General features: G+C 49.8%; 1 protein-coding gene across 4 annotated transcripts; it reads right to left on the bottom strand.

Annotated features, from left to right (window-relative positions):
• Positions 1–579: 579 nt before the first annotated feature.
• On the bottom strand, positions 580–114,658 carry ITGA11 (integrin subunit alpha 11). 4 transcript variants are annotated; one of them, XM_036932327.2, is made up of 30 exons: positions 114,358–114,658; positions 86,002–86,113; positions 59,888–59,988; positions 57,605–57,696; positions 55,012–55,126; positions 52,307–52,434; positions 51,084–51,232; positions 46,580–46,724; positions 45,953–46,118; positions 43,928–43,998; positions 34,776–34,920; positions 31,236–31,384; positions 27,532–27,672; positions 27,075–27,278; positions 26,253–26,383; positions 25,159–25,325; positions 23,687–23,829; positions 22,798–22,908; positions 19,434–19,519; positions 18,430–18,637; positions 15,427–15,525; positions 13,807–13,883; positions 12,055–12,144; positions 11,100–11,190; positions 9,720–9,833; positions 9,429–9,515; positions 7,908–8,018; positions 7,702–7,797; positions 4,303–4,416; positions 580–3,631 (listed from the first exon to the last, which is right to left on the bottom strand). In XM_036932327.2, the coding sequence occupies exons 1-30, from the start codon at positions 114,641–114,643 to the stop codon at positions 3,560–3,562; spliced, it is 3,801 nt and encodes a 1,266-aa protein (XP_036788222.2). In that variant the 5' UTR covers positions 114,644–114,658; the 3' UTR covers positions 580–3,559. The 4 variants fall into 4 exon arrangements, with proteins under 4 accessions (XP_036788222.2, XP_036788223.2, XP_036788224.2 ...); XM_036932328.2 differs by lacking the exons at positions 580–3,631; positions 4,303–4,416 and adding an exon at positions 4,700–6,144; XM_036932329.2 differs by lacking the exons at positions 580–3,631; positions 4,303–4,416; positions 7,702–7,797; ... (3 more) ...; positions 11,100–11,190; positions 12,055–12,144 and adding an exon at positions 12,640–13,287.
• Positions 114,659–143,018: the final 28,360 nt, after the last annotated feature.

A 143,018-nucleotide genomic window follows, 5' to 3' on the forward strand; every position in this document is an offset into this window, starting at 1 on the left:
GTTCGTTCTCAGTTGGCCGGAACTGAGGGACACTGTAATTGATGTCCACTTTCCCGTGGATCACTGACCCATGGCTTAAGGGTCTGAGGCCTCTCTTGGATCTACCCAAGGTCTGCCCCTCAGCATCTCTATCTTCTCTGAGGACCTGCCCCTGTCCCACATTAAGTCTCACTGCGTCAGAATCAACAGAGAAACCTAGAACATCTTGCACATCTCATCTCACAACTCCTCATTGGAACACTTTCCTTCGTTTGACAATGAGTGTTGAATTTAAGAATTTCTGACAGTCCATGGACCAAATTCTAAAACTGTCTTCCGTTGGTAATTTGGTTTATAAGAGAGACCTTGCCCTAGGCATGCTTTTCTCCTGTGCATTGATTTGCTGCAGACTGGCTGAAGTACCATGTGGCCACCTGCCAGTCGAAGCAGCTTGTTTAGTGTCTAGGATGGGATGTTAATGCTTTTAAAAGACTAAACCATTTTTAAGTTAGTTACACTTCATGTTAACATTCTGAGTTCAGTCCTTAGCTCCATTATAATCATTCTTATGTACCAGATAGAAATTGCTAGTAACATCCATCTATGAACCACAGTATGAGTTTTAATGTTGATTTAGTGTTGCATTTTGGGCTCCTTACCACTAAGTGCCACAATGGCTTCAGAGACAGCTGTTCCTCTCCCAGACAACAGCAAATGTGCCCAACTCTTTGAGGGCCCCTTGGGCTCTGAGGACCATGGAGAACTGGGTGAAACCAGAGGCAAATATGACCCTGGAGACTTGCTGGAACAAGAAAGTCTTCCAAACTCCAGGCTGGAGTCAAGTTAACTTGAGCAACATTATTATGATGGCACAGTTCTCGTTACTCATGGAATATCACCTCTGCATGTTAACCTCTTATTTGTTTGTTTTCTAACCAAGTATTCACCCACATGTTGACCTCTACTCTCAGCACATTAGAGTCACCAGGGGAACTTTGAAACAAAAACAATGCTCTGCTCCTTGTCCCAACCAATTGAATATGAGTCCTTGGGGTGGGCCCTTGCATAGGTATCTTTTAAAGCCCCCAGGTGATTATAAGGTGCAGCTAGGCCTAAGAAACAGCTCTAGCATGAGGCTCTGCTCCCTGTAACATGCTGCTTCTCTGCTTGCCCTACCGGGCATTCTTAAGGCCGGTCTTGCAAATTTGTACCCCAGAGCAAATAAATTCAAAAAGGGAGAATTGATAAGAAAAAGATGAGATGAGAGACACACAATGTGAGGGCCGAAGGCCTTGGAAATACAAGCCTCCTATTTTTTCTACCTTTTGACCATTTAGTTATTCTTGGTGTAGGGCTGGGGGAGGCCGTGGAGGGACTGTGGTGTCCTGGGGATAAAGGCTGCCTTTGAGGGTCCAGAGGGGCAATGCAGCAATCATGGGGCTGTATCTGACCTGCAGATATATTTTGTTTGGCCTGCAGTATGGTTGCACATGGCAATTAAAAAAAAAATGTGAATGCCATTCTCTGAAAGCCAGATTTCACATAAAAGCGTTTTTTAAAGCATTGATGGTTTGACAGGTGACTTGGTGCTAAATCAAACGCTGCACTTTGAGTGTGGGTTCATCAATTCTCTTTCAGCCAGGTTACTCCATTCATGAGAGTAATGACTAAATGAAACATGGTTTTAAAACTTTTCTGATTTTGGTTTCAGCATTTGAGAAAAAGATGTTCCCATCCAGAGTTACTGTATATTAAATCCTTCTGCTCCTTCACTAAGCCCTTCCAAGGCTGGGCTAGAATGATAGTCTGGCTTGAGAGAGAGCAATCCTGGGATTAGTCTGGATTTTGCTGTGGAATGTAGGGTTATCTCTTAATTTCTTTGGTTCTGAGTGTCCTCATCTCTGGGGAACAAGATCAAATAATTACTAAGATTCTACTAACGGCTTCTTGGGATAGAATGGGGACAACTTGGTTTAAGAGCAGCCTGTGTGTAAAGGTGAGGAAGCTTGAAGTCAGGGTGTAAGAAGGTCAGCACTGAAATTCTAGCCTGGAGAAGTCAGGGAGGCCTGAGAGAGAAGAGCTGGAACTAAGAGGGAGAAGCCACAGTGACACAAGGGTTCCAGCCATGCAAACTGGCCAAAGATAGAACGGGTGTTCTTGGAAGGAAGGAGTGCTCCGTTACTGGAGATGTGCACCCAGTCCGGGCAGCTACTTGGAGGGCCTATTGGAGGGAGCAAAGGGCAGACAAGTCCCTTCCCAATATTCAGATAATGGGAGGGATCCAGGGAGCCCCTCTTCCATCTCCTGTCCTTCAAAGAAAACAGTGTGGCTGGCTATGTGACTCTCTGCCCACAGAATGGGTTATCAGCGCTTTGGTTGTTTTTAAGCACCGTATTTTTTTTTTTTTAATTTCTTAAAAATATTTACGACAGTAAAGGTCGTATTGGACAGGGGGACAAATGCCATTGACATATCCCCCTTTCACTGCTACCTCAAAACAAGGTTAAGGCATAAATTACTCCAATGGGCACCAGGCGTCCTTCTTGTCCTCGGGGCTCTACCCCTGGACTTGTCCCATGGGCCAGCAGGTCAGCTCTTTGCCACTGAGGTTGCACAGGCCCAGGGGTCCCTGCACCAGCTTTATTCACTTCATGTCAGAGAGGACCCCTCAGCGCTGCAGAGCCTGCCATGCACTAGTGGGCGGATGGGAGGCTGTGTGCGTGGGCTCATGCGTGTGCAGGGAGGCCGTGGTGCGGGGAGGGAGGATCCCCACCCCTGCCTTGCTGCCCACCCTGCATCCAGGCCGGCGGGCCGTGGCAGGCTGCCAGGAAGGCCACCTGGGAATGCTGAGCCCTAGGGTTTGCATCATCCCCACGATCTTGCGAGGTACCCGGGAACAAAAGCGGCGCGGAGGGGTGGCAGCGGGGGCTGCGGAGGGGCCTGTGCTGGTGGAGGTCAGCGTGAGCTGCCTCCCCAGCTGGTGGTGGCGCCCCGTATCGTACCCTGGGTCCCACTGCCCATCCGTCAGATCTCCATGCCCCAGAACCTTTTCTCATGCCTAGGCAGCAGCTCACCACCTAGCCCTTAGGTCGGGTTCACTCAGGTGGGCGTGACTCAGGGCCTTCGGCAGCAGGGGTGGGAGGACAGGACGGAATTCTGCGGGCCCACTGGGTCCAGTTAAAACTAGAGGCCTGGGGTGTGCAGAGTGGGTTTGCATTTGCAATCTTCCTCTCGGGGGTTCTTCTGAGGGTAGGGATTCCTAGCACCTTAGTGGCTGGGGCAACAAACCTCCACAGACCCTGGGGAAGGCTTTGGGCTGTGCCTTGGAGGGGCTGCCCCTTTGAATCCCTAGGGTTCTGTGTTGGAGGTGTCTTCGCCTCCCAGTAGAGCAGTCCCTCCTAAAACTGGTCTGAGTTCCCTTCAGAGGGAGCAGGCTCTGTCCGTCTCTCAGGAGATGAGATCAAGTGCAAAGCGAGCTGGCGGTCCTCTCCACCCCAGCTCGGTGGGCCGTGGGCCGGGGCCTGCACCCTGCCCGGCCCTGCCTCCTGGCCCCCATCAACTCGCAGCCTCCTCTGGAGCTTCACTCCAGAGCTTTGGGGGTGGGATCCAGGCTGGGCTCCCTCCTGCGCTGGGCACTTTTAAAGAAGCCAAGCTGTGGGGAGGCAAGGGAAGAAGTCTTAGGGGTGGGCAGGGTGGACAAGGCCTGGCTCCCCTCCCTGCTCTCCCCGAACCAACCCTCCTAAAGCTTCCCTCAGAAGCCTTCCCTGAATCCCCCAGCTAATCCGCGGACCCTCAGGACTCCCTTGGTGGGCCACACAGTGGACCACTTAGGTTACGGGGCTGGAATGGAATTGATGGAGCCTGTGTCAGGAGGCCAGAAGTATGCTGTGTGACCCTGCCCCAGCCAATACCACTCTCTGGGCCTCCCTCACCTCAGGCTGAGACCAGGGATTCTAACCTGAGGCTCAGAGACAAAGAGGGCTTTGGTGGGAGTGTTGTTAACATCCTGACCTTGCTGGAGAAATTTCATAGTTGTCTGTACTTGCTTTTTTTCTGATAATTAGAAACCTAGGTTTCATCCGGTTCTCAGAAGGTTCAGAGCCATAGGTTGAGTGCCCTCTGGTGGTCCTAGTCAATAGGCCTGCTGTGGTGAGGGTGCTCACTCAGGTAGCAGGTAAGTTCTGGAGAGGAGTCTGGGTGGGTGCCAGCTCCCCTGAACAGGAGAATGCGGGGACTGGCCCCAGAGCCCAGAGGCTGGAACCCCCAGCCTGGGCCAACCAGCCAGGCTGCGGCTCCCCAGCCCCGTCCTTTAGGGGCCCTCACCTTCCACAGCGCCAGGACCAGCAGGGCCAGCAGCAGGAGGCCCCCCAGTGTGCTGCCCAGGATGATCCAGATGGGGATCTGTGAGTCTTCCTGCTTGGAGATCTCAAATGTGATCTGCACGGGGAGGGAGGGGGCCAGGTCAGCAGCACTACTGTCCTGGGGCCCGGGGGGCAGCCTGAGGTAGGACACAGATGGCACCTGGTCGGAGAGCTGCATCCCCTTCCCCAGGGAGATGCTGGAGGGACGGGCGGTGCCCAGCCTCAGAGCTCCTGGCTCCTGCACAGGGGACACTTGAGTTAAGCTCCCCAGGAGACCCTGCCTCTTGTGGGGCACTTTCTGCCTTGGGCCTCGGGCCGCCCCACACTCCCTGATTGCTCCTCCTGCCAGTGTGGACCGTTCTTTCTTGTTTCCCCTGATGCGACCTCATTGTCTCCCAGACTTCTAGCTGCTGGTGTTCTGTCTTTGCACCTCTTTATCTACGGTCACTCCCTGGTAACTCAGGACTTACTTGGCAGGCTTGGTGGGCATGGTGCCCAGGGTCCACCACTTTTTAGGAGCCCATGAAAATGTTCTAACTTCTTTTAAAATTAGGAGAAAAAAATGAATGCAGTCTTGCCTGGACTATATTTGTCTTTATACAGACATGGTCCTAAAATAATAATTGAACATTTTTGTGGAGGAAGGGTCCCCGGCGGTAAAAGAGCGCTGAGCTGTGGAAGTTCCGATGCAGCCCTGGACAGACTCAGTCATAGGGCTCTCACTGTCTCTACGCTGACTGCCCCCTGTGCCTGCCTTCCCCCGGGCTTCCCACTGAATTGCACTCATATCCAACTGCCCAGTTGGCCTGCCTGGCATCTTTAGGAGGCTCCGTGACAAACCCTGATCCCACTCCTCCCTCTCAAACCTGTTCCTTCGAAGTCTTCCCCATCGGGGCAAATGACGGCAGTGTCCTTCCCTGCCGCGCTCAGGCCAGACACCTTGTCTTTGTCACTGGGTTCCTGATTTCACACCCATGGGCACTCCAGCGGAGTCTGTCTCTCTGCCTTAGAAAGGCCAGGATGTGGCCACTCCTCCCACCCCCAGGGCGATCTCCTTGGACTGAGCACCCTCATTTCCATCTGGATTGCTGACTGCCTCGCCCCACAGTCAGTTCTCTCTGGCAGATTTACACTCTGCTCTGTTCAGAGCCCCTGTGTCTTCCCATTTCGCTCAGAGGCAAAAATAGAGTCCTTGCCCTGGCCTGCAAGGTCCCACGCTCGCTGGCCCTGCTTACCTTGCTGGTCTCATCTCCTGCTCTTCCCTGGCTCTCTGTGCCCCAAGCCTGCCAGCATCTGGCCTCCAACATGCCAAGCACATGCCTGGTCATAGGGCCTTTGCATCACTGTTCAATCTGCCAGCGGGGCTTTCCCCCCAGATAGCCATGTAACACCCCAGTTCCTCTTAATCTCTGTCTGATGTCACTTTATTGGAGAGACTTTTCTCAATCTCCCTGCATAACTTAGCACCCCTGAGTCTCCACCCATTATGTGCCGTGTTTTTCTGGGCAGATCTTATCACCACTTAACATTGTATATCTTTCTGTTTATTGCTTTTCTTCCCATGTAGAATGTCAGCTCCAGGACATCCTACGAGGGGCTTTATCTGTTTTGTTCATGGCTCTCTCCTCAGTGCCTGGAGCAGTGCTTGGGGACAGGAGGAGCTCAGTCAGTGAGTTGACTGACTGAACAAATGAACCCCTGAGGCAGCATGGTAGAGTGCTGGCTCTGCCACTGACCCACTGCTTGCTTGAGGCAAGGCACTGCTACCCTTCTGCTTTATCTCACATAGCCTCAGTTTCCAAATCTGAAAAACAGGGGTTGGGTGTAAACCTCAGAGTGCTGCCAGGAGTGGGGAAGATGACACTGAAGTGTCTGTTAGAGGACCAGGCACGTAGTTAGGGTCCACCACGGGGCAGGTCCCACACATACTCTCTTCCCATCCATGAGGGCTGAGACTTGCTCTCCTTCCCACCCTTGGCACCCAGCACAGAGCCAAGCCAACAAGGGCTTATGTTTTGGGTTGCTGGATTTCCAAAAGTGAGGTATCTAGGGAGTATAAGGGGAATTTTTCTGGTGGTAGTGGGGGAGTAAAAGGAGGAGAAAAGACCCATGTAAAAAGAGGGGTAGTTTGTGCATGTGTGTGGGTGCCTGTGCCGTGCATGCCTCTTCTTTCTTGGTTGCCTGGAGAGTTGCAACGTACTTCGCAAGAGTCAGTTCAAGTGGACTGTCCCCAGAAAGCTTTCCCTAGACATTCCTTCCTCTGACTGCCCTCCAACCCCAGCAGCTGTGCTCACCCCAGATCGCACCCATGCTTTGTTTTCCTCATCCCTCGTCTGCCCAGTTCATCTCTGGGTGGCCTGAGTGACAGGAGGAAAACACGCTGAATGAATGAGCAAATAAAACTGCTGCTTAGGAGGGTTCCGGAGGGCTGTTCTGGGCTCCTGCACCTGCTGTCCCTCTGTCTGTCTTCCCGCCACCCTGTTCGTGGTTGATATTTGTGGGTTTTATTAGGTCTGGCTCCCTGACCAGGCCTGTTTGCTCTGCAGTGTCTCCTGGGGTGGGGCTGGCGTTAACTGGGCGTGTAGTACAGGAATGCTCGTTGGGAGCCCAGGCTGAGGTTTGGGGACATGACCAGCGGAGGGCAGCAGTGTCCCACGCCAGAGGCGCCTGTCTCTTCCCAGGGGACTGGACTTTTCTTGGAGCCCCAACCTCTCATTTTCCCAGGAGAGCACCACATGGAGCCTCACCCCTTTCCTGGACCGCGATTCAAGCCAATCTGATCTGCTAAAGTCTGGTTTTACCCAATTCAAAAAGAGTCTCAGTACACAGACATCTCCTATCCCTTGATCTTTACAAATTCAGTTCACAGCCGACTTCTAAAGCACATGCCACGTGCATTCCATTAGATTCGTGGTGTGAATGGATGGGGAGGAGAGCGGTGGGCTGGGGACTCTAGGCTGCCAGCCTGCCTAAGATGCAGCCCCACCACTGGCAGAGCCAGTCAGCGAGCCACCCCATGTCCGGTGGGCTGGGGCTCCAGGGTCAGTTTCCTTTAGTGCAGAATACTCAGGCTCCCCTCCTTCCTCTGCCTCCGTGGGGCTGCTTTGCTGCAGAGCCTGGTGCCCCCAGCCCTGGGCAAATGTCTGCTGCTGGCCGCCTCCCCACTTCTGCCCCGAATGCCTATTTGTCTTGCTTTGTCCTCCCCTCTGATGCTGAACTAAGTGCAGGCAGACCTGTCCGTCCCTCTCCTGCAGGATCCCATGGGCAGAAGGTGTAGGGAGACTCCAGGGGAGGGGAAGGGGCGGCCCCTTCCCAGGCTGGCTGGCCCAAGCCCAGGTCTGCGGGGTTCCCAGGGGCTCACCTGGCGGCTGGGATCCTCTTCGCGGAAGATGAAAGGACTATGGAACTGCCTCTGCAAGGCTGCATTGATAGTGACTTTCATCAGCTTGTACTTGAGCTGCACAATGAGAGGCCTTGTCAGAGGCCGGCCCCTCCCCAGGCAGGACACCCCCCACACTCACCCCTTTCCCTTTTCTCGTTCCAGCCTAGCCCGGGTGCTCTACTTACAGCTTTTAGGGACCTCAGCCACAGGTTCCCCAGCAGGTGGAAACTGATTTCCTGGTTGGGGGCCAGCCTCACGTTGCAGGTAATGGTGACTACATCAGAGTTGCTGTGGTTCTAAAAGAGAAGGAGGGTCTCGGGGTGAGCACCCGGGCTCTGGGGAGCAGGGGGAGGCAGCTAGCCTAGACGTGACCTGAGACGGAAGCGGGGGCTTGGGCCTCCAGAGAGATGGCTCAGCTGCTCTTCTTCAGCAAGTGGGATGGGCAGAGGGGCAGGGGACAGGAGAGAGGTGGGGAGTGGGGGACACGTGGCTTGGGGCAGCCAGGGGGTGGCTGGAGGACAAGGTATATCTGATGCTCCTTTTGAAGTTGTGCATAGTTGGGTATATTCCAGGAACAGAACTTTGGTTAACATTAGGGATCCTATAAATGTCATCACCATACAGACAGATTAAAGGGGAAAGTGGTGTGATTACTGCAACAGATGCAGAGAAAGCATTTTAGGAAATCCAGCTTCTGTTTATGATAAAAACTCCAAGGGAACTTCCTGAATCTGACTAAAGGGTGTTTATAAAACACCTATGGCAAGTGTCATATTTAATAATGAAAAATCAAAAATTATTCCTTTAAAGTCAGGATCAAGACGACTGTCATCATTTCTATTTACCATTAACCTGGTCTTAGCCAGAGCAATAAAATGAGAAAAACAATTTTTAAGGATTGAATGCGAAAGCTAATACTATTATTGTTTGCAGATGATAGCATCTTAATAGAAAACCCAAACAAATCGTGGAATAATTACAAGTTACTAGGGAAAAGGCATTTGTGTCCCTCTTTGGAGCCACTTGAACCCCACCTGGGCCCAGGCCTTGAGTTGTGCGCTCCTACCTCAGTGAAGCACTCAGAAAGTGCTTTGTGTGAGGCACTTGTTTGGGGAAATAAAACCGGAACAGCTAAGATTTTTGTCTGGGTGCGGGAGAGTGAAAGCACGCTTGGCACCTGTCATCTGGGGACTGAGGCAGCCGTGGGCACATGTGCCCGGCAAGTAGCAGGCGTCCCAGGGAGGCTTGGGGAGGTGAAGCTGAGCCGCCCTTATCTCCGGGGCGTGGGCGCCCCAGCAGACAGGCCTGTGGTTCCGCCTCCGTAGGCCGCTCCTCTGGCTCCTTCCCCTTCCCCGTCCCTCCGCCAATCCACACCCCGCCGGCTCTGCCCTGCACAGGTGCACATCCACTGTCCCTGTTCCTTTACTGGGGGCCATCTGCTCCCACTGTCACTCTGCTGACACCTCCCGCAGGCTTGTTCCCTGGCCTCTTCGGCACTCACTCTTGTGTCTCCTGCCAGATGCTTTGCTCGCTAAGGGCAACAAGTATCTTTTCCTCATGCTGTTTCCTCTTGGTTCGAGGCTGGGCACCTATAGGTGCACGAGAACTTCGTACTGACAGCTACTGTCTGAGGAGAGGAAGGGCCCCTGGAGCTAGGGCAGCGCTCGTCCTCCCAGTGCCCACGGCCCTGCTACGGGGACCCTCACCAGCTGTGGGGCTCGGCGCAAGTCCTCCTCCACCGGGGCATGCCGGTACTCGGTGCTGTTCCCCCAGATGTTACAGGACGCGTTCACCTGCGTAAGGGACAAACACAGCCGGCCGCACAAGAGCACGGGTGCCCTCAGCTCCTAGGGACTCCTTCCTCCTCTCCCCAGGGAAAGCCTGGTGGCCCCGGCCCTGGGCGAAGGAGCCGAGGTCTGAGGATCGGGGCACACCCAGGGGAATGTGGGTCTCCTTCTGGCCCCCTTCCCTAGGCCGGCTCCTGAGGGCCTGGGTACCTGCTCGGTGAGGAAGTCCCTCAGCATCAGCAGGCGGTTGCCGCCCCTGGTGGCAATGGGAACGGTGATCTTCACTGTCACCCCGTGGATGGGGAACAAGCCCAAGTTTTGGATCTGTGGCCGGAGACGGGAGGTGTCGGTACACCCAGCAGCAGTTGGGGGTGTGGAGGACAAGGTCCAAAGGGACAATCCCCCAGCCAGGCCTGGGAATTTCAGGGCCCCTGGCTTGTTCCTTGTAGGAGCTCTAAGGCTCTGCCAAGTCATGGCTGCAGTGCTGTGCAGATGACATTTTGGAAAAGCTCTGAAAGAAGGTGGGCTCCTGGGGGCAAAGGACCAGCCAGTGGGGGCAGGAGCGGGAGGGCAAGGTCGCTTCCATCTTCAACCTCCTGTGGCTGTGGGGATTTTGTGGCCTGGTGCTGGAGCACCCTGGACAGAGGTCAGGGTGGAGATGGTGACAGCCATGAGCTTATTACGAGAGAAAATCGTTAATTAATGAGATATAAATGGTGAGTGTGTGATAGTTCACATTCTGGCCGTGACACACGTGGTGTCAGAGCAGCAGTGTTACAAGCAGGGCTTTGGAATCAGAGAGACTGGGCTGCCACCGCCTGAGCTGTGTGGCCTGGGGCAGGCTGCCGGACGGCTCTCGCGTGAGCCACCCAGTCACCAGTGTGTCTCAAGTGGTTTCCAGCTGCCAGCCCCCCAGCTCTCACACGGCGGTTCGGGGTGGTGGAGGCTGTGGGCCCCGCTGCGGCAGAGACTGCGAGCAGCTTCCTTACTGTCCGTCTCCCTCCTTCCTTAGTAGAGAAACCTGGGCAAGAAGCTGCATTTCTAGCCCCCCTTACAGCTGAATCACAACATTCTGGACAACGGGAGGCAACCGGAATTGGGAGGAACTGCCAGGGAAGTTCCTTAAGGGAGCAAGGAGCCTGCTCTGCTCCCCTTCCTTCTTCCTGGAATGAGAATGTGAGGGCTGGAGCTGCATCCATTTTGGACTGTGAGGTGAACTTGAGGTTGATAACAGCATGTTTAGGATGGTGGACAGACAGGAGACCAATCCTGGGTAACTGCGCAGATGCCAACTCTGGACTTCTTTATGGGAGAGAATAAATCCCAGTGCATTTAGACCAAAAAAACACAAATTATAGGCAGCCACACTTTATCTTCACTGATACATCTTTCCAGTCCAGCCCTTATTTTCTGCATGAGGACTGAAAGGCCCAGAGATGGGAAGGGACTTGCCTGAAGTCACACAGTGAGTGGGTGACAGGGGTGAAGCTGAACCCCAAGCACTAGTAATGATGCCAGATTCCTCCCCGCCCAAGTGCGGGAGCCTCAGCCGTGTCCTTCCCTCTCTGCCTCACTCCCCTCCAGCCTTACCTTGAAAACGCAGTTGAAGGGAGGCCCAATGCCGTCTTGCCTCTCCAGTGAGCTACTGGGCTTGACCTCGTAGTGGCTCGGGCTGCTGCTCCTGCAGGGACAGAGGACAGGGCCGCCGTGAGCTCAGTCAGTGTTGGCCAGATGGATAAATGAACAGAAGAGGGTGTGGGCATCCGCCTGTCTCCCACTAGACCACAAGAAATAGGTTTCCTCTTGTGTCCATTGGGAGTGCTGTGTTGGGAAGGATTCTGAGGCTCAGCAGGCATAGATGCTGAGATCAGTCAGCAGCATCTGCCTCAGGTGCGGGGTGGGCACGAATAAGAGGCAGTTCTTTGGCACCCCGGCCCTAGCTTCTGCCCAGGGGCATGGCCTCTTTTGAGCATGAATCTGCCCCCTATGCACCATTCCAGTCCCCAGTGGTGGCCATGGAGGGCCTGAACTTTCTTTCGGTGTGTTTGCTGTTACATCCTGACTTTTCCAATTGCCTGGGAGCTCTCAGAGGACAGATGGGGGGCCAGTGGCATACCGAGGGGAGGGGACGCTGGCAACAGCCTGTCCATTGTGGAGGAGCAGCTTCTCCCTGGCACTGTTTAGAACTGCTGGTGCAAGGTGGTAATGAAAAGCAGATGGACTTTCAGTAGGTTTTTATTACTGTTCTAAAATTCTCTCCAGACCAGGTCCCCACTTACTGCCTGGACCTGGGGTGGATGCCTCCGGATGTCTGGCTCTCCCCCTCCGGCCTGCTGGGAGCTCCCTATTTGACACCACTTCCCCACCACGGATGAGGGGCTGCACCCTGACCCCGCAGGGACACACTTGGCTCCATCTCACGTGCCCTCAGCCCGGGACCTGGCCACCGGGACCTCCAGCTCTGATGGGGCCCGAGAAGGCACCCATCCTACTGGGGCATCACCCCTCCCATGCCTCCCCCCCGGGGCCCAGGGCCACAGCCCACCTGGTGAAGAGGACATCAGCCTCATATTTGAGGTGGAAGCGCAGGAGGGCCGTGTTGTCTCCCTTGGTGCTCTCGTCCTCGTCACTGTCACTGTGAGGAGAGTCAGGCAGCGGTCAGGAGGGGCTGGCCTGCCCTCTGCCCTGCTCAGCGGGCTCATCCGGATGGCCCTCTGCAGCCGGCGGGCCCTGGGTCAGACTGACAGGGCACATCCTGGCTCTTCTGGGGCAGCCGCAAGGGGACCTGAGGTGTCTGCTCGGAGGGGGCGGGCCAGGAGGGGCAGGGGGACTGCTGGGGAGTGACGTGAGCTTTCCTGGGGCCTGTGGGGCGCCAGGCGTCTGGGCCGGCTTCGGGAGGGGAGGGTGGGGCTGGCTCAGCCACAGACTGCCTGTGTGTCCTCCGTGCTGGCCTCTTCATCCACAGATGGCAGGCCTGTGCTGTGGGCCCGAAGGCAGACGGTGCCCATGGGAGAAGGGCTGCAGCTCCACCCCGGGGAAAGGAGAGTCAGTGAGGGGTTCGCAGGAGCAGAATTTATTTGCCCCTGAGCACCCCACTGAGCTGACTAGGGGTGAGGCAGCTCCCAAAGGTTGGCTCATTGGAGGGAGGTTTGTCAAATACGTTTCCATTTGTATCTGAGACTCTGCCCTACCACGGGCAAATCATTTTAGACATATGAATATATGATGTCTGCTCGTTACACACACTGAGTTTTATTTTCTTTGGAAGACTTACCCAAGATAGGTGATAAGTTAGAAAAGGGATACCGGACAGGCACAGACGCCCCAGCGACCCCCTCAGGACACGCCTAATTCACCCCCTGGGGTCAGAGGCAGGATGATGCAAGTGCATTCATCTTCCCGACTGATTGTGTCTTCTGGGAGCAAGGAAGAGCATGGGGAGGCCTTAAGATGTCAGTGCATCTTACAAACTTTGTCCCATGTCAAGTTCAAATGAGAATGTCACCAAAATGCACAATTTGTTTATAGCCAGGATGATCCCCAGTGCTCCCCGAACCACTGACATGTGTGTGCACATGTGTGTTGGAATGCTGGTGTTCCAGGGGCCTGCGGGATTTATGTCTCAGTGTGGAGAAGTTCTCAGGAGGGCTCACAAGGCTCCAGAATAGCCGGAGGCCCTCCCAGCCCCCAGTGTGTTTACTGCCGACTAGAGGTGACTCATGGTATCAACCTACAGGAAGTACCTCAGGAGGGCTGGGAGACAGAAAGACAGACGGACCTGCACAGAATAAGGGGGGGCTTTTAAAAATGGAAAAATGTCTGAAGAGAGACAGGATAACATGACAGAAAGAGCACGGATAAGGGGTAGGACAACCGGTGCTCAGGTCTCAGCTGTATTACTATTTACATGCTGTGTGTTGGGAAATGCACTCAACCTCTCTGAGCCTTTTTTTTTCTTTCCTATCACTTGGGAGGAAGGGGAAATAGCCCCTGCTTTGCCTATTTTAAGGGTCTGCTGTGAGGAATGACTGAGATATTGTATGTACAGTGTTCTGTAAAGTGCTATATAAAGGTAAGGGTGGCATTACGTATATCCCAGCTGCCCAAGAATGAAGGATGATGGCAGTGCAGCAGGCAGCAGTTTGGCCCACACTTGGGGACCGTCCCCAGGGCCTCCCAGATAGGGACAGTGTGGCACAGGGCTCGGTGGGGGAGTCAGTGTGGGGAGGTGCGGTTCCCAGCAGAAGAAGAGGACCCAGACGAGTGGGCTGGGAGGGAGGAGCCGTGAGGTCCTGACCTGCCCGCTGTAAGCCGGATCTCCAGGTAGTGCAAGAACACGGATTTGCTGAACTCGAAATCTAGACGAAAAGCCACCTGCAAGGAAGAAATCGCGGGAGCTGGGGTGGCTGGGAATGGTGCGTCCAGCCATTGTGTGGACCTGACCTGGCTCACCCCTCCCAGCCCCTGCCCGCTCGGGTGGGCTCTGCTGGCTGGCAATGGGCGGGGGAGGGAGGCTCAGGTGCTGGAGCCACGTGAGCCCGGCTTGGGCGCTGCTGAGGTGACAACTCTGATGGGGTTTCCTGGCTGTGGGGCCAGCCCTTCTCTCCCTTCTCCTTTTTTGTTTTTAACTACAGGCAGGTAGAAGGCATCAAGTCCAGCTTCAGACTCCCGCTGCAGGAATTTCTGGGTGGGGGGCTTGATGGTGGGAAGGGGGCTTGGCCATCACCGCATCCCACAGGCTGCAGGAGTCGGCGGCCAGTGGGAAGCCCGCCTCATCCAGTGCTTGCTCTGCTTGTGGTGGGGGCTGGGGCCGGGGGAAGGCTGAGGAGTGCCTTGGGCCACCTGGCAGGTGCATATGGCCCCTGCTGCGGTGTCCAGCAGCCCCTGGCCGCTCCGACGGCCCAGATCTGGCGCTCCCCCTAGCCTTTGCCCAGGAGCAGGACCTGGGTGCCTTGACTACGGCCCTATGACAGCTGACCCTCTTGGCTGCCCCCAGCACCCCCCACCCCCCACTCCCGGCCACTGGGGGCATTTGCACAGACCCCTTATGCATTTCCAGGGTTGGCCCTCAGGGGGTTTCCCAAGGAGATCTGGGCCCCATTTTCCCAGGCAGCGGCTGCAGGTGGGGTGGGGAAGCTTGTGCCCTGTGCTGCTCCCCTAGGTCTTCACTCTAGAGCTCCTGGGTTTGTTAGCATAGGAAAAAATTACCAACACTAGACTGTGTCCCCTGGGGGAGGTTCCCACAAGGAGCCCGAACCCCCTTTCCCATGTCCTCCCCCACCCCAGCCTTGCAGACCCTGCTCCCGGGAGCATACTCTTCTCTCTGGCTGGCACCTGCCTCAGGCTCCCCTCTGTCTGATTCCTGCTTTACAAGCAGCTTGACCTCGGTTAGGTCTTCTCTTGCTTGAGAAACTTCAGGGGCTGCCCACCGCCCAGGGGTGATGCGCCAATGCCCCGCAATCTGGAGTTTACCACCCTTTCCTGACCAACTGTTTTCTCCCTTCACATACCCTACACTCCCTCACATGCACTTTTAAGCACATGGCAGGTGTTCAAGAAATGTTCAGTTCTTTTCCCCATCTCTCCCTAGCACAGCACCACGACAGTGGCTGGTTGGAAGCACTTGCCATAAAGGACAGTGGGATAATTGGCCGAGCAGTGGTGGGAGGATGGTGAGGGGAGAGGACAGGTTTCCCCAGAGGTGAAGGGGCCTGGGTGCTCATGGGGCAGGGGCTGCCAGCCCTGAGGGGGGGGCTGCCAGCCCTGGGGGCAGTCAGGTCATCTGAATGCCATATTCTGAAAGAAAAACCTAACATACTTTAAAGCCACCCTCTGTCCTCTCATCCCTCCCCTGTTGTCCTCTGGGTTCACTCCCAGTACCCACCCTGGCCCCACCCACGCTGCCCTTAGCTTCAACCTTGGCCTTGGCCCGGAAGAAGGGGTAGCTGACGTTGCAGACTTTCCTGTGGAGTTTCCTCTCCTCGTTCACGCACTCGATGCTGCCGTCTGAGTCGTCCTGGGGGCAGGTGGGAGCAGGTGGGCCCTGGTTAGCAGGGCCGAGACCCAGGTCTGGAGGCCCCCTCCTCCCCCAGAAAGCTGAGGTTGCAGCACAGGCCCTTGGGAGCTGGGACCCGGGGGCCCTAGAGGCTCGAGTGTGGCTTGGTTCAGGTGTTGGAAGCATGGCGGGGCCCGCTGCGGGGCTGCAAGGGGTGCCAAGGGTACGCAGTGCCTGCTTTGTCACTCCTGTCACTTCCTCTGCAGCAACCCTTGGATGCAGGCCTTGTCATGTGCCTTACAGGCGGCAAGCAGCCAGTCAGACCCCTAGAGCGCGGCGCAGAGCTGGGATGGAAGGTTCCCGTCTCTGGCTGCTCTGCTGCCTTCTGGCTTCACAGCCCTTTGGCGGACTGTGCATCTTCCCCTCAGAGGGATCGGGAGGGATCTCTTTTGAGTCATGAAGCGAGGTTTCTGGGCCTCGCCTGACTTTGTGGCCCAGGATAACAGGGAGCAGCCTGTGGACCGACCTCCTGGCGGGGGCTGGTGGGGGACTCTGCTGAGGCTCTCTTTCGCCTCCCTCCAGGGCAGGGCCGGCGGCCTCCCCTCCACCCGGAGCTCCTCTGGAGCCTCCAGCGGACTTGCAGGCGGGGCTTCCTTCTCTTTTCTCTTTCTCTGGGGCTCCGCGCCCTTCAAACCCTCCCACGCCTGGTTCAGGGCACTCCACAGCCGCTTTCCGCTGAGGAAAGGCGGGCAGTTTAAGGGAGAAACACCAGCAGGCTCCTGGGTCTGTCTGGAGTGCGGGCCTGCTGGGCTGGCACAGTGGGCCCTCATCGCAGGTCCTGAGGGAAGGGACTGTCGCCGTGATGCTGCTGGGCGGACCCTGCACTCATTTGCTTGGGATTCATTTTGCTCCTCTCTTAAATGGGGACGATAGTACCTATCTCATCTAGTTGTTAGGAGGGTTAAGTGATCAGTGTGTATAAATGCAGTGTGGAGTTCAATGCCCAGAACAGTGTAAGCACTCCATACATGGCCCCTATTGTTATGATGATTATTTGTACCTGCTGTGGGCTCTGCCTGGTTGGGCACCACAGGGACACATACCTGTGTACATCTTTGGGCATGCATATAGATGTGTGGATGTAGAGGCACGTCTGTGTAGACACTGTGGGTGGTGGTCTGCATGTAGGTGCATGTGTGTGCATGTGCCTGGTTGCATATATATGGAGCATGTGTGCTTCCCTGGATGTATATGTAGGTTTGCAGGTTTTGCATGTGTATGCACAAAGTATGTTTGTATTTGGCACAAAGGGGTGCTTTTTCCACTAGCATTTTACTTGGCCAGATTTTGGGGGAGTGGAAGGGAAACTGGAGAGGAGCTGATCTCCAGCTGTGAGCATCTCCTGGGCTGGGGGTGGACAGGTAGCATACTGTGAAGGGGCCAGGTCGCCAGTTAGCCCCACACGCCACCTATCGCGGGTATGGACACAGCCCTTTACAGAACATGTTCCGCACTCCTCTTTGCCTCCCCTCAGTTCCCAAAGCCCTTCTTTGCTGCAGAAACAGAGCCACAATTCCTCCCGCTAGGGTTATGAACAGGCACAGGATTTTGAAGTCTGGGCCAGGGAAGCAGTGAAAAGGGAACCCAGTTTGGGGGCTCAATTTCCCCTAAAACTCAGGCAGACACAGTCTCTGGGCAGGAGAAGACCTCAAAGATCTCCAGATGGGCTGTTCCCCTTCACTCAGGACAGCAAAGGGCCTGACAAGGCGACCGACAATGGGGGTTCTGTGGAGGATGTGAGCACAGTAGGGCCCCCCACCTGCCCTGCCCTGTGCTCTGCACCCCACCTTAGCACTCTGAGATCCCTGAGGACAGAGACTGTGTCTGGGGGGACCTGGGATCCCCCTGCAGCCATACATGACAGCGATGTCCTAGGTTTACTCATGAATGTGTCTTGAGGGACTTGTATGTGCCCTTGCGCTCTGGGAGTTCGGGGTCACACAGGGCGGCATCAGACACCGACAACTTCCCCAGAGCACACACGGGGCAGCGCCAGAGGGCTGTGCGGGGCTGCAGGGCTGGTGTGGCCTCCTGGGGCTTGGGGAAGGCACCCCAGAGAGCGTGAGCTAGGCACTCTGCTCTGCCATGAAGTGTAGGCCCAGGAGCCGGCTGCTGGGCGGGAGTCCCACTCTGCCTCTTACTAGCTGGGTGCTCCTTTTCAGGCGACTTCACCTCTCTCTGTGCCTCAGTTTCCTCCTCGGCAAATGGTAATTGTGAAGGAACAGGAGGGGTGAGTCCCAGGCAGGGGGCTGTGGTGGGCAGCGCCTTAGTGTGAAGAGCAGGTGTGCTGGGGAACAGGGTGGCCAATGGACTACGGGTGTGGGGAGTGAGGGGGAGGGAAGTGGCAGGTGGTGGGTGGTGGGTGGAGAAGCAGGGACAGGCCTTGAATGCCACAATAAGGAGTTTGGAATTTGTGGTGAGAGCAAGTGGGAATGATGGGAAGCTTTAAAGTGGGGGGTAACTGGTTCTGACAGAGGAGCCTTTCCAGGAAGCCTGGAGGATGCAGGGGGTGCGTGTGCCCTGGTGGGCTCACACATGGGGTGTGTGTGCATGTGCCCCTAACGAAGGCCAGGAACACAGGCTGATGGACATTCTTTCTCGTGTTCCCGACAGGCTGACTCCCCTGTGCTGGTGGCCCTCAGCCGTGGCTGCACCCTGAACTCGCCTGGGCAGCTTGAAAACCACACCGGTCCAGGCCCCACCTCAGACCAGAGCATTAGAGTCTCCGGGAGAAGTCTGGACACAGGTACTTTTGGGCTCCCAGGTGCTTCTAATGTGCAGTCAGCCGGTCTCCCTGTCTGGACCCCTCCTTTCCAGCCTCTGCCCTTCACCTCGGGCAGGCTGGGTAGGTCGCCCAGGTCTTACCTTCTGGATCAAGCTGGCAAACTGCAGATTGGTTGATTGTGAAATATTTAGGACTGTGCTATAGGCGTTCTCGCCCCTGTTCTCCAGCATGGCCTCCACCGCCACCCGCCGGCGCGTGCTCTCTATGATGAAAACCGTGGTGTCAAAGGACAGCGTGTATGTGGAGCAGTCCTGCGCGGGCTTCCTCAGCACCCTCTGGCAGTACTCCCTGCGGGAAAGAGACCACTGGGGGTCAGGGGGATGGAGTGGCCATGCAGGGGAGACCTCACTCCTCATGTATCACTTCTCTACTCTGCGTGTTCGTTCCCCTTTTGGCTTTGGCTGCCAGGAAGCTCAGGGATAAATGTAGAGGCAATCCCCATTATTAGCCTAGATGGTTAGAATATTTGCTTCTTCATCCTTCCACAAGGTTTGGATGTGCTATTTCTGTTTACTGCATATGTTATGGTATATATGTCTTCTATCTAAATCATCTCATAGTTGGGTGAAAGTTGAGCATAAATTATTACATAAGTTTAAAATAGGATATTGTTCATTACTTTTCCTTGGGAGCTAGTTTGTTTCCTCCAGGGGACTGTGGGCTAGTTTCCTTTGTATTGAGCTCAAGTGGACAGTCAGTGGACCTTAACGTTCACCTAGTCAGGGGGCTGGAGAACGAGCATCCTGAACTGCTGGTCCCTGGTCTCCACCTTTTACCTGTTTTGCAGGATGGGCTCTAAGGAGAGGATTCCTTTTTCTAAACAAAGTTTGAAGAAGTTGGATTAGCCTAGTCATGTTCATTTTGCACAGCAGGTACTGGAGGCCCAGAGAGGGAAGGGACTTGCCTGAGGTCACACAGGAGTTAGAGACAGAGCCTGGGCTAGACTCAGGCTTCAAGTTCAGTGTCTGATCCACAGTGCCTATGAGGAGAATGTTCAGGAAATAATCCAGGGCCCTGGGAACCTCAGATCCACCAGCAGGGAAGGAAAAGGAGTCAGGGGAGGAGTAGGGAGATGCCAACTCACATGGCTGTGGGCAGGTCACTGTGCGCATCCAGCAGGAGGTCGGGGACGCAGTGCTCGTCCTCACTGCAGCCATTCCAGAAGGGCACCTGGGCCAGGGAGAGCCGGGAGTGGGTGTCTGGAGTGGGGACCCACAGCCTCCAGTCCTTCTTTGCTGCAGGGCTTTGCTGCCACCCCCACAGCGCACCAGCTCCTTGCTCAACCGCACTCGATGTGGGCTTTGTCTTCTCTGCCCTTTTCACAGACACCACACTGCCTTTTCTCACATGTGTGCATAGACGTTCCCTTCTTTAAAATGTGGCTCAAAACTCAACTTGTTCTGGGTCCCTTTCAGTTCTTGACTGAGCTGATAGCACACAATTCCCATTACCTAGCAGAGCGGTTCCAGCCAACATTTGTTGATCATCTACTGTGTGGGGGGCAAGGTCTTTGGTACTGGGGATATGGGATGAGGAAGACACGGCTTCTGCTCTCAGATCATGGGGAAGATTGTTGTGTGAACAATTATAGTGTGAAATGTATAAAAAATAAAAAAGAAATCTATGAGGACTAGAAGAGGCAGAAACGAGGAAACAGTTATTTTGGCCTGTAGATGGGTAAGAAAAGGCTTCAGGGAAGTGACAGTAGGTCAGAGTTCTGAAGGACAACCAAGTTAGCTGGCTGAACCAGAAGGAGAGGGAGTGTGGGAGGAAGGATGAGCCTGTGCAAAGGTCCTGAGGTATGAAGGAGCATGATGAGCTTGAGAAATGATGGGTAAGGGGTGGAGGACATGGAGAGATGGGTGAGGACAGTTCTTACAGAGCCTTGAGGTTATGCCTTGCAACTGACAGGACTCATTGACTGTTTCAGGCATTTCAGATATGCTTTAGGCATACTTCAACCCAGATATTGAAGGCTCCCTTTGGCTGCTATGAACTGGAAGAATCAAGGCTGGAGTCAGGGAGCCATCTAGGAGGCTGCTGCAACATTCATGCAAGAACAACGATGGTGTTGGTGTGGGAGTGGGTGTGGAGAGAACAGGTTAGGGACCTGAGAGGTGGGATCGATGGACCTGGGCTGTGTCAGGGCTAAGGGAGCAAGGGGTCCAGGATGTTGGCCAAGTTTCTTTCTTAGCATCTGGAAGGATGGCCGCACCATTCACTTACACTGAATTCACTTTTGGGGCATGTTGAGTTCAAAGTGCCTGGAGCTGAGCCCGAGGCAAAATGCTCAGCAGGCAGTTGGGTATTCAAGTCTGGAGCTTGGTAGCAACTGTCCCTACTGAGAGCACAGCCCAACCCCAGGGGAAGGGAGGCAGGTGTCACAAAGGCATTTCTGACATTCATCAGTTTTTCTCAAAACTGAGCCCCCAGCCTCACTCATCCACAGCTTGTATTTTAGACATGTTTCTTTCCAGCACGCCCCTCAGCTTCCCATCACAGGGCGGATGGCAGCTGGAAGCAGGCACACAGCAGCCGGCAAGGAAGGCAGCAGAGCCACGTAAAGCAGGGCAAAGAGACGGTCAGTGAAGGGACAGAGTCCAAGACACGTTGGTAGCCCTGGAGGGCTTCGCTGTGGGCTAGCCCCGTGTCCATCCTGGTGATTGCAAGTCTCCAAAACTTCCCCCCCAACCCCTGTCCAGCATACTGTTTAAGAAATGTGAAAACTGTATCATAATCTTCAGAAAAATTTATATCCAGATGATTAAAACATTTAATTTAATGTGACAGCTGCTGTTACACTCAATTATATATGGAACAGGTCATCCTGCTAAGAAGTGAAATATTGCCGCCCTAGGACAGCGCTGGGCGCTGAATAGGTGCTGAATAATAGTTGTAGAGGAGTGATGGGGAAGAATGTTTCTAACTTGCTGAGGGATAAAAGCCCAGATTAACGCAATTTTTAGGAATTTGGCTGCTATTCAAAGCCCTCAACACTATGCCCTAGACTTTTCAGCTCAATTTCTCACCTCTTCTTTACACACCCCTTCACCCTGCTTTTTCCCACTTCTGTACCTTGGTCAGCAATCCTGGAATCAAGACACACCCTCCCCATCTCTGTGACTGAATGCTGTCTCTGCTTTAAGGGCCAACCAAAAGCCTCCTCCTCCAGGAAGTCCCCCATCCTACCACTGATTGCTTGGTGATATTTCCCCTGAGCTCACTCCCGTCTTCCACCTGGCCTATGACCCCTATCACCACCCTGCTATCTGACATCGTGTGTGTCAGGGCAGAGAGCATCTTGAATGTTAACCTCATCACGGGCTTCGGGGTGCTTGCAGAATGAGCTCCACATCCTCATTCATTTGCTGCAGCAGTTTTCTAATTACTGTGATGGGGAAAAAATATTAATGACTAGTGCTCCCAGCTTTTCTCCTGTCCTGGCTCACTGATGGGGATTCCAGCTCTGCCAGTCCATTCTTCCCCTTCTCTTGAACCTCATAGGACAGCCTCTCTCACCATTCGTGACACAGAATCCAGAGAAAAGAGGGAAGTTGTGAAGGTCAAGGGCTGGGCAGTGGAGTTTGGGAGGTCTGCGAGGGGTTTTCTGGAGGAGCTGAGGGTGATGGCGGGAGTGACTGAGGGCAGAGGGGGTTTCAGAAGGACTGCTGTTGACTATCCAGTCCTTTTGCGCTGGAGAAATACAAGTCAGAACATAGCCGTGGGGTTGCTGTTTTCTGGCAGGATTCTGTGTAGTTCTCAGAGACTGGACCTCACAGGTCATGGTCAAAAGCACTGTGGTGTATTTTTAAGTTGTATCCTAAACCCTCAGGGTTCAGGTATTATTAGATATTCCATTTTACAGATTTTCTCCACACTTCAGTACAGCTCGAGCAGAGCTGATAACTGTCTGCAGCTTTCTGTGAGTGGTCTTTCCATGGAGTCGCAGATGCACAGAGCATCTGAGTGTCGGATACCAGAAAATCCTGATGTCCCTAGAGCCAGGGGTTAGAGAAATGTGCTTGGGGGATGGGGTGGGACCACGGCCAATGAGGAAGCAAAGCCCCCTTATTTTGGATATTTAGGCGAAGGCTGGAGGCTTATCTGTTAATCAGTCAGTCATTCAACAAGCCGCAGACCAATGGGCAAATGAGGAGGGCGATCGGGAGGGTGACTGAGATCTAAGGCCCCTTCTGGTCCTGCGAGTCACCAGGATCCTCTCAGTGCTCACCCTACGCTGGGACACGGGCAACTTGGAACAGGGGAAGGCCTGATCCTTAACCTCAACATATGGCTCAGCAAGGGTCACAGGGGAGGGGGGAGGGCCATGGTCTGGGTGTGCTGGGCGTGGTGAGGAAGAGCACCTCTGGGCCTGGGCTTCTGGGAGGAGGACGGGGTGGGGGGTGCACTATGTGCCGGAGTGGCAGGCCCTGCAGGCTGGGGCCTACCGAGACTCTGAGGGTGGTGGGCCAGCCGTCGTCCAGCATGGGGCCGTGGTCGGGGTCCTCCAGGGAATACTCAACTGAGAAGGTCACTGGCTTCACGTAGTCAGCGGTGTCCTGTGTGGGAGGGATAAAGACCGGGTGAGGGCCGGGGGCCATCCGTTTCTGGGCCAGGATCACTGAGACGGTGTCTGCCACTCTAAGCAGGGTGAGTCCCGGATGGAGGAGCTGCCTGGGGCGGATGGAGGTTCCCAGCAGGGTCTGTAGCTGAGGCGTGTGCCTTGTGGGAAGGGGCCTCTGGCTCTGCACATGTCAACCCAGCCACCTGGGTGTTTCACCAAGCTCCTGCTTGTCCTCCAAGGCCAGGCACCTACACCCCAGCACCTCAGCCTCCAGGGAGCCAGGGAGCACTGGCCACCCGCCCCTTACCCCATCCGCACACTCTGTCCACACCTGTCACTCCCACTCCTCACATGGCCTTTGAACTATTGCACTGTGTGTGTTTGCCTTCCTGAGAAGTCTCAGTCCTAGCACTGTGACAAAGGCTTCACAAATGTGTTGAGTCATTGAATGGACAAACATGCGAACATTAGGGGGTGACTGAGGTTGGTCCATGTATACATGGCAAAGAAGGGGATTTAAAAGACACCTAAAACCTCCCCCATGGGCCCTAATTCCTGACCTGAGTGGCTCCTTTGTATTAAGGCAGTGGCGCTCACACTTGAGCTTGCATCAGAATTCCCAGGAGGGCCTATTAAAACGCTGAGCACTAAGTCCCACCTCCCACAGTTTCTGATTCAGTGAGTCTGGGATGCGGCTTGAAAACGTGCATTTCTAGGAGGTTCCCAGGTGGCAGGGATGCTGCTGGCCCAGAGGGCCATGCTTCCAAGCTCACCAGGACGTGGAAGCTGATCCGCTCACAGTGCTCCTGGCCGGAGGAGAGCAGGACAGCCCTGTTGGTGTCTCGGTCCCCGCCCTCATCCAGGTGTGCCCGTGGCGTGTACCGCCTCTCATCCATGGTGATGTTGTACCTGATGCCTAGAGGAGGGAGAGGGCACGATGAAGGTGGAGCCACATTTCCACCCAAAACTGTTTGCCTCTCTTTTAAAATAGCCTCTGGAAAGTCGGCCTCCTTCAGGAAGCCCTCCAGGCTGGCCAGGGAAGAGCAGCTCCTCTCTCCTCATGAGGCCCAGTATGGGTGGAAAGTTCCTATGCAGATACAGTCAGAAAGGGGAAGGGAAGGAGCTAAAGAGAAGAGAGGGACAGAAGGAGGAGACGTGATGAAGAGACAAAGGGAAAGAGAAAGGAAGAAACGGAGGAGAAACAAACGTGCTACAAGAGAGGATGAGGGGTCAGGGCGATGCCTCCACTGAGCCCCTCCTGGAGCCAAGGCCCCTCTCCCTCTCTGCCTCCACCTTTCTGGGCCTTGCCCTCTGCTTGGGGACCCCATGAGGTCTGGGCCAGAGCTCTGCAGGGGCCAGTGCCATCACACTGGGGAGCTCTGGCCAGGCTCTGCCTGTCCGCGCCTCAAACCTAACACTCTGCTCTGGGTTTTAAGGCCTGCAGCCTCCTCCCTTTTGACCACACTCATCTTTTGCTAAATCCTGGAAAGACTCAGTCTCTTTGCCTGTACCCTAGCTAGCTCTCTGGGTGCAGCAGCTTCTAGAATCTTCCCCTTTCATAGACAGAAACTGGAAGAAGAGCACAGCCCCTAGGCCTGCCTTTGTTCCTCCAGGCCCCTACCCCCATCCCTCTGGTTTGTCCTGCTCCTTGGCTGAGAAGCTCTCTCAAGTCTCAATCTTCTGCAGGGGCCAGCCTGGTCCTGGAACTTGCAGCTATTACTTTCTGGGGCTGCCTGGGCCCAGGGCTGTCCTGGGAAGGGGTCAGACACCTGGCTGGAAGTGAAGGACCCTCAGAAGGCAACTGCCCTGCCGCAGACTCACACCCACTCTGAGCACTGACCGCCACTGTCGGGGTCTTCATCTGCCTAAGCCCCTGCTTTTCTGTTCCCCCTTCTGGGTCTGACTCTTCCTCTGCACCCAGACTTCATGGCTTCCACACCCCGGTTTGCTCCACTGCTTCCAGACTCCTGTTCTGATCCAAACTCTGCACCTGACCATTTCCTGTTCCCTGGCCTCTCTGTCATTAGTCCCTGCTGCTCACTGCCCCCCACATCCTGGTATGATATTCCGTCTGTGCCCCTTGGAATTACAGCACCAATGGGCATCTAGCAGTCATCAGAGGTGGCTCTAGGTGTGATCTGGCACTTAAAACCCATTTCAGTGCAAGCCCAGGTTTTGAAACAGAGCAATTGCAAAGTTCTCAGGGAACATTGGAACTTGGGGACTGGGGAGGGGTCTGGTTTACCAACTGTCCCCAATTGGAAATGGGGTGCCAGGAAGACAGGCGTGAAGCAGAGGAAGGCGGCCAGGCAGGTGGCATCTCTGCCGGTGCGTTTGCAATCCCGGTGGAAGATGTTGATCTTGGGTGGCTCAAAGTGGAGGCTGGCATTGATCTGAATCACAGGGCGGGACCTGGAGCAGAGGGGCGAGTAGCTGGGGTGGGCAGGACGCAAGGCTGTCCACGGTGACCCAGGGGAGCCAGATGGGAATGGAACCTGCAAAGCCATCACTGTGAGGCAGGGTGGGGGCAGAAAGGGGCTCCAGATGTTAAAGGATTGGGCAAAAGGTGCACCGGTGGGTTAGGGGGAGGCTCAGGAACTTCATAGCCCCCGAGACAGCCCTTCATCATTTCCTGGGGCTGCACTTGCTGCAGAGCAGGCTGACTTCCTTTTGCCTCCTCGTCACTGTTAGAGCAGTGGTTCCCCAGCCTGGATGGACATTAGAATAATCTGGAAAGCTTTTAAAAAATCCTGTTGCCCAAGCTGCCCTGCAGGTCAAATCAAATCAGAACCAACACCAACTTGTCTTTAAAGCAGCTTTTCAGATTTTAAAACATTTGCTCATCTCCTGGGGATCTACGGAAATACAGATTCTGCATTTCTAGCAAGGCTTGGATGGTGCGGATGCTGCTCATGGAACACATTTTGAAGAGCAAGGTGTTAAAGCTCCACAGGCGATTCCAGTGTGTTTGCCAAAGTACAGAACCGCCCACTGTTCTAGCGATTCCGCACCCTCCCACCTGACCCTGACCCATTCAGGCCTCCAAGGAGATGCACATTTAGGAGGGGCTTTCTGGCATTAAATTGCTCTATGATCTTAGAACTCCTCCGAGAAGAGGGATTTGGACTTCGGAATAACTTACATATTCCATATGTATTCATATGGATATGAACAGATTCCATAAAAAGGAAGATTGTAATCACGATGGGATAAGAACAGCGTGAGTTTTGCTGATGATGATTGAAGACAAGGGACAAAGATCCCGAAAGGCCATCTGGTAAACCCTGTCTCCATTGTGACCCTCAGGAGGGCGCAAGTCAAGAAGAGTGGGGCACCAACCACAAAATCACAGCGCTGCCCAGGGCGCCCACCGCCAGGTCCACAAGCCCATCCTCGTTAAGGTCCAACTGCCCATGGACGCTGCAGCCGAAGTACTGGAGGCCGGGAGCCAGCTCTGAGGCGGCGATTCTCTGCGGGCAGTGGGTAAGGAAGAGCAGGGTGCGGCGCCGTGAGCACAGGACGGGCAGGGCGACCCTCGGCGCAGATAACAGTTGGGAGCCGGGAGAGGGCCTGTTTGAAAGCAGCAGGAAGCCTCCCCGGCCCAGAGCTGTCTCCTCTCCTGGTCTATGTTGGCACCTGAAATTCCTGCCAGAATGCCATTCTTTTGGCTTGAGATACTGCGTCTTCAAAGAGTTTCCCCATGCGTGTCAATGTTACCTGGCAAGTAGCCCATCAGTGTCTCTAACCATGGTATATTAGGCCATCTTACCAGTGAAATGTGTAGGCAGAAGTGATGAGCCTAAAGGGATGGGACCCTGGCTGGGTCACTTTTGAGGTGAGCAAGGTGTCTAGCATGAAGCTTTTGCAGAGGAGAGCAAGCCCAGATAGGAGGGTACACGTGGAGGGGCTGTGAGGTTCGGGTCCCTGGGGTTTCGTTGTTAGGGAGATAAAGTTAAGCAGGGAGAGGGAGCCCCAAGGGGTCACAGGAGGGTCCTCAAGACAAATGCAATCATTTTCAAAATTACGGCTGGAGGCAAGTGGAGCTAGTACAGATCAGAATCCTCTCCCGTCCCAGGACATGGGAGAGAATCCTGGGCTGTGTGAGTGCGAGTGACCAGGACACCTAGGCCCAGCTCCAGCCACCGGCCGGTGGAGCGTTACCTGCTTCGGGGTCTTTAGGATGTTGCCTTGGAAACCGTGAAAGATGTAGATGACTCCCCGGTGGTTGTCCTCCAAGGGGGCTCCTACCACCACGTCATTGTAGGAATCCTGATTGAGGTCGCGAACCGAGGTGATGGAGGAGCCGAATCGGGCGTTCTGGTAACTGTGGGAATCCTTCAGCGTTCCATTATAAACAAACCGATTCTGCAAAACCAGGGCAGGAGAATGGCAATGGCCCTCTGGGTCCTGATCGCGTGTACGGTACCCTCTCCCCACCCTGTTTCCCCAGAATCGCCTGTCTGGCTACCTAAGCCGGGTGCGGGAGGCGGTCCTGTTCTCCCTGGCCTGGCAGCGGGCGTGTACTGGCCCCACCAGTCACCCAGTTTCCCTCCTGGAAACTTGAGTCAGGCAGGGGTGAGGGGCCCCTGGGAAGCTGCCCGGCCCCACGCAGCGGTACCTGGCTCAGGCTGTAGACGTACACCCTGCCTCGCTCTCGGCCCTCGCTGAAGTACATGGGTGCGCCCACCAGCAGGACGTCAGTCACTCCGTCGCCGTCGGTGTCCACCGAGGTGATCTCACTCCCATAGTAAGAGCCTATCTGCAGCACAGGATAGGGAGAGGGCGGTGGGGCTGGGCTGGTGCTGGGCTGGTGCTGGGCATCCTGGCCTGGCCACGGCAGGGAGCCCAGGCAGGCACCCTTGGACCGGGAATTCTCACTCACGCCCTCCCCCCTCCCCTCACGGAGCAGACTCCCTTGCTCTCTCGGGGTCCTACCGTGCCCTCTTTTCTCCTTCTATCATCCTTCCCAGCCCCCACGCTTCTTTCTTTCCATTTTTGAATTTTATTGATTGCTATTTTGTTCTGTTTGTGATACATTATAATGGCCAAAAATGAGCCAAAAAAAAAAAAAGTCTTAAAGAAGAAAATAAGTTTCCCATAGTCAAAACATCGAACTAGAACTACCATGAACATTTTAGTGTATTTTCTTCTACTCTGTTTTCTCTAGAGTGTGTGGCTTGGTTGGGTGTGTGTGTATACATGGTTTTATTTTTACAGTCTGGGATCATCCTTTATAATTTATATGCTGATTTTTTTAATAAAACACTGGATCTTGAACATTTTCTCCCTGATGTATGATTTTACTATGAAATGATCATTGGTGAGTCTGTAATGTTCTAAATATGCATGTGCCAAGTGTGTTTAATCAATTCTCCATTGTTGGACACTTAGCTCATTTCAGTTTTGAACGTTACAGGTAACTCGGGGGTTGGCACCTTGTAGGTGAATCATGGTTTCTTATCAGCATTTGGGTGCTCTGTTCCTCTCCCAGCTTCGGTGCCTGCTCCCCACTTCAGCAAGGGGCCCTCATCCACTCAGGCACCTGAAAGGCCTCCACGGCTCCTCGCTCCGCCTCTCCCCCCTGCTGCCTCCCCACGGGTCCTGCCCGGTGTGTGCCAAACCCCTGAGTCCATCCGCTTCCCTCCTCTGCTGCTTCTGCCCAGGTGAGACACCTTCCAAGGGCCCCCGCCTCCAGCCTGGCCTCGCCACCCACCCCCACGGGCAGCCAGAGTGGCCTCTCACAGCTGGCATGCTGCTCCCTTGCTTTTGGGGGCTGAAGTCCAGACTCTTCAGCGTGACCCTGCTGGACCTGCCTCCCTCCCTCCCTAGCCTCTGCCCCCCACCTCAGCCTCCCACACGCCTCCTGACATGCCTAGTGATTTTTCTTCTCCCAAAGCCCCAGGCCTGGCTGGGCCCCAGGCTTCACTCTGCACATGCTTGTCTCTGTATGCCTGACCACCATCCGCCCAGGTAATGGCCACCATCTCTCAGGTCCCTGCCCTTCCCCACTCCACTCCCTGCAATGGTGTCCCTCCTCAATGCCCTTCAGCCCTGACTCCTCCCAGCAGCCCCTGCTACCCCCACGGGTGCCTCATGAGAGTGGGCGTGGTGCCTGTCATGTCCCCTGCAGGCCTGTGTCTCCTGCCTGGCACACAGGAGGTACTCGGTGACTGTCTACTGGGCAGCCGGTCATTTAGGAAGGGGGCAGGAGCCCTTCCCATGGGCAGGCCTGAGTGACATGCTTATGGTCTCGGGCTAGGCCGGGTGAGCCTCATGCTGCCTTAGGAGAGATCATTGTTCTCATTTCATAGGGAAGGAACTGACGCTCAGAATTTGAGTCATTTGCCCAAGGTCCGAAGGCTGGTCATGGGCAAACTGGGCTGGGATTCGGGTCTGTCTGACACCCGAGTCAGGCTTCTCCCTCCCCCAGCCACCGCCTGGCTCAGGATGCTTTCAGGAGAAATGTATCCTCAGGCATTAAAAGCTTTTAACAGAGGAAAAAGATAAAAATACAGAAGAGAGTCATGGGGTAGGGAGGGAAGCGATGTGCCTACATAAAGTAATTAAGAGGTAGACAAAGAGCAAATAAGGGAGGGGGGAGGGAGACATGTGTCTAACTATGTGGCCTCAGCTATGTGGGTCACAGCGATTTGGAATCCACTTAATTTAGCTGCCTTCAGCACTGTGGCTTCTCATTACGATGTTGGAGGGGGAACATGTCATAAATTCATCAGCAAATTCCCTCCAGCTCTCAAGGTCTAGCCTTGGATTCCCAAAGGAGCTGGCCCTGGGCAGAGCGTGGGCAGGCAGGATGGAGGCTGGGGGACAGAGCGGCGTCCTCGGTGTGCCAGTGCCCTTGAGACAGGAAGAGGAATGGTAGGATGATGGCTTTCTGCAGCTAGATGGGTTTAGGTTAGACCCAGTGAGGAGCTTGTCCTCATGGTGACAGGCCACAGGCAGAAGATGCAGGAGATGGGGCTGTTCCCAGGCTCCAGAGAGCTAAGGGCAAGCCAGGAATGACAGTCAGGGCCTGGTTAGGGCCCAGCTCCCACTCAGGGTGCCATGGATGCTAAGTGCTGCCAGGCAGGAGGGGTTGAGGCCTGGTTTTGTGATTGTCAGAGGTCTGGAGCATAATGTGGAGAGCTCCCTTGTCCCCCAAGGGTTCTAGATACTGAACTTGGCCTAGCTGTGAACCCAACCTATAACCTTGGAGAAGCTATGAGTCTTAGCACCACAGTTTTTCCTGGCTATTGAAACGACTTGAATCAGAATCCTGTCTTCTGACCTTCTTACCACCAACAGCTTATCACAGCTTTTCCGTTTGTACCCATGACCGTCCAGCACGAGACTCTCAGCAGCACGAGACTCTCAGTCTGGTTGCCCACCACCTCCCAGGTGGGGCAGTGGCCTGGGCGGCTGCACCATCCTGCATTGTTGCCTTTCCAGGAAAAGGAAGGAGCTGGGGTCTTGGGCCCCGGGGCTTTGCTGTGGGTGGGAGCGGACCACCTCCCACCTGCATCAGCATGGAGGTGGCTTGTGGAGCACGCCCGTGCCTTCAGGAGTCCTAGGGCCCCTGGCAGCCCAGGTGGGTGAGCCGCAGCTAGAAGCTGCCTCTGGCCCTAAACTCTAGACCTGACCAAAGAGAAGCAGGCAGTCAGGGGCAGAGGCCAGGCAAGTGCACCGGAAACAAGAGGCCTTAGTGGACCTTTGAAACCATTCCATGTGGTAGGCACTATTAATGGCATGAACTGAAGTTCAGAGAAATTATTTTACCTAAGATTACAAGGCATATATATGCAGAACTAGAGCTTCTCAACTGTAAAACCTGTGGTCTTTCCAGTCTACTTCACTTTGTGTCTGACTTCACCACACACAAGCCATATCATTTAAGGACAAGTTTTCTACGGTGGATGTAATCGGTCATCTTTCCTCATCGTCTTTTATCTATAGATTTGGCCAATGGGAGAGAAATCAACCGCAAGTGCTTAAACACATTGTCTGTCTCTGAGGAGAGAACTATCTGCCTGCAGCTAAGACCTCATTCTGATGGCCAACACATTGTCTGTAGCTCGGCACGGGGTCTCTACCAATCCTCCCAGGCGCTCTTGCTGCAGCAGGGACCATGGCCTGTCTTTCTGGGAGCAGGACAGTCCAGCTCCAAGGCTGGCATGAGGGAGGAGGGAGGTGTATGCTCCCAAGCAGGAAAGATGTTGTAGTCCAGGGACAGTCTCCTGAGGGGGAAGGACGAACCCTAGAGTTCCCTCTAGCCCAGCCTTGCCCGTCTGTCCCTCTGCCCCCACCTCCAGCCTCCCCCTCCGTTACCTGCTCACCCCGCAGGGCCTGGTGGATGGTGAGACTCCGGTTGTTGTGCATGGTGAACAAGATGGCTTTGCCTGTGTGGTTGAACCGGGGTGCTCCAGCCACGTACACCCACCCCTGCCTGGAGGACACGACTGACGTAACTGTGTACCCTGCCGCGGGAGGAAACAGGCTGGTGTCGGGCCCCACGTCCTCAGCAGGCCTTGCCAGGGGCCCAGAGCCCGCTGAGCTGTGCCTGAGGCTGGGGCAGGGAGTACATTCAGGGCAGGCTGTGCAGATGTGAAAGTGTAAGGCAGTAGTTCCCAGGCTTAGCTGGGGAGGCCTGAAAGAGGCAGGGCTCAGGAGGGGAGTTTAGATGGTGGGGACTCACTGCACCCCATGCCTTGCTGCAGGGAATCCAGGAAGCCAGGTGGGGCCCCTAAAAGGCATCGCTGACCTGGAGTGCAGGCATCCCCTCCTTTGGCTCCTCTGGAGTGAGTGTATCAGGGTACAGGGAGGTGGGAGAGGGTGAATCATAAGCACACTTCATTTCATATTGGGAGGCTTTGCACTTGATCCCACCAATTTTCTCTCTCAGGGACGGGACCAGCCAATGTTCTCTTCATTACCATGACTCCCTGCTATGTGGGCCGCAGAAAACTACAGTGTTGGCTGTGCAGATGTAAGGGCCGGCTCCACTTGGCATCTACATGGGGTTCCCAGGGGCTCTTGCAGCCCCAAAGCCCTGCAGACTCGAAGGAGGGAGCCTAGGTTCCTCGCAGTTCCACATAACACCACGAAGAGAGGAAGAAAACCCAGGGCTTTTGGGTTTCCTCAGAAGGAGGGACCCCGGTGGTGGGAAGGGCTTGGGGGCCGATGTCCTGGGGCAGGTGTGGGCTGACTCTCAAAGCTCCAAGCAACATTGAGAACGTCTGGCTTTCCACTGTCTGTTGCCTGTGGCCCCAGTTCCCCTGCAGGTTTTTGGTTACTAGGCAAGGCCATCCTGAAAGCTGGACCAGCCTCCCCAAGAGCCTGACAAGGGACAGAAGGCCTGACAAGGGGACAGAAGTCCATACGGTTCCTGTGGTGTGGAGGTGGAGTGCTTGGCCTCCTGGTCTCCTTCCTCCAACCCCCCCAGCCCCAACCATTCCACCTTCCTTGAGGCAATAGTGAGGAATCTCCCAGAGATCCTAGATGCTGCCCTCACTGGATGAGCCACAGAGGGAGGAGGAAGAGAAGACACTCCCTCAAGACCCCTACCCAGGGCGGTGACTGGTGACAGCACCACGGGCCTCATGAAGCTCCTTCAGCCTGGCTTCACCAGACCAGGGTCTTCTGGGAGGAGGAGGGTGGCTCTGCTGGACTGGGGTGGGGATATTCAACCTGCTGCCCCCTCCAGCCCCCATTCAGACACCCTCACCATCTCCCTGCCGCCAATGTGAAGTATCTCAACCCCCGTAACCTGGCGTTCAGGGCTTCCTGCGGCAGCCTGCCCTGGCCTGACTTCCTCTTCCCTGTCCTAAGCTCCCCTGTGCTCCAGCCATGCCTGTCTGCTTCCTGTGTCCTGAGCTTTCCTAGGCTTCTCGCACTTCTCTCCTTTGCTTGGGCTTTCCTGGCTTATTCCATTCCCCTTGCCCTAGAGACCTGGCAGAGGCCCCAGCTCCTGCGCAGCAGCTGCCAGAGTGGGCCAGCCCACTGGGGCACAGCCTCTCACAGCATTTCCCCCACTCACTCAGTTCCGGGACCCTGAGGATATCTCTCTGTCATTTAACACGTTGTTGTGGTGCCTGCGTGGTATGGCCCTTTCTTGGTGACGTCACTTTTGGCAGAGTGCCATGCACATGTGAGGATTTGAGCTAAACGGGTGCTAACCTTTGTTTTTCTGGCATCACCTCTACTATTTGAGCCCTTGCAAGGAGTCCAGTCTCTCTCTCCTCCATTTGTGCTTGTATCTGAGCTCTTACCTCCCTTGTGTTATAATTTGCATCTGGGCACATCTCTGTCCCCCCTGGCTGGCGAGCAGCTTGAGGGCTGGGGCTGTGGCCTGCTCACCACTGTGCTGTCTATGCAGTCTGGGTTTAACAGCTGTCGAGTGACACAGACCCCAGGACTTAGGGCCAGGTCCTGTTGGGGAACTTCAGGGACCTACATCTCTGGATTGTCCAGAAAGTCTTGATTTCAGCATTCTGTCCTGCTGTCACCTCAAGGTGAGCAGCGTCCTAGGCAGGGCATGTGACTGAAGAGCTAGTGGGCACTGGGGGATGGCGTGGAGATTAGAGAGAAGACGGACGTGTGGACAGATGTTGCCAACTCTTCTTGGCCCAGGCTCACAGAGGAGTGGGGTGTGAGGACGCATCCATGATGAGTGGCTTCACAGATGGTAAACTTGGTTCGGAAATTCGGAGAGATCCAGAGACCGTGGGCGCCCTGGACATTCACCTCCTGCTAGTCTTTGCTCTGGCTCAGCCCTTTCAGGAAGGAACAGGCTGGCACAGATGGGCCCTCGTGTGGGTGGCCAGGAGCACTGTTCTCACAGATCTGGCGGTAGCTGCGATCAATGGGCTCAGGTGTCACAGCTGGAGCCTGTCACCGTCAGGTCAGTGACTGGTGCTTGTCTTTATATGTCCACTTCCAAAGTGCTTACCGGGAAGCAACCCTGCCTTGATTGGGAATATCAGTACTTTAAAATGATACAGGTATTTTCTGCTTTTCTTCCCCTCTGGTTTTTGAAAGTGCCAGTTATGCCTCTTTGCTTTTATGAAAGACCTGCATTGGTATGTGTTTTCGCTAACTGAAAGAAAGCTGAAGAGGATTTTCGCTTTTACAAAAAGGTGAACAGTGAGAATAGCCTTCAGCGTTTGGTCTGCAGGGAGCCCTCCTAGAGGCAGCACACATGCCAAGCAGAGAGTGTCCCCGCCAGGCTCCTTCCCCGGGAACCACACTCAGCATCTCAGCATCAAGACACCAGGGCTTTGAACTGTGTGACCATCGGTGCTCACATCAATTTATTTTGTGCAGCAGTTTGCAAGCTGCATCCTAGGGCATGAGAAGAGTCTAAGAGAGGTCATTCTTTGGGTCTGGGAACACCCCAACATCTTCCATATAAATTAACAGTAGTTGCTGCTTCTCCTTGTGCCGTTTCAGCTTATGGAAGGTTTTATAGCCATGCTGTCTATAGGAGTGTGGGGTCTGTACAGGTTTCTCCTCTAATTTATTTGGTCTTGGGGAAGCAGGCTCAGTGCACTTAAACCCTAGTCAGGGCTGAAAGCTTTAAGACACACCAGCAGCTGACCTAGAGTCTAGAAGCAACCACTGAAGCACTTTTCAGGTTTGGGTGCATTGCTTGTCATTTATTCCACCTATTTACTGAGAGCCTATGATGTGCTGGGCATGGTGTCGGGTGTGGTAGGTGCCAGGCTGAAGAGGCACTGGTTCCTGCCCTGTGTTTCCATCGGTACAGATATGCACAGGCAGGTGCCTCATCACATGTGTGGGAGGGTTCCGGATCCCCTGGGCCCCCTCCTTGTCCACCACCCATCAGACACCCTCTGCTCTGGCTCTTACCTAGATATGCGCCGTGGTTCTTGAGCTCCTCAGGGAATTCCTTCAGGTAGGACTCTCGCAGAGGAATGACCTTCCCACCACTGGTCTCCTTCAGGACGGCTCCATTCCAGTCATAGGCGCCAACAGCTCCCAGCAGAATCCCGTCCTGACAATGGGGAGGGGACACACATCAGCTCACGTCCTCCAGGTGTCTGTTGCTGGGAAGCCACACCAGGTCCTTGTGCCATGAGGCATCTGCCAGCCACCTTGGGTTGAATATCAACCCTCCCTGGGTTCAGTATTCAACAACCTAACTCCCGGCCAGGATTCTTGGCGTTTGAGTGGGCTGAGGACCTTCTTGCCCCATCCAATCCCTTAGCAAAAAATGGGTCAGGCTGATCCCAAGGATGGGATCTTAAGAATGATGGGATCTTCTAGAAACAAACTGCAAATCCAGGACCAAGGAGCCGATTCCTCTTTGGGCTTCCAAACCCCTCTAGGATTCTCTTGTCACTGTCCCTTCCTTCTGACATTCCTCCAAGCTGTTCCCCTGCCCTTGGCCTCTTGCCACAGTCCTTTGCAGTGTCTGAGTTATTTCCCTGGGTGTAAATCCCACTTCTTTATTTCTTCAGTAGAAAATCACTGAGTATCTACTTTGTGCCAGGCACTCACTTGGTGCTGGGATATTGTCCCTGTCCTCACGGAGCTCAAAGGTATTAAACAAATAAGCAAATAAACATAAGAGTTGCAAACTTCTAAGTGCAACGAGGGATGTGATAAATATTGCAGTGAGGTTTAATTTAGATTGACATGGGGATCAGGAAAAGCACTTGAGTTGGGTGGGGACAACTTGTGCAAAGGCTCTGAGGCTGGAGAGAGTTTAGAACCTTTGGTGTCAGACCTGGAGGCTGTTGGATGGAGCTGAAGCCATGCGTGAGGGGGCAGAGTGGCTCAGTGAGGCAGGATAGATAAGCCGTGGCCACACTGTGATGGCCAATCCCCCAGGACATGAGCTCATCTTTAGTTGCAAGTGGTTAACGGTAAGTGGGTGCTGAGAGCTCTGGTTCCCCGAGGAAAGTCTCCTCATCCCTGACTCCAGTGTCCTTTCCTGAGGACCAGGTCCATTCCCACTCTGGGTGGCCCCTGCTCCTGGTCGATCACTACCTTGCCTCCTTGCACAACCCACAAAACTAGTGGGTGCAGGAAGGCAAACTACTAGCACTTAGAAGAGGGTAAGAAGTGACTAGGGGCAGTGAGAGCCTGAGGAGGGTGGTCGAAGCAGAGAGGCGCCTCCCTCCTGGGTTACCCTGGGGACTGGCAGGGGTGGTGCAGACCGCAACCCAGCTGTGGGCTGTTAGAACATTAGCTGGTGAGATCCCCTTTCTCCCACTGAGCTTCCCGAAGCCCAGCTGCTGGTGGGATCTGAGGTTCCCCCATCACTGGGGGCCCAAGGCCCCCAATCTGCCTCACTCCCAAAGCCATGGTGGCAATGGGAAGATGTGATTCTGGCCTCAGGACCCTCAGAGCCGTGACTGAGCACACAGGGGGGCGCCGTGCCCTGCTTTCCTTGGTGGTGGGGAGCAGGCACTACTGCCAATCTTAAACTGAGCTGACTTTTCTCCTTTACAATGTGTCACTGTAAAAAGTTAAGTCGATCTTATACAGGGTTAAAAAGTCCTAATATCCTAGAGGTGGATCTGACTGTAAATAAGCTGCTCCTGGGAGAGTCTGATGTGCTTGGGTTGCTGAATGTCATCCTTTCTAATTAGCTTTCTTTCTCTTCCTCTGTACAAGCCTCAGCCTGGGAAGGTTTGACAATCTGCTGGGCCAGGATCACGGCCAGCACCTCAAACACGCGCTGCCTACAACGTCACCGTCAGAGTTCCTCACACTTGGGGCACGTGTGCTCCATTCTTTGAGGAGTAGCTTCTCCCGCAGCTGCCCATTTGTATGAGGCCAGCAGGACAGATGTTCATTATCTGCCCTTGACAAATGAGCATCTGAGGTTCAGAGAGGGAAAGGGACTTGCCCAAGACCACACAGCGAGTCAGGGGCAGGGCTGGGACTTTGGCCAGGGAGGTGGGTTGGCCAGAGGAGAAAATCCCCATCTGCTTCCTGTAGGGGCCGGCCTTTGTCTTCTCACATGTCTGTGGGCAGAATGGGAAGGCACCTTCCCCCATGTCTGAACGCAGCACGGGAAAGCACAAGCTTGAGAACGACCGGTGCCGTCCTTGGAGGTTATCTGCCCACAAAAACATATCTTGTCCTCGAAGATGAGCCAAGACTGCTCACTCTGAAAATAGGGAGACCTTGAGGATGTGTGAAAACACCGCCCCTGCTTGCCAGGCAGCTTCTAAGAAAATCAACAAGGTGCTCTGGCCTGTCCCCCCTGAGATGGGAAAGATGAGTATAGCACTTGACTGAGGTCCGAGAAAGGCAGTATAAAAATAAAGGTGCTGCGCCACTTCGGGGCTGCAGCCATTGTCTGTCTGTCTGTGTTGTCTGTGTTTTTTGTTCTCTCATTTCACCCAAAGAAAACGTGCGGCATGTTACATCTGGCGCCCAACGTGGGGCATCCTCTCAGAGTGAGTTGTACGTATATTCAGCTCCCTTCGGACTGTTCGACTTCGACGGCAGGCACCGTCAGCTTCCCAGAAGCTCCTGGATTCTGCTTCTGATTTTCCATGCGGGCACCTTCTGAGAGGAACGTGATGGTCAGGCCTCACCTCTGCCTTCCTTTCCTTCTCTCCACCAACTTTGCAACTGCAGGCTTCTTCGCTTCATGGAGAGGCCTTTGAAGATGGAATTTTGGCTTTGTAGATGACCAAAAGCCTTTATGATGTGCCGAGGATTGGCTCAGCCGAGGTGCCTGGGATCCAGCCGGAGCAGACCTGATGCCCACTCACCATATATGGGGTTTGAGAATTCCACTGGGACTTCTGGATTTGGCAACTCTGGGCCAGCTGATGGCTCATGGGCTCTCACCTAATGCCATTTCGCCCTGGCAGCAGCTGTAAGCTTGAGCTCCCAAAGGGAGGCTCTTTCCTGGGGGGAATATGTTGGGGGGCAGGGAGAGCCCCACTGAGGACAGGGTGCACATTGAGGAGAGGGTTGGCTGCGAGGGCGAGCGAAGGACGCCAGAGAAAATCTCACTGTGTCACAAATTTTTCCTAGGCGGGGGAGTCCAGACATTTTGAGTTTGGAAAAAATCTGGAAGGCAGGGTAAGACAAGGGCCAAAGCCTTGACAGAGGAAGCTAGGCATGCAGGCCCCGCTGGCTGCAAACACAGGGTGTTCCAAGGAAGAGCCCCATCCCATGCTCCGGGCCCAGCACCAGCTCCTGATTTATGGCCGCCTTTTCCTATGAAAAGCTCCCACCGAGACGTAACCAGGGTGAGCCTGGGTGGCCTTTCACAGATGGGCACAAGGTCACACAGCTTGCTACGAGCTGACTTCCTGGCGCTTTGCAGAAGCGAGAATGTGGTCCTGGTGGCTCACAGAAGATCCGAGGCTAAGTCCGTGCCCTCCCCGAGGATGACCTGTACCAACCAGTCCTTGTCCGGGCACAGCACCCACCGCCAGCCCCCTGCTCAGCTGTCAGCTGCCTTTGACCTGGCCTCCCAGCAGTTTTACCTTCCGAGCTGAGCTGCATGCTCCCTGGGCATGTGACCCCATCTCCCCAGACTCTGTGCTCTAGCCAGCCCACGTCCCCAGCCAGGGTCAGGCCACATCCTCAGTGCTGCAAGCAGCACAGTCTAGGGAAGTGGCTCCCAACTGGGGGAGGTTTAGCCCCAGGCATATTTGGCAATGCCTAGAAACAGTTTTGGCTGTCACGGCTGGGGAGGTGTTGGGGGTGCTGTGACATCTGATGGGTGGTGGCCTGCACACGTACCATGCCCAGGACAGCCCCACAGCAAGGAATTACCAGTCCCAACTGTCAACAGGGCAGAGGTGGAGAATCCCGGGCCTGGTGGTCAGAGCAGGAACTCCGGAGCCAGACATCGCTGAGCTCTAGTTCCAGCTCTCAAGCATCTAGCTGGGTGACCTTGGGCAAGTTCCTCTCTGTCTGTCTGTCTGTCTGTCTGTCTGTCTGTCTCTGTCTCTCAGCCTCAGGTTCCTCAGCTGTACACAGGTTGTGTACATTAGCTTGTGAGCATTAGCATTTTAAATTCTTAGCATGATGCTTGGCAGCTAATAAGGGCTTGACACGTAGTAACTCTTCGCATTCATTAAGTCACCCATAAAGTACTCTTGGGGAGGCAGGAGTCAAAAATCAGATCTCACAGTCAGGTCAGTGCTACAGGTGAGTGATTACAGAGGCCTGTGAGGAGTGCTGTGACGGAGGCAGGGACAGCCTGTTCCGGGGCCCACAGGCAGGGGCACTGACGGAGGGGTAGGCGGGCACATGGTGGAGACAGAAAAGGATTTTAAGGAAACTGGATTTATTAGTGAGTCTCAAAATGCACACCTCCAGTTCCAAGTCTCAAGATTCAATTCCACAAACATTTTTCAAAGACAGAGGTTCAGAGGGGTTAAATGATTTGTCTGAGGCCACACAACCAGGCAGTACGTTCCCCTTGCCTGGAATGCCAGATGCCAGCAATTCTTCTCGGCACTGGAGCAGCGGGGCTGCGGAGGCAGCTGGAGGGGACCCCGGCGGTCCTGGGCGTTGGTGTGTGGGGAGACCGCCCAGAGGGCATCGAGCACTTCCTCCTCCTCCAGGCTGCCCCATGGCTCCCTAGTGCCCGCGTGTCCACATCAGAGTGACTGCAGAGGGGGCAGGACTCTGCTCCCAAGAGCCTCTTCTAAGGCAAATATATCACTAAGAGGGTGGATTATGCTTTAATGAGTTGCTGGGATTCTGTCATTAGAAGACATGTTTTCAACAAGCCTAAAGTGGATCCTGAGGAAGGGATGAATTCCAGGATGTTTGCATGAGGTTGGGCAGGGAAGACCCAGAAATGTGTCCTCAACCTTTCAGTGAGGGGAGGCCCTCACCACGTGTGGTGCTGGAGCCGGCGAGGCACTCATTCCTTCTCAGGTGCTTGGGAGTCTCTGCTTAGACATCCCAGGAGCAAGGCCCAGGAGAGTCACCACTGGGCACTGGGCACCAGGGTACAGCCTGAGGACCTGGGGCTGCACACAGGAGGACCCCAGTGAACAGAAATGATTCCTGCTACCAGGAGTCAACTTGAGAACAATCTGGAACAGCATGCCAGCAGACCTGCAGCCAGCCCTGACTACCTGCCCTAGCTGGCCAGTGGAAGAGTCCACCCTTTAGGGCTATGGGGGCTCAGGAGGCATTTACAGACTAGGTATCAGCCCCTCATGCCACCAGTATGGATTAGTTTCTTTCACTTTTGATTGAATCAGATATGCAAAACTAGTTCAGATGCTTAGGAAAGATGACAGCTTTAAAGCTTCAACAGCTAAGAACAGGGAGCTAATAGTCTATTTTTGGATAATAGCCAATAGCCTTAGCTATCCAGTCCATGACCCCAGGAGGGGCCCAGGCTGAAGAGACAGGAGGGTGGCTGGGGCAGCTGGTACAGTGGTCAGAAGCTCCCCGACCTTGGCCTGTTTCTCACATAACTGGGGGCTGGTCCTGCTGGGTTATCACGTGAGGTTAAAGGAGAAACGATCTCTTTCCATCTTGGTTGAGTCACCGAGGCTTTTGTGCAGACAGGATCCACTCTCATAAAACTGCTTCCCTCTGCAAACTTTTGGTATTGGGGGAGATTTACGGACTGCGGCGTAGAAGGTCCATGTGAAATTCTGCTGCTGAGCCCCTGAGAGGGAGCACTGCCTGCAGCCCCATCCGTCATCAACGGGAATCAGTGATCTATAGTCCTCTTCCTTCCTCCACATCCTCCCCTTGTGGCCCATGGTGATTAGAGACCCTTAGAATCTACACCCCTTTGAGGGGTATGGATCCTTTTTGCAAGCCTCTGGCAGATTCTTCTAGATTATCCAGTCTGATAGGAGTTCACAACCTTAGCAGGCAGCCAGCACTAACAGAAGCCACTCCAGCTATTAGTGACCTTGGCATTCATTTTCAAATGCTAATGGAATCATTGGCTTAAAAATCCATTCTGGAATTTGACCATAGCGGATCCTGAGGGTAATTTCCAGGACATTCTCTTTCTGCCTTCTGCAAATTGTGACAGGAGTTGCCAGGACTGGCTCCAGCTCCGGGTGGCCCCAGTGGCTCTGACCTTTGGCCATCAGCCTGGGACGCAATGCCTGTGTCCTGCGGTCTCCTCTCCTGCCTCTGCTTCCTTCTTCCTCTTGTTGCTTTTATCCTTTCTAACCCGACGGCTGGTTTCCTTGCCAGGTGGACGGCAACAGACCAGGCGATGAGTCACTGGACCTTTTCTCTGCTATTTGAGAACATACCTCTGGGTCCTTCCCCCAGCACTAGAGACCTTTCCTTCTGACATAACTAGCAGGCAGAAGGTTTCTTCCACACATTTGCGGAAAGCAGCTCTCTGAGGCCATCTGTGGAGCACTTCTGGAGGAGAGAGAGCCTGGGTGCTCGCCAGGCTCAGGACCTGCTCTGGGCAAAGCAGGAAGGCTGGACCCACCTGGCTCCCGCTCCCAGAGAGGTCTGACTGATCCTGAGAGCTGCAGCGCTGCACTCTCAGGGACAGACAGCTGTGGCCAATTACTATGGCATCAGTGGCTGGCATTGAAAAACTTCCGTGCTTTAAAATAGCAACCCAATGGCCAGTCACAGTGCCAGACGGCCCACCATCATTGCACCATTCTTTTAGATTTGGAAGGTCTTGTTTTTAAAGTATGAAAGAGTTCCAGATTCGGATGTAATCATCATCTCTTTAGAAGTCCTATCAGCTAAAAACTTCCAGATGCCTGTCCCTTGAAAATGAGACTCAAGGGCGATAGAAGAACCAGGGTCTGTATCTGCAGGATGGGGAGAGGCACCCTGGTCTCTCCGATTAGGGGAACAGAGGAAGAGCTGGTATGGTGAAGAGCTGAACGGGGGCAGTGCATACCTTGCCTAAATGAGAAGCAGAGGTTCTGGGCTCCTGGTTTCCCCTGTGCAGCTGGGGAACCCGTTGATCCTGCAAAGACTCATCTTGCTTGACACACTGAGCTGCTTGGACCATTTTCAGATCTCACCTCAAGCATCCTCAAATACCTGAAGCTCATCCTAAATTCCCCTTCTCTTCAGGTTCCTTGATTCCAGGGGAGACATGGGACATTCATGCTCACTGTTCCCGACATGTGTCCCTGGTGTGTGCTCAGGTTTCTCCGTGTTGTGCACATAACTTCCTCTGTTCTCATGCTCGCTGCTATCCACGGCTGCAGAAATTTTTTCATTCAAGGGTCTGACCCCCAACCTGGGCCCTACCACCTTTAAGACCCTGATCACATGCTGCCTTGATTAGCTTCAGGTGGATGCATGTGGCTCCCTTCCTGGGCAGGGGGTCTTCTCAGGGGCTCCATGGACAGGCTCCTCCTCAAATTGTATACTTTTACCCAGGAGAAATCCATAGTTTTGTTCCTCCTACTCTCTCAAAGCTGAGGTCTGTGGTTCTGGATTATTTGCAAGTTCCCTCCTGAATTCAAGACTGATTTCTGGTCCCTTTTTGTATCTTAGTTGCATATGACAAGTGCCTGTTGAATTTATTGATGCATAAAATTAAGATTTCCTTTTTGCATTTTCTAATGAGGCCTGATCCCAGGGTCATGCCTTACATGACTTGCCACGTGACCCTCGTCTCTCCTGTGCCTGGCTCCTTACCCTCAGACTGAGCTCTTGAGGGCAGAGATCTGGCCTCTTCCTCTCCTGGGAGCTAGCATGGGGCCCAGTACAGAGAAGGCACAGAGAAGAATGGCCGATCTGACTACCTAAAGTGGGACGACTCCTACTGCCTGCCAGCCTCGCAGGGCTGCTCTGAGGGTGAAATGAGGCACAGGAATTTCCTGGAAGAATTTCATGAGCTCTGTACACATAACATGACTCTTACGGGCAGCTACATTTACGTCTTGCTGTGTTCAAGTGGGCATGAGGTCATCCAGATGCAGCTCAAGAAGAGCCGAGTGTGCATCGCGTTTCCGTCCATTTGCCCGCTGCATGCTGTGCATGGGACCCTCGCCCACCCCCACATCGGGATCTCTGACGCAGACCCCTTTGAATCACACTCTCCCTCATAGAACAGCTGCTTGGTGTGGGAGAGGAGGTGAGACTAATATTTCTCTCACTTCCGTCACTTCAGCAGGTCCCTCAAATTTTCTGTGGCTCTGTTTATTTATCTGGAAACTGGGAACAAGGAGTCCTGCCCGGTTTACCTCACGGAGGAGTTGGTAAAATTTAGTGGGATGGTGAAGGTGATACATACGTAGGATGGACAAACGTGCCCTTTCTGGCACATTTGGAGGCGTGAGTCCACCCCCACGGAGCCAGCCCGGGCAGAGAACACTTAGGGCACTTGTCTGTCCACCGCTTGCCTGCAGGGCATGTGCTCACTTCCCGCCCACGCAGGCCTCCGCCACGTGGCGCTCCCAGGCCGGCCTCTACAGCTCAGCAGGTTTCACAGATCGAGAGCCCTCTGCTCCTCTCCCAATCCTGTGAGGCTTCTGCCTCACCTTGGGAGTCAGAACCAGGAGGCGTGTGTAGAGGGCGTGACAGCCTGAGGCCTTGGGCTGCTTGGGACACCATGTGCCCACCGAGGACCTCTGCAGTCTGATGCCGAGTCGGCACAGAGAAGGGCCTACGAGGGCCACCTGCCCACATACATCTGGCGCATCTGGATACCTTCTCAATGTCAGTGCTGGGCCATGTTCCGCACCACAGGCGTCTCGGGCTTGGGCACGTTTAGAGCACGTGTGATCGGTTTTGCCACGTTGCTGTAGTTTTTACATTAGGCTCTGCAGACTGAACGGAGCCCTTAGTCCCGGGGGGACATGTCCCCATCAGCACCTGCCCAGGGAAGGTGGGTTTCTTATTTGTAGCCCACTCACAACCGTAAAGGGCTTGAAACAACTTATTAAAAGTCAAACACCTTGACTTTCCTCTTCCAGCCACAGAAAACAGGAGGCCAGGAGACCCCCAAGAAAGAGGGAAAGGGGGCTGAGAGCTCAGGAAAGGCGGGGTACTGACCAACAGAGGGAAGCAGAGGGGGCGGGAGGGCGGCGCCGGGGCCTGCATACCTCCACCACGTGCGAGGAAAAGCCCGTCTGTGACATCTCCAGCCCGAAGGAGGTCTCGTTCTTGTTGGTGCCTGAAACAGAGGGACAGAAAGATGCCAGCCTCATGCCTGATTGCTTACTACCAGATACACCTGCAGCTCAGTCCGCAGCGCCTGTGACCCGGGGGACACCGTCAGGGTGGTGAGAGGGACCCCAAGTCCGAGCCCAGTGGCCATCAGCCTCAGCTGCCCTGAGCGGCAGGCAGCCTGCACGGGGAAGCGCCAGGACCTTTCCAGGTGGTCGCGTGGGTTTATTATTAGTAGCCACTCGCTGCTGAAAGGGCTTGGGGTGAGTTACATCACTGGGCATGTGCACCATAGACTCTCCAAATAGGGGAGAAAGATTAAGGGAAGTTCCTGGAAAGAAATAGTCTAGATTCTTGGCAAGAAATGGAATGCCCCACTTTGTTCATTCCTATTATTCACCAGATTTGGTTCTAGATGCCTCTGGGTGATTCCTTGACTTTAAGCTGACCCTCAGGAGGGAGACTCGCCACCACCACACGTTTGAGCAAGTCCCATGTGTGCTGGGAGCCCCTCCCCACCGAGGGCCCCCCCGAACCTGGCAGCCGGGCCACGGTTCTCAATGCTCAAGGCAACTGTTTCTAGGAGAAATACACTGAAGTGAATATTTAAGTTCTTGTCTGAGCATCAGAACTCAAAGTTCATACATTCTGTTCCTTCTTCCTTGTTTATACGGGCCACTTTTGTCTCTTTTCTTGTGTCTGTAGCTCAGACACTGCCTTTTCTCCCCATTTACAATTGTCCTACGTGGCAAAGCCCAGTATTGGCAGGGCCCCGCAATAGCAATGCACGGTGCAAACAAGATCTGTGCACATCAGAACTGGAGTCTGAGCCATGAGAGGGGCCGCCTGAAGGAAGCCAGCACATGTGGTTCAGTGGAGCAGGAGGCGGGGGGAGTAACCGTCTCCAGCTCGGAAGTCAGGCCGCTGGGTCCAAACTCAGGTTGCCAGATAAAATATAGGACATCCAGACTGGTTAGCCAGAGACGGGTAAGATTCCTCAAGGGAGGAACAACCTAAGACAGGCACAGTCGCAGGGGGGTCATCAGGTGAGAAATTGGGGATCAACAGAGGTGAGGCTTAGAACCTCTCCCCCCCTGTTTTGAGAGAAATCTTCTGCATCTGTGGATGTTTTGTTGCCCTTGTCTAGCTTGGATTAATACTTAGTCTACAGGCACACACCTGATCATCTACATTTGCCCTCTTACAGCTCTAAATTATGTTTTCTACCTTTATCTTGCATCTACCTACCACTTCAGCATTTTATTAAAAAAATAATATTAATAATAAGGGAGAAATGTGGGATTCACATATAAATCAAGTATAAAAATCAAACGAATATTCATATTTGACCTGACTGTTTATAGTTCATGATGCGTGATCAAAACCGAAAGTTTCTGTGATGACTGCCCTTGCACTGTTCGCCATGTAAGAACTTATTCACTATGTAAGAATTTGTTCACCATGTAAAAAAAAAAAATGAAACTGTAAGCAGTTAAAAAAAAAGAATGTTCATCATAGCACCCATTGTAATAGTTAACCTTTAAAAAGAACTTAAAACTTAAAAAAAAAAAAAGGACATCCAGTTAGATCCAAATTTCAGGCAAACTGAATAATTTTCTCATATACATCTGTCAAAAACATGGTATTTGATATTTGCTAAATTTGGCAACCCTGGTTCAAACCCCAACTCCTTCCCGAGCTGTGGAAAGTCACTTGGCTCCTCTGAGCATCTGCTTCCTCAGTGGTCAAAGGAGGAGAAGATCAACAGAGCCATCTTCCGGGGCTGTTTGCAAAGTGCATAGCCTCACGTCTGGCACAGAGCTGCTCAAGTGTGGGCATCCAAGGATGGCTCCTGCTAGACCATTCCACGTTGCAGGGTTGGATTTTGCTCCATGGGGTTCACCCGATGTCACCTGATATGAGTACAGGGGCGTGGACCCCTCTGGGTAGGTACTGCTCACCTTCTAAGCTGAAGATCCTGTCCCCCAGGGCATCAACAATGTCCTTCAGGGCCGCCTCATCGGTGACATTGAAGAAGTGCTTGTCATCAGGGTCGCTGGCGATGTATTTGATTTCATTTAGAAAAGTTTCTGGATTGATCCCCCTGCGGTTGTAGTAGCCCAGGACCTGCCAGGAAACAGGGGGCAGGGGCGACAAAACAGGACATAGCACAGACTTCCCCACACATGCATGGCCCTGACCCCAGGGCCCCAGGGCAGCTGGAGCCACTGTTTTAGTAGCTGTGAGGACAACTCATGCTTCCACTTGACTTTGAGACAGGCCATCTTGTAGGGGCCAGGTGAGGCCCCTGTTTTAAGTTGGGGCTCTCGGGCTGGGAGGCTTGGGGGTGTTTCCTGGTTTTCTCAGGTTTCAGAACCTCCCTGGCAATGGAGACAAAGAACCTGTCACTGTTGTGGGTTGGTCTGGGCAGTGCAGGAAGAAAAAATTCTCAACTTGCTCTTCAGGAGAGGATGCAACAAGGAGAGGCCTATCTGAGGGCCTGGATAGCTTGACTGCCATCCAGGAGTCCTCGGGAGCGTGAGGGCAAAGCCTCTAGAAGGCAGCTGGGACAGGAGTGCAGAACTCACGGCCACAGCGTATCTGGTCACGTTGTCCCTCTCGCTTTGCTGGATCACCTTCTCCAGGTCAGGGGTGTCGTGGGACTCGCCGTCCGTGATAACGATCATCACCTTCTTGGCGCCTTTCCTTCCACCCTTCTGGAAAGCCTCTGAGCTGGAGCCAGAGCACAGGGCTAGGGTCACAGAGGGAGGCGGGGGTGGGGCAGCCCCAGGAGCCAGGGCCGTAGCCCTTGGTAGCCCTATCAGTGTTGGGACCTCCAGCCAAACGACAGCTGAGCTGAGGTACCCAGGTCACTCATTCACTTGCTGCCCAGATGGGTCTTGTATCTGCTTGTCTTTAAAAAGGCCCTCTAGGGTCCTGACCATACTGTTGTGGGCAGGCAGAGAGATGGGGCTGGCCTGGGAGGAGAGTTCAGGGTCAGATGGGGACTGTAGAGGCTGTAAGTGAGCAGTTCAAAAACCCAGCTCCACATTAGAGTCACCTGGGGAGTTATAAAAAAAATATGATGTCCAGGCCCCACCTGGTCTCATGAAATCAGAATCCCTGGGCTGTGGCTGCACGTTGGTGTTTTTAAAAGTTCTAATGAACCCCAGAGTTGAGAACCCCTTCCCTAAGTACTGGAAAGGTGATCAGCCAGAGTAATTCAACACCCAAACAATAGTAATCATAAAATACGTGTGCTGAAACCTGACTTGTCCCATGAGGACTACTTTGACTCTATTTTGGGAACTATTAAATATCAAATCCTATGACAAATACTCCTCTCTCACTTTCTATTTTGTTTCCAGTGCCTGCTGAAGGCACTTGGCCTGCCTCTTGGGCAACCCAGTGAGGGGATGAGGGTGGGGCCTGGCACGCTGACCCGAGACACTGTGGAGAGGTTCTCGCAGCTGGTAACCTGTCTCTAAAGCACAGAACTGGTTCTTGAACCATCACTGGCTCTTGGTACCTCTGTGGCCTATCTTTCTTTAGACTGGATGGTTTTGAGAAGGACAGACATGGTCTGGCCCAGGAGTCTGGCCCAGCAGGTAGAATTTTCCAATAAGGATCTAAAAACAAATGTTACCCTTAGATTTTGTGGTGGCTCCTCACGGGTCTGATCCACAGATTTAAACTCCACCTGCCAGGTTAAAGCTTGTCTCTGGGCCACATGGCTTTGTGGAGCAGGGTATCTCTTGCTACATGGCAGGCTGAGGAGCTGACATGCATGGTTTTTTAGAGGAATTCACAAATCCTGGAATAAGTTAGTTCAGAGCATCTTCAAGCTAGCAGTTAAGATAAATAGACTATGTGCCATTCTCTAAGCTCAATGATATTGTGGATAAGCTGACTTAAACAACCCTCTAATTTTAGTGTGAGTCATGACTGGAGGAGGGCAGGGGCATGTGTGCTACAACCAGAGCAGATACTGAGCTAAAGCCCGATGCAGCGGGGGAGAACTCTGCTAGTCCCTCAAAGGAGAGTCTAGATGTTTCTATGCTTCATTGGAGGGTCAAGCCCAGGAACAAAACTCTATGCAAAAAAGTGTGGCAGGGGGAAAACAGATTTCATTTATACGGAGCCAAGAAAAACATCAGGATCAGATTTCCATATAGTGGAATAGTGTGAATATCTGTTTGAACCTGTAATATTGACATGAATATTGTCATGAATCATCACATTTAAAACTGTGCAAAAAGATTTGGATTTGTTTCTTTGTACATCAGATTATAAGTTACTTGAGAGTGCTGAGAGCTTTATGTCTCTATGCTAACAGAAGTTTCCATGAAGCTGGAAGCCAGAGTGATCCTGTGGAAAAGTAGGTCACGTCATGTCTCTTATTTGCTCAAAACCAGCCCTAGCTCCCATTTCTCTGTGATCCTGACATTGGCCCACCAAACCCTTGTGATCTGGTCATGGCATCCCTCTGAGCCCTCCTCCTCCTCACTCCCCTCCACCCACACTGGACTCTGCACTCCTCCTGGAACCACCTGGCACCCTTTGTCCGAGCTGCCCCCTCTGCCTGGAATGCTCCCCGCAGGGATCTGCTTGGCCAACTCCCTCACCTCGTTCCAGCCTCCACTCCAGTGTCAGCTCCTGGTGAAGCCTGCCCTGACTACTCTGTTAATGCTGATTAAATACCTGCCTTCTCCAACCTGCTTGACCACCTTTACGATGCTCTGTATCCCGCCCCCATCCCCTGCCTCCTGTCATAGCATTTATCTCCTTCTGGCATACTGTGTTATTTGTTTTTTTGTTTATAGCCTCCGCCTCTAGAACATCAGCTTCGTGAGGCCAGGACATTGATCTGTTTTGTTCACTGATTTATCTCGAGTGCCTAAAACAGTGTGAAACACATAGTAGGTGCTCAATAAGAAGTGTTGAGTGAATTAAGGTGGACTCACACCATTGTTCCTGTACCCCCTCATCAAGCCAATATGTGGCTGCGAGATTCACCCTCACGTGCACATCTGATGATAATATTCTTGTGCCCAAGAACCTTCAGTGGCCACTCATGCTGGTTTCAGCTACAGCCTTATCACCCTCACAGTGTGGCTCCAAGCCCTCTTTCCAGATGCATGTCTCAGTCCCTCCCAACATGAACCCCATGTCATGGTCAAAAGCACTGTGGCTCTGAACATGAACATTCTTTGACTTCCTCTCCTCTGCCTGTGTCAGGGCTGAATGTCTTCTGCGGAATGTTCTCTCTACCTCTCCCTGATCGAATCCTTGGGTCTTCCCAGGACAGGTCAAATGCCACCCCCTCTTGGCAGTCCTCCCTGGCCTCTTGAAGCCCCCCTCCCATTCTCACTGAGTGAGGCTGATGCTTGTCAGAGCTCCCCAGGTGGGTGGGATTCTACAAGTTTTCACCTCTGTAGCCCCTCAAGTCCATGGCCTGGATCTTTGTACTTTAGTAGGTGCACAGAAAAAACTGCATTATAAATAACCAAGTGAGAAGAAAAAACCTTTTACCTTAAAAGGCACTGGCTATAACTTGGGACTTGGCAGACTGGGAAGATCAGATTTCAAACTTCACTTGGGGTGTCAATTGCATACCCCAGTGGTGCTCGTGAGTCGCAAACAGTTCAAACTACTTAGTGGGTTACATGCTTATAGCTGACCTAGGATTGGTGGACTGTGAAATACGGATGCAACAGAGGCTGCATCCCTGTGTGAGTCAGTTAGCTTCACACTGAGGAAGTGATAGCTTCCTCCCTTGCCCTGGTCAATTTGCAAGGGGTCTCAGGGGTCCACTTCAGTGATGGCAAAACAGCACAATGGCCTTTTCCTTGTGAGAACGAGTAAAAGCCACCTTTTCAAGGAGGGACACTCATTTAGGAAAAAAGCTTGAGCAACTTTTATCAGCAAACAAATAAAGTAGTGAAGCAGCAACTTAATCATAAAGAGTTGTGAGGTTGGAAAAAAGTCATTTGAAATCATGTTTCTACTAAAAAGCTCTCACATTGTAGAAATCCATTAACACATCGACTAACTGTATGTGCTTGAATTATAAGAGAATGGTACTGTGGTCTCAATGAACACAGCAGAGCTCATATTTGTAGGTGTAAAATTTACACATTTAAAGTCTAAACACCTTGGCTGTGGTCATCTTAGGGGTCTAGGCCTCCACTTGCAAGATCTTGGGGAATCGCCTCTAAAATTACCCACTGATTGCAGCACAATGTTCTGAGCAGTGGCAGTGCCACTGAAATAAGCACTGGCCATCTGTGTGGACGACGTCTGGGGATAATATTCAATATCACTGCGAGTGAGCTCTGGTGCGATTTTTAAGGAACCAGCCTTGTAAGGTTGTAAGGTTAGATTTCATTCATCAGATGTTAGATTTAACTCTGTTCCTCACACTCCACTGCTGATCACTACTCCACTGGAAGAATCTGCTCTTGTGGAAGCCACATTCTCTGTGGCAGAGGGCATTTCCCAAAGGTGGCTGCAACCATACCCCCATCCCAGTGCTCTTCGGCAGGGCAACCTGGCCATTCCTCCACCAAGAGGCAGAGTAAACCTTTTCCTCCCCTTGATTCTGGGCTGGCCTTAGCGACTTGCTCGAGCGATGGCATATGGCAGGTTTGTTCGGGTATGTTGGGGGCCAGGCCAAGGGCAGCCGGAGTTCCTGCCTGGGTGTCTTGGAAACTTGCTCTTGGGTCGCTCCCTCTCAGGGCCCAGCCGCTACACCACGAGAAAGCCAAGCCGCATGGCCACGTGTGGGCGCTCAGGCGGCCGCCCCCAGCCGAGCTCCCAGCCAGTAGCGAGCTCAACCACCAGCCGAGCGTGCCTCTTTGGACCTCCAGTCAAACCCTCAGAGGACAGCAGCCCCAGCGGACACCAGACGGCAACCGTGTGACAGACCCCAAGAGAGAACCAAACAGTTGAGCCCAGCCAACCTCCAGAACTTTAAGGGATTAATTAATTATTATCTTAAGGTACAAAATTCTTTGATAGTTTGTTACCCAGCAATATATAACTAGAACAGTTACCTGAAGATTTTAAAAAATCATTATTATTTTTTATTACCGAGCAAATTCGATGCCAAATGCTGTCCGGGTCTCTGTCCCTCCTCTCTGCTCAATGTGGCTGGCAGCTTTCACCACGTCTTTTACGGACCTGTAGTCATTCAGGTGAAATTCATGTACCACGTCTTCTCCATACTGAACAACTCCAACCTGCGAGTTAGAGGGGAGGGCAACAGAACACCTTGACCCCTGAAACACGGGCCTTTGGGGGTGAGGCTCCCTGGAGTCATCGCTCTGTCTGTGACTGTGTAGCAATGGGGAGGGCTGGGGACCTTCACAAGAGAGGGTGACTAAGCTGCAAAGTTCCAGGAATGCACGGCTGGCTTGCTGAGACAAGTGAGAGGTGCATCTCCAGAGAGCAGACTGTGATGTAAAGAAAGGCCCGGCAGATTAAGTTTCTTGAGCATCGAACTGAAGCCCAAAATATTAGGAACAGCATGGGTGGGGGGCCATGGCACTTTTCACCAAACTCCGGGACTATGGTTCCTTAAAATTTGAAAGAGAAGGGCTTCTTTTATTTCTAAGGTTCATAAAATATAGACAATATTAACAGCCTCAAAATGAACAAAAAACCTTGAAGAACTACAGTTGGACTAGAATGATGAAACATTACGGTTGGATGGGCCCAAAGAGTTTATTTGGTGCCCTTCTAATGCTGGATTTTCACCCATGATACCCAGAAATGATCTCCCAGTGGGGAAGTCAGTGTTGTGGGAGAAAACGTACTCCCTTTTTAACAACTCTGTTGTTACAAAATCATTTCTTAGATTGACTTGCAATCTGCCACCTTGCAAGTTCTATTCATTGGTCCTCCTTTGCCAAATGCTGTGGGATGGACCTTCCCCGTCTTCAGCCAGGCAGCGTCTCATGTATCCGCTGGAGCTGTGACCTCCTCCCGTCTTCTCCCCAAGGTCATTATGTCTCACTCAACAGGGCTCTGATGCCTGCTCAGCTTTTCCTGTCTTCCTCCTCACTCTTTACCTGGTTAAAGTCTTTCTTTCTAGGGGGTGTCTATCCCAGAACACAGCTTGTGGCCTGTGAGGTGAGGCCTCCCCCAAACTGCCCCTTGATGAGCCCAGCAGAGATGGGTGTCCCAGGCCGCAGGGCACTGGGCTGGCCCTTACTAACACTGTCTCAGCATATGACATGGTGCTTCTCCCACCTCAAGGCAGCATCTTCTGTGGGTCTGGGGGGCCCAGTAAGGAGGGTCCCAGGGACACTCACCTGGATCTGCCCAGGGCCGATGTAAAATTTCTTCAGGATGTTGATGAGAAAGTGCTGAACCTCCACCCAGGGGTAGATGCTGTTGGAGCCGTCCAGGACAATGATGATGTCCATGTAGGTCTGGCACCCTGGGAAGTTGGGACACGGTCATGGCTTCAAGGAGCCAGTGTCTACAAGTATGTGGTTCTCCAAGGGACAATGGAAGGACCCTGTTTTATGTGTGTAATTCCCTGGGCTGGGTAGCCATCTTTGGGCTGGGCATTTATTTGGGAAACATGAATGATGAGCCCAGGCAGGAATTCTGGCTTGGCTCCACTATTCTGTGCTAGCTGTTTGAACAAAGCTTAAATTAGCCTGATTGTCTCTCCTCTTCATCAGGGACTGAGAACCATCAGCTGGCCACTGTGTCTGAGGCAGCCATCCTGCCCAAATCAACAGCCCATTACCATCTGTTCTGCTGAGATGAGCAGGTTAGCGTTTACCTCCCTTTCAGAAGGGCCCTACGGCGTGATGACTAGGAATGTGGAATGCACATCAGACTGCTTGGCTCCAGGCTTTGCTGAGCACTAACTGCGTGACCTTGGGCAAGTCACACAGCCGCTCAGCATTGGTTTTCTCTTCTGTAAAATAGGTGTAATGACAGCAGAGGGTTACCATGAGGAATTAAGGAGATGATGCAGCTAAAGGGCTGAACACAGAGTATGTGCTCAAGAAATCTTTGCTGATCCTATTTTGATTTTTTTTTAAGCAAACCACTTTGTTAATGTGGCATTGACAACAGCATGTCAATCTCTCATCCCTTTATATCTGCTCTGAGCATAAAGGTTTCTCAATATTATTATACTAACACCAAATTAAAATGAATAATACAAACCAACCTAAGAAAACTAATAAAACATTGGTATCATAACAACTGCAAAAATCTTTTAAAATCTAAGTAATTTATTTCTGTTCGTGATTGGTTAGGGCTACTTTGAAATAACACATGATATATACCATACTATATTATATCACACTGAAATATTAGGCATCTGCTTATTTTTACTGGAGAATTTTCACACTGCTATAAAATCTACTTAATAGCAATATAGCAGGACCTGCTGTGTGTTAACCAATAACTTCTGCATCACGAAGGTGCAGTATGTTGAATTCAGTGTTCACCAGAGAAAGGGAGTGGTGGCTCTGAGCCCGGTGCGTGTCAGAGGCTTTGTGATTGGAAGAGCTTTTTAAAAGCACTTAGATGTTCACAGAGTCATCTCTGCTTTTTGGGAGAAGTTGTGCAGACATTCTTGTCTCACCCGCACGCCATGTATGGCATGATGGGCCTGTACTCCCTGGCCAACAGCGCCTGATAGCTTTGTCCTTTTCCATCATGGATTAGCTCAACACATGTGTGCTGAGCACCTGCTGTGTACTGAGGCCCTGAGGGGTCTGGGCGGCCATGCAGGTGACCAAGACAGGAGGTCCTTGAGTAGGAGAACTTTCTCATCTAGTGGTAGGCTTCTTCAATTTCTAAGCCACTTTTATGATTAGAATGCATTTATTATTGCTGATCTCTTTCGTGCCATTTCAAATTTTTCTTTTTAAGACCCTTTGGGAAGGAACTTGCTTTGGGTCTGTGATTCCTAAGCACGACTGAACACTCTGTTAAACACACACACACACACACGCACGCACGCACGCACGCACGCACACACACACACACTCTGAGGCTTACCCCAGACCTACTGAATTAGAACCTCTGCAGAGGGTGCTCTGGAATCTGTATCAGCTCCCAGGGCACTGCTGCTGGTCAGCAGGTGAGGAAGCCCCCCCCCCACAGGAGGTTCCAGGAGGCTCAGATGGTCACACCGTGGCCCAGAAGAAACGGCAGCCCTTGGCGGTGACCGATGTCGGGCTTCCTCCCGGCCCTGCCTTTCCCTCTGCCATTTTGTGAGAATAGAATCAACATTTCTTCATCACCTAAAAGGACCATTTGCAGCCCCTCCTGGACTGCTGCTCCCCTCCTCCTTCCCCAAGCACCACTGTTCCGTCTCTGACTGGGCCCTGTTGTTTGAAAAGAGGCTGCTGCCAGCCAGAGGTGCTAATCCCCTCGTCCTCAATAAAATGGGCAGCAGCTGCTTGGTGACGGTGTTTAGCCCAGAGGAAATAGTGAGGCTTGGTGCCAAGCAGTCTGGGCTTGGGAGGCAAGGTCTGAGCATCACTTCCCCCATATTTTCTTGGCAGGTGGGGAGTAAGGAGGAGATTGTGGGTTCCGTGAGACTCTGGGCAAGCTGAGCAGAGCCTCCCGATGTCCAGGAATACTGATTACATGGACTATTGCCAGGGATATTCCTGTTCTTGGCCCTTCACCTACAGGGCAGCTGCATTGTGTAAGATCAGAGGGTACCATTCACACTGTAGTCTGAATGAACAATTCAGCCCCCAGAGTCATGCAGTGCACAGCTTGCCTGCTCTACATGGTGGTCCAGCAACAACATCTTCATCACTCAGGGTGGGTTTGCAGTGAGCCTGTCTGGCTGCCAGGATTGTAGCTCATTTGCCTCCTCCCCCATCACTCTGGATTATGACCCCCAACAGATTACCCAGAGAGCTGAATGAGCTAGAGTCCAAGTGCTGCTTTGTAGCCACAGGTTAGGGATGATCAGAGCTTGGAGTGTCCCACGGACTGTCTGCCCAGCCTGAGTCTGCAGATTTGGACTTACGCTGGAGAGCTGGGGCCACGGTCTTGGAGAACCTGAAGTTTGAGTTGACTCTTGAGCACATCCCTGTGGTGTAGTAGGAACTCCCACACTCATGGGACCAGAGCGGGCTGCAGGCCTGTGAAGTGCAGCACAGACGCCCCCCAGTCAGCGGAGGGCCTCAGGAACGGTCGAGGCCTGATAGCCTTTCAGCCCGGCCCCCAACCGCCATGCCCCAGATAGACATCCTCTATCTGAAAATTAGTACACCAAGGATTTAGAAGGTCTTCTTCAGATCTAACTGAACTCTCTCTTGCTGTAACATGTGTCAATTCCCTTGGTTTCATGTGGAGTGAAGAAAAATGAATCTTAGAGTCCTCCTATGTTGTATTTGCAAGGGTGCCATTCTCCATCCCATCATCTAGGGCTGAGATTCTCCTTCACCCTAGCTGCCCACCTCACCCACCACACAGGATCTAGAAGAGCCTTTTCATCCATGGGAGTGGACCTTCAAGGTCACAAGAAAGGCCTCTCTGAAGAGGTCACCTGAAGGTCCTCGCTTGGCAAACTCCTGGCCTAGGTCCCGACAACATGCCCGTTGCTCTCACTAGGGAAATTAGGAAAGAATGTCTCTGCTCTTTCTATGAAGTTTGCTACCAAAAACATTGATGTCAGCTCGTCCTTTACTGGGCGATGAGTTCTCCTCAGTCAGGATCGTTACAAATGAAAGCCCAGCTACACACCTCCATTTTTGTCCTGTTGCCAGGAAACCCAGGACTAAATGTTATGCTGTTATTTCCTTTGTTTTGGAAGAGGTAATTATTCCACTTCCAACCTCTTTCTTTAATTAGCTTTCTTTTTTAACTCAGATTTTAAAAGTTTCATTTTATATGTATCCTTTGTTGAAGCTGCTATAAATTAATTCTGGAAGTAGGGGTAAGAATAAAGAATGGGAAAGTGGGTAGTGGATGATGGATGGGTGGATGGGTGATGGGTTGATAGAAAGATGATGGATGGATGAAGGATGATGGATGGGTGAGCAGATAGATGATGGATGGATAAATGATGGATGGGTGGATGTACGGATAGATAAGTGGGTGGGTGGATAGGAAGATGATGGATGGATGGATGGGTGGGTGGATAGATACAGGAATATATGGATGGAAGGATGGATGATTAGATGGGAGAATGAGGGGGTGGATCAATACACAGATGGATGGATGGATGGATGGATGAATGAATTAACAACAGTTGCTATTTATAAACCAGGGACTTAACCTGCCCAGAGGTCCCAGAGGTGAATAGCACCATCCCTTTTGGGCCTTTATCCCACCTTGCGAAGCAGGTGAAACCAGGTTAGTAGAAATGTGACAAGAAGCCTCAGAGGGAAAAGGGAGCGCCCACAGAGCCCCCGAGAGGTACATGCGTAGGTAGGGCTGGGGGCTTGTCTGGGTGGGACGATGAACGGCTGCGGGCTGACTGTACATTGAGGTATCTCAGGACCTTCCTGGCAGAGCCGCTGTGCTCCGCTCAAGTCCCCGAGCACCCCAATCAGGTCATTGCCCTGGTGTCCGGTGCTCCACACCCCCGAGGTCTCATCTGTCAGCAGAAGTGGACTGATGGACAGGACGAAGAGTGACACAAGCCATGCCCCATCTTAAAGTGAGTGGTGAATTTTATTGCATTTTCTGCGGGAATTTTTATCTGAAATCCTCTCTCGCAGTGGTGTCTGGGAACTATCAGTCCTGAAAGGATCCTGGTTTGACCCCGTAGCGTTTCCCAAGCTATGGTGGTTCATTTGAACTTGGCGGCAAGATGGCCAATCCATTGCACTGCCCGCCCTTGCCCATGGCGGGGCGCAGAGGCCTCCACACACAGCCTGCTGCTGCCTTCCTGTCTCTGTGTCATGTTCACTCATTTCTTATGGTCTCTTTCCCAACCAGGACGTAGGCTCCAGGGGGCAGGGGGTCTGTGGACCACTGAAGCCCCAGGGCCCAGCACTGGACTCAGTACATTGCAAGTGCTCAAAAAATCTATTGTTTAATTGGACATATGTTTCTAACACATCAGCCCAAGTACCCCCTCCTTTTTCTTCCTTGCTAAGACTGGTCTTTTCTTTAAAATAAAACAGCAGCCTCCTCTGGGAGGCCTTCCCATCTAATCCTGCACAGTCCAGGTGGCCTGTCACTCTGTGGCCCTTGCCTTGGTTGTAGTAAATCTGTGTTCACACATTTATGGCTTCTCTTCAAAGTCTTAGGGTGCATGACGTGTCCTGTTTCTTTGATCAAACCCCAAGCAGAGAGTTGGCCTCCAGCTCAGAAATCTGGCTCTCCAAAGAAAGGGGCAGGCCCACCACTGGACTGTTGGCTATCCCTATTTATGCCGTCTGCATATAAAAGGGTCAATATATTTTCCTGCCTAGATCATCCCCCCCCAAATATTTAGGGTGCAGCAGGCAGAATGGCACAGGCAGGAAGCTGCTCCCTGCATGTGTGTGTGTGGACAGCCAGCCTGGGTGACAGAAGGCATGTGGTGCCATGCCTCTTCCTGCCCCAAGCAGAGAGTCCGTGAGGCAGGAGGGGCTGGGCTCAGGGGGCAGGTGGGCTGTGGCTCTTACCAGGAAGCTGTTGTCCTTGGGGTTGGAGGCCAGGCTCAGGCCGAGGCGCATGTTGTCTTTCCGCTCAGACACGTTGGACAGGGTGACCCTTCCTGCGGTGGGACGGAGAAGCTCAGCCTGCAGTCCCCTGCTGCCGGCCATCCGCCTAGAGCCTGCTGCTGTCACCCGCCACCAGAGGGGCCCGTGGCAGGATGGGGCCGGGCGGGGTCCCTCCCGATTCCCCCTGCCCCTTTGGGCCCCTTGCCTGCATGTTGTTCCAGCCCTTCATGGTTTACTAAGGCCTTATCCAGATATGGTCTCATCATTTCCTCACCATCTCTGTGAGATGAGCAAACTGAGTCTCAGAGAGGCCAAGCAATCTGCCCAAGGCCACACAGTGAGCACAGGACAGAGCCTTCCAGCTCCAACTCCACAGGCCTTCCTCCTCCAGGCAATCTGTTATCAAAACTTACCAGTCCCATGTCCTACCCTCTCAAGGCCTGGCTCTCTGCTTATCTGATAAACTGACATATGATAATGATTCTCTCTCAAAGGAGCAAAGAGCTAACTTAACAGGAGCCTTCTGGAGGTACGACATGCAGCCTCCTCCAGCGGAGCAAGCTCGTTCCTGCCTCAGGGCCTCGCTCGCCTGCTGGAAGGCTCTGGTGCTGCCCGACTCCTTGCCATCGGGCCTTTGTTACCTGCGTGGAGAGATCCTCCCTGGCCACCTTACTAATGGGGAGCCCTCTCCGCTCCTCCCACTCAGCCTCCGTTGTCACAGCACCCCAGTTTATTGCACCCCAATCCTGAGATTATGCTGCTTTCTCACTGGCTCCCTCATTGCCCTTCCCAGCAGAGTCCCTGGCTTCTTGTCCCCTGCTGGATCCCATCCCTAGTAAGTAGCATAGTGCTTAGCACATGTTAGATGCTCATTAAAGGCTGGGGGACATATTTGACTTGGATTGGATCATAGGGACTTGAAGCTCACCCTCCTTACTGTACACAGGAGCCAATGGAGGCTCAGAGAGAGGTTGTGAGCTCCCTATGGACACACAGCAAAGAAACTGTGCCATTCAAAGGAGAAATCCAGCCTGGCCTATTTTGGAAGCCTATGCCCTCAGGGTGGTGAGGCCTGGGACCTGTGAGCCTCCAGCCAGGCGCCTGCCTCTCCTGCATTGTTCCCTCATTGAGGTCTGGGCCCTGGCTGTACCGGGGTTTGAACTTCCCACCCGTGGTGCGGAGGCAGATGAGGACAGCGGGAGCGCCCAGCACCACGTAATAGGGCAGCTGGCAGCTCTGGGCTTTCTCTTTGATGCGGGCCTTTTCATCCATCTGCTTATCTCTTGAATCTCTGCCCTCTTCTCCCACTGAGTCCCTGTGCCTCCCATATCTTCCCAGGGAGCCCCACCCCACTGCTTTAGGACGAGGGGGATGCCCGGGGTTCTTGCCCTTGGGGAGGCCAGTCCTCAGGCCGAGGCCTGGCACTGTAGCTTCTCTAAGTAGAATTTTGCTCCATTCTGGGTGCCAAGTGATGGTGCTTGGTATTTGGTGCTTCGGAAAAAATATAAGTGCTTTCGAGGAGCAGTGTACGCGCTTTCGTGGACACACACACATGTACACACACACACACACACAGGTAGATTTTATAAGCACCGAAAGATCCTTGAGGCTGTTCTCAGCATCACTCCGATGCCTGAAAGCCCTTCAATGAGGAACAAAGCCTGCATTTTAGGAAAGCAGCATGAGCAGTGGCTGAGGGGTGACTGTGGACCGCCTGCTTGGAACCGTGGCCTCGCTCCTTATCAGGTGGGTGACCCCAGGCAGGTCCCCTCACCTCCACATGCTGTCATTCCCTCCTTTATTAAAATGGTTAAATCTCATATAATTATGGGGATTAAATGAGCCAAAATACCTAAAAGTGCTTAAACCAGTGCCTGGCATGTAGTGAGGGTTATACAAGATACAGGATTGTTAACCATTGTTATTATGTCAAAATCAGAAAGAAGACAGGAAATGTTTATCTCCTGCTGGGAGAGGAAACCCCTTATTAGGGGCAGTAGATGAATCAGAAAGAGCAATGGCTTGGGACCTAGAGGCCTGGGTGTGAATCCTGGATGGCCCCTTATAAGCTGTGCAGCTATGGGAGGTGGCACCCTCTGTCTGGCCTCAGCTTCCTCATCTTTTAAATGGGGCAGTGACGTCAGCTGCGAAGAGCCAGGACACCGTGGGCACGGACATGCTGTAGAGCCTGTCTGGCTCTAGCCAGCGGCTGGCCTCCTCGTGGGAAGCCAGTGGCCCAGTTACCCAGGTTGAGCTTGGTGCAGTTCCCATGGGTCACCGGACACTTGTACACGTCTCCCGTCTTCTGGTGGCCATTGGTTTCCAATGGAGCGCCCACAACCAGCCTGGGAAGGAAAAGAATGTAGGTGAAGACATTGGGGGAGGTGCTCCGTCTCGGCGGAGGATGGAACCTAGAGGGTAGTGCTGAGGAGAAGATGGGGTACGGGGGAAATACCGGAGGAGCGGCCACGTGCAGAGTCTCAGACTCAGACTTCCACCTCCCTGGGGGCGGGAACTGGGCTTCCAGAATGAAGTCGCGGGGCCTGTGGCCAACTTCAGGCCCTTGCCAGCATCTGGCAACACGGAGATGAGAGCACCTGTGCAAATGGGATGAGGCAGTCCCGGGGAGAGGGGGGCAGGGCGGACATCACGGAGGAGCTACGCCTGAGCTGCATCCTCATGGATGGATTTGAGTTTGTTGAATGGTGGGAGGACGGTAACCGTGGTCATTCAGGCAGAGGAATGGTGATTTTGGAGCCCTCTGTTACTACCTGGGGCGGGAAGGGTGCTCATTCCTCATCTTACATGACAGTCTTTCTGCTGGCGGCCCAGGGGCTGAGGCGTGCTGTGTCACGGTCATTCACAGCTGTCTCCTGAGCCGCAAGCAAGGACTTGTTCAGGGAGGACGAGGCAGCCAGCCACTGGGGCTAAGAAATGACCACAGTCAGCTGCCCAGCTGCGGCTTCTGCCTTTAGCCTACGCCTTTGTGATCTTATTTGGAAAGAAGGGTCTTTGCAGTTGAAATCAAGAATCATGGGATGAAGTCACCCTGGATTACTCAGTGGGCCCCAGAGCCAATAATAAGCACCCTTACAAGAGACACAGAGGGAGAGATGCAGATCGAAGAGAAGGCCGTGGGAAGACAGAGGCAGAGCCAGGAAGAATGCAGCCACAAGCCGAAGGATGCCTGGGGCTGCCAGACGCTGGAAGAGGCAAGGGAGGATTTTCACCTCGGTCCTTTATAGGGGGCACAGCCCCGCTGACACCTTGACCTTGGACATCTGGCCTACAGAACTGAGAGAGAATACATTTCTGCTTTTGTAAGCCATCTAGTTTGTGCTAATTTGTTATGTGCCCATTGGAAATTAATATTCTTGCCTACATGTTCATGTATTGCTACAGAATAATAACCTGGCCCAGCCCTGCAGTGCTGCCTCCCTGGAGACCAGGGAGACCCCCCCCAAGCCCCCTCCATGCCTCATCTCCAGCTTAGCAAAGGGCAGCACCATTGGGGGTGGCCCAGAGTGGCCCAGGGCAGTTGCTGGAACTCCAGCGCTGATGTGAAGTGAAACCCTGAAAGGGGACCAGCTCTCCCTCCCGTGCCTACCTGCCCACTCTGCCAGTGCCACCCACCTCTGGCACATCTGGAACTCGCTTGGGTGGCAGTCCTGCTCTCAACCAGAACCGCCTCCTCTGCTCAGGCCTTAGTGTTAACACTGATTCAAGAACGGAGAGCTCCCGGGGAGCTGTGCTGCAATGGCAGGAGGTGCGGCAGCACACACAGCCCTAGAGGTCTCCCATGCCCTAAGGGACAGAGAATAGACAATGATGGAGCTTGAGGCACCAGGACAGGTGAGAGACTGGAGCGAGGAGAACTTTCTGGAGCCGCCACTTCTCATCCCCAACATCACTGCCCAAAGAAGCAGCAATTACTCGGTTGAGAGGTGTCGGGCTGGAGGTTCAGGCCACACAGGACTTCAGCGGCTTCTTGCGGTCAAATGTCCCCTCCCCCCGTGCTTACCCACCTCTTTGTGCTGTCAGGAAAGAGTGAGGTCTGAAGTGGGAGTGAACAGAGCTCTGTTTGAAATTAGTCTATGAAATAAGAGCCGAGGTTTCTCCCCTGGGGACCAGATAATGACAGATTCTAAATATATCCACTTATTAAGCTGCCTATTTTTGACCTGCAGGAATTAATTGGACCCATAAAATCTGTTTGTCTAGACGATGTGATTTTTGGCCACTTAATTCTGTGAGTGATTGTGTGGTCAAGGCTGTTCCTTCTACGCAGCCAAAAATAAAATAATAAAATAAAATAAAACAGAGAGAGAGGTCCATAAGGGAGGCTTGGGCTCCAAGCTTGCTTTTCTGGCTGCTCTGATTTTCAAGGTCACCCTGATTTCAAGTCTTCCAGAGGGATGTTCCCCCCAGGATACCACTGCCTGACAATGAGTGCCTTCTGGAAAGTGCCTTTGAAAAACACCTTGCAGGGCGCCTCTGGAAGAATTAGGCACAGCAGGTTCTAGATTAGAGGAACCATGACCTTCTTCTAGAAAGATAATCTCCATGTGCCTTCTAAAACACACCCCAGCAGTGGACTCCTCACAACGCTTCCCATTTGACAGAGTGGAACTCTGAGGCCCCAGTGGCCTACCTGGTGGGCCCCCCAACACAGGGTGAGTTCTTTGGGCTGAAATCCCAGGGCTGGGTCTGCATTCTGGTTCTGTCACCAGCTTGCTATGTGGCTTTGAGGAACCATTGACCTTTCCAGAACCTGGTTTTCCTGGCTGTGAAATGGGACCATAATTCTTGGGTCACTGTGGGAAGTCACAGTCGTCAAAGGCATTGAGAGACAGAAGGGGTTGTATCTAGGGAAGCTATGCACAAAGACCGGTGGCTTTCTAGAAGTCATGTGTTCTGGCACGGGCCAGCCTGTGACAATACGGCAGCAAGTCCCCCGAGTCATTGTGGCGCCAAGTTTACCTGAAGACTAAGCTTTGTCCTTCTCAAAGAACAAGGGCTGCACCCTCTGTGTCATCTCCTCTCTCCCGCACCTGGTGTCTGGGGGTCCTTGGTACCTCATGAGTAGGACAGGGCTTACTGTCCACCCATACTACAGATGAGAAGCTGGGGCTCCTAGGAGGGAGCTCACCCAGGCCCCGTGTCCATCTGTGGACGACCTGGGACTAGCTTTCTCGGCACTCTTCTCAGTGTTGCCCCAAATATTTCTTTGCCACGGAGGGAGGGCCTAGGCCAGTCCTCTTCGCCACTCTTGAGTCTCGGCATTACATATGCCTGTCGGGCTTGAGGTTTTGAGGCTATGATTCAGTCTCACTACAAGAACATAACTGCCAAAGCACAGGGAAATTGCATCACCACCAAGCCCAACCAAATTGCTCCTGGGGTCTGGAAGCCTCTGCAACCTCAGCCTTATATAGCCATCTGTAGCCTTCGGGCCTGGTGGGCCTTTTGGGGGCCAGACACTGATCCTTCTGGTCTGGGCACCAGATGGCATGGCCAACCCCAAAGGTCATAGCAAGCATCAGACCCTTTCCCTGGGGACTCACTGGCTGCGGGCACCCAACAGTCATTCTGTGGAGGCATGGGCATCAGGGCTGCTGTGAATGGGAAATAGGTGGTGGGCTTTAGCCACAGCCTTGCAGAACCCTCCCTGGCTGGCCTTGCCACGGGAAGGGGCTTACCAAGGAGATGACCACCTGAGGAAGGTGGGACTTGGCCCTGCTGAGTGCCAGCAGGATACAGGCTATGAGAAGGGACCCCTGGCTCCTGACCTCACACCCTTTCCAACACGGTCCCATGGGGACTCATACTGACTTCTGTTTATCTTTGGCTCCATCCTTCAAGGCAATTTTAGTCTCAGAACCTTTTAATATGCAGGCTCTGATCAGACAAAAAAAGCAACATGTACTTAATTTATATATAAATTACACCAGTGTACAACAGTCAAGCTGTGTATTACATATGAGTAATTCTGTTTTTTCAGATAAAATAACCGAAGTAGAACTTGAATCATTTTATTTCTGTGCCCCAGCGCACTGTCCTGTACATCCCCAGTGATGTGTACACACCCATCCATTTAAGATCCAGCACAAATTCTCACCTGCTCCAGGAAGCCCTCCCTGATCACTCTAGGCTTTCCCACAGAAATCGGCATGTGATCCCTGCTGCCGGCTGTGGCCAGTGTTTTAGTGTCATAATTCCCTGAGGGCTGAGAGGTCCTTGTCTGCCCTGCTGCACTAGCACAGGGTGGTCTGAAAGGCCCTTGGTAAAGGAAAACCCACCGGCTGCTCTGACCTTCTGTTGGACAGTCTACAGCACCAGCTTCAGGAGCTTCCGGCTTTGCCTCAACCCCCAAAAAAGCCCCCAGATTCAGGGACTGCAAAGGGTTGCTGAGAAATGGAGCCTTTTCTATACATAGAGGTTCCATGGAGTAACCCAGCTTCCAGGTAAAGTCAGTGTTGCTGGCTTCCTTGGTCTCCATTTCCCTCTTCCCAACAGTCCTCCTTTCTGTTTGGGGGATCCAGGAAACGTGGCTCCATTCCCAGTTCTAGAGACCAAGCACATACCTCAGGCTTGGCCAGTTTTTCCCCCTGGCTGCGGTGATGGAGTCAGGGCAGGCAGATAAATTAAGCCACCCTGATGAGAGTGAATCTCAGGACTTTTGCTTGGGGCTCAGGGACCAAGGTAGTTCCTTCTCCCTGGATGCCACAGTAAGTAGATGCAGGCACTAGAACTGCTGGCAGCTATCTTGTGATGATGAGAGGTGTGAGCTGGTGCACCGAGTGGGGAGGGCTGAAAAAAGCAACAAGAGAAGGACCTGAAGTCCTAATGATACTGTGAACTCCTGGATCAAACTACACCTGAAGCTCACCCTGCTGTTGGACTTTTCAGAGATATAAGCAATAACTGCTTTTTACTGTATAAGCCTGTTTGAGTTTAATCTTCACGTATTTATAACTGAAAACATACTAACTAGAGTGTGTAAAGAAAAAAAGGCACGTAGTTAAAATTACCCTTAGAAATTCCATTTATTACCATGTTTCCAGAGGAACACAGCCTCAATGACTAATAAGAGAGGGGCAGATTTATGTCTGTCAGCTCATGCGCCATCTGGGGCATATATTGCATGATTGGTAGGTGGGCTCACAGGCATTATGTACATTATTTCTCTCTGGTTGTTTAATTAAACGCGTAAAACTGCCCCCTGGCCCAGCCTAGTGGAAACAGAAATCCTTTTGTTCTGTGTGCATCCCACTTACAACAGCTACTTGGACAGGGAACCCTGTACTTTAGATGTTTCTGGGTACCTAGTAACTGGCCTCACAGACCATCCAAGCTGGGAGGAAACATGGAGGTTCCTTTGGCCAGCCTCATCACATCCCAGTGAGGCACTGGAGGCCTGGAGCGGGTGGTGCTCTGAGTCCTCAGGGCAGACGGCAGCAGAGCTGGACTGTGTGCAGAGTCCTGACTCTCAGGGCAGCACTCCTCCCCAGCCACAGAAGCAGAAAGCCTGGAGGCAGGGGCTGGGGCTCTAGACCCAGCTCAGCCTTTACCTGGCTGTGTCTGGGGAGGTTATGTGTGAACAGCTTAGCTGCTCAGCAGATGGGCGGAGGTCATAGGACACAAAAAGGTCATCAGATATTTGGGGAAAACAGAGGAAACTTCTGATTGAGAGACACACCCCTAGGGAGGTCCCGAGCCCAGAGGCCACCACAGACTGCTGAAGAAAGGCAAGATGTGGGTTTCATTCTTCCCTGGCTAGCCTCCTTGCCCCGCTGCAAGGCCAGGACCTCACATCGCAGGAAATCCAGTTATTCCTGATTTATCTTTTCATTTCAATGAACTGCTTTTGATTCAATCGAATTGCATTTGATTTGGATCACCCAGATACATTGAGGCTGGAAGGGCAGTTAGTATCTGAGGCTCAGAAGGTGGATGTGAACAAGCCTGCAAAGAGACACTGGTCAGTCTCAGAGCTGAGACTCCAAGTGCAGTGCTCTTTCTGCCATTGTGAATGACCAGGAGGTTTAGAAAGTCCAGTTCTGGGGGCTGGGCAGTGCCCAGAATGGGGCTAGGGCAGCCGCTCAGAGCCGGGGAGCCTGTGCCCCGGGGGCCCCTTGTCTCCTCCCCTCTCGCCCCATTCTTTTCCTCACCTGTTCATCTCTCCCAGCACCCCTCCTCCACTCAAACCCACTCCAGGCCCTTTATTCCAGGTTTCTACTGGCTTTGTTTTCCCTCCCTGAAATCAGATAGGGGCATCAGGGAGGGGGGCCACTTGCGGGGCAGAGAACTCAAGGGAACAGAGAGACTATTCCTTTCGTGAGGCTTTTTCTCTCCTGCTCTCCATGGAAAATGTGATCTCCTCCAGCCAGTGTGAGTGCGGTGGCTAATGTGTTCAAGACGGGGCTGGGAAGTGCTGAGCACAGCAATCCTGAGTGCGGGGGGGGGTGCACTGGGGGGGCGCTGGGACTGTACTGGCTGGGGGCAGCACCTGGGACCTTGCAAGTCTGCCTGGTTAGGGAGGCTTGTGGTTCTTGAGGCTCAGATGCTTGGCAAGGTCTGGACTCCTGGGGCCAGGACAATGGGTACCCCTTTGTTTGCCGTCCCTACTCTCCCTGCCTCCATAAAGCTTCTGTGTATATTTTAAATAAACACATATGATATGATGGATAATTTTTTGTGTCAACTTGACCTGGGGTGTCCAGATATTTGGTCAAACATTATTCTGGGTGTGTCTGTGAGGGTGTTTTTGGATGATTGCAAGATTAACATTTAAATTGGAAGACTGAGTAAAACAGATTGCCCTCCCTAACGTGGGTGGGCCCCATCAAATCAGCTGAAGGCCTGAATAGAACAAACAGGCTGACCCTCCCCTGAATAAGAGTCAATCCTTCCTAACCGACTGCTTTTAAATTGGGATATTTCTTCTTTTTCTCACCTTTGGAGTCAAATGGAAACATAAGCTCCTCGTAGGTTTCCAGTCTGCTGACTCACCCTGCAGACCTTGGGACTTGCCAGCCTCCATAATCACATGAGCCAATTCCTCATAATAAATCTCTTTTCGCGCGCGCTCGCGCGTGCACACACACACACACACACACACAAGACATCCTGTTGATTGTTTCTCTGGACCCTGCCTATTTACTTAGAACTTACTATGCTTTAGGCTTTGCAGATATTCATATTGCTAATGATCCACACCCTCATTCAGTCACTGAATCATAAGCGTTTATCGAGCTCCTACTAATGCATCAAGCACTAGGGGCATCAGGGACACAGGCAGGTCAATAGGCCATCACAACACGGCAGCGGTTCTCCAAGTGGCTCACAGACCCGCAGCAGCATCCTCCCCTGGTTAGAAATGCAACGTCTTAGGTCCTACCCCAGACCAACAGAATCAGAAACTGCAAGTGGAGTCTAGTACCTATGGTAACAAGCTCCCAGAAGATGCTGATGCATGCTTAAGTTTAAGAAACAACATAACACAGTGATAGAAATGTTTATGTGGGGGAAGCAGAGGCATGGTGACCTGCAACCCTTGCTGGGCTCAAAGCCCCAAATCCATTCCAGTAAAATCCACACTCTTCCCCATGCTTCCAAGGCTCTCTGTCACCCAACTGCTGCTCACCTCCTTTTTCTAGGACTGCTATGAATGCTGCACGGTTGGCCCATCATTTAGGGCTCAGCTTCCAACAGGACCCTCGAGGGGCCTTTCCTGACCATCTGTCTCTCCCCGTCTCCCCACCCTGCCTTGGCTTCCTCATAGCACTTCACACACTCTGATGCTGTCTTCTTTATTTACCTATAATAATCCTGATCTTCCAGCAGAATGAGAGCTGCAAGGGAGCTAGAACCTTGCTGGCTAGGTTTGCAGCTCTAACATCCCAGCACCCAGAACACTGCCTTGCACAGAGTAGGTCCCTAAAATACAATTGTTGAATGAATTAGCTATCACCTGGCTTAGCTTAGGGACGACTGGAATCTGATTGCCTGCAATTTGGAACCACTTTCTGCAGACCCTCTTTTGTCTTCTAACATTTACTAACCCAGTTGTGAGGGTAGAACAAGCCCTATTAGTGGAACCAACAGACTCTACGCTGTGGCCTGAGACAAGGCTATTAACTGCCCTGGGCCTCAGTGTGCTCATCTACCAAATGGCACTGAACATACCCAGGCTACTTAGCACCCAGTTTCAAGAGGCAGTGGTCCCAGACCTTGCTAGTCATCAGAATCACCTGGGGAGTTACAAATGCAGTTTGCTGGGGCCCTTGTCCAGAAGGTTCTAATTCAGTCAATCAAGGACAGGGACTGGGAATCTATTTTTAGAAATTCCTAGATGTGCTGGCAGGCTACGAGGCCCTGTGGACATGCCAAAAAGCACGTGTATCCCAGGAATTTTCACTACATGTGGAATCATAAGAACAGCAACCTCTTGACTCTCCAGGAACGGTGCAGGATTTAGTTTTTTTAAAGAACTGTTTTATTTCTTTGCTCACAAGAAAATGCACAAGAAAAAAAATACCTACTTTAACACGTAAGTTTACGTTACACTACATTACAACAGGCTTGTTGTGTAATGCTTATAGTGCAGAACTGTGTACAGTGAAAGGTGCAAGGCCTCTCCCTCCCTTTCTCAGCCCAGCCCTCTATAGATAACTGCCATTAGCAACAGGGGTGCAGAAAACCTTCCAAGCATTTATGTAGGGAATTGTAAAAATGGAGTCATTATACACACATGGTTCTGTGGGATGCTTTTTTCACTTCATGATTTTATACTCAACCACCTTTCCATGTCAGTACATATCAATACTACACTTAGACCTGGTCACTGGGGCCCCTGCCCTTAGTCCCGCTTTGACTCTTCTCTAGCTGTGTCCCTTCCTCTGGGGCGAAGAGTCCTTTGGGTCAAGGGGACAGGCCACCTAGAGCCCATGTCTCCTGAGTCCTGGTACTGGGGATACCTGAACTCCCTCCCAAACAGCCCAGGATGGGCCTTTTCCCTCTATCTGTTTTCTGACGGTGGATCACACCACCAACAGAGCCAGCCAAGGAGTACCTGCTCGCTGCAGGCGTGGACAGAGCTTGGAAGTACAGGCTGGGATATCCACATGGGTGAAGCCCTCCAACTACCAAGAACGAAGAGTAGGTGGGGAGAAAAGATGATGGGCTACGGACCAGATGTTCCACTTGTTTTCTAGATGCAGGCCCCTCTGATGTCAGGGGTGGGACTGCTATCGATGGCTAATAAAACTCTGCCTCATCTTTATACTGGTCACACCGTTACATTTTTCTTTTTAGCCATTCTCCTACTGATGGATTTTTAAATTCTTTCATTCCTTTTCCTATTGATAGATGTTTAGGTGCTTTAACAAATTTTCCCACTGCCCAGGCTTTGATCAAAACTGATGAGTGAAAAAGCAGCTGTGCCCAAATAGGTACGCATAGCAATGCAGGCAGTGGGTGCAAAGCCCGTGCGTGTTGCTGTGCAGGAATGGCCCTGAAGCCAGGCCCTGTTGTCTGGGGCACGGAGCCTGCTGACAGGCATCATCACAGCTGTTGATTTCATAAGCTGGCTCTCTGCTTTGTTCCTGGAAACTTTTGGGTCCACCTTGGCTTACATCCAAGCAGCATTCTTTCCTAGGTTGCAGAAGTACTTAGAACAGAAGAGGGAAGAATGAGGGAAGGTGATTGCAAAGGACATTCTCAACCCATTTGAAGGGAAAATGAGAACCTGGTCCACTGATCATGAAGAACAGAGCCAGCTTATGCCCTTTAGCTCAAAGCCAGCCTCTCCCCTCTCACATCCTGATGCCAGGCTCCTGGGTCCTTTTTTCACCACACCTGACACTTTCCTTCCTACTTCTGCACGTGCAGTTCCCTCATCCCCAACTTTCAAATGGGCTCTATTTCATCCATCCTTCCATGCCTCTTCCTCCAGGAAGTTCTCCTTGGTCCCTCCACTGAAAGCTTTCTCTCAATTCCCTTTGAGATGCTTTGTTTGCACCTCTCTTGCCTGTTTTTTTCTCTCCTTTAGATAATTTGTCTTTAGATAGCAGAGAGAGACCTTGATCCATCTTTAAATCCTCTTCAGTGCTGGTCAAAGTATTTTGAACACAGTCAAGTCTCAGTAATTGTTTGTTGAGTGACTATATGAGTGGACAGATGGAGAACCCACTCATTTTGCAAAGACAAGCTGAGTCTTCACTCTGCTTCTTGGAGTGTGGCTGGGAGCAGAACTGGGCTGAGCTTTTCTGGGTCCCATCTGCAGATGGACCATCAACCTTGGGGTGCCCTTGCCTGGCTTTCCCCAGGAAGGTCTGGTCTCCCACCCAGAGAGGCTGGGCACACAGCACCAAAATCCCCCCTTCTCTTCAAAATGTCTGATAAACTTGCTTGTTTCTCCAAGTCATGTTCAGAGTTTTGTTTTTTGCCTCCAGTTTTATAACAACTCTTTTCCTCTAAAAATGAAACACAAACTTAGCAATAGTTCATTGGATAGATATTTCCTAGTGGAATGTGTGCCAGTCTGGCAAGTCCTCAGTGACTGCTTTGTAGCAAGGAAATAGGCCTTGGAATTCCCTGCTTTCCATCCTGGGCGGGCCTGTTCCCTTTGGTTCATAATTAGGACGGTGATACTTTCCTACAGCAGGCATGTCCAAGAGCTCACTGCATGGTGTCCATGGCCAGGGGAGGTGACCACACCGGGGGCAGTTGCGCCCACCTGGCTGGAGAAGAAAGAAAAGCCCAGGGAATGTCAGGATTTTCTGGGTAGAGGCTGAGGCAGAAACCGGACCCTCATTATTTTGCCTGTGTCCACTGCTTTTTCCACCAGCCACATGGCTCAGGAAGCATGGAAAAAGAGAAGGCCTGGAGGTGGAAGGACAGATACTCTTTTTTGGTCTTGGGCCTGTTGATGTGTTTATGATTAACTTTGATCTACTCCCACATGGGCTAAGTGACCTGGGTGAGCCCCGTGCCCTCTCTGGGCCTCAGTCTCCTCATCTCTAAATGAAAGGCTTGGACAAGCTCAGTTCAAACAGATAGCTCTTGAGTGCTTACTGAGCTCTGGGTGCTGTGGACTGGAAGACGAATGAGGCATGGTCCACAGCTTTGGTGTGGTGGGGGCTGAGATGATTTCAGTTGGAGGACGGCACTACCAGACAGGCTACCAGACTTGCTTAGCCATCTTGGAAGCCTTTCTTGAGTGGGCAGCTCCTGGATGGAGTTGTGCAAGGTGAATGGGTGTCATCCAGCTGAACAGGGACTGGAGCGCGTGGGGAGGAATGACAGTGGAGGCCTGGTGTGTATTCTCATGCCCCTTCCATGGTGAAGGTTGGCTCAGTGGGCCCAGGACAGACAAGTCCCTGCCTTTCCAGAGCTGAGGTGCAGTAATCCTCAGCCAGGCTCATGCCATTCAACCCCCTTCCTCTTCCCCACCCGTGCCTCCCTGATGACCCAAATTACCCCCCATCTCCCCTCATTTACCCAGAGAATTCTGCCTGAACTGGACCGAAGTGCAGACAGATGGTTTCATACCTACATGACTGACTATCATTGCCTTCTCCCCCAATCAGGTTCCCCCACCTGGTTCTAAGGTCTCTAAATTCCTATCATTGGGTACCTGTTTGGATGCAGACTTTGTGGGTCACTCTCCACCTATGCCCAGAAGGGAGCTAACCTATGAATCCATGAGGACTCACATGCCCCACAAAAAAGTTAAATCAATGGTTCAAAAAACTGGCTGGGCATTAGACTTACCTGAGGATGTTTTAAAGCATAGATTACCACCTCTACAGAATCAGATTTTTTAAGTCTTGGACTGGGCTGAGGAATCCGTATTCTTTCTTTAACTTTCACAGGCAATTCTGTTCTGCCAGCTTTGGGAATCCCTGGATTACATTATCAGGTTGATCACCATGCTTTGAAATGATGGAAAGCAGGCCACATGGGAATTGGTGGCAAGACGCTCAATCAAGAAACAGTTAATAAACACTGTGTCATGCATTCATCTGCTTTAAATGAATTCACTGCCTTCACTTTATATGAACAAGCAAATAAAATAATGCATGCCTGAATGGATGTCTTGGGGCAGTTTATTATGTGTCAGGAATTGTACTGGGTGCTTCCTCTGACATTAATAGACTTAATTCTCAGAACAACTCTGTGAGAGAGACAGCAGTCCAATTCTGAAGCTGAGGAAACTGTAACAAAGAGAAGCTAAGTGACTTACTCAAGACACCAGCTGCTCTTTGGCCTCACTTTCCTTCCTGGTCCTCTCCCTGTCTCTGGGCATAGGAGCATTGGGTGCACAAAAGCCAGCTCTGTGTTCCATCAGGGAGCCCTGAGGTGCATCAAAGAGCCACTAGCTGTGCAGAATCCTTTGAAATGCTTTTCATGTGGATCAAAGCTCAGATTTATTTCCCTCCTATCCCTTCTGGATGATGAGCAATGGCTCTTCTTATATAATCATTCTTATTTCCAGAAACCATAAGGAAGCAAAGATGCTGTGGACTCACTTGAACCTCTGAGGGATGAAGCCTGTTATTACATTTTCGGAAATGTCCTCCTCCTCAAGTGACACAATTATTGGCCCAGTGGTTAGGGAGAGACGAGGGGATGGCACGGACAGCAAGGTGACCAGGGTTGGGCCAGACCACTGTCCACCAGCCATCTACCCTGTGTCTGACTTGGCTTTAGCTGGGCTCCTCCAGGTTTTGCAGAGGAAAGACAAGGATCGCAGATCTCAGCCTCTCCCACATGGTGCCATTGATCCCAGGCTCTTTATAACAAGAACATCAAGCATTGAGCTTCTCTGAGATTTACCTCGGGTCACACCCAGGCTTCTAGAACCATTCTCTTCTTCTCCTTCTCTAGCCCTGTGCAAGCACTGAAAACACAAAGATGAATACTAGGCCAGCGTCACCCTTGGGGGCTCGCAGTCCCCTTTCCCTCATTTCTTTATTTCAGCTTTCATTCATTTCATTTGTCCACTTTCCTTTTCCATTTTTCTACAACTTTCTCTCCCTGTGTTATTGGCTCAGGGTGACTCATCACAGCTAAACCAGGAAAAAAATGATTCAAGAAGGGACATGGGGAGGATTTAGGAATTCAACAAAAACCTCGTCAAGATGGTCTTGTGCCAATAGCAAGCCTTTGCCATTGGCCCTGTGTCTGAGTATTGCAGCTGCATGGAGGAGAAGAGCCATTTGAAAGAGTCTGAAATCTCGATAAGCCCTGATTCTCTGAGAAATAGTCAAGAAAAGTTAGAAGGAAGTATTCTATCCAAGCCTGGAAAAGACAAGTGTTAGGCTAAGTAATGTTTAATTATAGTTAAGATTAGTGAGGAAAAGCATACAGAGCACATTGATTTGTTTTTATAATCGAATATAGCCTTAAAACATGTTTATTCAAATTTGTGGTTTTTCAATAAGGAGTTCTGTTTTTCATATTCTGTAGTTTAAATTTTATAGCCTAAACTGATTGGAAGCACATGCTGCCCTGAGTTAGTGACGTCCATGCATGCGAAGCTTAGATGGATGGAGAGGCGCCATTCCCGGGCAGCCTTGCTCCCCCTAGTGTCAGTTATGATAATTGCAGATAAAAGTGCCACGCAGCAATTGAAAACCGAGTACCGATTATGAAAACTCAAACCTATGAAATTATAAAAAGTCATTCTCAAGATGGAGTGGGTTTTAGCATTTGTTTCTTCTCCACTTCGCGTGAGGAACTCCCCTTCCCTGTCCTGCTCTGGAACCAGAAAGGGCACTGGGGCCACAGGACGAACAGCATCGGCATCAGGCAAGGGAGGGAGGCAGCAGAGCCCGCTGGCTGCTGGCAGGAGGGGGCGGCGGGTGGAGAAGATGCTGACTTGGCAAATCCCTCTGGCTTCCCTCAACTGACTCAGATTAAAGCTATTTTCCTCCGTGGAGGTTGGTAACCAGGAAACTTTCCTTTCCGTGTTTCCATGACTGAGATTGTGTCTTACCCTCAAAGCATGCACTGTTGGCCCCGCCTCCCAGAGCTCAGCACTAAGGTCATTCTACGGCTCTGTCCCAGGCTGACCAGTTGATGTGTGTGTCAGAAGTTACCTGGGCCCTCACTGACATACTCTGCAAGCCCCGGGCCTTTCCTGTATTGTTCTGGCATTAAAAAAGAAAAAAAAAAAAAGAAGGAAAAAGAAAGAGAGAGAGAGAGAGGATGAGAGGGCTAGGTGAGAAGGGGTAAGCTCTGGAGAGGCAAGGAGGCTTGGGAACCCTTTGCAGGCTGCAGCTCAAACGCAGGCACTGTCCCAGAGTCCCTCTGCAGGCTCTCCTGGGCAGCTTTCAATGCCGCTTGGTGTGTTTGAGGGTCCGAGGTGCCCCAGCTCCTGCCCGGGAGGACAGCTCTCTGGGTTTCCATTCCTCCAGCCCTCTATGGCTCAGTTTCTCCTCACCCACGTGCTGCCTGCCAGGTCTGCTTGGAGGCTTGGCCAGACGCCCTGGACCACGATTTCCCCACGACTACAGTTTTCTTTTTCTCCTTCGCCCTCTCTTTCCTGCACTGGGTGGTTTCATCCCATCTGGGGCTTTGCTTCTGTAGTGATTTAGCCTTTCACCAGAATGAGTCATAGTGCTGGTTTTATTTGTTCCAAGAAAATAGCAGAGGGCATTTTTGCACTGCGGTGTTGGGAGCCTGCTCTGGGGTCCTGAGCCAGGAAAACAGCTTAGGATGTTCCTCAGTGAGAATTCCACAGCAACAAAGGCACTGTCCCTGATGAGGAGAGATGGACTTGGATAAGATCTGTCATTCTGCCCAAACAACATTCTCCGGGGGCCTTTTCCTTGAAACATCTCCCTGGCCAGCATAGGCCAGCATAGGGAACTCACTTACCCAGCGTCTACCCACAGTCCACACTTCACCATCTCCTATCTCTTCTTCATAAGAACCCTTTGGAGTTTTCATCATGCCCATTTTACAGATGAAAAAAACTATGGTCAGGTAAGTGGATGTCATGGGCTACATTCCCATGGCTTGGCAAGGGTCTGAACAGGGAAGGTCTCCCAGGTGTGTGTGGCTCTGAAGCCCAGATTTTCCTACGGTAAGGAGCCACTCTGGTTTGCCTTCGTGCACCTGTGGAGGCAGAGGGTCTGTGCCCACCCCGAGGCACTGCCCTAGCCCTGAGGAAAAGAGCCACAAACCAGAGGCTGGGGAAGCCAGGGGTTGGGAAAAGGGGGAATGGCAGGGCCTGAAGGCACCCCCTGGGCCTAGGCAGGACACTAATTTGTGTGGATTTATTCCTCATGGATTACCTTCCAGCCAATCTCAAGTTCTATCATCAGTGGGCCTCTGGGTTTAGATATGGAAGAGCTTAATGGAAAGGCACACTTGTTATCTGGGAAGGTTGGTACACAACAGCATTGTTAAAGAACTAATGCATTACCCAAATTAGAATTCAATTTAGGAAGATGTTACCTAGTGATCTTGAGACAAGGGACCCAGAATGGTGGGTGGATTAAACCTTTGGCAGTTTTCACCTAGGGCCAGGTGGAAATATTGAAGGCAATAGAAGTAATGGACTGGGAGCTGGGAGACCTGGCTTCAGTCCGGCTTTCCCACAGACGGCTGTGTGACCTTGGCATAGTCTCTTTCTACCTCGGGGTCTCAGTTTCCTCACCTGTGAAATAAGGGGATTGGATAAATAATTGCTCACATCCCTCTCAAGCAGAGGGAGAGGCTGCAGGGGCCGAAGGCAGCCCCACCCACACTTGCTGTGTGTTTGTCTGTGTCTCACTGGCTCTGGCCACCTGGCCCCTCCCCAACCCACCTCTGCTTCTGAGAATCAGGATCTTCTGAAGACCACGGTGATGAAGACCCTGACTCCAGGCTAAGGACACAGCCCCTCTGCCAGGGTCTCCACTAGTGGAAGATACGTGTCTGCAGAGGGGTCTCCAGGGAGAGGTGGGCTATCTCTCTCTGTTGGACAGGTCCAGTCCAACGTTGTCCACCTTAGGGGCCAAGGGTGCCCATCCCCAGGTGACACCAGGCCTTTGGGAGGAGGTGGAGGTGGCTCAGGGTGTGGACAGGATCTGCAGCAGGCCCTGGGTGGAGGATTCTCTTCCAAACCTGTCAGGTTTCTGGGCCTCCCTCCCTATTGCCTCAAGGTCAGTGTTCAGGATAATCACACAGCCCTTTCAGCGTCTGACCACACAATTCTTGAATTAAATTATTGCAGAAGAATCCATAAGGACCCTTCAAAAAGATGGGAGGCTATCCAGGACTCCTTGCGACTTTGGATGAACCAAGCCACCAAGGCTGTCCTTCTATTGCTGGGGTGGTGACAGGTTTAAGAAGCTCCCTTTCCCCAACAGAAGCTTCAGTTTCCCACCAGGACACCCCATAATTTAGGAGAAAGAGGCTCCAGGATGGTTCTGCCCATCTCTTAACTTCCTTGTCGGCCTCCCACTCCACTGGATTTTCTTTCTCTGTGTTCTCATGGCCTCCGAGACTCTTCGCCCTTGCCGCTCTGTCCTTCTCTGTCCACAAGCTCTCCCCTGGCCCCCACCATGTGTGCCCACCCCAGCCAGGTGGTGCCCGAAGCCAGTGCGGTGGGTCGGCTGGGCAGTTTCCAGGGAGGCCTGGGCTGGGCTCCTTCTCCTTCTGCACATCATGGGTGCAGACAGACCAATGAGACCCGTACCACGAACAGCTACATGCAGGAATGGCCGTGGGAGGGGACACAGGACAGGGCAGCCTTCCCTGGCTTGGGCCACCCCCAAACCTCCATGTCACCCATCTCCATCTGAGACCCCAGTGCAGGAGCAAAGAGGGGAGCAGAAGAAGTGGGGAAGGGGGAGGGGGAAGGAAGGGAGGGGAAGGAAGAGGGGATGAAGGGGTGGAAGGGAAGAGAAGGTGAGAAAGTAGGAAGCAGGGTGGGAAATCCAGAAATCAGGAAGAGGAAACAGGCAAAGAGAAGAAAAAAGAAAACTGAAAAGCAGAAGGCAGAGGAAAGGCTAATAGGCTGGAGTGGCTTTGGGTGGGTGGATGGCAATAATGAGGTGTGAGCAGGTCTTCTCAAAAATAGTCTCCCTTCTGTCCCCCCAGCCCCACTTCCAGCCCCATCCCCAGCTGTCTCTAGGCTCCCAAAGTCCCCATTTCCCTACACATGGAGGCACCTATATGGTTCGGGGAATTTTGTTTCTGTCTGGTGTCACCAGCTTAAGTTACTGGGAAAAGAAATTTCTAGGCCTGTGGTTCTCAGCATGGGGTCCCCAGACCAGCAGTGCCAGCACCATCTGAGAATTTTGCCCAGCAAATTCTCAGGTCCCTCCCCAGACCTACTGAATCAGAAACCCTGGAGGTGGGGCCCAGCAATCCAATTTAACAAGCCTCCCGAGGGATTCTGATGCACGCTGAGAACCACCGCTCTTGAGTAGTAACTGTGGGTAGTTCACTTACGTTGCAATGAACCCTTGTAAGAATGCTAGACTTGCTCTGTGTGCATGGACGCACTTCATGGGTGTTTCCTTACGTCTCAAGCACTCCAGTCCTGCACAGGCTTGGCAGCTAGGGCTCCTTCAACTGCTTCTGGGAGAGGACCGCAGAGCACTGTAGCCACACTCCCTGACTGGGAGCGGGCAGCCCCTGCTCCCTTTCTCACGGTTCTCCTCTCCTCTGCCCTCTGGGACGCTGCATCCCCATCTAGCCCTACCTCTGATCTTCCCTCCCCCTCTACTCCACCCACAGGCACCCCAGGGCTCTTTCCCCAGCCCCTCCCTTCTCTCTGAGTGTTCCTCTGTGAACATAGTCCTCCCAATGTACGTTTCCCTGCCAAGCTGAAGGCCCCTGTGCCCTGCTGCCAGCTGGCTACTTACTCCTGGATGACCCTTGGATACTTTAAAACTTAGCTCACATGTTCCCCCAAAGTCTGCCTCCTGTTGCTGGAGTTTGTTTTTCTGCTTTTTCTTTATCTTCCCAGTCAGCAAGGTATGTCCTCAGCCATTCTACATCTTATTTCACCTCTGATCTTGTCTTTTCTGTTGTTGCTCTAGCTCACTCTACTCCAGCCATACTCATTGTTCCTTGAACATTCCAAGCATCTTTTCACCTCAGGGCCTTTGCACTTGCCATTCCCTATGACTTTTCTTAGATACCCGTGATTGTCTCAGATTCCCCCTTTCCTTGCTCTCTGATTGCTGTCACTCTAGCATCTAGGCCTTTCTTGATGGCTTATATAAGTAGCAGCCCTCACCCTCACCTCCCATTCCCAAGGCCCCTTACTCTGCCAAACACTTCCGCATGGCACATACCACTAGCTAACAGAGGATGGGCAAACTAATAATGTGGCTTGCCCCACTAGAAGAGCTCTAGCAGGGTAGAGACTTTGCAGTTTTGTTCACCATTGAATTCCCAGGACCTAGCACAGGTTCCCCAGCGTGCATAAATGAATGACTGACCCTCGTAAAGGCAGGCTCCTTCCTCAAGTCCCACCCCTTAGGCCCTACACTTAACCTGACTTCTATAGCCTTCCCACCTCCTCACTTTCAGTGTCTCCTCCCTCAGTTCTATCCTCTGCATGGTAGCCAAATTAATCACCCTAAAAATTATGACTCTAGTGAACCAATCTCCTGCTCTGAAACATCCAGTGGCTCCTCATTGCCCCCCAGATACGATCTCCTTGCTCTGGCATGTGAGGACCTCCGTAGTACTCTCCTTGCCCTCCCAGACTTTGGCCTCACAAATCTGCTTTCTGCACCTTCTCCTCCAGCCACGTGGGGCAGTGTCCTTTCTCTAAACATGGCCTCTTTTCCACCTCTGTACTCTTACGCATGCTATTCCCTTCATCTGTCATACTCACCTCACCGCGGTCATTCTGCCTGTGGAAATCCCAGCCATCTGGCACCTTCCGCCTCTGCAAGCCTCTCCTGATTTCCTCAGCCACCCAGTCCTGCTGAATTAGAAATTCATCCTCCCTTGCATGAACTCCCATGATCCTCTGTGTGCCTTCTCTTGGTATTTATCATCCAGGGTTGGGGTTCTATGAACATATGCTGAGCTCAGCGTGTATTCGTGAATCGGCCAGTGCTGAGTCCGGGAGACACCATGGCCTCGGCTCTAATGGGTCCAGCAGTGTAGCCAGTGGGGAGGAGCAGAGCCACAGAAGACTTCAGGTTCCCAGCCAGCCTCTGGGCTGGGGCTGCTTCTGTTCTGGGCCCCTGTGGGCCTAACAAGATCTGGGTTCCAGACCTGGCTTGGACACTTATCGATTACATCATTGCTCTTGGAGTCTCGGGTGCCTCACCTGTAAAGTGGGAACAAGCCTACTTCTCTTACAAGTTGCTCATGTCCCTGACCCTGCACCCCAGGGAACTCATCATGTCCTCTTGTTCTTAAATCCCTCAAGCTCCAAGGGGTCTCCAAGCGGAGCCCACGGGGCCTGCCAGTCTCCTGCTTCCCAGCGTCCTTGAAGGGAGGAGGCAAAGTGCTCTGCCTCACTGAGAGCTGAGGCTTCCCCCTCCAGGGGTGAGAGCTTCAGTGACATATTGGAAACTTGTGGGGCCCAGCTCTGTTTCTTCTCAGCACCAGGAAGCTTCCTGCTCCAGAGGACCAAAGGCTCAGAGAGGCCCTCTGCTAACCCTGCACCCGTGCTTCTGGGACATCAAATGGTCTTAAGAACCAATTGACTTAATGATTTCAGTGTACATGAATTAAAATCATATGGATTAAATTTCTCTGAAAACACACAAGGGCTTAAAAAGCAGGGGCAGAGACTATTCAGCCCAAGAGGAATTTGTTTTCTCTTTTCCTTTTGTGTGTCTCTGAGTGTCGTTAATGTCGCTAAAACCAAGCCATGTGGAAAACTGTTCAAGATGTCTGAGCCATTGGTGTACAGTTAGCTTTACCTAGTTTGAGTTCTGAGTTGGGAGTGCAGGGGATAGAAGGTGAAGGGTTGAGAAAATAAAGTGGCAGCCTCACCAGGTCTGTCCTCTATCCCCCAGCCATTTCTATCAGGATCGGGTGCCCCTGATGTTCAAGAAGGCTCACAGCCTGGCAGACGGGGCCAGATCTCATTGGTGCCTGTGGTGGGAGACAGACTGGGGGTCCTTCTCTGTGGCAGTGTTGGGACCTGGATTCTGGGGCAGGGGTTGGGGAGGGAGGTTGTTTCCCACTGGCATCTGCCTACCCTCAGTGGAGGCAGTGATCCTTGGGAGATGCCAGTCTCCCTGCTAGCATCTCATGGGGAGTTCTTTAAAACGCAGGTTCCCTGGCCCCATCGCAGGCCCAGGAGATGCAGATCAATGTCTGCCAGCTCTGCCTTAAGGGCTGGAAGCCAGGTCCACAGGAAGGCAGGAGGCAGGAAGAGCCTGGGTCAGAGGAAGCCTCTTGACAAAGTTGTCAGAGCCATGATCTTGGGTTTGGCTGCTTGCTGGCTGCAAGCAACTCAAGTCTCCATTTCTCACTTTACTGATTACAAAACATATTCACATTCTGGGTATTCTTTGATCTTGCCTAGCACCTTTAGACAGGTAAATTCATATCCATTTTATACATGAACAAATAGAGGTGAAGGGAGGCTGAACGAACTTCTCCCAAGGTCTTCCTGCAAGCAGCAGATGTTGGACTTCCAATCCTTGCTCTTGTCCTCCCTTTAAGGTGCCTCCTGGCAGAGAGCTGAATCAACACATACCACTGGAGTCATCCCCATGCAGAACTGCCAGCCAGTGTTCCTCAAACAGCACTGGCATTGACCTTTCTTTTTCCATGGTCAATATCCACATGGTCTTATGTGTAAATAAAACTCTTGGAATGCTGCTTAAAAGACGAAAAATGGGAACCAGGGAAGGAAGCAGAGAGGGGAAGCAACCCCGTAGGATATGCAAATGGCAAGGGGTCCATGCAAGCCATGAGAGGGATTCCTGAAATGCTCTGTGTGCTCCTTTCTGTCCTGCATGAAGTGCATCTCCCTGGGTCTCGAAGGCCTGTCTGTCTCTCTCAACCCAACTGTGGCAGAAAACACCCTCAGGTCAAGTGCTTGCTTTGTAGCACCAGTTCTCTCCCATGAGGCCTCTGTGGTTAGCAAAAGTGACCAGAAGTCAACTCAGCACACCTTTCTGCTCATCTACATCATCCCCCAAGCACCCATTCCCATGCCTTTCTTCAATGAAGCTCCCCCAGAAACCCCAGGCAAAGGAATCTCTTCTTGCAAACTCCGGCTGAGTTTTTGCTGTTCTGAGTTTTTGTGATTCCCACACAAGGCAGGAAGTGATATGTGCCATCAGAGAGAGGACTTGGGGAGGGTAAGGCTGTTTTAGGCTGGGAGAAAGATCCAGAGAGCCTTCATGGAGAAAGTGGCCTTACAAAGATGAGCATAATTAACACCAGGTCATATTTTGTGTTGCATTGTTTTTAAATTATTTCAAGGACATTAGTGTTGCCTCCTCAATTGGTCTGGGAGTTATTTGAGAGTGAAACCATGTCTTATACGGATATTTTACGCAGTCTAGTGAAATGTATTAAGAGAAGCTTAATAAAGGAATATTGGTCAAAACAAATTCAATCTTGAAAAAGCCAATTCCATTTAATCTCTAACCCTACATACCACATAAAGAACAAAGATGTTGTGCATTTTATGTTTGGGTTGGTTGAGAGAAGTTCAAATCATTAATTCAGTCTTTCAAAGTAGGTTCTTTTGAGCATCTACTAATTGACAGGGATTGTACCCTGATTTTAGGAAGAAAGATAATGCAATAGGGAATTACTATCCAGTTTGATAAATGTTATGAAAAGGAAAATAGAGAATTCAATGGGGGCAACTAAGCTAGTGATGGAAAGGGATGGACACAGAAGGTTTCTCAGAGGAAGTGACATCTAAGTTGATAAAAGAATATGAAAGAGGACTTTCAATCCCAACTATAAACAAAAATGAGAGCTAGATAAACTATATGAAACAACTATTTTCAGGCACTGGACAACAACTGGCAGAGAACTCAATACCTGGGAAAAGGGAAGCATAGGAGCTAAACCCACATTCACTGCAGATCTCTCTCGTAGGGCATGTTCCTTGCACAGAGAAATAGATGCCAAACAGAGAACAGCAGTCTTGCTGGAGGAAACAGGGATTGGAATTGGAGCTGCAAAAATGACTAGGAGTTGGTGGGGGCAGGCAGAAAGGAGAGAGCCGCAGAGAAAGAGGCCCTGAAACTCGACTAAAATTTTTCCTCAGGGTCCTGGGCTGACTCCTAAGCTATGCACATGCAGCATGAGACTCTGGAAAATCTATCAGAGAAGAGCAACTGGTGGCAGAGATTTTAGAGGCTGCCCAGTGTTTGGGAGATGCTGGAGTTCACACTCAGTCAAAATAGAGAAACTTTAGTGAATACTGTGGGCTTTCAGTTGAAACCCCAGAAAATCCATGCCCTGGGGGTGAAGACTGCACCCTAGAGCAAGGGTAATACTAGATGGTACCTTCCCTAACCAAGTAGCAGTAAGATCTAGGTGGTTTCACCAGTATTTTAATTGCCTATCAGAATAAAATGCAGCATTCTTTAAAGGAAAGAAGCATAATCTTAGCTTTTATGGTGTACCATTCACAATGTTCAGCATAGAATAAAAAAAATTACTGAAGAGGCAAAAAATCAGGGAAAAGTGACTGAGAACCATAAGATAAAATAGTCACTAGAAGCAGACTCAGAGATGATCCAGACAGTGGAGTTAGCCAAGAAGGACTTCAAAATAACTATGATTAATATGTTAAAAAAAAAAGAGTAAAAGAAGGACAAATGGGAGAAAGATAGATTATTTTAATATAATTATAGTCTGTAAAAAGAGAATCAAATGGAATTCAGGAACTGCAAAATAAAATACCTATAATTAATATATTGGATGTGCAGCTGTGCAATATACCTCATGTACATAGAAACAAAATTCCTGAGAATATATTAATGAATAGAATCCAACATATATATCACATATATATATGAATACATAGTGACCAAGTAAAATTTATACCAGGTATGTAAAGTTGGCTTAATACTCAAAATCAATCAATGAGTTTAATTAACCATATTAATAGAATAAAGAACCATATAACATCTCAATTTGCAGAAAAAGCATCTGATAGAATTCAATAACTATTCACACACACACACACACACACACACACACACACCCTGCTCAGAAAACTAGGCATAGAAGAAAACTTCCTTAATTTGAGGATATCTATAAAAACAAATGAACATACTATAGTTAACTTCTTATTTAATTCTAAACTATGTAAAGTTTTCCCTCTAATAAGGGACATAATAAAAGCATGTTTAGTATCCTAACTTCTAGTCAACTTTGTACTGAAGGTCCTGGCTATTGTAATTAGACAAGAAAAAGAAATAAAAGCTATGAATATTGGAAAAGAAGAAATAAAACTCACTATTCCAGATTATCTGCTTATAGACATAGTAAATTCAAGAGTCTACATTCAAACTATTAGAAATAATAATTTAGTAAAATTGCTGTTTAAATAGACAGAAAATTAATTGTATTTTTCTATATTAGCTAAAAGATTAGAAAGTGAAATAAGAATATTCCATTTTAATTAGCATAAAATACCTAGGAATTTAATGTGATAAAAAAATACGCAAGAATTTTACACAAAAATTTCAAAGCAGTATTGAGAGAAAAAAATTTAAAACTAAATAAATGGGAAAAAACTCTAAATAAACTGAGGGATATATATGTTCATGGATTAGAAGACTCAGTATTACTAAGGTTTCTTTTCTTCCAAGATTTATCTATAAACTCAATGTAATCCCAATCTAAATCCCAGCATTTAATTAGGAGAAATTGGCAAGCTGAGTCTGAAATTCATAAGGAAATAGAAAGAACCTAGCATAGCCAAAACTTGTAAAAGGAGAACAGAAATGGAGAGCTCAAACTATGTGACTTCAAGTCTTTAAAACCAAGGCAAGTTTAGATTAATAGACAGATGGGATAGAGTAGAAGCTAGACGCAGACCCACACATATACGGTCACCTGATTTTTGACAAAGATTATATTATAGTTCAGTGGAGAAAAGAGTTTTTTAACAAATGGTGCCTGATCAACTGGTTATGCATATGGAAAAATCTCCAGCAAAACCTTTGACCTTATCTCACACTTCACACAAAAATTAATTTGAGGTGAATCACTGACCTAAATGAGGAAACAAAAATATCAAATTTCTAGAAGAAAACAGAGAATGATCTTGGGAATGGCAATGATTTCTTAAATGGGACACATGCAAAAAAATATGTTAACAGAAAGATTGATAAATTAGACTTTATTAAAGTTAAGAACCTTTGTTCATAAAAAAGATACCATTAAGAGAATGGAAAGGCAAGCAACAGACTGGGAGAAGTTCTTTGCAATGCTTCTTTCTGACAAAGGATTCGCATACAGAATATATATTTTAAAGTCCTATACATCAATAAGTAAAAGATGTAACACAACTTAAAAAGTGGGCAAAAGACTCAAATTAGACACTTCACAAAATGGGATACCAAAATGGCCAATAAATTTACAAAAAGTTACTCAACATTAGAGAAACATCATTAGAGAAATGCAAATTAAACTCACAGCGAGATACCACTCCACGCCTCCAGAATGGCTAAAATTAAAAAGATTGATAATACTAAGTGTGAGGATGTAGAGTAACTGTAAATTTCTTGTGTCACCAGAGTGTGTTTAAATTGGTAAACCATTTTGGAAAAAAAATACTCAGCAGATCCTACTAAAGCTAAACATATATGTCCCCTTTAACTTAGCAATTTTACTCCTGTGTATATACCCAGTAAAAATGAGTGCATATGTCCACCAAAAGACATGTATAAGAATATTAACAGCATCTCTATTATAAAGAGCCAAAAAAAAAACCCAAAACCAAAAGGAAACAATTCAAATATCCATCAATAATAACAGAAGAAATAAATTGTGATGTATTGCTACAGGTGGAATATTATATCAGTGAAACATGAAGTTTGACACATTCAACAGTATGTTAAACCTCAAAGATACAATGTTGGGTAAAACAGGTCCGGTACAAATGAGTATTTACTGTATAATACCTAATTGAAGATCAAAACAGGTAAGTCTGTAGTGATCGGGATCAGAATAGCGATCATCTAGAGGGGCACTGACGGTAGGGGGAACAAAGGGGCTCTCTGGGGGGCGGGGGGCTGGAAATGTTCTGTACCATGTTCTGGAAGGCGATTACAGGGGCATGCATATATGTAAAGGCCACTGACCTGCACACTGAAGATGTCTACACTTTATTGTATCAAGTTGTATCTCCATAGAAAGATAATTGATAAGATACTCCTTTATTTAAAAAAAAAAGTATATGAGAGGATTAGCCGATTGGAACGGTGGGGTAGGGTGAGTGGGGAAGGCAGGAGAGCCTATCAGGGGAGGTGGGAAGAGCACGTGTACAGGAGGTCCGGGCACCGGAAAGAAACGCAATCGGGCTCAGAGTGTGGAGCACAAGAAAGGAGGTGGGGAGGTGGAAGTAGAGGCTGGGGAGGGTAGGCAGAGGCCAGGCTGGGAAGAGGACGGGGGAGGACATTTCTCGCCAGCGTTGGCTCGGTCGCCTTCGGAGGCGGCAGTGCAGAGGCCGAACTTCCCACCGCGGGAAGGCAGGCAGGCTTGCCTGCTGTCTGCAAAAACCCGTCAGGCGGAGAAGGCAGTTTACAGTACCGGGCGTGAGAGATCTTACTGGGTGATGAACATGTTCTAAAACAGATTTGCAGTGATGGGTGCACATCGGTAAATGTACTTGAACAAATCATTGAATCGTGCTCTTGAAATGAGTGCATTATACGGTATGTAAACCATAACCCAATAAAGTTATTTTTAAAAATTGGAGGCGGATCCTTCCCTCCTGACTGCGCCCGCCCCAGAGGGGTCCGTGGGGTCTTTCCCGCCCTCTCCCTCGCCCAGTCTTGTGCTGGAGGCCCTTGGTCGCTCCGCTGCCTGCGTTTAAGCTCATGCGCACACCCACATTCAGCCCCCGAAGACCCCGACAGCTCTCGGGCTGATGAGGCGCCCCCAGGCCCTGGACGGGGACAGGAGGGCTAATACAGGGCTCGGGAGCCTGCGTCCTGCCCCGACACGTCACCGGAGGAGGGGTGCACATTCCCAATTCTCAGACCAGAAGACGGAAGGCCTAGGAAAGGGAGGGCTGCAGGTTTCACCGTAGGGGCAGATCCCTTGCGGCCTCTGACCTGCTGGGACAAGAGGCTCTGGGAAGGGGCGTCTGCAAGTGAGGGCCAGGCTGCACAGCCAGCCGACGGAGGGGCCGGTGGCGGGAGCGGGGTGGCGCGGCGGCTCTCACTCACCACTTCCTGCCCCCGATGTCATGCTGCTGCACCGTGTAGCCAAAGAAGGCGGCCCTGGAGCCAGGGATGACTCGGGGCTTCCTGGTGTCCATGTTGAAGGTGTCCGTGAACCCTGAGGTGGGGAGAAGAGGGGGTCAGGCAGGTGGAGATCAGAGCCCCGGGGGGTTGACGCGCGCCGCCATCAGGTCACTACCTGGGAGGGTCTTGGCTGTGGGGCGTCAGGGAACTGGCTTCTCACCGCCACCCCCACGCCCGGGGCCCTAGCGGCCATGGCTCCAGCTACTGGCGAACAAATCAGCAAAGCTCTGCCGGCTTCAGCTCGGCCCCTGCCTAACGGGGCTGCTGAGCTGACGCAGAACGAAAGTCCTGCCGTAACTTTCAGCCTGGCCCCCGAGGTCTTCCCTGTCGGGGTAGGTCTCTGTCGATGACCGGGCTCCACCTGGTGAGGAGCCTCGGTGCTGAGCCAAAGGCACTCCTTTGTCATTCTTGTGCCAAATCATAAGAAATAAGAACTGACATTTGCATGGCGGCTGGGCTTTCTGGGCCTGCTCACATCCGCCATCATTGACCCTCACGGGATCTCGGGAGCATCAACACGCATCTACATCTACATTTGGCAGAGGGGGTTTCGGCCCAGAGAGGCCAAGAGGCTTGTCTAGCGTTACACAGCGGGTCCGTGGCTGCACTAGGACCCAGATGCCTGCTCTGTGACTCCTTTCCTCTGTGCAGCATTTTCAGGGTGTATCTGGCCTCACTGCATGTCACTACTAGTAGGGCCACCAAACTTGGGACCCATGGGATTTAAGTGGTAGGATCCTACCAGGAGCCAAAACTTTCAGGTAAGTGAACACTGTATCTGCAGCACAGAATAGAGCAGATGTAATTTTGTCACCCTTTCATGTGTGCGCACTTTATCCATTTCAAAGAACATTCCCTTTCTTACCATTCACTCTCCATGACAACCCTGTGAGGTGGATAGCAAATGGAAAGCCAAGGGTCCGAGAGGTGACCTCTGGGGTTCCAGAGCCTGCTGGGGAGGGACTCAGAATCTGGAGCTTGTAACCTGAGCATCCCACTGCCCTTCCCCTGGGCACTGACCCTCGGGCCTGAGCATTCACGGGTGATGCCCTGGGGCACAGACTTGAATAAGGCACCTTGTCCAGGAACAATTGGTTTCTTCCATGCTTTTTTTGCTCAGCAAATAGATACAGTGGCCAAAAGTTCCATCATTTGAGTCATAGCATTAGAGTGCTCAGAGGTAAAACTGGACCATCTTAGAGCAGGGATGTTAGATAGGTGTTTCCTCATTTATCCATGTCAGCTGTATTAGCACTGCCTGGGGCACTGAGGTAAGAAAGATTCTGAGGTCAAGTCTGGGTCCAGTGGGAAGACCACTGCGATCAAGGAGCACTACCTGCCGTGGATGCAGGAGAGGAACCGAGCTGCAGGTGGCTCTGTAGCTGCCAACCCGGTCTTCATGGGTCCTAATCTGCCACATGAATTTAGTGTCATGGTTCAGAGAAGGGTGGGAAAGAGGCGCACTTAGCTCATTAGTGCCTTATTACAAGGCCCAGACCATGAATGGACTTATCAGCCTGGTTATCAGCAGGCAGCTTTGGGTAAGAGGACCCTGCTCGGAGGATACAGAGGATCAAGGAGCACTGGTCCTTGGCCAGTGAGGGCATGTCATGGAGGAGAGAGAGATGCCAGAGCCACCTGTGCAGAGCTGGGAGGTGAACAGAGAGGAGGCAAAGAAGTGGAGTTGTGGATGAGGAACTCACTCTCCAAATCTGTCCCAGTAATGAACACACACACTCACACAGGTGTGCACACAGGCACATGCGTGCATATACACATGTGTACATCCAGGCACTCACACACACAGATGTGCACATACACATTTGCCCACACATGAACAAACAGTCACAAGCCATGCACATTCCCTGAGGGTGGAGCAACATTTTATCTGGATCCCCGGCACCCCTTGGAGATGCCCCTGATGGTCCCTGTCCTCCCCCTTCTGTATGTGACCCCAGGAGGATGTGGCCCTGAACAAGAGGAAGGCATATTCTGGTTGCCAGAACCCACCCCCCATTTCCAGGCCTGTAAGAGGGTGAGGGTCAGTGAAGACACAGCCATAAATTGTGTCTTTGGAGCCTTCCCACCTTCAGTGTTTCTTGTGCAAACACAGGCAGAGGGATCCTTCCAAACTTCTTACTGGAGGCTATGGTGGAGCTCCATACTGTCCATCGGTTTCCCACTCCACTCACTGTCAAAAGGCAAACTCCTTACTTGCAAGGCCGTGCAAGATCCACCCTGTTCCCTCGTCCCCCTCATTTCCTGTCCTCCCCCTCCATCCTTCTGCTCCAGCCACAAGGGCCCCCTTGCAGTTCCCAGACAGTGTCAGGCCCATTCCCTGCTGGGCATCTTTGCCCTGCCTGTCACCTCTGCCTGGAACACTCCTTTCCCAGTTATCTGCATGGCTCATCACCTGAAGTCATTAGGGTCTCTGTTTCAGTGCCACTTGTCCATCACCAGGCCACCCTGTCACCCTCTATCCCCTTCTTCATTTTTCTTCATAGCACTTATCACAAACATAGTACATACTCGTCTGTGTATTGTCACCTGGCTGATACTCTATAACATTCTTGTGCTAAGTGCCATGAGACACTGCTACATCCTCACTGTGGGATCTTTAGTGGCCCAATAATGACCTAGCTCTTGGTGAGTGGCCACAGATATTGGTTGACTGAATGGTTAGAGACCAAGATCTACATTTGGCTGGGACTTTCTCTTCCCTCAGTGAGGAAAAGGAGGAGGAAAGAGTACTTAGTGAGCACTGATATGTTCCACGCACTATTCTGGGTATCTAACTGTTAATTTTATATGAATTAGTTACGTCTCACACCAGCTCTGTGGGATGGATATTATCATAGCTCTGGGAGGCTAAATAATTTGCCCCCAATCTCTCAGCTGGGAGGAGATTAGGGCAAGTCCATGATCAAATAGCTCAGAGCACTAGGGTGATATGTTACTGCTGGGAGACCAGCTTAGAAGAAGGGCCCACTAGGAGGAGGAATATTCTTTTCAGAGAAGGAGGCCTACCCTCCAGGGCAGAAGACAAAAGCCTTCAGGCTGGAGCATTCAGTTACAAAGTGCTGCTTTCTTCTCCAGAATCACATTTGCTTCTGACCAAACGGAACCACTGGAAAATGGATTTCTTTAAAGTGATGTCAAGTCTGACGCTTTTGACTTCGGCTCCTGATATGATCTCTGGCCTGCTCCTCAGATGGCCGATGGCTGTTGTGCTTGGGGAAGGCGCTCTTCTCAGAGATTTATGAACCCCAAATGCCAACAAAACAAAATAAAGTTGTTTTTGATGTGAATCAACAGGACAACTGCAGAGACAACGGGAGCTTGGTTGGGCATCTTGCCACTTCTCTGCCCTTGATATTGGTGACAGAGGGGGAAAACCCCACAGTTTGGGCTGCTTTCTTGTGGACTGTGCCAAAGTTAAAACAGCTGCTGCTCCCTGTCTCAGAATCTTATGTCTTTTTAAAAAACACCAGTCAGTCCCAAGAAGGCACTGAAACCACAATAGAAGCTTGAGCATCACTTGGGGCTCACAGTTCTCAAATCCATCACTCCAGGCTATGGAGAAGGCCACCGTCTGATCACCAGGTGGAGCAGGCACAGTCCCAAATGCTGAGGCACGATGGCCAATGCATGTCTAGAGCTACCATCAACTCAACAGCTCCATGGGGAGGGCACAGCCTAGCTTAAGGAATGTCTGCTAAATGTCCACACTCTGTTGGTCCATTTCCCTGCTTCCCCCCAACCCCTGCCCTGTCCAAAAATCCTCCACACAGCCCCAAGGCCCTCTGTGCCTCCCCAGCCCTGTTCCTGAATTTTCCTTTGGTTCCCTGGGGTCCAGCCACCAGTCTCCGCTTTCTGCTTCCCAGATGCATCTTGCTTCCTCCCACCTCGGGTCCTTTGCACATGCTGTTTTCTCTGTCAGAGCCTCTCTGTTGGACTTCTCATCACCTTAAAATCTCAGACAAATGTCACATCCTTTACATCCTCCTAGGAAGCCTTCCTGGCCCCTGGTCACACCAGGTCTTGCCTAACATCTCAGCTTTCATTTGTCCATAACAGGTGACTGCTGACTCAACCTTGCCTTGTCACAGTCAGCACTCACAGCCATGGGTGTGCTCGTTTGATTGCTCCTGTCTTCCTGTCAGGACAGCAGCTCCCCAAGGGCAAGATGGGGCCTGTTTAATCACTGTTGGATCCAGCACTGAGCTCAGGGGTGGGCCCTGAACACTGAAAGGAGAGAGTTGGGACCCTACCAGCTTGGGAGACTGTCCATGGAAACAGCATGGAGAGTCAGTGCAATCCTGTAACCAGGGAGCCATGGCTGCTAGAGAATGCAGGACTGCTTGGGTTGGGGCAGTCAGGAAGCTTCTGGAGGTGTGGCCTCAGCTTTGAAGGGGGATGCACAGGAATCTATGAGGGCATCCAAAGGTGGCAGGCATGAATCCCAGGGAATGTGGGACCAGGGGAGGAGAGGAGGGCAGCCTGACTTGGCAGAGGTGCCTGGAATTGCACGGTTCCTCCTGCCCTCCTGCCCTCCTGCAGAAGGCTCCTCGAGGGTGAGGCTGTGCATGGAGGAAACATAGCCTTTGAGTTCAGGAAGAGCTTGTTAGAAGCCTGGTTCCAACATTCATTCACTAATGGGTGGGCCTCGGTCAGTTACTTCGTTCTGGTTCTCAGTTTGCACATCTATAAAATGAGAATAATAACATCTACCTCGAAGGTTGGGTAACAAGGCTGAATGTGGTCACTAACCTGTGGCAGTCCCTGGTACAGGGAAGTGCTCCATAGATCTCGGTAGAATTCAACTGAATCAAGATTTCCCCTTCGAGTGCCTCAGTGCCTCTGCTCATCTGTTCACTCTTGCTGGAGGCCTTTCTTTCCCTTCTCCAGTGTCAAGGCCCAGCCCTGATGACACCTTTGCTATCCCAGGGTCCTCCCTCTGGGTTGCTCGTAGCTTCCATTCTCTCCCCTTGGATTACACCAGTTTCCGCGTCTGCCTTGTTTTCTGATCCAGCTATCCATTGTTCAGGGCAACATCCAGGAGTGGCTTTTGGTCTTTGCTCTCTGCCCAGAAGATAGAGCGAGACTTGGCTTCTGAGAATCTGTTCTCAGAATCAGTGCCCGTCGGCATCTGCCTGCTTAGTGCACCTTCTAGCACTCTGATGGAGGTACTGACAGCCCACTGCTGTTTAGATAACAAGAAGAATTTCAGCATATGTGTACAGAGCCCTCACTGGGTACCAAGCACTGTTCTAAATTTATGTAATCCTCAAAACAATCTTTTGAAGTTAAGTGTATTATTCTTCTCATGATACAGGCAAGGAAATGGAGACACAGGAAGGCAGGCAACTGGCCAAGGTCCCACAGCTAGAAAGTGGCAGGGATGTTCTCTGAGGCCTCGGTGGTCCTGCCCCATGCTGCCTGCCAACACCAAGCCTTCCTCCCCCTTCTCAGCCACTTATGCTCCTCACTGTAGTGGTCCCACCAAGGCTTGTCTCCTCCTGCCCACCCCCTCTTAAAAACTCACTAATACTGGGCCCCATGGCCTCACATCCGGCTTGCTAGATGAGGGAATCCCTGATCAGAACAGGTGGAATACAGGGAGGGACCAGGTGTGCCAGAAAGATGCAGCCAGAGTCCCAAGGGCCTTGAAAATCTGCATGAAGTGACACAAGAGGAAGCCAGTCTGTGGCACCTGAGAGTGAGCATCTCAGCAGCCCGCCGTCTGCCCAGACTCGGGCTTCTGCTCATTCTTTGGGCCCTGCTCTGGGATGCAGACCACCTGTGTAAGCAAGAGCTTGCATTTCCCTTGGATGGTGGGAGCTGGGATGGGGGAGAGGGAGACTGAAAGATTACCAAAATTCTCTGGTATTATCTCTCTCTTCCCAGTTTTACTTGGGCCCCAAGAATCTTCACGTCTAAAAGCAAATCACAGATGGTAGTAGTGGGGAGAAAAGACCCTGAAACTGGCCTGAACAAAAAGAAATGGTAAAGTGGACTTCCTGCTGCTATGGGACACAGAGTGACACCTTCCAAAGTGAGACAGAAATGAGTGTTAGAGGCGTGGCTGTTTTGAATCATCTGCACTGCTGTCCCTTCTGCCCAGGCAAATAGCAACAGCATGGTGGTTCACGCGTCAACCCCGACGCCAGCCCTCTCATCCTTGTGCCCGAGGCCACTGTGTGAATGACAGGCACCTAAGATGGCAATCCTGGATTGGGGGCATTGCTGTTGAGGCCTGAGGGCCCTAGTCTAGGTGCCTATGATAGGCCTGTAATGTGCACTGTGAGGCCTCAGTGGTCCTGCCCCATGCTGCCTGCCAACACCAAGCCTTCCTCCCCCTTCTCAGCCACTTACGCTCCTCACTGTAGTGGTCCCACCAAGGCTTGTCTCCTCCTGCCCACTCCTTCTGAAAAACTTACCAGTCCTGGGCCCCATGCCCTCAGAGTCTGCTTGCTAGAGCAGGTGAACCCCTGATCACAGAAGCTTCTATTTAGTTGAGGGAAGAGGCGGTCCCACCTTGGGGTGCCCTTGGACTCTGGGGAGAAGTGGAGCCCCTGCCCTGGGGGCCTGCTTGTACTCATAGGAGACCCGGTAACCATGCACTCCCCCAGGAAGCGCTCTGGAGGGTAAGGGTCGGGCCCTGCCCTTGGGCGCCCCCTGGTGGGCGGGGAAAGTGTGCAGTCCGTTTCCTGTGGGTATCTTGGTGACAGGGAAGTCACACTGGCCTGTGAGCTTCTCTTGGGCAGCACCTCCGCCTGCACCTGCCCTTGTGCAGGCGTTTAGTGAATTTTTAAGTGTCAGGGTTACACCTGTGTGCCGAGTGCAGTGAATTCCATACACCTCCCCATCCCAAGACTCCAGGTTTCATTTATCTCTTCATTCCCACTATGGGGTTTGGAACACAGCAGGCGCTCAGTTAACTAAAGAAGCAAATTCAGTTCTGCCTAGCAACAAAACTAACAACTGAGCAAACTAAAGAAGCAAATTCAGACTGTAATGGGGTTTGTGGTGGGGGGACTTGGGGTAGGGGAGAGCCTAGTAAACATAATGTCCTTCATGTAATTGTAGATTAATAATAACAAAATAAAAAAAACCAAAATATTAAAAAAAACAAAGCTACACAATTTCAGAGAATGACAGGCAGGGCATGTGGTAAGTACTTAAAAAGCTTGTTAATACTGCTGAATTTTATTTCTTAATATCCTTTTCTTTTTGAAAAATCATATGATTAAATTTTAAGTGGTATTAGAGATTAAAAAAAAAAAAGAGGCAAATTCAGCTCTGCCTAACAACAAAAACAAACACTGTTAAGATCCCCGCTTGACTTTGGGCTGGGCCGTATGAGGCAGAGATGATGATTCCTAGCTGAGGTCCTAGGGTGTCCTGTCTTCTGCTGCTCACTTGCACTCTGCCTTCAGTGTGACAACTATTTGCTCAGGCTAGCCCACTGATCGCAGGGCAAGAATGAGAGACATTTGGAGCTGAGCTGCCCTAGCCGAGCCCGGTGGCGACCAGCCATCCCCCAGCTGCGTGAGGAAGCCCTGAGGAACTGGCAGAATCACCCAGCTGAGCTGAGCTTAGGTCACCCAGCTGGCCCCAGACATGTGAACTGAGCAATTATTGTGTGTCACTCAGATTTGGGGGTATTTGTTATACAGCATTATTATAGCAATTGGTTACTGATTTGGTCTCACTTTTAAATGATGGACGGTCAGGGAAGAGGAGGAAAAATGGAGCGATTAGACAAAACCATAAGGAGAAGGAGGCTGAAGATCTTTGGGGACTCACGGTTTCTGAGGTAGCAACTCAATCATTCTCTTCTCAAGAGCTCTTGGAGAAGCCCAATGTGAGGTGGGGCTAGGCCTGAACCTGGCCTGCCAGGGAGCTTCATGACCTCTCCTACCTAAGCCATGCACAAAACCTTATAGCTGGGCTGTCCTGCCTCATCAGGACACAGAATGACATACGCAAGGACAGCAGACATACAGACAGACCCCCAGCATTGATTCTGGGCTCCAGAGTAGGTTCTGGGCAGCAACAGAGCTTCCATAGCTCATGGGCACCCCCCTGTGCCTCATTTTCTCCTCTTATTGCAATTGTCAGGGGGCATAAACCCCAACCTCCAGACAATTTACCACTGGGTCAAAGGTGGTGTGCAGCAAAATATGTTATCAGAGAAAAGGTAACTTATCAGGATTTTACTTTTAAGAGCAAATAGGGATCTTAGAGATCAAAGAGTCTAGTCATCTACACATGTTGTTCTTCTGCAGTAAATCTCAAATTTTTTGAACATCATATATACATAAAAAGCAGAGATAAGAAGTTGAGGTTGGGGTTAGTGGTAGGGAACAAGGAGTAGCACCCTACTTGCAGTGACAGTCCTAAGACATGTCCTTGGAACCCGAGGGTATCCTGGAACAGAGTTTGAGAACCACTTGATGGGTTTAAGACCATTGTTTAAAGTGAGAACAAAGGCTAGGAGATGGGTGGGGCTTCATCCAAGTTCACCAGGTTTTCTTAATATCCATCTTTATTCACCACCACTCTTTCTGTATAACCCTCCTCTTTAGTCCTTCAATTCAATAAAAGTCTATTTGAGTCTATGATGCTGGGTTCCGTGCTGAGTGGTGTAGGGACACCAAATCAGATAAAACATGGCTTGTCCTCGGAGTCTACAGCCACTTGGGTGGGCCAGCAGACATGTTTGCAAGTTACTAGAGCCCTAAGTGAAGCCAAGAGAAAGCTGGACCAGGGTAAGTTGATCTGGGTTCTGATCATTGACTTTGTTACTAATTTGACTCTGTGTTCATGCCCCTCTTGGCCTCAGTTTCCCCATCTGTACAACTAGAGGGTTCTGCTCTTTGCCACTTAAGGCCCAGACCCTGCACGTGTCAGTAAGATTCTCTTGGGCAAACACACAGCCAGCTTCCAGTTGTAGGCACGCGAGCATCTGTCTTGAGTCTTTGCAAACAATTTAGAATTGGAGGCCAGGCAGTGTGGGGGAATACAAGCTCATCTAAATGATGGCCAGATCCAAGCACATTTGGAAAGGGAACTCTCCAGGCAAAAAGGATCCTATTTTGCATACCCAGGCCACAGGGAAGGACTGCAGAAAACCGTCACCTGCAGCTCTGCAGTATCCAGGCCCAGCTCATTCTCTCCTTGCCTGAACCGTGGAGACCTGGCACCGGGGCCCTGCTTCCTTGGCTGCAGCCCCTGGGCACACCCAGATGTCAGAGGGACAGATGCTTTGGTGGGGGTCCAGGCAATGTGGTCACCTTTCCAAGAAAGCCCAGCCCTGCCCCTTTGCCGGACGGTACTGCTGAGTCTCAGCAGGGAGATTTAGAGCTGGTGGGCAGGGGGAGCCATGGCTTCTTTCAGACCTTGTTTCAAAAGTTGTAGAGGCCAGGCTGTGTGCCCTGACCCCTCGAGTACATGACCATGTGGCCTTGGAATGACCAAAGCCTGTCTCTCCCTAGGATCTGATAGGAAAGGGAGTGACGGCCCTTTGGTGGAGAGACTTGGCTGAAGGGCCGCTGTTGTGGTGAAAGGCCAAAGGATGGACTCCTGGCTTTGGGATAGCTGGCTTGACTCAGAGAAGGGGACATGGGGCACAGCGCCCCCCTCCTGAGAGCTAGGACTGCCAGGGTAAGTGGAACGGGCTGGGCATCAGGAGCCTGGGTTCTGCCCTGGTTCCACCACTGACTGGCTGAACCTTGAATCAAATACCCTCTGGGCCTCAGTCTCCCCTTGCAGAAGTGAGGAAGCTGGAGCAGGTGGTCTAGAAACCTTGACAGTCAGGGTGTTCTGAGTCTGCGTGCCTCTCCTCTGGATTCATTCCAAATCCATCTCCCTTTGGAGCACTGGGGCTCCCCAAGAGGGCGCAGATCTGTCTGCGGGTCTATCAGATTGGCCTCCTGGACTGGGGCCATTCCCCTGCCCCTCCCGCACAAGGGTCCAACACAAGTGCCCCTCAGCTTCAAGCCACTTACGAAAGTGAGGTGTAGCATCCTCCCGCCTGCACCCTCCGCCGTGGCTCAGCACTGAGCACCGACACGATCAGGGTGGGGGCGGCACCTCGGGCCCTGAAGCCCTCCTGGTGCTTTAGACCTTCCGCAAACTTGGGTCTCGCCAGGAGAGGGACAAGTCCCTTCTCTTCACTCTTGCAAAAGACCACCCTGTTTTCCCGCTTCTCTCATCACTCATCGGCAGCTTCTTCTTCACAAATGCCCACCCTTCTGGATGTGACGTCCTGTCTCTCTGCTAACTGGTCATTATCCCACCGCCTTTTCCTCTGAATGTTATGGAGTCCATCCTATTTCATATTCGTCCAGCCACTAATATCACCAGCCAACCACCTTCCTTTTCCTTCCCTCTGTTGAAGGAGCAGATGGAACCTTGCTCTGGATGGAGTCTCACATCCTTGGCTCCCCCAGCCTCGTGTAGGTCAAGATACAGCCCGCTGGGGGGGCCTGGCATGTGTGTGTGTGTGTGTGTGTGCATGGGTGTATACACACGTGTAACCAGAGGCTAAGCCAGAGGGGACACGATGGGGAGAGGTGATGACAGGCAGGAATGACTGCTCCCGATGGAGTCGAGAGGAAGGACAGAGTTTAGGGGCTGGAGGTGCCTTCAGCCTGAAGGACTGTCTCCATCCCCAGGCTACACAGAGAAGGGACAGGAGAGGGAATTACTGCAGAGGCTTCCGTGGAAAAGCGTCATCCCTCCCCGCGGAATGAGCACACCACTCGTTTCCTAGGGGAATCTCTCAGGGAAATGATCTAATCTGGGAACCAGCGTGTGCCCTGCCCACGCCTACTGCGGCTGCTGGCAGTGAGCTGCTCTGAGCACACTGATGGCTGTTTTCTGGGTGGCTGTGGCCATGGGTTCTCCGTCCCCAGGAGGAACAGCCACAGACAAATATGTATTTTTAAGTCCTCTTGAATGTAAGATGTGTGGAAAAGAGCACATCAGAATCAGAAAGCTTCCTCGTACGTACAATGAGGGGGCCTAGACATTGTCATTAGATGCGTTCTAGGTTCCACTTGAGCCCTGAGTCCTGAGGCAGCCTTCACACGCGTGCAGGCACATTCACTGGGAAAGAGCTTTCAAAGAGCCCTGCGTTCACTAGGTCTTTACGGGCAGTTTCTAACGCAGTGTGTACACAGAAGGAACGCCTCCACTCCCGCCTCTAAGCCTCGGCTCCTCGTTTCCTCCACCCACATGCCTTCTCCTGCTGTCTGCCCCCGTTCTGCACCCACCTGTCCGTGGGGCCCGGTGCGTGCCCTCACTCACCCAGCCGATTCCCCCACCTTGTGCCCACCCTCCCTGACTGTCCTGCCTCCTGGGATGGAGAGTCCGGGGGACAGGAACCATGCCATGCACTGCACCTGCACCCCCTTAGTTCCTAGTGTTACAAACAGTGGGCAGTCAGTCGATCTGAAGTAACCGTAAGCATAAATGGTGGGCTTGGGGCCTCTTTCACCAATGGAGAAATGGAGGGTTGGGGAGGTTGTCTGTCGTGCCCAAGGTCTTTGAGCTGGTGCAGTATGTTTGGGGCGGGGACCCTGTCCCTGGGCAGGGCTCTTGTTCCACTTCCTCCCTGAATCTCCCAGTGGGATGCAGCTGACACTCTCAGAGCAACTACCAGGTGCCAGCGATGGGCCAGGATAGGATTTCATTCAATTCTAACAAGTGGTTAGGGTTTTTAATACCCACTAAACAGATGAGGAAACAACATCTCCAAAACTGATTTGCCCATGGCCCTGGTGCTAGTGCCCAGGCCTTATCCTATCTGCTTCCCAGGCAACATATCCTTTACCCCTTTTGAGGACCCCATCGAGGCCAGCTGTGCCCATGAGAGGGCAGGCAGGGCAGCTGAGGGCTCTCCTGGTGGGGTCGGAGAAAAGCCTCCACTCCCACCCAGAGATGACACCCTCACCCCTCGGCCCCAGCAGACCAGAGACAGCTCTGTCTGCGAAGCTTTCGTTCGGGCTGGAGCATTGCAGCCTCTATGGTAACTTTATATTTGGTGCCCAAGGGAGGCCACTTTAACCAAGCCGAGGGGGTTCTGTCCCTCTCCACCCTTGGGCCTTGCCACAGTGTCTGGAACACAGCAGCATCTCAATAAAGTCGGCTGAACAAACTCATGAATGAACAAATGAATCAATGAGCACAGACGAGCTTACCAAATTAACTCCATATTCAACCAAGAAGCACCTGAGCTGATAGGACACAGGACGGCCTTTCCTTTCCCCCCACCCTCTGCCTGCTCACCAGGCTCCATGCCCTCATGGTACTCTGGCTGCTGACCGCCCACAGCCTCCTGCCACACCTCTCTCTATCTAACTCTCTCCCTATTTCAGTCTCCCATTGCATCAAAACATTCACCTGCTCTCGGTCCTATTCCCTCTGTGTCCCATTTTGTGCCAGATAAACAAATGCTTACTAACGTGTGACGCCACCACACCCCTAAACTCTCCAACGCATGCGCAGCTCTACTGGAGGGAGGGTTCTCTAGTCACAGGCGCTGGGCAGCCCTGTGGGGTGGTGAGGGCCCCACTGCGGGGGCTGTGAAGGAGTCCGAACGCCTGATGGGGCAGGTGGGATGTTGGCCGACATAAAGGCACTCCAGAGAGGGGACATGGAAAAAGGAGGCAAGGGCAGACCAGAACAAGGGCTGCACTTCCTATTTTTTTCTTGAGAAATCAGGAGTTGGTCAGTGTGCTGGTTAAGCTGATGTCAGGCTCATGCAAAACAGTCCTGAAACTTGAAAACAGCAAACAGCAAGCTGAAATTTGCTGTAATTAATAGTGATTTTGCTCCCAGCCTTGGACAGCCATCTCATGCTTTGAGAGAACACATGGATCCCCTCCTTCAGGAAGGTGACTGTTGATTTTATGAAAGCCAGTAGGTTTTCCTGCCTGACATCAGTCATCCTTTCTTTTAGGGAGGGAAAGTGATCCAAATGTTCCTCTTTCCTTAAGCTTTCAAGAGCTGCTATGAAGGACGTCAAAGCCCCCTGGTATTCACAATACCAATAATGATGCTGTGAATCTCTGTTATAAGTTCATCTAAAGTGCAATTAAGTCTCAATCAACTAATCCCCCATCCCCTACCCGCCACCACACACTCCCCAAGCTGCCTGGAAAACTGAAGTCAAGAAATGTGACCCCGAATATGCACTGTAGGATCTGGTTGAGTGTGCCGGGCCTTGGGCTTTGGCCCTCGTCCACTCCCCACAAAGTGTCCCAGGCTCCTGGGAACCCCAGCTCACACTCCAGCCCAGTCCAGACCTGCCTTCTGTGCCCCACGATCAGTGTCCAGATGCCCACAGAGCATTTGCACTTTGATGTCTCATCTTATACTTCACATGGCCATAAAGGTGCCCTAGGCCTCCCTTCCCACTGGCTTTTCCCTACACACCCCCTCCCAGGACTTGGTATCACCACCCACCTGATTGCTCAACTCAGAAGCATGGAAGCTGGTCCTCAGGATTTTCCTTCACCTCCCATAGCAAATCCTGAAGGTTCTACCCCTTCAGTTCCTTATTTGTGTCCACACTTCTTTATTTACTCTGACATCACCCAGACCAAGTCATTCTCATACTTCTGTGCCTGGACTTTCTCAAGAGGCTTCTAACTCGTCCCTCAATTCTAATTGCTCAGCTCCAAGTTTACCCCAACAGAGCAGCCAAAGTGACCTTTTAAAAATGCCAATCAGATCCTGGTACTTTCCTGCTTAATACCCATTGGGGTCCTCCCATTGCATTTAGGGTAGATTTCAGACTCTTTCCCAGAGCCCACCAGCCCTGCAGGATCTATCTGCTCTTGTGCCATGATCTTTACCACTTTCTACTGCTGGCCCCAAGGTTTTTGAACTTGCTGTTCCCTTTGCCTGGAGCACCCTTCCCCCAAATCTTTACTCAGCTGGCACCTTCTCAAACTCCAATTTTAATGTCATGGCCTCAGATAAATCTTCCCTGACTGTGCAATGGAGAACAGTTATTCTCCCTCAGAGCATCTTTATTTCTTTTACAATTAAAGACAATTATAGAGGTTATAAGAGCTATTTTCTCACTTGGACACTGTCTCCTTTCCCTCTGGAGTTCAAATTCCACAAGGGAAGGGACTAACAGTGTGCTGGACCCTGCCCACAGAGCTGAGGGGGTGTAATCTTCCCATTCAGGCGTCTCATATTGGTGGCTGAAAACTGACCATAGTGGGAGGATTTACACCATGGTAACTGGCAAATTCTGCAAATAAGGGCTCTCCCTGCCACATCCCAAGAGCCAGATTGGTTGTTAAACATTTACCAGTACCCCACTGGGAGGGACTACATCTGTCTCCTCACTTTATCCTCAACATCCAGAACAATGTCTAACACACAATAGGTGCTCAGTATGCATATTTAAAAGAGACAGAAAAAAAAAAAATGAATGGAAGCGTTCAGGTCTTCGAGATGCTCATAAATTGACCTGCCAAGAAGTTGTTGAAGAGCAATGTGATTCTCAGGGCTCAGGGAGGGAGAGAATTTAGAGCACTGAACTTGGCTTCAGAAGCCCTGGTTCTAATCTCAGCATGGCTTCTAACTTGTTTTACAACTTTGGACCAGTTTCTTCTGCTTCCTGGACCTGTTTTCTTATCTGTAAAAGGCACACACCAGACTAGATGATGCTCTATGTCTAGGTCTCTGTGTAGGATTTAAGGAAGCCCATTGTAGGGTTTAAGGAAGCCAGTTTATGTGCTACCACTTCCCCGTCTCTTCAGCCCCCGCCCCCACCCCCAACGCCTCCGGCCACTGTAAGGCACTACATGACTGTAGAGGGCGCTGCTTACATTGCAGTTGATTGAGCTATGCAGTGCGCAGCCTGCCCAGCTGTACGTGGCGGCCCTGCCCATTCTGATCCTGGCCACAGGCCATTTCAAAGAGAGCCAAATTAGACAGTGAGTCCCTCCCTTTCCTGACATACTAACCAGCTTAAAGAGCTCAGACAGTTTGGTTTTGGTTTTCCAACTTCTAAGATTATTTCTTGCTCGTCGTGGGTGTGTGGATCAAGAGCCCTGTGCATCCGGGGTTAGCCCTAGCCCAGGGAGTGTTTAGACAAAGTAAGAGCAAGACAAGGCTCAGGATATGCAATTTGTGGCAGGGCTTTCCCTCGGAGAAAAGGAAGCAGGGCAGGAGGACCCGGAGAGCTGCTGGGCCTGACCGCCCCTGGTCTTTGAATGCAAACTAAAAAAAGGAATTGTTGGGGCCCTTCCTTTCCAAGCCTGCAGGGCCCACCCTACAGTGGATACACCCATACCCATCTGAAAAGCTCTCTGTATGCACAGAGCTCAAAAGAGACCTACCAGAACCCATGTGAGCCTGGATACTATTGACTAGGATTGGTGGGACGGGAAAGACAGGGGAGCGGAAGTGTTTTGGTCCCCCAGGTTATGCAGAACCCGTTTGGTTTCTGGTACATGTCAGCACCTCATGGTTTCAAAACTATCCCAAATATCTCCTGCTACTTTTAGGTCCTTAGAAGAGTTAAGGGATCATGACTCAATCTGCCTTTGCTGGGAAACACAGGCCTGCCTCATGAAGTGGTTAGCTCTCTGTCTCTGGAGGGCTGCAGGCCAAGGAAGGCCACTTGCCTGGGATGTTCAGGCTCCAAGTTCCCTCTCGGGCAGAAACTTGGTACTGACACCCCCTGAGAGGCCCCCAGGCCCAGGACTTCCCATGGACCAGCCATGCACTGAGTTCATCTGTGCTCTAGATGAAGTCGTTTGAAAAGAGAGTGTCTGTTGTCAATTTCTTTCTCATGTTACGTGTGGCTTTATAGTCACAGTCGAGGTTCTGGATAAGGAACTGCTCACAGAAGCATGGACACATAGCCCTGAAGAGATTTCGGAATCATGAAAGCCAAATATTTGTTTTAGAAGTGATTGAACAGAAGTCTTAAAAGGGGACATGACTCACTCAGACTTAGTACCAGAGTCTGAAACTGACCCGCAGGGGCTCATCGGGGCTTTCTCCTTACCCCAGGCTCAGAGGGCCCAGGTAGTGAGAGATGTCGTGATCCAATCTTGGTGACGATTTCAACACATTCAGGATAATGGGTGGGGCCCTGGCCACGCCTGCCCGTGTCTCTGCCCCTGGCTGGCCTCACCGTCAGCAGAAAGCACATTCCACAGCTGATGTTTGGCTTGTGGTCTGGCCTGGCCCTCTTGCTGGTTTCTTCTGCTCTGAAAGACTTCTAATATCAGGGTCTAGGCTCTCTTTAAGTTTGGGGCATGAGTCACTGCTTCTGGGCCTGGAAAGGGGATGGAGGGATAGAAGGCCGATGCTGCAGGCCTCCCTCTGACGCGGGCCCGCATGCCTTCTGAGGCATCTGTATGTGCTAGGCTCCCAGTCAAGGCACTTGAGTTGGACTCACTTCTGAGTCCCCAGCCATCATTCCCAGCTTCCTGAGGGCCACCTCCACCTGGCCCCCACGAGCCCAGCAAAGTCCACACGTTCAGAACTGACTCAACTTCCCCCCGTCACACCTCCTTGGCTGCCGTCCTCTCTCCTTGGGCCAGTGGCACCACCTTGGCCTCTCAGGCACTTTCCTTCCCTGATGACCAGGCCCGTCCATTCTGTCCCTCATGGGCTCCTTCCTCCTCTCTTCTCACTGTCTGGACTTCAGGCTCCTGTGGCTCGCCTGGGTCACTGCAGTGGCTGCCTTACCATTGCACCAGCTCTCAGCTGTGTCCTGTTGTGTCCACCCCACACCCCCTGGAGTTTCTCAAAATGCAGATGAGAACATGCCACTACCCTCCATCAAAAACCTCCAGTGGCTCCCCACCTGCTGAATCCAAATGCCTTGCTTGGCACTCGGGTCTCCGTGGCCTTAGCCCACTGTTGTCAGGCCATTTACCCAGGTACACTCTCTACCCTTCCTGAATTTCTAAATAATCTCTTTCACCTCTCAGATCCCCAGAGCCTTTTATCTGTAGCTCTTATAGCCTTTGTTAATATCTCCCTTGTATTATGGTTATTTATCTGAAGATCTCTTTCTGACTGATCCATAAACTCTTTGAAGAATTTCCCAGAGAACCTAACACAGGGCCTGCCTCATACAGGCTACTAGGTTAAGACTTCTGGGGGGTGCATGTGCAAAGAAATTTAAGACATCTCTCTTGCTCTTAAATATCTTTCTGTTCTCTTGGATAGATTACTTCCTACATTCATTTGACATATTTTAATTGAGTACCTACTATGTCTGGCACTGTGTGACAGCTGGGATACAGAGACTGATAGGAGATGTGGTCTCTGCATAGTCCAGTGGTCCAGTGGGGAAGATGTTCAGACAGTTGGAATACTGTGGGTGGGTGAGGTACAGGGTATCTTGAGATCACACAAATTGGGTTCCAAGGTCTGACTGAGGGGTTCAAGTGAGGCTTTCAGGAGGAAGTAGGAGAATAAGTAGAAGGCACCTAGGAGAAAGGAGGAGGTAGAATAGGATGTAGGGAACAATACAAGTGAGGGCCAAAGAGAGCTGGTATGTTTGCAAAGCTAAGTAGGTCACTCCGGTGGGGACACGGCAGGAGTGTGCAGGTGCCCTGGCCTGCACATGGTGCTGCTAGAGGTGGGTCTCAGTGCAGGCCAGGGCCAGCCATTCGGCATCTGATGAGCTCTGTCTGGACTTAACCCAACGACATTAGGGAGCCACTGAGGGTTTTAAGCAAGGGAGTGACTACACAACTCAGTTTGTGTTTTAGTGTCACTTTAGCTGCTACTGAGGAAGGTCTGATGGATGGGGGCCAAAGAGACAATGACACTGGAGTCGGGGCTGAGGCCTCAGCTGCAGGGCCCCCCCGCTTGGCTGCCCTGCCAGCCTTCTCCTCCTTCCTGATGGAGCATCCCTTTCTCATCCAGCCCGGCTTTCCCTTTGCCAGGGCTCCATCCCGAGTCAGGTGCTTCCTTCACCTGAACAGTCAGCAGCCTCAGCAGAGGCTTGGGAGACCCTAATGGGCTTTAGCTAACCCCTGCTGGACACCTTCCACTTCCCCCAGTCCCCTGGGCTGGCCCATCTGTCTGTGGGGTTCTCAGCCAATAAGTGTCCCTCTAGCATTTCTTTGGTTTTCCTGGGTTGGCCATACAGTGAACAGTAGCTTAAGGCTTTTGCAGGAGACACCGACAGGGTTGCCAACAAATGACCCTCTAACTACCAGCTCTTAACCCTAACCTCTACCTGTGCTCAGCCTCTCAAACTCTGACTTCAAGTTGGGTCTCCAGCCCAGCCTGGCTACAAATTCTGTGCATGTTCAGGCCGGGTTGGTGGGATGGGGGTGGGGAGCTGGAAAAATTGAGTCAGGAGAACTAGTTAAATCTGGGCCTCACCAGCAAGTCACTGTCTTGCCCTGGACAGTGCTTTTCTGCTGCTTGATTGGGGATTGGGTTTAGGTTTCATCGGGGAGTCTCGGCCATGTCTCCCATTAGACTCATTGAGGAGCTTTAAAACATACCAGCACAGGGCTCCACCACGGAGAGTAATGAGGTGCTCTGGGCGGGGCCTGGGTAAGAGTCTAGTTTTACACCATCATTCTCCTGTTCATCCAGGATTGAGGACACTGGATTTGCTGATCATCTGCAATTCCATCACAGACCAAGAAGGGAGGCCGAGGTGGGCAGGTGAAAGAACCTGGAGTGACCCCTTATTTAGAAGTGTTAGCCCAGCAGGACCACAGCAGTACAAGTACCTATGGCTGCAGAAAGGCCAGCAACTTCAAGTTCTGGCTTCTTGCATTTGCCAAGGTGGCTATTCCAGAGCTCAGTGTCAAATGCTTAAAGGTCCCCCAAAAATGTTCTCAAAACAATCTTGGGGCAGTAATTGCACAGAAGCATCCTCCGAATTCCATGGCTTAAAACTGTTTCACGGCCGTGGTTGTGTGCCTTAAGAATTGTTCCATGGACAGACATGCTCGCTGTATCTATGGATACCAGCACTTTGCATGAGCCATATAGTCTTGTGTGGCATCTGTGCTCTCCCGCCCCAATCATGTTTCTTGAGGCAGAGGCTATGTCTTGTCTAATTTGGAGTCCCCAGAACCTGGAGGTACCTGAGATTTAGTGGGTGCTCAGTATATGTTGGCCAAATGGACAAGCCATTCCATTTCTTCATTTACAAAGTGGGATCACGGTGCCTCCTTGCCAGATTGCAGGCCTGAGGGAAGAACTACATGAGAAGAGCTGGGTATCCGACTTGTGAAATTGCTCAGGCATCCACACTCATAAGGACCCCTTCTTAATTTAATGCTCTTCTGTGGCCATCTTGATTCTTAATAATTTTTAAACAAGGAGTCTTGCATCCTCACTTTGCAGTGGGTCCTGTAGATTATGTAACTGGTCCTACATGTGTGATAAGTGATATGAACAAATTATCTATGGGACTTTATGATTGCAAGCAATCACTGAATATGAGGGGCGGGCTACTATAAGCTTTAGGGACAGGGCAATTCCAATAGAAGGAGGAGAGATGGACATGGCTTTGTGGTCTTCCTTTTGGCAGAAGAAGGGAGCAATGGTCTGAGGGTCTGAGGATGGGCCAAGCTGAGAGGGATGATGGTGCCTGGGGACACCCCCAGAGGTCTACAGAGAATGATTTCAATGATCTTGTCTTACCTGCCTGGCAGATATGTAGGAAATCTACCATTAGAACCTTATTCCTCTGACTGAAGCATTATTTGCTCTTAAATTTATCTGATGGGTATAGCAAATTAGGTTCCTAACCTCATCTTTGACCAGAAGGGCTGCCCCTGAGTTCCTGTATGGTCTTGGGAAAATCACAGGAAAATCACTCAGCCTTTAAGAACCTCAGTTACCTATATATCTAATGGACATCCCAACCTTAGCAGGGCCTCTGGCCTTTCCTGGCCCATCCTGACTCATAGAACAAACATATGGGAGTGCAGTTTGCAGGCTGTCGGGAGTTGTACCCACTGGCTCATTTCATGATTTTTCCAAGGCCTTCCTGAGGCCCAGTCCTCCTGATTTGCAAAGAAATGGGCCTTGGAAATCTGTAGAGTCAGGATTTCTGGTAGCCTGGCCAAGCTGGGGTGATACTGCTGGAGAAAGAAAGTTGTCAGACCCAGAGGTGGAGCCAGGAATCCCTTCTCTGTGTCATCCTATTTAGAATCCTAGAACATGTTGCTATAGTAACTTGCCTAACTTGCCCTACGTGCCACGTGGAAAAACCTCTGCCTGCCTTAGCAGCATCACCCAAGCCACAGACTGGCTTCTATGTTATAGGATGAGGCCTCCCATCATCCACAAGAGCCAAAGTAGGGCACCTCTGACTGGCAGTGGAGTAGTGAGCTAAGTGGTTGGACCATGCCAGGCAGGTCCCCCTGCCTCAGTTATTTGGTCTGCTAACTGGTCCTGGTGCCTAAAGTTCCACCATCAACCCCTTGTTCCCTGGGCTCAAGGCACAGCCGAATAAAATGCAAATTCCTTCCATTAGGACACATGAAGGTGTTGTTACTCATTAGCACTGCACGGCATGAAATAACTCATTAAGAGCTCAGAGCAGGTTTTGAGTAGGGGAATGGGAGCAGAGGAATGCCCAGCCTGGGCCCTGAGGATGGGCTGGAGAGGGAGCCCTAGGGCAGTCTGAGTGGTCCAGAATATTGGGCACTTGGGGGCAGGTGGTAGAGTCCTCTGAGCCACAGGCTTGTGAGGGAGAGGGGCACCCACATTACCAGGGGCCATGGGGGGCGGGGAGGACCACGTCTCACCAAGCCCGCATCTTGACTGAGGAAGCATCGACTAGGTGAGTCTGAAGAGGGAGTGGCCACTCCTGGGCTGGTGCCCCTGTGAAGATGGCCATAGGATGCAGACCTCATTTCCTGTGAAGACAGCTCCTTCGGCAAGGGGATCATTTGTTTTTCTACATCCTCCAGGCCCTTTGCCTGGAGAGATATCATTCATGGATTAAGAGCAGTGGCTTTGGGCTCAGACAAATCCTGCCACTACCCCTTACTCTATCAGCATCACCTTGGACCAGCCATTTAACCTCTTAGGTGCAACCTGGCGACCTCATGCAGCCATAGCAAGGCCTAACTGAGGTGCACAAAAGTGCTTGACACAGTGGCTGTCACAGATCAAATAAGCAATGAGAAGGGCATAACCTCTTAATTGAGGCTTACTGGGGGCCATGTGCTATTTTAAGTGGTTGATTTGAATGAACCACATACAGATCATCTAACCCACTTGTCAGCCTGTGAAGTCATTTTTCTCCCCGTTTTACAATCGAGGAAAACGAGGCCTGGAGAGGCTTATTCAGGGTCACCCAAGTAGAAAGGATTTGAATGGAGGCAGCGGACCTCTTGGGCCATGCGTGCTCTGGTCGTGACTGCCGCTCAGTAAGGGTGTATGTAGGCGAAGGAGGAAATGAGGGCCAGAGGCAGGGAGGGGGTGTGACCACACTGACATTTTTCTCCAGGTGGGATTTATTCATCTTGTGACTCAGGTCATAAGTACACAGTATGAAAACCCTTCATGGAAATTTCTTGTGGTTATTTATTTTGGGTTTACAAGTTGGCCCACTCCAGTCTCTTTCCTCCCCTCCTTCCGTCACTGGTAACAAACTTCTGGGCTTTCAACTAAGAATTTGTACAGTTAGGATTTACATAACAGGGGTTGAGGATGGTCCCTGCCTCGACCACTCCTCCCTATAGTAAGCACTCTCTTATGAGGGCATGTGGCGATCTCTGGAGCACATGATTGTTTGGGGAAAAATAGTTTCAAATGGCTGTGAATCTTTGATGGTAGCCCACAGTTTGGTGGTGGTGGTGGTGGGGTGGGTAGGGGCATTAAGTGATGAGGACCAGCACAGATACCATGTTTGAAATGTGTTAGTGTGTGTTTTGAGCTTATTTTGTAGCTGGCCCTTCCTGAGTCTGCCAGAGGCCATTGCTACCTGGGGAGAATTATGATGGATACTTTTTTTTGCAATTGCAGTAGAACAATGTTCAACTTTGACTCTCAAAGTAAGATCTTGGAGCCTATAGTGAGAAAGTAATCTCCAAAGTCAGGCATTGTGGAGAAAAAAAGAGAGCTTTTTGAGTTTTCCAAACTCCCTTCTATGTAGCGAGAGCAAGCTAGTACAGAGGGAACATACCTCAACAAAATAAAAGCCATATATAACAACAAACCCACAGCTAACATCATACTCAATGGTGAAAAGCTAAAAGCTTTTCCTTTACGATCAGGAATAAGACAAGGATGTCTATTCTTTCCATTTTTATTCAACATAATACTGGAAGTCCTAGCCACAGCAATCAGATAAGCAAAATAAATAAAGGGCATCCAAATTGGTAAGGAAGAAGTAAAACTGTCACTATTTGCAGATGACATGATACTATATATAGAAAAGCCTAAATACTCCACCAAAAAACTATTAGAACTAATAAATGAATTCAGTAAAGTCATGGAATACAAACTAATATACAGAGATCTGTTGCATTTCAATACACCAATAATGAACTAGCAGAAAAAGAAACTAAGAAAACAATCCTATCAACTGTATCAATTGTATTGAAAAGAATAAAATATCTAGGAATAAATCTAACCAAGGAGGTGAAAGACTTGTACTCTGAAAACTATAAGACACTGATGAAGGAAAGTAAAGATGACACAAATAAATGGCAAGCTATACCATGCTCATGGGTTAGAAGAATTAATGTTGTTAAAATGGCCATCTTACCAAAGCAATTCATAGAATCCAAAGCAATGCAATTCTTATGAAAATACCAGTAGCATTTTTCACAGAACTTGAACAAATAATCCTAAAATTTGTATGGAACCACAAAAGACCACACAGCCAAAGTAATCTTGAGAAAGAAGAACAAAGCTGGAGGTATTACATTCCCAGACTTCAAACTATATTATAAAGCTTCAGCAATCAAAACAGTATGGTTCTGGTACAATAACAGACACACAGATCAATGGGATAGAATAGGAAGCCCAGAAATAAACCCACAGCTTATATGGGTTTATTGGCATATAAGGAGACAAGGCAAAGGAGACAAGAATATACAATGGGGAAAAGACAGTCTTTTCAATAAACAGTGTTGGGAAAACTGGACAGCTGTGTGCAAAAGAATGAAAGTGGACCACTTTCTTATACCATATACAAAAATATATTAAAGGCCTAAACATAATACCTGAAGCCATAAAATTCCTAAAAGAAAACACAGGCAGTAAACTCTTGGACATAAGTCTTAGCAATATTTTTTTGGATCTGTCTCCTCAGGCATGGGCAACAAAAGCAAAAAAAGAACAAACTAACTAACTAAAAAGCTTTTGCATAGCAAAGGAAACCATCAACAAAATGACAAGGGGGATGGGAGAATATATTTGTAATGATATATCCAATAAGGGGTTAATATCCAAGATACAATACAGAAAAGACTCAACACCAAAAAAAAACCAATCTGATTAAAAAATGGGCAGAGGACCTAAGAGAAACACTTTTCCAAAGAAAACACGCAGATGGTCAACAGATACAAGATGTTCAACATCATTAATCAACAGGAAAATGCAAATCAAAACCACAATGAGGTATCACTTCACACCTATCACAATGGTTAGTATCAAAAAGATGAGAAACAACAAGCACTGGCGAGAATGTGGAGAAAATGAAACCTTTATGTACTATTGGCGGGAATGTAAATTGGTGCAGCCACTGTGGAAAATGTATGGCAGTTCCTCCAAAAAGTAAAAATAGAAATACCATATGACCCAGCAATTCTACGTCCATGTATTTACCTAAAGAAAACAAAAACACTAATTGAAAAGATACATGCACTCCTTTGTTCATTGTTGCATTATTTTCAATAGTGGAATAACCTAAGTGTTAATATATGGAAGTAACCTAAGTGTCTATTAAATAGATGAATGGATAAAGAAGACGAGGTATATATACACAATGGAATATTACTCAGCCATAAAAAAGAATGAAATCCTGCCATTTGCAACAACATGGATGGACCTAGAGGGTGTATGCTAAGTGAAATAAGTTAGAGAAAGACAAACACCATATGATTTCACTTATATATGGAGTCTAAAAAACAAAACAAACGAACAAACAAAATAAAACAGAAACAGACTAAAAAATACAGAGAACAAACTGGTGTTTGCCAGAGGAGGGGGGAAGTGGGGCAATGGACAAAATAAGTGAAGAGGATTAAGATTTATTTTCCAATTAAAAAATAAATAAGTCACAGGGATGTAAATACAGCAGAGAGAATGCCATAATATTTTAATAACTTTGTATGGTGACAGAGGGCAACTACAATTAACTACATTTATTGTAGTAAGCATTTCATAATGTATATAAATGTTGAATCACTGTGTCGTACACCTGAAAGTAATATAATATTGTATGTCAACTATACCTCAATTAAAAAATAATTCTACCATAAAAAAAAGAGCCAGTTGGGCCAAGACAGGACAGAGTTTTGTCCTAAGCAACGAAGGGAGAGGATGGAAGGGAAACTTCCCAATGCTGGAGGAAGTTTCCACTACAGGAGGGGAAAGAAAGAGGTTCAGAGAGGGCAAAATTAAGGTCTGTGTGGGTGGGTTGGGAACAATGAGAATGGCAAGGAGATAGACATCTCATCTCTGGGGGGTCCATTGTGGGGTAGGGATGGAGGTATGGCAGGTAAGCAGGAAGAGGGTGGCACTCTATTCCCATCTCTTAAGGGCCTCAGGGCCTGCATATGGAAGGGTCCAAAATCTCCTCTTCTGATGGTAGCTTAAAGGTGTGGCTGACAAGCTCCCAGAAGAGCAGGCAGTAGGGGAGGCAAATGACAAATTTCATCAACTTTCCTGCTCTTCCAAACCTGGACAGCAGGACTTAGATCCCTTTAGTCTTTACACACCCATGGTGCCTAGTACTATGCTTTTTCCATACAAGGTTTTTCTGCTGAGTAAGACACCCCCACAAGGACACACAAGTTCCCATTACGATCAAGCCTGGACCAGGTCTTTGGAGAGAGTGGCTAGGAAAGTTTAGCTTTCTTAGGGCCTTGGCATGTATGTCTCCTCTGAGCTTGCAACACCCCAGCACTTGCTCTAGACTTCTCTTAGGGACTTGAATTTGAAAGTTACATCTCTGTGCATCCTTAAGTCCCTTACTGAATGGTCAATACTTTGAGCACTGATGATGATGATGATGATTATGGAAATGAAAGACAACCTCATTGAGTGTTCAATATGTGCCTGGAACTTTCTAAGCACTTTATATATATTTGCTCATTTAATCTTTAGTTAACTCTATAAATTCTATTACTATCATCCCCATTGTGCAGGTGAGAAAACTGAGGCAAAGAATTGCTTAGTAACTTTCCAAGGGCACAGAGTCCTAACTGGCAGAGTCCAGACCCATCCCAGGCAGTGAGACCCCAAGACCTTCGTCCCCACTCTGTGTCTGATCTCCCTGTGTGTCTTTATGAGGCCAGGCAGCTAACAGGTGCTCAGTAAAGGCTTGGTTTAAAGAATCCTCACCTCATCAACCTTTATTACAGATGTGTTATGATAGGAAAGTTCTGATGAATCTGAATGGATCTGTTCTCTCTGAATGTCAGCTACAAAAGTCTTTGATCTTGTCTACTTCGTTTTGGGTTTTTTCTTCTGGCTTTCTTGATAGTTTTGCCTACCTCATCACCCTGCCCAGCCTGCTGCAGAAGTTCTGGAAAGATCAAGGCTCTGAACTCATAATGGTCTCAATGAGGACTCACTCCCAACTTGGCCTGTGACAAGTCCCCTGCCCAGCCAAAACGTGCCCAGCCAAAATATGCCTTCACCAGTAGGCAAACATCCTGGTAATTCTCACACTGAATCCATGTGATGCACAGATGAGAGATTAACATCAATCCTGCTCTAGAGCCAGGGGAATGGACCCAATGACCCCGTGACCCTTTCAATCTTGAGTCCAAACTGACCAGTCACCTTTGTGGTTTTAAAATATTCACTTTTTTGCTCTTTAACTAGTTCCAGGAAATTAACTTCTAACATATGAACAGTCCTACTTTAAGGCCTGTCCTCCACTCTGTATACTCCTTCAAGGCCCAGCTCAGCCAGTATATCCTCCAGGAAGCCTCCCTTGCTTATCTGAGCGGGACTGAACTCCTCTTGTTTGGACTGCGGCCATTAGTTTCTCTGTGCTGTTCACTCCCTAGTGCCTCTGTTTAGCTTTCCCTGGTGGTGCCTTAAGTCTCAGCTCCAGGCAGAGCCCAGATTGCACACACACTTGGGTCCCACCCCCAATTTCTTGTAAGCAGATGGCATTCCAACATGATTGATATGTTTAATGAATCCCATATTTCAAGGACCCAAACTGACCAGACATAACTCAGGGGTGTTTTCTCCATAGAAAGGGAGCTCTGAGTCACAAATCCTGTCCCTGTCCCTCACCCTACTCCCCTACCCTGCTATCACCCCTGCTTGAGTGACAACATTAACAACCATTGCTTCAGCTCTACTGTGTGCCAAGCCCTGTGTTAAGGACTTTTCTCGCAGGGTCTCACTTAATCATCCTGATAACTTCATGAACTCAGAATTTCTATCTCCATTCCACAGGAGATGAAACCTGTTGGAGAGATTGCATAGCCTGCCCAAGGTTGTACAGCTAGTGGACAGCAGAGTCAGAATGAGGGGCCAGGTCTGATTTCAAAGACTTTGCTCTTAGTTGCCTGAGGTCTCTAGCCCCTAAGGCAGCCACTCTATCTCAGGGTGTGGTGGGATGGTTCCACCTGCCTGGAGTCGCACAGGAGCACATTCCCTTTTCCTGTGGCTGGATCCCCTAGTGATTTGAAGACAGTTCCTGTAGTTGTCTCCCCTCCTGTCTAAATGACCTAGAGTGGGCTTCGCGTCCTCCTGCAGCTGGTTTCTAGACGGACACCTGCCTGGTCACTGCTCTTCCCTTACTCTCCAACTCAACAGCTTAATGCCTCAATGTTTGTTTTGTGACTCTAGGATCTGAACTGAACCCTACCAGCCAGAGGCCCTTTCAACTACAGGCCCTCCCAGGTGCTCTGCTATAGACCCACAGCATGGAGCACTTGTTTCCGTGGTAACCCGGGCTGAGGTGAGCGAGCACAGGCTGCGGGGGTGGGGTGGTGGTGGGGTGTCTCCACGCCTCTCTCCCTGCCATCGCGTCTGACCCTCAGTACCGGCCCCGGCCAGCCCCTGCCTGGAGCCCACGCCGAAGCAAAGGCCGGGCGGCCAGTCCCCAGACGGGCGCTGGTCCCCTCCGGAGCACTCCGCAGGGCCGAGGAGAAGCCCGAAGTTTTCGCAGACAGTGGAAGAGCGCCACTGACCGCCGCCGCCCCTGCGTGGCGGGCTGGGCCGGGGCTCCCGGTGTGGAAAAGCTCGGGCCGGGTGATGGGGTGCGGAGAGCCCAAAGCTGGACTCTCGCTCCGGTGGTGGTGGGGGGGCTGCCGTCCAGAGGCCCCCACCGCGCCCCGACACCTGGAGGGCATTAGGCGGAGTCGCGCGTTTTGGCGACGGCAGCTCCCCCCGGATTACTGAATAATTGCATAATTCCGAGCGCGCGTTGGGGGTGATGCCCCGTCCCTACCCGGAGTGTCAGGTAACGTTTCCGGGGGCCCCGGCCTGCTGAGCGGCGCCCTGCCACCTCGACCCGGCCAGCAAAGGCTCGGACAGCCCTGGGGCTTGGCTCCGTCCCCTGCCGGAGGGTCTCTGGGCAGCTTTCGGCAACCGAGTCTCCTCCAGACCTCCCGGGCCGCGGCGCCCGGCTCTCCAAACTTCAGGGCGCCCCCTCCGCGCCAGGCGGGAGGGCCGCCGACGCAGCGCCAGCTCCGCACTCCGGTGCCCTTCCCAGCCCCGGCCGCGCGCCCTCCGCGCTCCCGGGACGCCCGAATGCCCCTGGCAGCGGCGCAGGAACCCCGACGTGGCCCCTTGGCAGTAGCCAGAGAGCCCAGCGGGGCCCCGGTCCTCGGCGCTTTTCAATTCGAGCCTCTTCGGCTCTTCCCGAACTCGCTAAACTCGGGCTCTAAGTCGCCTCCGCGCGCCTCGCTCTTTGGCGGAACTTGACGGAGCCGCGAGACTGCGTGCGGCCGCTTCCCGGGGGACCAATGTCCCTAAGAGCGGCCGGGGACCGACCCAGCCGGGCGCACCCCGGCCTGCTCCTGGCAGCTGGATCCGAGGCCCCGGCGGGCCAGGGAAGGGCCCCCAGGGGAAAGGGGGGGCACGGGCGACACGTACCTGGCCACAGGCTGAGCGCCCAGGCCACCAGGAGGCCCCGGGGCAGCCCCATGGCCCGCGGCGCGGCGGCGGGAGCCGGGTGCGGAGCGGCGGCGGGCGGCGGCGAGCCAGAGCGGCAGCCTCCTCGGCGCGGCGCCTCGAGCCTGCACTGCGCGCGGTCGCGGGCGCCCTGACAGCCCGGCTCCCTCGGAGGAAGTGGGAGGGCTCGAGCGGCGGGGAGGGGCGCCCGGACGCCTGCCCGGCTCCACGCCAGCCTCAGCCCCTCGGCCACCTGGGCGGGCTGCATGCTGCGGCCTCAGCGCCGTCTCCAGGATCTGCTCTCCCCGCACCCCACCTCTGCCTTAGGAGAAAATCCCGGAGAAGGGCTCCTGGGCAGCACCTCACCCGTGCAGCGCCTCCCTCCACGTGCCCACCGCCAAAGTCAGAGTCTGTTCAGGAACAGTAATTTATATTCCTGTTTCCCAGAGATAGGAGCTTCGCAAAGCTCAGAGGGTCATCTCAGGTGACCCCGGGACACTGACCGTGACTCAGGTCTCCTTTGACCAAGGGGAGTGGATGTCCTTCAAACGTCCATTCAGAGACATCCCCCTGTCTCCCTGCACCCTGGAGCTTGGAATGCAAGGACCACAGTGCTACTTCTGACTTGGAATAAATAAAGCCCCCTCCACCTTCACTCTGTCCACCCCCACACCTGAGTCATCCCACAGCATCCAGGAGGAACCGATGCCCTTTTTTATCCTAAGAGTGAAGCTCCTCTTTGGAACCCAGCTACCTTTCTTTCCAGCTTTTCTAACCACTGGCAATTAAATTCAACGCACATTTGTTACACAAGCTTTAAGTCAGGGCTTAGACCACAAGCCGTGGGTGTGGAAGCTGGCCTTTGCAGAAGGGGAGAGAGCTGAGGTACAGGGTAGGATGTGGGGTGAAAGCTAGAGCAGAGGTCCCACAGAGCTTTCTCTGGAAGACCTTCCCTCAGCACCCCTCCACGCCCCATCCTATCCTCACCGGGTCAGGTCCTACGTACATGCTCATTCTCTCTCTCTCATTTTTCTTCATTGTACTTAGTAGAGAAACTACACATCATTTGGTATAATCCTTAGACTAACTTTTCTCACCTTGTCTAGACTGAAAACACCATGAGGGTAGAAATCTCTGTTTGGATCACAGCTGGTCACTCAGTGCCCAGCACCCAGCAACAGAGCAAGTAGGTGGATGGATAGATAGGTGGATCAGCACAGGGGATGGGTAGGGGAACACGGTGTGGAGTTTTCTGTCTGGGAGGGATTGGAAGGGCTTCCCAGAGGAGGTGACATTCAGTCTGGGTCCTGCAGGATGAGGTAGGTTTTGAGAAAGCCCAGGTTCACACAAGGATGGTAGTGGGCATTGTGCCTGCCCCTACCCCCCCACCCCACCCCACCCCAGCAGTGCTGTCTTCTCGCTAGCCACCCTGTATCCTCTGGTATCCTTACCTCTCCCACTCAGCCACAGAGTTCGGGGGGGAGCTGTGTGTGTGCATTGGGGGAAGGCACGTGCTTTAGGCTGAAATGAATCAGTGTACTGCTATCCCCTGGCTGTGGTCTAAGGAAGGGCAGAGTGACAAACGAAGAAACTTTTTTGGGAAATAAGCTTTCTTGCTCTTCTGAAAAAGCCCTTAGAGTGGATTAACTAACTAACTATCTCTCTCCTACCCCGAAATCCCCTCCCAGGCTGACGTAAAGGATCATGTAGTTGATAGGGGTCAGGGTGGAGAACAGAGATCTGGCCTTGGAATGAAGCAGATGCTGGATGACAGAATGGAGAAACTAAGTCCAGGAGGGTCTTCTTGAACCCCCTCAGTCTGCTCCCCTGAGGGCTTTCAGTAATGTGCCAATGAGCCCCCTTTATTGCCTGAGTGATTTGAATCAGGGTGCTTTGAGCCTAGAGCGTCCTAACTGACAACAGCTATCCCAGGGGCTGCAAATCACTTCCTGCCTACAGGAAATCATGCTCTCCCTAGTGGTTCTCAGATTCCAAGTGCATGGGAGGGAGTTACCTTGAATACTTACGAAGAATGCAAATTCCCTGAAGATCTGGGAGTCCTGATGGCACCGTAGGCACTCTGGTGTGTGGGGGCACTTGAAGTCTGAGCTAGGAGACTGCACACTGCTTGCAGAAGGGGCTGTTGCCTGGGTGAGCTGCTGCTGGTCTTCAAGTAGCAATGCTGCTGTTCATTAACTCACACTGTCCTCATCAGGAGTATGGGGGTGCTGAGTAGAGTATGTGTGCCTTCCTGTAATCTGGGAGGTGGGACAGGGAAGGGTGCCTCATTTATTCTTTCAACAGGTACTTGAGTGCCTCTTGTGCCTCTGTGTTCTGCAATACTCACAAGAGAAGCCCCCACTTGAGCTGAGAAGATGAGCCATAATGTCATATTTTTTTACATAACCATTGTTTATTATTTAATCATTCATTTAAATCATTTATTATTTAGTGATGGTTAAACTTTATTTAAATCACATGAGGTAGCTGAGTATAGGTGAAAAATGCATGGTCCTGATTCAATTTGGAGAAGCTCAGAGAATTGGATGAAGGGCTTAATGGAAGCTGGAATTTGCGGTGAGCAGTAATAATAATAATCCTTTATATGTACATAGCATTCTTATTTTTTCTTTTTTTTTTTGAGAGGGCATCTATCATATTTATTGATCAAATGGTTGTTAACAACAATAAAATTCTGTATAGGGGACTCAATGCACAATCATTAATCCACCCCAAGCCCAACTCTCAACAGTCTCCAATCTTCTGAAGCATAACGAACAGGTTCTTACATGGTGAACAAGTTCTTACATAGTGAATAAGTTACATGGTGAACAGTACAAGGGCAGTCATCACAGAAACTTTTGGTTTTGATCACGCATCATGAACTATAAACAATCAGGTCAAATATGAATATTCGTTTGATTTTTATACTTGATTTATATGTGAATCCCACATTTCTCCCTTATTATTATTATTATTATTTTTAATAAAATGCTGAAGTGGTAGGTAGATGCAAGGTAAAGGTAGAAAACATAGTTTAGTGCTATAAGAGGGCAAATGTAGATGATCAGGTGTGTGCCTATAGGCTAAGTATTAATCCAAGCTAGACCAGGGCAACAAAACATCCACGGATGCAGAAGATTTCTCTCAAAACAGGGGGGGTGAGGTTCTAAGCCTCACCTCTGTTGATCCCCAATTTCTCACCTGATGGTTGTACCTCCCTTGAGGAATCTTACCTGTCTCTGGCTAACCAGTCATCTTCCGGGGCCATACAGGGAAATGTAAAGTTGGTAAGTGAGAGAGAAGCAATATTCTTCGAAAAGGTTAGCTTTTTACTTCTTTGCAGATTTATGCCCTGTGGCTTCTATGCCCAGCACTTGTCTTGAGGTATCTTTACCACTTGGAAGAATTATGATACTCGGTAATTTCGATATGAGGCACAAAGCATTCTTATTTTTTATTGAGATGTAATTCCCATAACATAGAATTAGCCATGCAGTTAAGCAGTTTAATATATCCACAAGGTCATGCAACAACCACCACTAATTTCAGAGCATCTTTCATCCCCCCAGAACAGAAACTCTGCGATCATTAGCAGCCATGCCCCGTTCCCTCACCCAAGCCCCTGGCAACAACCACTCATCTACTTTCTCTTTGTATTTGTCTATTCGGGACATTTCATGTAAATGGAGTCATACACCACGTAGCCTTTTGTATCTGGCTTCTATCACTTAACATAATGTTTACAGGTTTATCCGTAATGTAGCAGGTATCAGCATTTCATTCCCTTTTATTGCCAAATAACATTCCACTGTGTGGATATACCACATTTTGCTTATCCACTCATCAAGTGGTGAATATTTGGTTGTTTCCACTTTTTGGTTATTATCAATGATGCATCTATGAACATTTGTGTACAAGTTTTATGTGAACACGTATTTTAAGTTCTCTTGGATGTATACCTAGGAATGAAATTTCTGGGTCATATGGTAACTGCATGTTTAAGCATTTGAGGAATTGCCAAACTGTCCCCACAGTGCCTGCACCATTTTGCATTCCCACCAACAATGTATAAGGGCTATACATGGTGATATACTAATTTTGGAATCCCTTTAACACCTAAGTCCTCATTTAACACTCACAAGAGACCTGCAAGGAATTATCTTCAGTTTTTAGATGAAGAAATGGTATTGGTAGGAAGTCTTTCAGTTGTAAGTAACAGAAACTCTACACAAACTGACTGAAGCAGACAAGGGTGTGTACAAGCTCATGTAAACAGGAAGTGCAAAGTTGATTTGTCACTGATATGGCTGGATCAGGAGACTCAGATGAGGCTCTTGTCTTTTTCTCTGTGTCTTCTCTCAGTTTTGCCGCACTCTGCTCTCCCTTTCTACAGCAGACAGGCTTCCTCTGCCTGCTAGAAAGATGTGGCCAGAAGGCCCAGGCTTATCCTTTATAGATGTTAAAGGGAGAGAGAGAGCCTTCCCTGCCTGATGCAACAGACGAGCCCAGGGTTTTGCTTCATGCCCACCCCTGAAGCCGTCAGTATCTGGAGAATATGGTGCTATAATTTGCCTAGTCTGGGGCACAGGCCCAGCCCTGAGAAGTCGGGAAGAGAAGGGCATTATGACTGACACCCCCACCAAGGCCACGTATTATAGGAGAGGAGTTCCTAAAACAAACAGAAAAAGGGGATGACAAAGCACACTAGATAGATAAAATCCATAGTTGCTAAGCCCACTTTAGAAACCCTGTTTTCCGGGTTGCTGGACTTTTGACGTCAAAAGAGGGGCAATCCCTGGCCAGCTGGGACAGATAGGTTCCCCTTTGTCTGTCTCTCCTGGACCCTCTGCCGCATTTTCTTCAACCTTCTTCTCCAACACTCCTCTCCCCACCCCCGCACCTCCCCTCCCAGGTAGCACTCTCTCCCACCCTCTGGTTCTTTCTCTCCACCCTGTTCTTCGCTCCCAGGTGTGTCCCTCCAGGGCAGTCACTCTCCATGTCAGTACTGGGGGAGGTCCACTTTGAGGCAGACCCTGGCTCCAGGGCTCCTCTCTGCCCCTGTGGCTACCCCACCTCACCCCCCAGTCTGGCCTCCCTGCACCTTGCCTGTTGGTCTGTGCTTAGGAAATACAAACTTTTTTTTTTTAAGATTAACTTAAGCAAACATACAGTTATTGGGAAGGCACATCTGCCAAAAAAATGATATAAGGAATTCCAAAGCCAAAAAAAAAAGTAGAAAAGAAAGCTACAAGATGGTTTTTGTTATCTGCTGTTTGAATGATGAGTGCCATTGATCTGGGCCAATATTGTGGATGCTGGGAGGTGACTGCATTTGTCACACACACATGGCCTCAGAGAGCTTCCCTTGGTCTCTGTTATCATGGTCGGTCTCGTGCATGCCAACAGTGTAAAGGAAGTTAGCTTCGAATAAACATGTTTACACCAGTGGCTTGTGTGTGCCCCAGCCACTTTCCACTTGAAGTAGAGAGTCCAGTCCAAAATCTTGGGGTGGGGTGGGTACTGCCTTCTTCCAAATGCTGTGTCTGAGCTTGAGTCTAAGTCGTATTGCCAAGGCCAGTAACTGGGATTTCTACTAGGGTCAAGCCCTGGACACAACCTATAATGTATCCAGGAAGTTATTTTCCGATTTCCATTTCTCAAGCCACAAGTATGTACAACATTTGCAGTAAAGATATCAAAGGGAAGGACTGTGGCCACAGCACAAACAGACGTGCAGGGTGGATAAAGAAACATCCTTCTGAAGAAAAAGTACATCAAAGGGAACAGGGGAACATGAATTGCCTTAAAAGTCTGGAAGTAGCAGTCACCACACTAGTTCCCTCAACATTTCCACATTTCTGATGCAGCTTACGTGAGCTAAACCCTTGACACTGGGCCAGAGTGGGAAGGCAACATCAGAAACGACTGTCACGGAGACAACAGAAGGAAGAGTGACGACCTGCAACTGCGCACTTAATATGGACCAAAGGCAATGCCTGCCTCCTTCCCTTTAGCCGTCAGCACAGCCCTCGTGGCTTCCAGGACTTTCATCGTGACCCTGGCTAGGCTGAGATGTCAGGGAAAAGCCATGAGAGTTAGGCGCCTGGATGGAGTGCACCTGTGTAAAGATGGGCTTACGAGAGCTCTCAGCAAGCAGAGTCATGACATTAAGCAAAGACGTGGAGTGGAGAAAGGCATTCCCACACATGGATCACGTACAAGGATGCTGCTTGGCAAGGGAACAGGGACTGAGCCATTCAGTAAGTGTATTATTTAGCACCATGCTGGAGATGGGGTGACAAACCAGATGTGGGTCATGCCTCCCCATGAAGTACCTTATCTAGGAGAAGAGGCAAACATATGATAATAATCAAAAGAACATGCCATTTATTAACTGCTTATTGCACGGGAAACTTTTCTTATAGTGTTTCCCTCAATCCTCATAGAAAGCCTATGAAAGGGTTTAATTACTGTCTGCCTGTCTTGCCTGATCCCAGATTCCTGGTACCTTGGCTTCATTGCTTTTCAGCACTGCATGGTAGCTGGGACTGTGGTAAGTGCTGTTACAGAAGTGTGACTAAATGCCAGGGAAGCAGAGGAGGGGCAGGGAAGGATGTAAAGTCTGACTGGGGCCTCAGAGGTAAGAGTTTTTTAGAGGGGAAGTGAGGAAGGTCATTCTAAGCAGAGGAAGCTGCAAACACACATGGGTCTGGGCAAAAGAGCAAGACTTCTGGCTGTGCCCAGGAAATGGTGAGCAGTCAGAGGCCGCAGAAGTGTAGACCAGAGGAAACCCAAGTTTCAGGTTCAAGGGACCCTCAGCGGTGGGCTCCCTCTGCTGTATCTGGGAAGAGAGAGTTTTCCTCACATCTGCTCCTGAGTTAACCCCTCAGGAGCCACTTTTTTGGTCTGAGGCTGGTCAACTTCAAGTCTTTCTGTCATCACAGGAGGCTGTGTGCAGGGAGGAGCCCTCACTGTGGGCTTCCAGTGGGTGTGGTTGGGCCAAAAATGCAGGCACATGCACGCACACAGTTGCATACAGACATGCACATCCAGACCAACAATGCATTATCATCTTCTGATTTGGCAAGTCCAAATTCACATCCATGTGGAGGAGAAATGTTTCTCCAAGCAAACCTCCACTGTGCAGACTGCCCCGTGCATTGTGGAGGTAGCATTTCCTATTATTTCTCAGAGCAGCACTGGCTCCTCATGGTTCTCTCCCCCGCTGTTCAGATGAAACCTAAGGGTTATGAGTCATTGCGTCAATGTTCCAAATGCCAGAGACAGAGCCCCTAAAGGACACTCCTTGGCTATAAAAAGGCCCAGATAAAGCTCTTACATTTTTATCCCTTTCTTTACTTTAGGGGCTAATCAAATTCCAAGGAGGTAAATCCAAGCATTCTTTTGGAGGGGGAATCATTTTGGGTCACATTGTGGGGGATTTTTAATTGGCCTTCATTTGATAGGTAATGATAAACCTTCAGAGGTTTTTGAGTGAGACAGGGTAAGAGGTTGGAGGTCTGTATGCAAACAAACCAGGGGGGCAAAATTCAAAGGAGGTGCCCGTGTCTCACTGATCACCTTTCAGACACCCACTCCTGCTCCCCCCAGACATTGTGCGCTTTCACGTGCATTGGCTGAGTTTCCATAATGAGGCCATCTGCTTCTGGCCTTGGCCTTGAAGGGTGCTACTCCCTTTCCTTACTAGCCCTTCACTCCCCAGCCCTGTTGCCTACTAGGCTAGGTCTGTGCCCTGACTGCCCTTCAAAGCCTGTGTAATGGGTCTTCTTCCTGCCTTCTGTATTTTGTTTCCCGCCTCTCTCCAAAACAAACCACGTTCTCTTGTCTGTTGGCGAATACTCAGCATGCCCAGAATATGAATGACAGGACCAAGAAGCATCCCTGGGCATCCCTGAGCCTGGCCTAGATCCTGGGCTGTGCTCTACACCATCATGTGCAAGCCCACAGTATGCAGAGGACCCTTCTATCCCCAGTGAGTGATTGGCCTTGCAGTCCCCACCAATACTCTAATCTATTCCCTCAGCACCCCCGTTCCTGTGAATGCTGGATCCTGTGACTTCCACCCACAAGCCGGAAGGTGCTCTATGGCCCCTGGAGCTCTCTCAGAAGGCTGGGGTTGCTGGGGAACTAGTGGGAACAGTCCTCAACCAATTTAGCTGGTGGATGTATAACCCAGCTCCCGCAACCCCTCCTATAGATGGCATGTTTGTATCCCCCACAGTTCATATGTTGAATCCTAACCCTTCGGGTGCTAGAATTATATGGTGGGGCCTTGGAAGGTGATTAGGTCATTAGGGTGGAGTCCTCATTAGTGGGATCAGTGACATTATAAAACAGACTTGGGAGAAGGTCCTTATCTCTCCCACCATGTGAGGTCACAGCGAGAAGGTGCTGTCTTCCGAAAGCAGGCCCCACCGGAGGCTGAACATGCCAACACCTTCATCTTGGACTTCCCTCCGGAGCCTCCAGAACTGAGAGAGATATACTTCTGTTGTTTGTAAGCCACCCAGTCTGGAGTGTTTTTGGAGTAGCAGCCCGAATGCACTAAGACATCCCTCGTGAGGGACGGCTCTGAGCTAGACTCTAGTTTCCTCGGGAGCCCCCTGAAGCCAGGCCCCGGTTGTCTGCAATGGCCACCTGCTCACCGCTGCACCCTGTAATGATTTCCTTCCCTTCTCTGTCTCCCTCATTCCATTGACAGTGCTTCCTGGATCATCTCCCCCCCCCTCAAATTATTTGCACTTAAATCCTTGCATCAGGGTCTACTTCTAGGAGAACCCGACGTAAAGCAGATGCATCAGAGAGGTGAAGCCACTGGGCCCAAGTTCTGTAGCTAGAGAGTGGCCAAGTTAGCATTTGAACCCAGGGGATGTGGGTGGAGCACCAAGAGTGCCTCCAAACCAGTCTAATTATATTGCCGCCAGACTTTCCCACATCTGTCCAAGCACCTGGAATGTCTGGGAATGCTAGAAATTCTGCTGTTTGAGTTTCTGGCTCCAGGTATACACTTTGAAAAAGAAAATTCCCCTTGGGAAGTAGATTAACCTATTAAACTAATGTAAGCCATTCACCCACAGTATGAACTTATTTACCACATCATTTTTTTCCCCCAAGCTCCCTGAACAGAGTAGGAGCTTTAATAGGGAAGAGAAAGGGATATGATTCTGCAGGGAATGTGGGGGCAGGAGCACGAGCCCTCATGCAGTTGGAGGCCCCAGGAGGAGAAAGCAACCCTCAGAAAGACAGCAGAGAGGGTGATGAAAATTCCATGTCCTGCTGTCCCATTTAGCTAGGATAAAGCTAGGATCAATTTCCCCAGCCCTCTGGGATGACGTCCTCAGCCTGGAAGGGTATACAGGGATTTCTGATCATCACAAGTTCAGAAGCATAACTTCACAAGTGTAGCTGATCTTGGAAGTCGAAGAGGAGAGCTAGGGGAGCAGAGCATAAGACAAACGATAAAAACCTTCATGACAGTATGACCGCTGACGAAACCCACTATCTAATCTCCACCTCTGGCCAGCGTTGCTAAATCCACTGACTAGGATTGTAAAAGGATGCTCCTTCCTTCTACCTCCCCTTCTGCCCCAGGCTGGAAGTGTTGGCCTTGTCTCTGTGATCAGATGTCTGTTAGGCAGGACAGCCACCAGCGGGTGCTTGCTTAGAGACTTCTTGCCTGCGCTTATGTCTGCAAAGACCGACATCCTGCCTTGCCGGGGAGGTTGTTCCCAGACTGGCCCAGCTGCTGCTGCTCATCCTCAAGCATGTAGCAGAAACAAACATCTCCCAAGCAATCTGCAGCTGGGGGCAGAGGCCAAGCAGTCGTGGGCGGGGATGGACAGAGAGTGTGGAAGTTTTGGTTGATATTTGGGTAACAAATGCTTCTGTTTTTCTGTACTATTATTGAGAAAAAGGTGGGTGCAGGGGCTGGCTTGAGACCTCTTAAAAACTTCCTCCTCAGTGAATGCCAATAATCATGCATCATGTGGAAGACTGTTGCAAGGGAAATGCAGAGGGCAGCTCCCTTGGTCCTGGTAGAGCTTCCAAGCTGGCTCTGCAAAGGACTGCGGGCCCCTGAAGTTGCTTATGGGGCAGCGGGGGCAAGGAGTGTAATGGTTAAACACTCTGGGCTCTAGGCTCAGAGACATCTGGGTCAGATTCCCAGCCTGGCCCTTCATCAGCTGGGGGGACTTGCCACTTACAACCATTTCATCACTTATAAAATGAAAAGGATAACACAAGCTCCTATAGACCGCTTAACAAGATGCCGGGCACAGTTCTAAGCATTTGACATAGATTAACTCATTGAATAATCACAATAGCTCTATGAATCGCTATCATTATTCCCATTTACAGATGAGGAAGCTGAGACACAAAGGGGGCCACAACTTGTTCAAGGACACTCAACTGGTAGGTGGTGGAGTCCAAAGATGGCCTCAGGCAATCTGGTTTTAGTGCCCTCAACTGCTATGCCTTTGGGGTTATTGCAAGGAATAGATGAAATGTAGCATGTTAAGAGTGTGGCATGGTGCCTGTCACACGACAGGCTCCAATAAATGTTAGCTTTTATTATTAACAACATATGAAATGGCATAAAACTGACTAGTTGAGCTATCTGCACTACTTGATATTCTTAACAATACTTAACATTTGTTTAGCTCTGTGTATAATTCAAAGGGCTTTCCCAACTTTGTCTCCTATAACCCTTCCTGAAGCCCTGTGAGGGCAGTGGGCAGTTGAGAGTGGGCATGACTGTTGGATAAACAAGAGCATGGAGGCCCAAAGATCAGAGACTTGCGTAAGGTCCCACACTAGCTCTCCAGCCATACCATCCTTCAGCAAGCCTGTGTTGATATCCCATAGACTGAATTACACCCCATGTGGGCTGAAAAAAATTCCAGAGAGCCATCAGCATGTGTTCCTTTAGGATGTTTAACTCAGATTCTATTTGCAACAAACATTTTTATACCAACTATATAAACTGTGATACAACAATAACAATTTATTTGTTGTTTAGACTCTACCTTTTTATAATTGGGATCTGAAAGGATTACAATCAACACAGATACCAGAAACCCACAAAATCAAAAATAAAACCAACCAAACAACCAACCAACAAAAAACCAATAGAAGACCAAGATATAAATAACAGAACTAATATTTGTACAGTATTTTCCATTTTATAGACATGTGATCTCATTTTAACCTCCCAACAATCTACTGCTGGACATATTTGTGCCGTAAAACATGGGCTGAGGAGAGCTCATATAATGGACAGTCACCTGACTATGGTCAAATCTCCTTGTTGAATTTTGCCAGCATGTTTTTGCCAATTAGTGAATGAGTAGTGTTGATGTGTTGATCTCTATCACTATGTCTCAGTAAGACCCTGGAGCTAGGATGCTTAGTTTTAAATCTCAGCCCTTGCATTTACTAATTCTGTGACTTTGGGCAAGTTACTTAAGCTCTTGGTGTTTCAGAATTCTCATCTATGAAGTGAGAATACCTAACTCATGTGACTATGGTGAGGATTAAATGAGCTAACACATGTAAAGTGTTTGGAAAAGTACCTGGTGCGTAGTAAGTAGTATTTGCTTATATGAAAATAAAACCCAAAGAATCTTCTATATGTATCTCTCCTTATAGTTCTGTCAAGTTTTACTTTATAGATTTTGAGGCTATCATCAGATGCATACAAATTTAGAATTGTCATGTCTTCTTAGTGACTTGAACCCTTCATTGTTACAGTCTTTATCTTTAATAATGCTCTTTGCCTTAACATCTACTTTGATATTAACATAGTTACACTGGCTTTCTTTTGGTTAGTGTATGCATGGAATATCATTTTCCATTCTTTTGCTTTCAACCTTTCTGTATCTTTATGTTTAGACCTATCTCATGTAAGAGAGAGGGGGTGGGGGACAAATAAAAAAATAGCTACACTCAAATGTGGTGACAGATTGAGAAGAAAGTTGATTGAGAACAACTGATTGCAAAAGAAGAAGATAAGGGTGCTAAGAACAAGAAGAATTATATCACTTGTGATGCTTTGTCTGTAAGCACTAGAAATTGGACCCAAGTTGACTTAAATAATGACTGAACGTATTATCTCTCACTAAATAATAAGGCTAGAGGGGGAATAACCTCAGACAGAGGTCATCACGACTGTAGCTACTGGTCTCTCTCCTCCCTCTCATTGTCTTTAGGATGGTACAAGATGGCACCTGAAGTTCCACTAAGCTCATCCAGTCATAGAAGCATCCAGAGGGAGGACAGGATGTTCCCTTGCACATATTTCCTCATTTTTCACTGGGCAAGATTGGGTCATATGCCCTCTCTTATACAAACCACTGGCAAAGAGAATAAAATTACCCCAGTGGATTAGAGTAGTTGTGATTTGTTCCTGGCTGGGAATGTGACCATCTTCCCTTGAGTCCTGAATGGGAGAGGCCAATTCCTCAATGAAATTAGGGCTCTATTAGGGAGGAAGAAGGAAGGAGCAGAATGGTTTTGGTGCAAAGAGCCAGCATTGTCCATAGAGGGCACTGGAAGTAGAGGTGGGATGTAACAAAAGACAAACCACCTATTCCACAATTCCCCTGGAATTGTCTTTCATATACACATTCTAATATGTTCTTCCCAATAACCCTGTAAACCAATGTAATAGCTAACATTATTGAATGTTCATATACTTGAACCCATTTAAACCTTATGACAGCCCAATGAGGTAGGATAGGATCAACTATGATCTTATTTTATAATGGCAAAACTGAGTCACAGGGTGTTGGGTGCTTGTACAAGGTTATATAGTTGGTGGATTTAAGCCCAGGTCATCTGGTTCCAAAGCAATGATTTTACCCTCTTGGATAAACTATATCTAGCAGGGTAAATCGAAATTATTATTCTGATTTTTCAGATGAGGAAACTGAGGTTCAGAAATGTGAGGTTCCTTCATCCACTTACTCGCTTAACAAAACTTTATTTAGTTTATAAAATTTACTGGTGCTATGCTAGATTCTAGGGATGCAGTTCTGAATAACACACTGCCCTTGACTTTATAATGCTACAGACTAATGGGATAGTAATTATTGAATGCTTACTGTGAGCAAGAAGACATAAAAGTCAAGGCTGGACAAAGAGTACAGAATATGATTCATAACATACAAAGAATGGAGGAAGAAGAAAAAGGAGGGGAAAAAAAGAGAGAACCATTAGGTTGTATTTGTAATACCACACAAAGTGAGTTAAATTAGCCTGTTAGATAGTAAGGGAATTACCCTGGAACCTTTGGTAACCATGAATCTAAAGCCTGCAATGGCAATAAGTACATACCTATTGATAATCACCCTAAATGTAAAGGTCTGAATGCACCAATCAAAAGACATAGAGTCACTGAATGGATTAAAAAACAAGACCCATCAATATGCTGCCTACAAGAGACTCACTTCAAACCCAAAGACATACACAGACCGAAAGTAAACGGATGGAAAAAGATATTTCATGCAAGTAACAGGGAGAAAAAACCAGAAGTTGCAGTACTTGTATGAGACAAAATAGACTTCAAAACAAAGAAAGTAACAAGAGACAAAGAAGGACATTACATAATGATAAAGGGGTCAGTCCAACAAGAGGATATAACTGTTATAAATATATATGCACCCAACACAGTATCACCTACATATGTGAAACAAATACTAACAGAATTAAAGGGGGAAACAGAATGCAGTTCATTCATTTCAGGTGACTTCAACACACCACTCACTCCAAAGGACAGATCAACCAGACAGAAAATAAGTAAAGAGACAGAGGCACTGACCAACATATTAGAACAGATGGACCTAATGGACATCTACAGAACACTCCAACCAAAAGCAATAGGATACACATTCTTCTCAAGTGCACATGGAACATTTTCAAGAATAGATCATATACTAGGCCACAAAAAGAACCTCAGTAAATTCAAAAAGATTGAAATTGTACCAACCAGCTTCTCAGATCAAAAAGGTATGAAACGAGAAATAAATTACACAAAGAAAATGAAAGAGCCCACAAATACATGGAGGCTTAATAACATGCTCCTAAATAATCAATGGATGAATAACCGAATAAAAACAGAGATCAAGCAATATATGGAGACAAATGACAACAATGATTCAACAACAAAAAATCTGTGGGACACAGCAAAGGCCGTGCTAAGAGGGAAATATATTGCAATACAGGCCTACCACAGGAAAAAAGAACAATTCTGAATGAACAGTCTAAACTCACAATTAATGAAACTAGAAAAGGAAGAACAAATGAGGCACAAAGTCAGTAGAAGGAGGGACATAATAAAGATTAAAGCAGAAATAAATAAAATTGAGAAGAATAAAACAATAGAAAGAATTAATTAAAGCAAAAGCTGGTTCTTCAAGAAAATAAACAAAATAGACAAACCCCTAGCCAGACTTATCAAGAAAAAGAGAGAGTCTACACACATAAACAGAATCAGACATGAGAAAGAAAAAATCACTACAGACACCACAGAAATACAAAGAATTATGAGAGAATACTATGAAAAATTATATGGTAGCAAACTGGATAACCTAGAAGAAATGGACAACTTTCTAGAAAATATAACCTTCCAAGGCTGACCCAGAAAGAAACAGAAAATCTGAATAGACAAATTATCAGCAAAGAAATTGAATTAGTAATCAAAAATCTACCTAAGAACAAAATCCCTGGACCAAATGGTTTCACTGCTGAATTTTATCAAACATTTAGTGAAGACCTAATACCCATCCTCCTGAAAGTTTTCAAAAAGTAGAAGAGGAGGGAATACTTCCAAACTCACTCTATGAGGCCAGCATCATTCTAATACCAAAACCAGGCAAAGACACCACAAAAAAAGAAATTACAGACCAATATCCCTAATGAACATAGAGGCAAAAATACTCAACAAAATATTAGCAAATGTAATTTAAAAATACATCAAAAAGATCATCCAGCATGACCAAGTGGGATTCATTCCAGGGATGCAAGAATGGTACAACATTTGAAAATCCATCAACATCATCCACCACATCAACAAAAAGAAGGACAAAAACCACATGTTCATCTCCATAGGTGCTGAAAAAGCGTTTGACAAAATTCAACATCCATTCATGATAAAAACTCTCAACAAAATGGGAATAGAGGGCAAGTACCTCAACATAATAAAGGCCATATATGACAAACCCACAGCCAACATCATACTGAACAGCGAGAAGCTGAAAATGATTCCTTTAAGATCAGGAACAAGACAAGGATGCCCACTCTCCCCACTTTTATTCAGCCTGGTTCTGGAGGTCCTGGCCATGGCATTCAGACAATACAAAGAAATAACAGGCATCCAGATTGGCAAGAAAGAAGTCAAACTGTCCCTGTTTGCAGATGACATGATATTGTACATAAAAAACCCTAAAGAATTCACTCCAAAACTACTAGATCTAATATCTGAATTCAGCAAAGTTGCAGGATACAAAATTAATACACAGAAATCTGTGGCATTCCTATACACTAATAATGAACTAGCAGAAAGAGAAATCGGGAAAACAATTCCATTCATAATTGAATCAAAAAGAATAAAATACTTAGGAATAAACCTAACCAAGGAAGTGAAAGACCTATACCCTGAAAACTACAAGACACTCTTAAGAGAAATTAAGGAGGACGCTAATAAATAGAAATTCATCCCATGCTCTTGGCTAGGAAGAATTAATATTGTCAAAAAGACCATCCTGCCTAAAGCAATCTACAGATTCAATGCAATCCCTATCAAAATACCTATAGCATTCTTCAATGAACTAGAGCAAATAATTCTAAAATTCACATGGAATGACAAAAGACTCCAAATAGCCAAAGCAATCCTGAGAAGAAAGAATAAAGCAGGTGGAATTATGCTCCCTGACTTCAAGCTCTACTACAAAGCCACAGTAATCAAGACAATTTGGTACTGGCACAAGAACAGAGCCATAGGTAAATGGAATAGAATAGAGAGTCCAGATATAAACTCAAGCATATATGGTCAATTAATATACGATAAAGGAGCCATGGATATACAATGGGGAAATGACAGCCTCTTCAACAGCTGGTGTTGGCAAAACTGGACAGCTACATGCAAGAGAATGAAACTGGATCACTGTCTAACCCCATACACAAAAGTAAACTTCAAATGGATCAAAAACCTGAATGTAAGTCATGAAACTATAAAACTCTTAGTAAAACATATAGGCAAAAATCTATTGGACATAAACATGAGCAACTTCTTTATGGACATATCTCTCTGGGCAAGGGAAACAAAAGCAAAATTGAACAAGTAGGGCTGTATCAAACTAAAAAGCTTCTGTACAGCAAAGGATACCATCAGTAGAACAAAAAGGCATCCTACAATGTGGGAGAATATATTCATAAATGACAGATCCAATAAAGGCTTGACATCCAAATCATATAAAGAGCTCACGCACCTCAACAAACAAAAAACAAATAAGCCAATTAAAAAATGAGCAGAGGAGCTGAACAGACACTTCTCCAAAGAAGAAATTCAGATGGCCAACAGACACATGAAGAGATGCTCCACATCACTAATCATCAGAGAAATGCAAATTAAAACCACAATGAGACGTCAACTCACACTGGCTAGGATGGCCAACATCCAAAAGACAAACAACAACAAATGTTGGTGAGGATGTGGAGAAAGGGGAACCCTCCTACACTGCTGGTGGGAATGTAAATTAGTTAAACCATTGTGGAAAACAGTATGGAGGTTCCTCAAAAAACTCGAAATAGAAATATCATTTGGCCCAGGAATTCCACTTCTAGGAATTTACCCTAAGAATGCAGCAGCCCAGTTTGAAAAGACAGATGCACCCCTATGTTTAGTGCAGCACTATTTACAATTGCCAAGAAATGGAAGCAACCTAAGTGTCCATCAGTCGATGAATGGATAAAGAAGATGTGGTACATATACACAATGGAATATTATTCATCCATAAGAAGAAAACAAATCCTACCATTTGCAACAACATGGATGGAGCTAGAGGGTATTATGCTCAGTGAAATAGACCAGGCAGAGAAAGACAAGTATCAAATGACTTCACTTATCTGTGGAGTATACGAACAAAGAAAAAACCAAAGGAACAAAACAGCAGGAGACTCACAGAACCCAAGAATAGACTAACGGTTACCAAGGGGAAAGGGACTGGGGAGGATGGGTGGAAAGGGAGGGATGAGTGGGAAAAGGGGTATTACGATTAGTACACATAATGTAAGTGGGTGGACACGGGTAAGGCAGTGTTTACAGAGAAGACAAGTAATGATTCTATAGCATCTTACTATGCTGATTGACAGTGACTGTAATAGGGTATGTGGGGGGGACTTGACAATGGGGAGAGTCTAATAACCATAGTGTTGTTCAAGTAATTGTACATTAATGATATAAAAAAAAACAAAAGTCAAGGCTGTAGGCTCTAGAGTCAGATGCTAGGGTTCAAGTCCCACCTTCATGGTTCATTAGTTGTATGACCTTGGACAAGTCTCTGTTTTGATCACCTCATCTTCACCCCACTGATGAGGGGAAGACTTCTGCACTAGGGTTATAGGGATGGCTAATACACAGCACCCAACACTAGACAGATGAACTCAACAGTGATTTATTAGTCACCTGTATGCACAGCCTGTGGGGTCATATGGGGATTTCACTCAGGAGCAGAGTGAGCAACTGGGGACTGGGAGCAAGTTTCTGAGTATCAAGAGGGTGTTGTGCCTCCTAGTTCCTGTCAGACAAAGTGATGGGCTTGTTTGAATAATTCACAGGGCTGGCAGGGAAATCAAACCTGCTATTCAAGGATAATCAAGAATTGCACCTGGCTCATCTGATAAGAAGAGGTTTGGCTAGAGAAACTTATTCATGTGGAGTGGGGAGGGTAACTTGCCATTAGGCCATTTGGACCCCTCCTAATTTCACCAGATAACAAGGCAGCACATTACTATTGAATTTAATTTCAGGCCTTATACCACGTTTAACCTTTTTTCACCTTTGTTTCTTCATCTGTAAAATAGGAGCAACAGTGCTTAATTCATTGATTATTTGTGAGTTTCGAATGAGACAGTGTGGGTCAGGCATGTAATTCAGGAACTGGCACATGGTGAGTATAGAGGTTGCCAAGTGCCAAACCTGAGCTGAGTGACTTGCATAAGGCTGCATGGCTGGTAAGCAGTGAACCCAGATTAAACCATCTGCCTTTTGTTTCCAGATGCTGGGAACTTTCTACAATGCTGAAATGAGGCCTTGTTCATTGGAAAAATACCAGTTTGTTTATCCATTCATTCATTTAAATACACATGTATCCATCCATTTACTAGTTCATTCATTCAACAAATATTTATTGAGTATATGGTACTGGTACCAGGAAGATGGCTTTTAGAAGTTCACATTCTGATGGAGGAGATAGTCGTGACACAATGCAGTACCATGTGATGGGTGCTGGACCACAAGAGGTCAGTGCCAAGGATAAACCAAGGGAAGAACCCCTGGACATGGGATGTGGGCCACAAAAACCCTGAGAATTTTCCCCGAAGCAGCCCATAGAAATATCTCCTCTTCCTTCCACTATAACCATTGGGGCCGATGACTCCTGTGTTCCACACTAGAAAGGAGTTTCCCATTGAGGAAATGTCTTAGAAGACAATTCACAGACTTTGAATAAACTAAGACTTTCTCTGGGCAAGAGGAGACTCTTTCTGTCTCCCAAACTGTAGCTGTCCCTCACTGGTGGTGTGATCTTGCAGGTCCTTTCCCCTTGCTGGGCTTCAGTTTCTTCATTTGTAGAACAAGGGTGTGGGGCTAGGTGGTCTGGAAGGTTCCCTCCAGCTCTCCCTGGGGGTATGTTTTTAAATACTGTCTCATGAGACTCCTGCACGGAACCACCACTGTTCCCTGAAATGGCCCCTACTTGCCCATCCCCACCCCATATAAACACCACATGCATCCTTCTGGTCTACACTGCTCTGGGCAGGAACTGGCTTCTTCAGATGATTGCTTCCAGGAGGAGAGTAGCATGAAGCAATGGCAAGGCAAACAACAAAACCCAGTAAGAAGAAGAGGCTGTTGCTTGTCCCTTTCTCTGTCTTTGGAGGTTGACACACTTCATTTCGGCAGCTTGACTTTTCCCCATGGGGGCCCCTCGTCTTTAAACTAGATTGTGCCATGGCTTGGCAGCTGTATTTTTTTATTCCATGCTTGGTGTGCCACAGGATTTCAGAAAGGAGAGCCAGCTTTGCCATTTTCTCCAAACCTCCTTGTTGCCCAAAGATCTGGGAGGGGTCCTTCCAAGGCTGGACAGGAAGATGGAAATCCAGCACCATCCAGTACTTCCCAGGCCGGCCTGACCACACCCTGTAGGTAGGTGGCGGGCAGGCAGCTGGCCTGGCAGCAGGGGGAGGACACAGAGAACGAAGCACAGATTATTCCTCCTTCTCCAACGAGGTATGTAATCTGTGAAGGAGATCTGGTGCTGAACTCTCTTGATCCTGTGCGTCTGCAGTCTGGCTGGGGTCAGAGCTTTGCAGGGATAATACTGTAGGGCTTTCCCCTGCCCTGTGTTCTCTCTTCTTCCTGGAGGAAAAACAGGTTCTTTTCATCAATGAAAGTACCCAAGTTCTACCTTCAAACCTGGGGCATCAAGAGGAAAATCGTGCAAGCCTGGCACTGCCACTGGGAAGTCGTGTGACCTTGGGCCAACTGCTTTACCTCTCTGAATCTCAGTTCCCTCCTTCGGGAAAGGAGAGGATTGTGTTAGATTATCCAAAAGGTCACTTCAGGTTATAAATTATATGAAGGGTTTCGGAACATGGTCTCTAGAATCAGACCTAGTTGGAATCCCACTACCACTTACCAATAGGGGACTGTGGGCAAGGGAGTTCACCTCTCTTAACTTCAGGGTTGGCTTGAGAATTAGATGTTAGTGCACGGGAGACGGAAGCACAGGGCCCAATGCAAAGGAAATGTGCTGCAGATAACTTCTGAGCTGTCAAGAGGACGAAGGTGACGTGCCGGAGTGCCCAGCTCTGCCCAGCTCCCTTGTACTTGCTCTTCTCGGGGCAGAACCTGGAGGTGAATGCAGTGAAGTGTTTGGGAGCAAAAGGTGGCTCTTCAGTCTCCATGGCTGGTATTTCTTCCTCAGGCACCCAGGGCAATATCTGGCTGGCCACCAGAGGGCCAGAGGCTAGGCATTAGGTGGCTACTGCTGCTGCGAGGCAGGGAGCCAAGAGAGGCCAGCCGACACCCCGCAAGCAGCAGTGGACGCCAGAAGGAGGGGCAGAGTGCATTTTCTGGTCATCTATGACTGGGAAGAAGCTCGTGATTCCACCTCCAGTCACACTGGCCTTGTCCCCCTGTTACGCTCCATGCTACCCCCTTGTGAAGTGGAAGGTGATGGCACGCACAGTGAGACACGAGTACCGTAGGGGAAGAGGAGGCTTGGGAGGATAGAAGGGTGCTGGGCGACACTTGACCCTTCTTGACCATAAATCAGAGACTTCTCCTGGCCATGCTGCTCACAGTGGCCATGGCGACAACCTGCCAAGTCAGCCCTGGCCCCTGGATCCTTCTGTGAACAGTGTTATCAGTGGGCTCACTTAACTGCTGTGACGGTGTCACCGTCTGTGGCTGTGAGCTGGCTTCCTCTCTCTAGGCCTTAGACTCCTCTTTTGCAAAGTGATGGAGACTTCTTTTTCCTGCATGATGGCACACTAGATACCAGGAATGACTCTACCAAGTGAAATAATGGACAATGCTGTATAAAGAAGAAAAAAATATTTTCAACCACACCACTGAATTGGTATAAAGGTAAGAAAGCGCAGATGAGGTGAAACCAAAAGTCCTTACTGTCAAAGTTCTCTTTTAAAGTGTGAGTTTCTGTCAAAATTTGGGGATCTTGAGCTTCTGTTTTACGGTTTTACGGAAGCAGGGGACAGAACAGGAAGTCTAGGGGTCACCCAAGGTGGAAAAATCCATGAAATATTTTTGCATAAAGCTTGGACATCCCTAAAAAGCTTTATCTTCAGTGTAAGTGAATAAAAAAGAAAAAAGAGTAAAGCATGGAACTAGTTTTAAAAATTCTTGAGAATATTTTCATGACCTTGGGGGTAGGCAATGTTTTCTTAAACAGGACACGAGCAGCACTAACCATAAGAGAAAAAATGATAAATCAGACCCTATCAACATTAGAACTTCTGTCCATCCAAAAGCACCAATTGAACCATTTAAACCAATGAGAGTAAGTTTGGACCCCTACTTCACATACACAAAAATTAATTCAAAGTGGATCATAGACCTAAATGTAAGTTGAAACTGTAAAACCCTTAGAAGAAAATATGGGTGTAAATCTTCATGATTTTGAGTCAAGAAATGATTTATTAGACACGCTAAAAGAGAAGATTGGTAAGTTGTTTTTTACCAAGATTAAAAACTTTGAGCTTCAAAGGGCACCATCAAGAAGGTCAAAGACAATTCTCAGAATGGGAGAAAATTTTTGCAAATCATAAATATGATAAAAACTTGTATCCAGAATATATGAAGAGCTATCACAACTCATTCATTTTAATAAAGACAAATAGCCCAATTAAAAATGAGCAAAGGATTTGAATAGACATTTCTCCAAAGAAGATATATAAATGGTGAGTAAAACACAGGAAAAGACATTCAACATCATTAGTCATTGGAGAAATGAAAATCAAAATCACAAAGAGATACCACTTCATACCCACCAGAATAATAATATAAATAGACAATAACAAGTGTTGACAAGGATGTGGAGAAATTGGGATTCACATATATTGTTAATGGGAATACAAAATGAAATGGTGTATCCACCATGCAGAAGAGTTTGGTGGTTCCACACGGTATTACCATATGAGCCAGTAATTCTACTCTTAGGTATCTATCCAAGATAAATGAAAACAAATATCCACACAAAACTTATACATGGAGGATCATAGCAGCATTATTTATAATAGCCAAAAAAAATGGCAGGAAAATATGTTATTCAACTGATGAATGGATAAATTAAGCTTAGTATAGCCATACAATGGAATATTATTTGGCAATAAAAAAGGAATAGAGTACTGACATACTACAACATGGATGAACCCTGAAAACATTATGTTAAGGGAAAGAAGCTAGTTATAAATGACTACATATTTTATGCTTAGACTTATATGGAATGTTCAGAATAAGCGGATTTATAGGGAAAAAAGTTGATTGGTACTGCCTATGGCTAAGGTAGGGGGACAGGAAGTAGAGGGAGATTAGAGAATGATTGGTAAAGGGTACAAATTTCTTTTGGAGATGATGAAAATGTTCTCAGATTAGAGTATGGTGATAGTTTTAAAACTCTATAGACTAAAAATGATTGAATTGTACACTTGAAACAGGTGAAGTTCATTGTAGGTAAATTATATTGCGATCAAGTCATTTAAAACAAATACAGTTTGATACAAGTTCACCTCCACCAGAAAGTTAAAATGAAAAGACAAAATATCAATTAATGGGAAGGGCAGGGAGCACCCAGAATTGTCTTAAATTGCTGGTGGAAATGTACATTGGTACAATTGCTTTGGAAAATCGTTGGGCAGTATCTCCTACAGTTGAACATATAGGTACTTCATGATTTGGCAATTTCACTCCAGAATATATTCCCAAAAGACATGTACTAGATTTTATCTACATCATTCCTAAAAACCCCAAGCTAGAAACTACTCAGTGCTCATGCACACGAGAATGGATCAGTAAATTGTGGTAGATTCACACAACATAACACTAAGCTGCAATGAGAATGGTTGATCTACAACTACTCATAACAGTATGAATAAATCTTACAAGTGTAGTGCTGAGTGAAGAAGTCAGACCTCAAAGAGTAAACACTGTATGATTTCTTTTGAATGAAGTTCAAAAACAGGTGGAATAAATTAGTACTTGATTAGTTTGAGGAATTTGGGTCAGTGCTTATCTCTAGAGGGTAGAACTGGTGGGGGCACAAGGATATTTTGAGGATGTTATTAATGTTCAGTTTCTTGATCGGGGTGCTGATTAAATGTGTGTGTTTGATCTGTGATGGTTCAGTGGGCTACTGACTTATGATATATATACTTTTCTAATATATGTTATACATCAATAAAAAAGGTTTGGAAAAAAACAAAAAAAATTTAGGCATGAATTTAGGAGATGGACTAACCTTTTATGGATAAATCATAAAACTTTATTGAAAGTCATTAAAGAAGACCAAAATAAATAGAAAGATAGACCATGTTCTCAGATGACAGCACAAAATCATCATGATGTCAGGTCACCTTACGTGGAAATGTAAACTCAGTATAATTCCAATTAAAATCCAAACAGTAATTTCCTTTTTAGAACTTAACAAGCTGATTCTCAAATGTATACAGAAGAGCAAAATAGTCAAGAATAGCCAAGACACTCTGATTTTTAAAACCTTAACCAACCAGGTGGTAGACTCATCATGCCAGATATCAGGATTTATCATAACAATGTGATAATTAAGACAGTGTGATATTATCATAAGGATGAAACAGAATACAGAGCCCAGAAATAAACCTTCAGGTATGTAGAAACCTGATTTATGACAGACTAGACATTGCAGATCTGCAGTGCTGGGATAATTGGTTATCCATATGGAAAAAAATGAAATTAGATTCCTACCTTATATAATGCACAAAAATCAATTCCAGATGGAATAAAGACTTAAATATAAAAGGAAAAACTATAAAACTATTGGAAGGTAATATAGAGAATATCTTTATGACCTCAGAGTAGGGAAAATTTTCTTTAATAAGACACAATAAGTACAAACCATAAAGACAAACAAACCTAACTACATAAAACTTAAGAATAAAGGTAAGAATATTTGTTCATCAAACTACTCCATAAATAGAACAAAAAGACAAACCACAAACAGGCAGAAGATAATTGCAACACTTAATACTAACAAAGGAATGAATAGCATCCAGAATATATAAATATAAATCAATAAAAAAAGACAGACAATCGAAAAAATAGGCAAAAAATGTAAACAGGGATATCCTAGATGAGAAAACATAGATGGCTGCAAGTATAGATAAAAAGTCTCAATATCAGTAGTAATCAGGGAAATATGAGTTAAAACAAGATATGCATCCATAAGATAGGCAAAAAAGTAAAAAGTTTGACAGTATCAAGTATTGGTAAGAATATGGTGCAAGAAACTCTCTTGCACACTGGTGGGAGTATAAATTGATGAAACCACTTGGAAAATAGTTTAGTGTTACCTAGTAGAACTGAACATGCACAAATCCTACAACTCTTAAACACATATTTGCACGTGTACACTAGAGAACATGTTAAGAAATATTCATAGCAGAACTCTGCAATAGCCCCAAATTGGAAACTCAAATGTCTATCAAAGAAGATTCAGGTCCATTGCCTATTTTTAATTGGATTGTCATATTTTATTACTCAAATATGTCTTATTTTTAATTGGGTTGTCTTTACTAATTGTAATTATTCTTTTTATGTTCTAGATACAAATTCTTTGTCAAATACATAATTTGCAAAATTTTTCTCCCAAGTGTAGGTTGTCTTTTCACTTTCTTGATGGTATTCTATGAGACACAAAAAGATTTAATTTTAATTATTTCAGTTTATTTATTTATTTCCTTTGCTGCCTGTACTTTTGGTACCATATCTAAGAAATCATTTTCTAATCGAAGGTCATGAAGATCTACATATGTTTTCTTCTAACAGTTTTATAGTTTTACCTCTTACAAGTAGGTCTTTGATCATTTTCTAGTTAATTTTTGAGTATGGTGTGAGGCAGTAGTCCAACTTCATTCTTTTGTATGTGGAAATTCATTTTTAAAAAATACGTGTTGCCTTATTTAAAAATGAACACAGGATTTGAGTAGACACATCTCCAAAGAAGATAGATCAATGGCCAATAAGCAAATGAAAAGATTCTAAACATCATTAGTCATTAGGGAAATGCAAATCGAAGATATACCCACTAGGATGGCTATAATCAATAACAAGTGTTGGGATGTAAAGAAATTGGAAAACATACATTGTTTGTTGTAAAATGATGCAGATGCTTTGAAAGACAGTTTGGCAGTTCTCAAATGATTAAACATGGAGTTGCCATTTGACACAGAAATTCTACTTTCAGGTATATATCAAAGAGAACTGAAAACATATGTTCACACAAAAACTTGTACATGAATGTTCACAGCAGCATTATTTATTTATAATGGCCATAAAGTAGAAAGAACACAAATATCCATCACCACCTAATGGACAGATAAATAAAATGTGGTGTATCCACATAACGAAATATTATTTGGCCATAAAAAGGAATGAAGCACTGTTTATGTTACAACATGGATGAGCCTTGAAAACATTACACTTAGTGAAAGAAGCCAGTCATAAAACATCACTTATTGTATGATTCCATTTATATAAAACATCCAGAATGTGATATCCAGAAAATAAAAATGCCATTTATATAGACCATCTGGAATAAAACAACAAAATATTTATAGACAACATTCCTTGTATATAAAACATCCAGAGACAGAAAGTAGATTAATGGTTTTCTAGGGGTCTTGGGGAGGAAAGAATGAAAAGTGACTACTAATGGGTACCAGGTTTCTTTTTGGGGTGATACAAATGTTCTGCAGTTAGATAATGGTGATGGTTGCTCAACCATGTATATATGCTAAAACCTATAGCATTCTTAAGTTTAATTTTATGGTATGTGAAGTTTAACTCAATAATATAAAAATGCTGTTAGGTGGCAAAACTCTTTTCAAAAGTAAAGACTGGCTAAGCCCAAATCAGATGTATTCCCTTTAGTGTGTGTGTTGGGGGGATCATTATAAGAAATGGGGGTGGGTAGTTCTAGTGTATTGGTAACGTTTCACTTCTTAATTTGGGCAATGCATGCATGGTGTTTATTTTTATGACTCTATAACCTAAATACGTATCTCTTGTGCACTCCTGTATGCATGAGGTATGTTACAATTAGTAATAATAAAGTGAGGGAGCTGGATGAGAGGATCCCTGGCAGTCCTCCTTGCCCAGAGGGTCTCAGCTCTGTGCGAGTGACAGAGGAGTAGGAGCACAGATGGATGGTGCTCTGGAACTGAGGAGGGAGCATGGACCTGTCCGTGGTGTGGAGAGGAGATCTCCCAGGCTGACCCTGAGGGTGGCCTCTGGGGGTTGTGGGCTGGCCATCCCTGGAGGGCCCCAAAGGGGTGCTCATCACACTGACTCTCAGCCAGGCACACCAGACCCCTGTGGCTGCCAGCCCCATGGGGCTTCTGCCCAGAGACTCCACCTTAGTGGGGAGGGAAAGGTTCACATGGGTAAAGCATATGAATCTCAAGGATAAACCTAAATCCTACACTGTTACTTTGTAAATGGAACTCCTTAGTCGTGCTGGGGGCCCACATTCTCTTCCTGAAGGGGGACGGAATGGGACCTCTCATCTCCAGTAGGGTGTGGCTCAGTGTGCCTGCAGGGAAGGCAGAGCGACCCTCCTTCTCACACCTGGAAGGCCTTGCCAGTGTGGTTGGAATCCTCACAGTCCACTGATGCAATTTCCTGTATCTCTCACGTCTCAGGGATGACGTGTCTTGCATTCAGCCAATACATATGTATCAGGTGCTACTATGAACCAGGTCACACGGTGAGCAGTGGAAATACGGCACTGAACAGAACAGAGCTTCCAGCCTAACCATGCAGGCAGGCCATAGCCGCCTAACCACACAGTGAAAAATCAAATGACAAATTGTGACAAATACAGCAGAAATTTAGGAATCCCAGACCCTAGAGGAGTGTCTGGCACAGATGTGTTGATGAATAAATGAATGAATGGAGAGGCCACGAAATGAATTTGTTCTGCCTTGGAAATGCCGCCAGTCCATAGGTCAGGGCCGCCTCTCCCTGTATTTTGAGGGACGACCACTGTTGGTCTGGGCATGTCACCTTTCTCCATTCCTCTGTGACTGGCCAGCACCTTCCCGTCTGATCTACACATTCTTTCTTTGGGCCTTTCCAACAGGATCTGGTTTAGTCTTGCTGACATGGGAGCCAGCTGTCTCTGAAAGTAACTTTGCTTATTACTGCCCTGTTCTAAGTTCTCAGGCAGCATGTCCCTGAGGCCACCGGCACCCACACCACTTAGGCGGCTCTCCCAAAGCAGCTGAGGGTGGTCGTTAGAGCTCATCACGTCCCATCCCAGGGAAAGACTCCGGGAGCTGGGAGGTGTCACTTCTCTATGTAGCTGGCAGGAGCCCCTTGCAGTGCCATCCTGGGCCTTGGGTGGTGAGGAGCCGTCAATCTGCAGAGAGGACAGCCAGGTGAGGTCCTTGGGGTACTCAGTGACCAGAGAGTGGGAAGGTAAGGAGGCAGGAAAGAAAAGGAGGACATTCTACAGGCAGCCATTCAGGGAAACTTTCACAGCACTGGGTGGCAGGAGCCCACTTACCCTGCTACTATGAAAAGAGACGGCTCAGGAATTCGGGACCCGCTTAGTGGAGGGACCAGGCTGACTGCTGTCTGCCTGCTTGTCATTGGCACAGAGTCTCCCCCTTCCTTTCAAAACCCGGATGAAAGCAGTACCCACGGGGAGTGATATGCACCTAGGATTTACAGGAGGTGGTCATTTGCGTGACACTTGGCATGTAGTGAGTAAGCCTCAGTGAGTGTTAGTTATTGTACTGATAGGTATTATTATTATCCTGGTTCAGAGAAGGGAGAGAGGGCTGGTCAGCCTGGCATAAGCCTCATGGAGCAGGCAAAATGACTCCCTTTAAAGAAGAGTGAAAATGAGATGCATGGCAAAGATGGGGTAAACTGAGGCAGTGGGAAGGGAGGAGGGGGTGGAGGCAATAGCTGGGGGTGAGGAGCACTCCAGGCTAGAGCACCGAGATGGCGCTGGGGGTCCTGAGGGGTGAGGAAGGATAGTTGGTGACCCAGAGGGCTTGAGCGTGGGCCTTGAATCTGTCCGCAGGGCTCTTAGCATCTCAGCAGAGGGCAAGGAGCCAAGTGACCTGCTGAAGGGGCTCCTGTGTCTCCCCTCACTTCCCGAGGTCACCCATTCACGTAGATGAGTCACAGGTATTTACTCTTTTGGAAAGATCGTCATGTAGAGAATAAGGAAGATGCAAGTTCTCGTCCAGTCTGCCTCTAACTGGACAGTGACGTCACCGAGCTGATCGCTCCCTTCTTGGGACCTCAGTTTCCTCATCTGTAAGGTGCGGGTGGGGGAAATACCTGATCTCTAAGGTTCCTGCTGCTTTGTAATCTCACCAAAAAAACTACACTTACCTCTAACCTTGTTACTTCTGTTTCAAAGATTTTAGGGCTTAAATCTCCAGGTTCTTCGTTTGGCTCGAGGTCACGGAGAGGTCAGCTGTGAGCCGACCCTTGCAGTCTTGCTTACTTTTAAGTCTGAACACTAACAAGGCCACTGTTGTCTCTGGGTCTGAATTCCAGGACTAAAAAATTTTTAAAAGCTTCTTAAAATGCAAATCGGCTCGTGATGGGC

The sequence above is a fragment of the Manis pentadactyla genome, chromosome 11 (genome assembly GCF_030020395.1).
Source record: "Manis pentadactyla isolate mManPen7 chromosome 11, mManPen7.hap1, whole genome shotgun sequence".
Classification (NCBI taxonomy): Eukaryota; Metazoa; Chordata; class Mammalia; order Pholidota; family Manidae; genus Manis; species Manis pentadactyla.

Coding starts and splice junctions, on each gene's coding strand:
- ITGA11 (XM_036932327.2), bottom strand. CDS start 114,643: ATGCAGCCCGCCCAGGTGGCCGAGGGGCTGAGGCTGGCGTGGAGCCGG. Junction 34,921..43,927: donor TTTCCTCGCACGTGGTGGAG/GTATGCAGGCCC, acceptor CCCCATTGTCAG/GACGGGATTCTGCTGGGAGC. Junction 7,798..7,907: donor GGCTGAGGTCCCTAAAAGCT/GTAAGTAGAGCA, acceptor CTCATTGTGCAG/CTCAAGTACAAGCTGATGAA.